At 44.1% G+C, this 116682-nt stretch overlaps 1 protein-coding gene across 2 annotated transcripts; it reads right to left on the bottom strand.

The window, feature by feature from the left end:
• Nucleotides 1–19371: 19371 nt before the first annotated feature.
• C5 (complement C5) lies at nucleotides 19372–111221 on the bottom strand. Of its 2 annotated transcripts, XM_069575264.1 has the most exons (42): nucleotides 111090–111221; nucleotides 109612–109725; nucleotides 102624–102816; nucleotides 99910–100072; nucleotides 94648–94718; nucleotides 93245–93336; nucleotides 91670–91752; nucleotides 89311–89401; nucleotides 87359–87473; nucleotides 85476–85602; nucleotides 82484–82599; nucleotides 80531–80716; nucleotides 79069–79272; nucleotides 77961–78170; nucleotides 77691–77840; nucleotides 75989–76118; nucleotides 74843–74905; nucleotides 73564–73761; nucleotides 71774–71864; nucleotides 70202–70275; nucleotides 69131–69270; nucleotides 63388–63615; nucleotides 62142–62202; nucleotides 55690–55779; nucleotides 53749–53961; nucleotides 53202–53277; nucleotides 48704–48863; nucleotides 46925–47020; nucleotides 44477–44648; nucleotides 40707–40912; nucleotides 38747–38899; nucleotides 37854–37919; nucleotides 36671–36752; nucleotides 35192–35240; nucleotides 29411–29513; nucleotides 28971–29045; nucleotides 28749–28854; nucleotides 27535–27618; nucleotides 26560–26649; nucleotides 24344–24427; nucleotides 20459–20597; nucleotides 19372–19901 (listed from the first exon to the last, which is right to left on the bottom strand). In XM_069575264.1, the coding sequence occupies exons 2-42, from the start codon at nucleotides 109674–109676 to the stop codon at nucleotides 19763–19765; spliced, it is 5034 nt and encodes a 1677-aa protein (XP_069431365.1). In that variant the 5' UTR covers nucleotides 109677–109725; nucleotides 111090–111221; the 3' UTR covers nucleotides 19372–19762. The 2 variants fall into 2 exon arrangements, with proteins under 2 accessions (XP_069431365.1, XP_069431364.1); XM_069575263.1 differs by lacking the exon at nucleotides 111090–111221 and having other exon boundaries at nucleotides 109612–110409.
• Between the last annotated feature and the right edge of the window lie 5461 nt (nucleotides 111222–116682).

Here is a 116682-nt window from a genome sequence, read left to right as displayed (position 1 = left end):
CCTTGAAGGCTTTGGGGCCTCTAAAAGCCGTTCTCTGGTCCCGTGTCTGTCCCACCCACCCCTTCCTCTCTGCCCCAAGCCCGCCTAAGTGAGCAGTCGACCTGACCTTACTCTCTTCGTGTGCCACATCCTGTTTTCAGATTAATGAGCTCATTTGGTGGAAACTTACCGAGGGAAATAGTTTAATTTTGGAAAGTACCAAAAACTTATCTGTAGTCACTCGACTTATTTTGGGGGGCTCTCGAAATAGAGGGGGCATCACCAGGGGACCTCTGAGGCCATCAGGGAGCAGCAAATTGAAAGGAGAACCCGATGAGGCTGAACGTGACTCAGAAAGGAATCAAAACCTTTTGGAGACCACTCATCTCTACCCAGTAGAAAAAAAAATTCCAAAAATAATTTGAAGAAGAAAAGTAGTACGTGTGGCTGAGGCCTAAGATCTGGTGGTGTGAGCCTGGGGCCACGACTGGGCACGAGAAAGCCCACACAGGGAAGTACGGGGTGTGTGAGCCGCAGCGTGCCTCTCACATCCCTATCTGCTCTCCTTGTCCTAAGCGGCACCAGAAGGTTTCCGTTCTCCAGTCTTCGCCCGGTCCTTCAGCTGTCAGACTCTTGGCCTTGAGGCTGCCTGCTAGCCTTGTAGCCTGTTAAGCTTGTGGTTCCTGCAGGGAGCTAAGGATTGAGTAGTTAGGAGGACTCTGGAAAATTAAAGTTTTTTGTGCCGTTCTGCATTGAAGATGGTAGAGCACTGGTGACAAGCCCCCTAAGTGTCTGATCACCTCCTTGGCCTGCCCTGTTTCCTAGAGGAGAGGCTTTTCATCCCTTCTAAGAGGTAGGATAGAAAAATGGTGAAAATTGACAAGGCACTGACAATTTAGTACTGGAATGAAATTGTGTCTTCCTTCTCTCTGCCCCGCCTTCCCCCAGCTGAAACCTGTATAGATATTTTGGAGGATATATTTATATTTTGGAATGAGCACTGGACTAGGAGTCAGGACATTTGTGTGTGTGTGTGTGTGTGTGTGTGTGTTTTCTCCGTGTCACTAAAGCAGTCTTGGGGGAGAGTAGCTGAATAAATGAATGCTCAATAGTTCAACAAATTACAGTCCATAGTGGTGTTTTTTTTTCCTAAGTGGGTGGAGTGCCGTGGGTTATCTCAAAACTTGTATCAGCTGTGAGACTGTCTTCAAAGGCTTTTTCACCTAGAGCCCAAGGATGCATGCTAAGTCGCTTCAGTCGTGTCCAGCTCTCTGGAGACTCCGCCAGGCTCCTCTGTCCATGGGATTCCCCAGGCAAGAATCCCGGAGTGGGTTGCCATGCCCATCTCCAGGGGACCCTCCTGACCCCGGGATCGAACCCGCACCTCTTCTGTCTCTTACACTGCAGGCCAGTTCTTTACCGCGGGCGCCACCTGGGAAGCCCAGAGCCCAAGCCTACAGACCAGCTAGAAGCATGGATTTTCTGTTAAGCAAAGCAGACAGCTAGGAGTCTGTGCCTTGGGCTTCTTTCCTCCCCATCCTGACCTCTAGGCTCTAGGAACATGGTTTAAAAACGGTGGGTATTACTCCCAGATCCCAGAGGTGGAAACTGGGATTCTCTCCTGAGCTGGCTTGCCTCTGCTGTCCCAACCGTTGGAACTTTTTTTCCCAACGACTGAGCCTTTCCAGGTGTTAGAGTCCTGATGGGCATCGGAGGAGGGAGAGATTGATTGCCAGGGTCATCAGCCTTCCAAAGGGTTGGGGGCAGGACGAGACTGGACCTAAGCGCTTGGAGGACTGAGGGTGGCGGTCGCGGTGAAAGCAGCAGTGACGATGTCAGCGGCTACACGTTAGTATCAGTCACCGCGACACTGCTCTCATCCGAGCGCACCACAGGCCTCGCTCCCTTTACTGATGCCATTGAGAAGAGGAGAGAAAACGACTCTCTCCTTTCTAAAAGCCAGGCCCCATTATAGCAGCGAACGAGGCAGGCGGGGCTGCTGGCCTCAGGGCCGCCGGCTCCTGGAGGCGGATGCGCCGCGTGTGTCCCTTCTCCGAATGCCAGTCGTTCACGCTGCTTCTGTGTGCGCGTGTGCGTGCATGTGTGCGTGCGGGCGTGCGCGCGCGCGGGGTCGGGGGTGGCGGGGCTCAGTCGTGTCCAGCTCTTTGCCGCCACATGGATTGCAGCCTGCCAGGCTCCTCTGTCCATGGAATTTTCCAGGCAAGAGTCCTGGAGCGGGTTGCCATTTCCTGCGCCAGAGGATCTTCCCGATTCAGGGATCGAACCTGCGTCTGGTGTGTTTCCTGCAGCGGCAGGCAGGTTCTTTATCGCCGTGGCGCTTGGGAAGCAGCAGTTGGACGTGACTGAGCATGTTAAGTATGTCCGGATTCCTTGACTAGGGATCAGACCGGTGCCCCCTGCAGTGGAAACGGAGTCTTCACCCCCGGCCTGCTAGGGCCGGTCCTGTTTCGGTTGGTCAGCCCTTAAATGGGGGCCCAGAATGGGCTACTGGCTTCTCTTCTCGTAAACGCCAGACATCCCCCTCTTTGCCCCTATATTCCTTCTCTCCATTGCCAGCTGCAGGCTTTGTCCCTGTCCCTGTCTTTAGTAAAAACAGTTAGTGAGCAGCTTTCCCGCTAACATCATCTGTATCTCCTCTGAAAACTTCTGATTCCTGGACCAGGAAATTTAATTAGACAGATGATTACAGGTTATCAGATATCTAGTATTGATAGATTAGAAGAGCAGATGGTCCTGAGTTCCTCAACCCAAGTTAAGCACCTCCCCATGGTAACTTATACACAGCTGACATCAGCAATGGAACCATCTACCAAATGATCTTGTAAAACCTTTAGCCTATAAGACACAGCCTTTGCTTTGATATGATGATTTAAAATGTCCCAAGTTTCCTTCTGTTACTCTCCATCTTGTTCTTTCTATACTTGTTATAAGTGGCAACTTATAAACTATGCTTGTTTACGGGTTTTTTTCCTGTACCACTAGAATCTGTAAATTATATGAATATAAGAAGTTAAATGAATTAAAGGTGTTAAAGCTGTGTCTGATTTCTCTGTTGTCTTTTCCCCTGACTCAGCACAGAGGAGGCAATCAATAAACATTTGCGCAATCAATGGCTAATACTCAAGACACCATCCATGACCATTAATGATGATCTCACCATCGTCACAAAATATTACGTATCTTTGGCCTGACTTTTAGGGTGTTATGAAATTAGAAATAGCATTCTAATGGAAATTTGATAAGAAATTTGGGGTTCTTCTCTGAAAAGAGTTTCTATGCCAAGTGATTTTTCGTATCTCAACAGACTTCCAGATTTTAAGGAAAGAAATCACTTCAGAAGTTCTTTCAATTGTAGGCTCCAGAGCTGTCCCTAGGGGTTTTCCAACTATCTGTGGGACTGGCCGCTTTGAGAGTGCCGTGGAGATTCCAGTTTGTGATGGGGGTACCAATGACACTCACAGGGATGGTAATGTGCTCCAGGCAAAGAGCTTGGCAGATAGCCCCTTTGATATTGACAAGCTCTTATGAGGCCAACGATGAGGAAGGCAGACAACTCTGGGTCTGTAATAGTCTTCACCACCTCTGGCCACCCGGGTGCCTTGTTCTACAAATTTGGTTTTTCTATGTGTCAAATCCCTTTTTTCAGGGACGCTTGACAATTACAAATGATTCTGAAGGCAGATGCCCGGTCCTCCAAGGCCTTTTGCTGGGCTACAGAATTATTGCTCTTCCTCACACTTGTGAGAGGGTGGGTTTCCCAGGCTCTTGGCTCGAGTGGAACAGGGATGACTCGATGTCCTAGCTGCAAAGCAGTCGACATCTGCCTGAGGAGGGATAAGCCTGGGGACCCTTCTCTCACTTTGTCCTGATGACTCAACCTGAGAGAGAAAATCAATGTGTGAGCAGAGCTCTTACTCAGGAATCAGGAGACCTGCTTCTGACATTGATTTCAGGACAGTGGGGAAACTCTGTTCTATTTTTGGACCTCATTTTTCCAATCTGCAAAGTGGGTGAATGACCTCAGAGGCACCCTTCAGGGCAAATTCCTTGGCCATTCAAACCCGGTTCTGGGGAAGGGGTGCAGCCCTCCCACCTGGTGGGGGGCCGCTCTCCCCACCTGGGCCAGGAATGTCTGTAATGGACGCTGGAAGCTCCCACCAGATGCCTGGCTTTTTTGGACTCCACACACAATTTTTTTTCCAAGACAAAGCAATATGAAAAACCTGATGAATTTCTTTCAGAGCTCAAGCTAGATGAATTTACCGCACAAGAATATGGGGCAGGGAGTAACGGGCTACGAACCAGGGCTGCGGCCTGTGTTCCCTCAAAGGATACCCAAGCTCGGGGCTCGGATCGTGAACACGTGGAGCTGATGCTTACTCATCTCTTCTGAGCTTCTTGTCTGAAAAAGGGGAAACGGGAGCTCAGGTTGGGGAAAGAGCCTGTACAGTAAGTCAGAGTTTCAGAGGCATCTTCCTCTGGGTTCTGCTGCCTTTTGTCCCCAGATGTCTCATTATATCCCCATTATATATATTTTGTCTCATTATATCCCTGTCCTTTCTTGTTTCTGCATTCGTTTCTCCTTGGCTGTCTCCACAAAACTGAGTTTCCCGAGGGCCAGAGAGCAGGATGTATCCATCTTTGTCGGCCCCTCGTGTTCAGCCTGTCTCACACCCTAGTAAATATCTATTTAGAGAGACTGCTTAGCCATCTTAAGAGGATCCAGGAATGTTAGGAAAATATCCATCCTGTCTTTCACATCTGTGGGCTCCGCAAAAGTAATTAACAGTTTTCACTTCTACCACAAATCTATTTGCTCCTCTTTAGAAGAACCATAGTATAGACATTTAGCCACATTTTCTGCGGAGATCATTGCCTCAAGCGTTTTGGAGCTAGAATGCAGGAATTTTTAAAATGCAAAATCAAATAATACACAAGAAAAGCTAGTCTGTCTGGCTCCCATCCTTGGTTGCTCTCTTCTGTAACCAGCATCCAGCTATACAGACAGAGGGCTGTGTGTGTGTGGGGGTGCCCCAAGGCCTCTCTAGCCCCTCTGATTACTGAAACTGGAGCTGCCTGGGGAGGCCAGGGCCTGGCACCAACTCTCACAGGGTCCTGCCTCTCTGTTCACAGAGAACGTGTCTGCACACGAGCGCTCCCAAGCCACCCTGGAGTCCCTCCAAGGACAGGCCTGGAGGTTGGCCAGGGGGAGGGTGCTCCTGGAAAGGACACATCTCTGAAGCAGAACCGTGGCGTACAGGCACACACACGCAGATGCTTGCAGGATGGCCAGGTCTTCCAAGGTTTCTAGAGAAATTGTAAATCTGGATTTTTACGTGTAATAGCGTAAATTTAGAACGCTCCCAAAAGCCAAACCCTAACCAAATGAGCATCCTCACAAACTGTATCTGAGGGCCACGATATGCAACCTCTGGTAGAGCCTGGCACATCACACACATGGCCTAAGCAGGGGAGCGAACGCCCTGCACGAAGCTCACTGGGCTGCACACACCGTGGGTGCTTATCCAGGTGCAGACCTTGGGCACGACCGACAGGAGTCACCCAACGTTTGCACATGCTTGCTGCCTCCTAGGACGTCCACTTTCCAGCTAAGGAGACTGAGCGTCAGCGGTCTCCAGGGCCGCGTCGCTGGGGGCTGCCCGGCCACAGAGCTGGTGTTGGCTGCCCACTCACCTCCGGGGCGTCTGCACGCTCAGCGGCGTGCAACTCTCCGCCATGGGACTCTCCAGCAAGAACGCCGGAGCGGGCCGCCACTTCCTTCTCCAGGGGATCTTCTGACCCAGGGACTGAAGCCCACGTCTTCTGGGTCTCCTGCACTGCAGGTGGGTTCTTTACCTGCCGAGCCATCAGGGAAGCCTGCGACTGAACTGGAACGCCGGCTGCTCCGCACCTCCCCGTCAACTCAGCTCTGAGTTCAGGGGCTGTGTTCTATTCGCTGTTGCACCCTCATCACCCAACAGACTATACAAGGTGCTCAGTAAATACCTGTGGGATTGCCTACAGGCATGCAAGTGCACATGGATGGAAGCACAGGGGACCCAGCCGCAGAACTGCCCAGGAAGACCTCACCACTCTCGGCGTGCTCCCAGAGGCACATGCCCACCCCACGTCTCCCACCTCCCAAACCAGGCCTCCCCAGTCCCCCAGCTTTGCCCAAAGCCTTCACAAATTGTTTCCTGGACATCTTGAGGCGACTGTGGTGTTCTTTTCCCCTAACTCAGGAGACAACTCAGCAGTTCTGTTTTTCAAAGTCTGGGACTCATAAACCTGGAATCCTTTCTTCGATTTTTCCACTAGAATTTTCCTTGGCTGGGTGCCTCTCCCCAGGGCCCCGGCCAGGAGGTCACACTGAGAGCGCCCTCTGCTGGAAACCGTCTTCCCAACCTAGTGGGCAGTTCCAGAGTGGGTACCTGTCCAGTCACAACTGCTGTCCAGATGGGGACACTGAGTCAGGTGGTAGTCTTGGGGAGAGGTGCTGGGGGGGGGGCTGTGGACTCATTCCAAGCACGTGCCAGGGTGTGCTACTACTAAGTGGTTTGTGATCTTTTCTTTTTTCTTTTTTGGAAAATAATACAAGAAAGAGCTCCCAGAGCTCAGACACGGCAGAGAAAGGCCCTCCGCTCTCCCCGGGGCCTGTATGTGGAGCAGATGGCAGAGGTTGGGAACCTGTTCAGATCCAGCTTCCTCCTTGAATCCCCACCATGTTTGGTAGGAGAGGAAACCGAGCCACAGAGAGACGCTGGGGGAAGGAGGAGGGGGCAGACTTGTTGAGAATCTGCTGTGCCTAGCTGTGCTAACAACCTCTCGTTTAATCTTCCCAGCAACCTTGTGAGGTAAGTGGTGTTGTTTCCATTTTACAGATGAAGACATAGAGCTGAGTGAGGTCTCAAGATCAGAAACGAAGGGGAGAGCTGGGATTGCATCCAAACCCGCTGTTTTTTTTGGCTGTGCAGCCTTCTGGATTTTTCCCATTTGGCTCCCAAGGGCCCAAGGCGGGGCCTTTGTGGCTGGGCTCATCAAGGCAAGGTTTCCGTGGCCCTTCTCCTCAGCCCCTTCCAGAGGGCACTGTTGGGCACCCTAGGGAGATGGGTTGACCAGCCTCATCAGGCTTCAGGCTGAGAATTCCAGGGCTTGGAGGAGGGTCCTGGCAGCTGGGCCAAGGCCTCTTAGCTAACAGGGAAAACAGGATTGGATGTCTTTATAAACTAAACTTGTGAGAGGTTCCAAAGGGTAAGGGTTTTCCTGGAAAAGAAAGCAGGTCCTGGAAGGTTTTTGTTTTGTTTTTCTTCTTAATGGGGCCCTAGTTAATGACTCAAGGAAATGAAGAACACATTTTACCGAGAATTAGTCACTGCCCTTCCCAACCCTCCATCCTGCTGCCCTTTCCAAATCTTCCAAAACTCCTCACTTCCGGCAGGAAAAAATCCAGCTCCCTGGTTTTGTTCGTCTTTGGTCCGGTTTGGCCTTATCCTCTGTGTGTTGCACTGAAGGAAGCCGCCCAGGGGTCTCTGTGCACTCTCCCTTGCGTTTCCCTGCTCGGCATTTGCTCTCGTTACTAAGACTGCATTTTGGCCTGTCCCGATTTCAGCCATTCTTTAAGAGCCAGCTAAGAAGCTGCCTTCTTTATGGAGCCTTCTCCACTGTGCCCAGTGGGAACCATCTTGCCTTGTGCTAACGGATGCCTGCAGTAGCCCTCCTGACCATCTGAGACTGTGGGAAAGTGTTGGACTCACCTTTGACCCCGTTTGGGCACACGGGCATGTGTGCTGTGGGGCACCCCGCCTGGAGGCCGGGTGCTGTAGAAACAGCCCTGAGATTCTTTATTCTCTCATCACTTCTGACTCTGCAACCCCATGGACTGCAGTCCGCCAGGCTCCTCTGTCCGTGGGATTCTTCAGGTATGAATCCTGGAGTCAGTTGCCATGCCTTTCTCCAGAGGACCTTCCCAACCCAGCGATCGTCTCATGCGTTGGCAGGTGGGTTCTTTACCACTAGCGCCACCTGGGAGGCCCATAGAAAGACCCCTGAGACCTCCTGTCCTTTCATCAGCAGATTAGGGTTGGATGAAGACTGAATGTGCTGGAGAGAGTTGCTTCTCAAGTCGAGAGAAGAGAACTTTACGCAGCCTACTTGTAGAGTGTAAGACGTGTCTGCAGCGGTTTGAGATGGGGGGGGCACATGGACTCACCTGACAGCCGCCAGAGACACTGAGGAGATGAGAGATGGGTGTCATCTCAGACCAGCAAGACAAGGTCAGCCTGAACTCCCGAAGCTGGTTTATGCACAGGGTGCCACTCCCACCCACTAGGCAAGGGGCAGGCACCGAAGGACTGACGCGAAGGCCTCTCCGGTCTGTCCAGCGGGGGACGGGCACCATTGATTCTTAGGGCTTCAGAGGGGCTGACCCGTGGGATAGAGGATCGTGTGGTACTCATGTAAGGGTGAGAGGTCCTCAGAGCTTGGATGTGCCCACATGAAAGTCAGCTTTAATGCCAGCTTAAGACAGGGCCTTCCCTGGTGGTCCGGGGGTTAAGAACCCGGGTTCTGTCCCTGGTCAGGGAACTAAGATCCCTCATGTTGCAGGTCAGCTAAACCCGTGCGCTGCAACTACTGAGCCACGGGTGACACCGTGGGCCCCGGTGACAGGCACTGGCTCGCTGCCACGCAGCCAGAGAGAGCTGCCTCCCCACAGGACTGTCCAGGACGCTCCTCCTGCTCCCGCACTCTCCTCCTCTCGCTGCCGACCTTAGCCCTGGAGAGGTCAGAGGTCAGCTCGCAAAGTGGGGAGGGCAGTCTGGAGAAAGGGAAGCAGTGGTCCATGCCCTCTTTCCCAGCTATAGTGGTCCCAGCTGCAGCAAGCCCTCACTGGGAGAAAAGACAGGACTTTAAATCAAGTTTGGATTTTGCTTTTGTATGGGACTGATTTATAAACAGAGTTTGTTGAGTGACTGAAGGGACCACAGGAGTTTCTTATGTCCTGAGAATGAGCAGATGATCAGAAAAGTCGTAAGACGTGTGAATTTTTATCAAAGGTCAGGAAAAGGGCTTCTCTCCCTTCCCTCTGAACACATGTATAGAGTGGGGTGGGAGACAGAGGGAAGCTGATTATGATTGCGTACTTCAAGTCCTGCTCACTCTAGGTGTTGATTCCATTTGCCATTGTAAATGGGTTGTTGTCTTCCGTCCTGTTTTTCTAACTGGTGGTATTTTCTCCTATCACTTCCAAACAATGAAGTCCCTGTGCGCCCCTCAGGCAAAGCCACTTAACCGTTGCCTGCAAGATCAGCTGTGTCTCAGGCTTCATATCCTGACCTAGTAGAGATCTGAAGACACCTCAGCCTTCGGGGAGGGACTGAAGGAAGAGGTGGAGGGACTCAGCATCCAGGCGCCTCTCCTGCTAGGTACCGTGCCTGCCAATCAAGCTCTCCACGTGGCTGGCTTCCTTCTAGTCTGTGTTTCCCTCTCTGTGTGTTCTTGTCTTTCGTTGTCTTACCTGGACTAATGACCCCTGCAACAATCCGATTTCCAACCCTATTTCCATTCCGAGGCGCTGGGTGGGGGAGGATGCCGACGGATCTTTTAGGGGAGACACAGTTCAACCCGCAGCATCTTCCTTTCTCACTTTCCCAAGTTTGCGTTTTCTCCTGCTTCCCCAGGTGTGTAAAGGGCACCTGCAGTGCCTGAGCCAAGAACCCCGTCCCAATTCCTTCAGCAAACTCTTTCAGCCCTAGCTCCAAAAATATCCCAGACCCATCCGCATCTCTCCATTTCCACCATGCTAGCTGAAGCTGCTTTCACTTCTTGCCAAGGCAGCTGCAGTCGCCCTGAGCTGGCTCCCTCCCTCCCCCTTTTATCTGTACTGTGGTCTTACCTGCTTTGCTGACTGCTCTCTACTGACAAGTCCAAACACCTCCCTCATGCTTACAAAACCCTACTGATCTGGTCCCTCCCATCCTCCGACCTCATTTCCCATCACTTGCTTGCTTTGATCCAGCGGCCTGCTTGCAGTTCCCCGGATCACTGGCCTCCTTTATGGAATGATCTCCTCGAGGTCTTTGTGTGACCACCCCTTCTTGTCTGAGAGTCTCAGCTTAAACGTCATCTTATTTAGTGACATCTAAGAGAACTTCCCTGACCGCCCCATCATCAAACCAGTCAATGCAAAAGAAAATCAACCCTGAATATTCACTGGAAGGACTGACGATGAAGCTGAAGCTCCAGTCCTTTGGCCACCTGATGCGAAGAACTGACTCACTGGAAAAGACCCCGATGCTGGGAAAGATTGAAGGCGGGAAGAGAAGAGGGCGACAGAGAATGGGATGGTTGGGTGGCATCACCGACTCGATGGACATGAGTTTTAGCAAACTCCGGGAGATGGTGAAGGACAGGGAAGCTGGCATGCTGCAGTCCGTGGGGTCGCAGAGTCGGACGCAATTGAGTGACTGGACAACGGCATCAAAAGAGAACCCCGACCGCCCCCTCGAGAGCAGTCACTCGGGTTTTCTCTGCTGCTGACCTTTAATTCCCTGCAGAGAATTTAGTAAATAGATTATTTTTCTCATTTATGTGGGTATTTATTGTCCTTCTCCCCAGAATTCCTAGGAAAGCAGGGACCTTGTTTATCTTGATTACACCATCTAGAACTGTGTCTGGCACATAGGACTAACTCTGTAAATATTTACTGAATAAATAATCCTGCATAGACGATCTTTGTGTATGAACTTTTTTCTCCCCCTACGTTTGGGGATTTATATAAATAATCCAGCAGGAGGAAGATTACTGGATCAAGGGATGTAAACATATCTTGGCTCTTGGAATGTATCGTCAAATAGGTTTGCCAAGATGTTGGGTCAGTGTTCATTTGTTAGGCATCCTTCTGAATCCCCAATGCCAAGGCAGTGATTTCTGGTATGCGGGGGAGGGAGGGAGAGAGGGCATGTGCTAGAAACGGGGGTGGGGGCAAGTCGGGGCTGGGGTCGGGGCTGCAGCAGTGATCAGCCACCCAGCCGGCCCCTCCCCAGCGCCTGTCTGCAGGCGTGACTGCCTGGCCTTTGCAGGCCTGCCTGGGGCTGGCAGGGCTTTCTGCTGTGTGAATGTGGGTCTGCTGTGGGAGCCACGGTGGGCAGAAGGTGCTCCTGCCCTTCAGGGAGGTAGGCCGGGGGAGCTGTGAGGGGTGAGAAGCTGAGGATGCAGAGCGGGACTCGGACTCAGTGCTGAGGACGCAGAGTGGGGCTCGGACTCGGTTCTGGAGGCCCCTTTGCCTGGGCAACTCCCGGGCTGGAGCTCTCCTGCTCAGGACCCTGAACGCGGGGAAATACGAGTCCCTCTATTGCACGCCCACCTACAGGAACACAGACACGCATCTCAGGCACTTTCACGCACAGCCAGGCCTGTGCGTTTGTGCCTTGCCCACTCTCAAAGAATTGCTATAAGAGCTAAAGTAGCAGTTGTCTGTAAGATTCTTGAAATACAGGACCAGACGGGCACCATCCAGGTGTGGGCCGTTATCAGGCCTCTCCCATATTCCTCACGCGACTGTAAGCTTCCTGACGGCAGAGACCAAATTTGAGGCAGAATTAGTGCTAATGAGTCAGCCTGCCTGAGTTCTAAATCCCTGCTCCACCACTTATTGGGCCAAGTTATTCAACCTCTTTTTCCTTGGTTTACTCCTCTGTACCAAACTCATGGGGTTGTTTGTGGATTCATTAAGCTGATGAATGTGGTGGACACATCACAGTCCCTAATACAGCAGGCTCTTGGTGGGTAAAAGGATGAGTTGACGCCCAGACCTGCTCGGGCCACATTCTACAAAGGCGATTCAGCTTTCTTTTAATGCTTCCTACCTCCTCCTTTTTCTCAAGACCTCTTTCTCTTTGAAGCTCTGTGTTTCTTTTGTTCCCAGAATCCCCCAGAGTTTTCTGCAAGGCCTTGGGCACAGTGGTTTTCAACTAAAGGGCTGGCTGATAAACAGTTGCTTCCGTTCATGCGGGAATCCCTGACTTTATCGAACAATCTGGAACCTTGCTAGGTCCAAGAACCAGCGCCACAGGCATCACTTGGGAGATGCGGAGTCTCCGGCCACCCCAGACCTACAAAGTTAGACTCTGCATTTTCACGAGCTCTAGAATAACGCTTCTTTAATTTTAATGTACCTATGATATTTTCCTGAAGATGTTTAAAATATAGATTTCGGTACTCCTAGAGTTTCTGATTCAGTTGGTCTGAGGTGGTGACTGAGAATGCGTATTTCAGCACTTTGAAAATCCTGCTGTAAGACCGCCAGCCTGCGGAGCCAAAGGGATGAAGCTCTAACAGGGAAATCTGACGCCCTGGGGATGACGAAGATGGCAGACGCTCTCTTAGCCTTTTAAAAGCTCACCAGGCAGTCTTTGCCAGCGGTATCTTCGCACAAAGATGCTTTTGATTATTAATGCCATTACCATGTTTGTTCAAAATTCTATGGCTTAAACGTTCTCTCACTTGTTTGATCTAACTTCGTCCTGCAACAGCCCTGTACGTTGGGCCGGCTGAAACGAGTACCTCACTGCCAAAGCAGAGAGCAGACGCAGAGGAAGCTGTGTGACTTAGAGACCACAGCCAGCTGGCCCCCAAAGGGCAGCTTTGACTTCTTCCCCGTGGTAACCACTTGTGTCTCTGTGTCCGTCTCTACACACACTCACACAGCCGTCACATGGAGCAGGCTAAGTTGCTTTAGTTGTGTCTGACTCTTTGTGACCCTATGGACGGTAGCCTGCCAGGCTCCTCTGTCCAAGGGATTGTCCAGGCAAGAGTACTGGAGTGGGCTGCCACGCCCGCCTCCAGGGGCTCTTCCCAACCCTGGGATAGAACCTGCATCTCTTAAGTCTCCTGCATCTAAGTCCCCTGGCAGCTGGGTTCTTTACGACTAGCGCCACCTGAGAAGCCCAGTCAAACGGGGCGGCTGCTGTAATTTCCACACCCAGCATCTAATTACGGAGCAGGCCACAATTTGACCTCTGCCTTTAGAGTTGGTAGGAGCTGGCAGGAGGAGGAGAAATGACCGCCAACCCTGCCCCAGGCCCCAGCTGACCCAGAACACCTTCTCTCCGCTTCCTCCTACTGGCCACACCTCCTTTCTCTATTCTCAGAAATGAGGGTTCAGTCCTGACTCTAATTTCCTAAAGATTCTCTGTTTGGAAAAGTTTATTAAGCCATATAATTCTTTCCTCAGCTCTGATTTCCTTGTCTTAGTCAGCTTCAACCCCCCTTTCCACCCACCCCCAGCAACGCCAAAACACACACACACGTAGACACGTACGACTCCAGCCAAATGAAAATCACTCTTTCCAGGACAGTTCTGGTTCCTCTCATCTCATCTGCTAGCGATGTGAGCCCTGGACCCCAGCCCCTGGCTCCGGACTCTGCCCGCCTGCCCCTTCGGCCCAGCCGGTGGGAACAGACCCCAGGGGCTGGTATGGGGAGGTGAAGCCTGGTGCTCTGCTCCGGCCCTGATTCCCTCGTGGGACCCTGGGAGAGTCCCTGCTCTTCCCTGGCTCGTTTCCTCCTCTGCAAAACGGGGAGAGCTAGGTTAGATGATCTCTAGGGAGGCTTTAACTTAGAACTTTATGATTCTGTGTAGGAAGCTCACAAAGGAAAAAACGTCAACTCTACTGGCAACCTAAGATCCTTGAGGCGACGTAGAGGACCTGTCAATCCGAGGTTCTGCCAGTTGTGCTGTCTCTGCGTGGAAGCTGATTCCAGGATCCATTTTACAAAGCTCTGACGTGTTCCCACTGCCCCAGGACCCTGTACCCAGAGCCCTCATCTGCCTCACCTGCGGTCCCAGCACAGGGAAGGCTCAGAGCCTCCAATGAACACACATCGCTGAGGCCCAGGGAGGCAGAAGCTTTGCCAGCATTACACAGTGACCATGCTAATCTCCCTTCCTGTGTGGGAAAACGCAGTCAGCTCAGAGGCTAGAAGCAGGGTCCCTGGAGCCCCAAAGATGCACATTTGAGTAGCGGCCCTACCACGTGTAAAGGTATGAGACCCGGGGCAAATTACTCAGCCTCCTGGGGCCTCAGCTGTTTCCTTCCTAAAGTAAAGACGATGACAATCCTCACACGGTGGGTGTGAGATGTTGAGAGGATACTCCACGGAATGCAGTCAGCACGATGCCAGGCAAGAGCTTTGTTGAGTTCATCCCTTGTCGCGTGCCAACTGCAAGCTACACTGATTCTGCCAGGCCCTATGCTCATCACTTCATGTCCAAGGTCTGTGTTATCTCACTTAAGTCTCACAGAAATCCTCTGAAGTGGGAATTGTTTTCAGATGTGAACATGGGGCTTAAGGGAGGAAAGCAGATGTTTTCCTTTCTATTAATGGCCTCTCGGAGCCGCAGGGACATTGGACGTCACTGGGGCCAGCCCCCTACTTAGAAGGCTTCTGCAGCATCCCTGGACGGCGGAACTGATGGGGAACCTGGTCCCCCCTGGAGAGCCTAGTTTATCTTTGAACGGCTCTGGCTCCAAGAAAACGCTTCTTTACAGAGAGCCCCACTCGATTTCTCTGTAACTTCCGCGCATCTGCATGGTGGAAAGAACACTGAGCAGAGTCAGAGGCCTTGGGCTCGTGCCCCAGCCCTCGTGCTGAGCAGCACCGTGACCGGGGCAGCCACGCTTCTGGGCCCGTTTTCCCAGGTGAGAATGAAGGAAGTGCAGGAGGTAAGCTCTAGGTCCTTCCTGGTTTGGACGTTTTAGGATCCTGTAACTCCTGATGGTGTACCTAATAGACCACGTGTCTGATTATGATGACGGAACCAGTGAAAGAGTGGACACCAAGCTCCAAGGAGCAGATCGGCTTCTGCCAACATGTCAGGGTGGGCACCGTGCCAGCTGAGAAGAATCCAGAAGGTTCTTAGAAACGGCGCTCTCATCTTATCCTCCGGTCCTTAAACAAAACCCTGTCCCTCTTTTCCTTCCATCTTTTCCTACCCCCTCCACCTTCTCTGCTTCATTTTTTCCTTTCTTCCTCCTAACTTCCTTTCTTTCTGAGTCAGAGGCATAAAGGGATAATTGAATCTCAAGTCAAAGTTAAAGATCAGGCCACTGGTGACAAGGTACTCACATCACATTAACCTGCAGAATCCATCCGGTTTCAGGACTAGGAAAACCCTAGGATGCCGAGTTGCTTTGTATCTCTGAGAACCTTCCAGATTTGGCTGCTAAATTTCCAGCTCTGAGACAGAGGTTTTCTGTCACGAGGTCGATGCACGGACTTGCCTCTGAAATAGCATGCGAATTTGTGTGCTGTGCGCACACATGCATTTTAAAGAAATTGGTTTTGGCTGTGCCTTGCAGGATGCGTGACCTTAGTTCCCAGTCCAGGGGTCAAACCCATGTCCCCTGCAGTGGAAGGTGAAGCCCCACCCACTGGCCTGCCAGGGAGTCCCAAGTGTGCATCTTCTAGGAAGAGGGGTCTGAAAGGGAGGAACCGCCCTGAGAGCTGTGCCTTGGGGTCCCTTGGACCCGGCCTGGTTCTCAGAGTCTGATGTCACAGAACATCAGCATCAGACCAAATGGATCTTTACCAAAAAAAAAGACTGCTCCTTAATCATGTTTGAGCAGAGGATAAAACAAGTACATAATCCAGATCACGAAAAGTGACCAAATACCCCCCTTTCCCGTCTGACATAAGGCTGGCTGCTCCTTTTTTCCCTCCTAACTGGATAACAACTAGCACCCCCAATAATAGGGTCACCCCTGTTCGCTGACAGCATCCAACCTGGAGCAAAGTCCACTTCCCTGAACCCTCCCCAGCTAGTCCATCACAAGCCCAAATCCTATAACAAGCTCTTTCTGACTGAGCTCTTTCCTTTGACTGAGAAGCTCTGGAAACTCAGCTTTGTTTCATTACCACCAGCTTCAGCGGTTTTCAGCAGTAGCCTAACTGGTCAGTTCTTACCAGTGCCTCATTTTCAGTGCAGCAGTTACCATCATCCTCCTAACAGATAAGACGGACCACGGCATTGCTCTGCTCCAAACCCTGCCCCCTGCATAAGATTAGCAGCACCCCACCCGTGACCAGCATGCTCTTGTCCCTGTGGCCTCTCTGACCTCAGCCCCACCAGCCTCACCTCTGCCTCGTCTGCTCCTGCTACGTCGGCCTCCTTGCTCTCCCCGGAGCACCCCGGGCCGAGCTCCTGCCTCCGGCTCGGGCACGTCCCCTCTGCCTGGAACACTCGTATTCGGATCTCCTCGTGACTCCCTCTTTCCCCTTGCTTGAGCCCCACTGCTCCCTGAGGCCCACCCTGAGCGGACTGTCCTACTAAGACGCAGCCCCTCTCTCCACCACTCCCAGGCTCCTTTGCTCTGCTTTTCCTTTTGTTCACAGCTCTTTTATCGCCTGATATTCAAAGTCAGTCCCCTAATGACTGACCGTTATTCACGATGCACCTCCTCTCACTGGAATCCACAAGGGCAAGGATCTAGGGACCTGGAGCCTAACCTTTGATGACCAGTCAGTACATATTTTTCTGGATGTGGCTGAATAAATTAGCAGCACAAGGGCTGGAAGGTAAAACTGAGCGTGACTTTGGCCTAGATCCCGCCCTGGGAAATCAGGAGTGAGCCTGCCTGCTTTAAGCTTGGCGGGTTGTCAACTCCACGTATTTTCTTAAGACAGGGTTTCCTAAACTTCTAGTGTGTGCATGCCAACCTCGTGATTTTTGCCCTAGGAACAACCTAGACTTTTATTTACTTAAAAACTTTTCCTTAAATAGACTTTTTTGACAAATCCATTTATTTTCAAAGAAAATTTTATATCATGGCTTTGATGTGCTAGCTGTATGCTTTTTTCTAACACATGTTAGAATAAGCATATGGCTGTTTACCACCTAAATCGTCTTGCTTACCCCTAGTGGGAAACTGCCGTACCCTTCTTCCTTTAACCAGAAAGGCCCCTACCTCTCTCTGGACCGTGTGCTCGGTCGTGTCTGACTCTCTGTGACCCCGTGGACTGTAGAGCTTCAGGCTCCTCTGTTTGTGGAATTTCCCAGGCAAGGATACTGGAGTGGGTCGCCATTTCCTTCTCCAAGGGATCCTTCGGACCCAGGGATCAAACTCACATCTCCTGTGTCTCCTGCACGGCAGGTGGATTCGTTACCTGCTGAGCCATTGGGGTATCCTTGCCTGGGAAATCCCACAGACAGAGGAGCCTGCCGGGCTGCAGTCCATGGGGTTGCAAAGAGTCGAACATGACGCAGCAGAAAACAGCAGCAAACCTCTTCCAGCTTCTACTACACTATGCCTCTCTCTACGTTTCCAAAGTCCTCCAGAAAGCCTCTGGAAGCTCCTCCAACTCATATGCTCACTCACTTCTCTGAGCTCCCTTCACATTTACAGGAAGAAACACACACCTGACGTGTGGATGCCGACATGCCGAGCAGTCTTGTCTTCCGTTGTATAACAAGAGATTGTAGCATTTCTTCTTGGGGCTCTAGATAGAAGAGGCATTAAGGTGCTTGACTCCCCGATGCACAGCCCACCCGAAAGATGAAGAGGCTTGTCCCAAACCCCTGCCAGGGTTAGAATCCGCCAGCACCTGTGGAGTCCCTGGAATGTGTTCAGCGTTAAGCCAGGCACAGGACGCAGCAGTAGAGAGAGGACCCAGACTCTGCCCACCTGGAGCTCACAGTGAGGCCAGGAGGCTGCACACCGAACAGCTATGCATGAGCGAGCAAACACGTGCAAGCGCCTCAGAAGGGGAGTCGGAGGAGGCAATGGCCCCCCACTCCAGTGCTCTTGCCTGGAGAACCCCAGGGACGGGGGAGCCTGGTGGGCTGCTGTCTGTGGGGTCCCACAGAGTCAGACACGACTGAGTGACCTCACTTTCACTTTTCACTTTCATGCATTGGAGAAGGCAATGGCACCCCACTCCAGTACTCTTGCCTGGAGAACCCCAGGGACGGGGGAGCCTGATGGACTGCCGTCTATGGGGTCGCACAGAGTCAGATATGACTGAAGTGACTTAGCAGTAGCAGTAGCAGAGGGATACAGGCTTGAGGAGGGGCCCCAGCTGTGAGAAGGGCCACAAAAGCCTCGATAAGGAAGTACGTCTAAGTCCTTAGGAGTTTGCTGAAGAGGGGCTGGTTGGTTTTTCAGTGGAGCCAGGCTCATTCACAAAGGCCTGCTTTGAAGTTTGGAAGTTCAGTTGCATTGTGAGTTAATTAGGCCTCTGTGGCCGACCTACTTGAAACAGTGCTCAAGGAGTAGGCCGAGACGCTGGGGCCCTGGGGAGCGGGGTTACGGCAGAGGTCCTGCCGCCTGGCCTTCAGCGAGAAGGTGACTGGAGGCACCGCAGACCTGCTCTGGGGGCCCCTCACCCCTTGTTGGCAGTGAGTTTGGGCATATTGGACACAAGGGTTGTTTTTGCCAAGGGAGTGCCTTCAATGTGAGTTCTGACATTAACGAAAATAAATCCTTAGTTCCTTGAAGCTGGAAAATCTTAGTTTAACTTACGAGGCACAGTGGAAGGCCTTGTGTAGCTTCACAAGGCTAACTGGTAAGGCGCAGATTTCTCAAAAAAGGGAATGCGTTTCAGTCACTGTTGCCATTTCATCCAGGGTTTGCGTTTCCTTGTGACGTTTCAGTGGGGCTGGTTAAACTATAGCTAAGGAAGAAAGACACTCCACCTGCATCCTGCCTTGCTCTTAGGAAATCAAACCTGACAAGCGATGGGATGGGGCAGTGAGGTGGAAGAGGGAGGTGTTCAGACTGTGAGCAAGCCTTGGGGTTTGGTCTCCCACTCTGCCCCTTACTAGGCTGGGTGAATCGCTTCCTTTTCTGAGCCTCAAACTCCTCATCCTCAAATCCCTTTGGGTCCTCGGCCTCAAAGTCTTCATGGAATGGGGGTAATAATAATTCTCGTACTCCATGAGATTCTGGAGACATTAAATGGGAATAAATATGAGAACTCTTCCATAAGATCTAAAGTGCTGCAGAATATCACTTAGAAATGAGCCTGCTGTTAGAAATCCGCATTGATAAATCCTGAAGGGAGGCTCAGAGACCTGGTTAGAGCAAGAGCAAAGGTGTCTGGATTTCCACTAGGTTTCTTTTCACCAGGTGGCTGCCCTGGGGCCTGCCTTCCAGGAGAGCAAGTTCCAGGGGAAATGAGTAGGCACTGGGAGGGGAGGAGAGGCTCCACAAAGGGGTGCAGAGAGGGCACCAGGAAGGGAGGCGGCAAGGACAAGGCTCCCACCTTCTCAGGTTGCTGAGGGCTTTGAGGGGCGGCCTTCTCCACCTTTCTCAATTTGCCTGTCTTTGTGCGGTTGCAGCTGACCTAGCATAAAATAACACGCTTTTTCGCACATTTTGAAAGCAAAGTCAGGCTTTAATGATCGGTTTTCTGTTCCGTGGTATTTTCTTTCAAGCAAAGGCCATGTTTTTGTAAGATACTACATTTCAATGGGGCTATTCTTTGTCCCCGGCAAGCATGCCTGAGCAGTAGGTTTGAGGAGGGTTCCAATTTATTGCTTCTGGTGTCCAGTAACCTTGGAATGAGCGTCTGTCTCCAGGCCCCCTGAAGGACATGCTGTTTCAGAGAGTTACTGCTCTTAAATTGTTCTCTAATAAAAGCAAATGTCCCCCATTCTAAGCAGAGTGAACTTTCCAAATAAGACCAGCTGTGAATGTTGGAGAAAAAAAAAAAAAAGAACCTTCAACAACAGGAGTCGACAGTGCAAACTGGATGCAGCCGACCTTCAGGCGTTTTCACAGCCGTTTAAGAAGATGTCCTCAGTAAACTCGTCTAGATTAGCTAAAAATCTCTGGCATGATGGACACGTGGAGCCTGTGGGCCAATATTCAATCCAGGTCGAGGAATCTAACGGGTAGACGTACCTGCCAAGGAATAATGCAAACGAATCACTTGTGATGGTGGCCACGGATAGAGAAGAGCTGAATTCAATTGAGCCAAGCTGCTCAGGTGCCCAAGGGTCAGGCTGTTGGCCAAACTCCTCTGAACTGGCCTCTCCCTGGGAAGGTCCACAAACCCTGGAGATCATGAGCTGCTCGGGGCTCCCTTGGTTAAAGGCAGGAACAACATCTGTTTCAATGTCTATTTTTAAAAAAACAGATAGTAAAACATGTATCCAAACACTGTCCTCCTTAGACAGAACAGTCTGAGGACTGAGAAGGCAGGTGCGGTAAAGGGGGAGTCGACGAGTGACCCCAGATTAACTGCCAGACCTGGGCACGCAGTTGATATCCTCAGCGAGACCTCAGCTACCCTGGTGGTTTTGAGGAGTTCTTTGTTTTAAGCTCACATTATTTCATGTATGCTCCTAATGGTTTGTTGGTTAAGAGCAGGGCATGAAAGAAACACGTAGTGGGTTTAAGGATAAATTGCACTAAGTTTTGGATGGAAGATCAGAGACTCCAAAATACTGGTGACTTACTTGATACGGAAATTGTATTTTATCTGCAGGGCCTCTTTACCCATGATTAAGTACTGGTTCCTTTTTTCCAGGTTGGCGTTGGAACAGGTTGTCTTTTTAATGAAGGTGATTTCAGCGTCTCTCTCGGCAGCAGCTTCTCCTGAGAGACACACAGCAAGGTTATCACATGTCAGTTTTCAACTCTTTTGAGCATTCCAGTTCCTCATGGCTATTTGTTATTCAGTGTAAATTTCTATCGACAGGCTAATGGCTATTGGCACTGTCCCTGCGGTTAAGACTTCAGACTCTGGGATCAGGCTCCCCAGGCTAAACCCCCCACTTCCTAGCTGTGTACCTGAACAAATGAGGCTCAGATCCTTCATCCCCAAAATGGGCATCACAGTAAAACCTACCCTGCAGAACTGCTGTGAGGTTAAATGGGTTAAAACATGAAAAGTGTTTGGAACATAGTAAGCACTATTTAAGTGCTTTTCATTAGAACCAGGAATTAACAGAACCTTTCCAGAGTTGAGGGGCTTCCCTGGTGGCTCAGCTGGTAAAGAATCCACCTGCAGTGTGATAGACCTGGGTTCAATCCCTGGCTTGAGAAGATCGCCTAGAGATGGGAACGGCTACCAACTCCAGTATTCTGGCCTGGAGAATCCCATGAACTATTCCATGGGGTCGCAAAAAGTCAGACACGACTGAGCGATTTTCACTTTCTCTGTTACACCCATCTTTAAATACATCTTCAATCCTCCCAGTATTCCATAAACATTCCCTGGTGCTCTTTGTCCTAAGTATGTGTTTTCTCCTTATTCCCATCACACTTGAATGTCCATCGTCATGCCTAACTCCTCTGCTAGGCTGGAAGCTTCTTGAGGCCAGGACAGGACAGGGCACCCATTGCTTTATATTCAGGACTGGTGTCCAGTTATCACACTCTGGCTGAGTTGTTAAACCCTGAAAAACGTCTGAAACTGTTGCTAAATAGCACATAATAGTAACTGCACAAGTGGTAAATGTTAATTAGTAAAACAATGACTGTGTACCCACATTAGTTCAAGCTAACCTTCTTAGGCTCTGCTGGTGACCATTCATACATGACTTCCTGTTGCAGCAACATTCAAACAGCCTGCCCAGCACTGTTTGCCAAGTCAGCCCCTGTTATGGTAAGCAGTGTTTCTGTGGGGGGTCTTATTATTTTTAACAACCTCTTGTTATGGAAAATGTCGAGCATCTTCAGAAGGGAGAATAATTAACCTCAGTTTCAACAATCACTCATCTTTTTTTCATTTATAGCCTCACCTGTATTTTAGGAGAAACACCAGTCACAAGATAATAGCATCATTATCCTTGAACTACGTAGTTGCCCTCGATTCCAAATAGTTTAGTTTTTATTTTGGCTTATTTTTAGCAGCACTTCTTGTGTAAGTGGTAAATGTGTGGTGTTTTGATATTTTATATAAATTAAAAAATCTATATATGTTAAAAATGAAGAGCCAGAATGAAAAGATAACAAACCATGCAAAACTTTCTTAACATTTCCTTTTAAATGTCATAAACCTGAGTCTCCTGAACTGACAGAACAGAGGAGAAATGATAGGGATAAAGAACTACAGCTTGGGAATCATCTGGTTCTGCACAAAGTTCAGAACAGTCTGGAATATCTTTTGATACTAGGCAATAATTGATACAAAATAAGCAACTTGCGTTTTTGGAATAAAAAGCACTTGATTATTTCGGTAAAAATAGGAATGTCTTATTGCTTATGATGTGTATGTTGGTTGCAAAAGTGCTTGAAAATTGGGTTGTGGAAAGATCAAAGTCCTAAGAGTGCTTACCTATTTTGTCAAAATGGCAATCATGTTACAGATAAAGAACACTTGTGATCATCAGTGAGCCACCATCACAACTCAACTTCACACAGTGAAACATTTGAAATAATAGTCAGAAAAAAATGTCAGAGTGTTGATCAAGCAAAGAAAAATTTGGAAAGTATTACTAGAATTTTAAACTCTAGTGTATGGTTAAAAATAAACATTTTCAGATTTGAAATACTTGATAGCATTTCAAAAGGAAAAAAAGAAAAGTGTAAACCCAGTGCCACAACTTAGAGTTACGGTCCCACTTACAGCAAAATTTCATACCTACTGTAACGAGAACACAGCTTTCGAGAAATATACACGAGGTAATAAAAGTTCAATCATTTTCTAGAAAATCAACTATTTAATATGAAACATGTTTTAAATAACTTAAAAATCTGAAGATGGCTTCAGGGGTTTTGTTGAACTCAAAGTACAGGAAGGACAACATATCAAACTGGGAAAAAAGGTGTCAATGAGAAATATTTACAAGAACAACCTTATTGGCACAAATGTAATGTCAGGGAGAAATCTGGGGCTTCAGTAAAAATCCTGAAATTCACAGCTGTCTCAGTTTGGCACCTTCTGAGTCAAGTGTCTCCGGATAATGCAATCAAAGGCACCAGGCAGACAAGAACCACTGTAAATATTGTTCTGATAAATTTGATATTTATTCTACCATATACCTAAGATATACTAGACAGAATAAACAAAGAGTGTGGAGACTTCAAAAATCGCAATAATAAAAACTGGGAAAATACTGGCATTTTGAAAGGCAGCCAATAGCACTAAAACTGCAAAGGTACTTTATAAACCACATCATCTGATGGGTTCACTTTCAGAGACACAGGAGTAAACGTTTCAAGTTTCTTAAAATGTGAATTCTGAAACTTTGTCAAATATGTTTGTAAACCTCTGAGGGTTGAAGGGGAATAGAAATTAAGAAATTTAGGAAAATTAAACATGACATTTCAATAAATTGTTTTTATAATTTAGCTGATAATAGATATATATTAAATACATGGAAATGTTAGGTGATATAATAAAGATGAGGAACATTTGAATGTAATTGCTGCCAGTTTAGCAGAAACTGAGAAAGCGTTCCGTACTTTGCACAATACTGTTGCTATTAGGAGAAATTACTTTGTGAGGCAGACATCACGTAATGACCATCAATTCGATAGAGACATAACTGGAAACATTTGATGTGGATCCTTGTTGTCAAATCAAAGCTCAAACAGAGGCCCCCTACAGCGAGTCAAACAAAATAACACTGACAATTTCTAAATAAACCAACAAAAGCTTATTTGGAATTAAATATGATTTAACGAATCATTGGTTTTTCCATGTCCATCATTTGACAAGCAATTTCATAATATTTGTAGGTTCTCTTACATAGGGAACAAAAGGGAACATATTTTAAGCTGTTGTTTTATGTGCTATTTCCATATGGATTCATTTTATTGTGTTGGTTACTATAGCTCATTTAGCCTATCAAAACTCATGTGGCCTCTGAGCCGAGGCCCTGCACCTCATAGATGCTCCTAACTGGTTTCCCTCTTTCAACTCTTGCTCCCTTCCATTGGAGCCAGAATGATTTCTAAAATCAGAAAACGTTTCTTGCCCACCTGAAACCATTTATTAGCTACCCCTTGAACTTCTAGAATAAAATCCAAATTTCTCACCTTGCCTTAGAAACCCCAGTGCGACCCAGCTCCTTCCCATCTGACTCCTTCCACTCTCGCCTTCAAGAACGGCTAACTCTTACTAGCATTTCCTAAAATATACCATCTGGTACCACTCTGAAGGTATTTCCTTTATTAATTCCATGTCTGTTCCAAATATAGTACTTACACTTTGTAATTGTTTATTTTGTCCATTTCCTTAAAAAAAAAATGTGTCTCCTCGAATAGAATAGAAACTTTATGAAGGCAGGAACTCTGGCTGTGTTACTCAAGTTATATCCTTTGTGTCTATTATAATGCCTGCCACATAGTAAGGACTAAACATCTGTTGAAGGAAAGAACTAATGAATCCTTACCAGCTTTGTAGATATCCAGGAGGGTCGCGGTGTACTTAACAAAAGCATTTTCTTCAGTGACAGCTATGATCTCAACTTTATAAGCTGGTAAAAAAAAAGCACACACAGTAATTTATGCTCATTACCACCAATGCCACGTCCAATAGAAGCCAGAGTCTGTCAAACAAACAAAAAATGAGGTGTGGCAAGCTCTTATGGGCGCCCTGTGGTAAATCTCATTTCTCCCAAGAAGGCTTCCCAGCACTCCCAGCGAGATTTTACTGCCCATGACTCTAAGGAATCACTCTGCCCACTGTTACAGAACAGGCTGACTAGGGTAAGAGCAATATTAAATTTTAAAAAGCACACAAAACAAAAAGACTTAGATGTAAAGTTCAGATTCTGATCTTTCCAGATGAAGCCTCTTCCTTCTCTGCATGCCCACAGAGGGGCCCTGTATCTATCATTCTGACCTGTCGTAGGCGTCTCCGTGCTCCCTCACCTCCTTGCCTCGATGACTTTTATTGGTTTCAATCTTTGGGTTTTGATAGGACCCTGTTTTCCAACTCATCTTTGCTTGGATTGGCAGCTATTTGATATGAGACATTCTCAATCTCGTCTTCCCTTCATTCAGGCATCAATTTTTAACCTACGGTGTGTTTGACTTTGCATCTGAAATGACCAGCTTGAAGAGACCCATCTCTTCTTTGCGACCTGAGAAAAAATCCTCTTGTTCTTGCTTTCTTTGAGGTTAAAGTGAATGACCTAAAATTTTTTGTTCATTTTTGGGATCCCAGCTAGGTAGCAAGACATAGAGCTCAGTGAATGAACTCACCGTGGCAGAACCAAAGGCTGTGTGAATTAGTGGCTTAATGCCCTAAATTTCAGATTCTTAATTATTTATAGTGGCTAAGGGCAATGAACCTACTGTAGGCACAGGCGGAGAGAAGGAACCGTTTAATTTTGTTTCTATTCTGTGATTCCATCATTAACCTGTAGCTCCAAAAAAGCCTGCTAAGCTTTTTCTTGAATGTGGTAAACTAAATCCTGATTGCATGTACTCTCTGTGTTAAAACAGATTTTTTTTTAAAATTTAAGAGTCAAAATTGTTTTATTATGGTGGAAAGAAATAATCTGGATCTAAATTTTAGGGGAAAACAATATAGAATTCTCTTCAAGTCTCAGTATATTTTAAAAGTTGCAGTGGGTCTTGGCTGAGTTAGGCAACTTTTTAGCATTTTTTAAAAACTCAAGATGAACTTGAAGGAAAGAAAGATCATGAGCCACACATCCATTCTCACGGCTGTTATTTCCATTAACAGAATTCAGTGTTACCTCCTGGAAATAATACTGGAGACCAGAATGTGTCCTGGTTCTGTTACTTACTGCCTGCATGACTTTGAGCAAACTGTTGCGTCTCTCAGAGCCTCAGTTTTGTCACTGTTACCTCCAAGGAGGCTCATGGGACACCAATGAGAGACCATATGTGAAAACAATTGGAAAACAGAAAAGGCTCCGTGAACAGCACTGTGCTTATTTATTTATAAAAACCCTCCTGCCAGTCGTCAAGGAAAATGTGAAACAGTGTACTATCTGTTGGTTCTCTTTTTCTTAAAAAAGACAGAAGTAAACCCTGGAAGCCACAGGTGGAAAATAAAGGGTCTAATTCTACGAGGAACTTGAGTCCGCAACTCTGCTTGGGCATTTGATTTAGCGCTGAGATCTGGACAACAAGAAGGAGATGCTCCTTTTGGGATGGAGAGAGTCTCAAATGTGGATTGCAGTTGTGATATATTAAAAATTATTCAGTACTGACACTTTCACTTTGTCTTTGGAGGGAGTTTGGAAAACACTCAGACCCCCAAACCATCTTTGTTTCTGTCTCTGCTCGATCAACCAGAAGAAGGCAGGAGCGAAATCATATACCTCTGCGGCTTTTCAAATGTTCTCTTTGACTATGTTTTAGCACTTTTAATTCAATGGCGTCTGGTGGAATAAAATGTTTTGGCTGTGTGTGCACCTCACTCCCACCATTTTTAATGAAAATCATATTTCTTTGCTGAAGGATAAATAACTTTGCATGTTAATGCTGAAAATTGATGACATTTTCCTTCAAGGGAGCACATGGAACGTTGCAGCTACATAATCACTGTGTGAAGCTGTAGATCTTCCTAACTGATCATGTTTTCATAAAATGTCATGTTTAATGGAACTATATATTAAACGTTCCAACTTACCATATGCAATGTCTGGTTTACATGCTCTTTCCTTTCTAGTAGCTGCAGAGATTGTCAGATCCAATTCCGCCTGCATTTGCCCACAGTCAGCTGGATTTTGTGAAAGACAGCACAAGTCAGGTTAACGTAAGGAACAAACACCTTTGGGAGCAAACACAGTTCTTCCTCATCTGCCCTGAGACAATCCAATACAATCTTACAAATATCAGATTCCTAAGACCTGTCCCCATTTTCTCCTCTTCCATAAAGTGAAACAGTATGCAAAGCAAAAACAAAGCCAACAAAAAAACAAAATCCCGAGCACGGGACTTAGAATGGGTCGTCACTCCACACTCAGCTCTTCAGAAATATATATGCTTCACTGGAGAAAGGAGGACATGTTCCCATGTTGAGTGTAATCAGAAATCTCTTGAAGGAACCAAACTGATGACTGATTTATGCTGTAAGAGGGAGAAATGAGTACCTAAGAAATGTGTAGATTTTGACGGATTTTGAAAAACAAAAGAAAACCAAAATCAACTCAGACCCTCATGGAGTCTGCAGTTGATTATTGAGTTCTGGGGCTTTTTGGCCAATCAGGCTGCCTTGATTGGCAAAAGATTGAATGGAGAGCGTCTCTAACTGGGGAGGACTAGGGGAAGCAGAGAGGAGATGGTGGCTCATTCCAGAGCCGCTGTTCTCTTAAGCAATGGTCCTATTGCACCAAAAAGACCAGGTTAAAGGTAAGAATTTCACATCATGTTATCTTTCCAATATCCAACAACTGCCTGATGGTGTTTCTCTGAACGGTAGGAACTATCGGGTTGTTCTGGAGCTGTCTCAATGTAGCCTTACAGTGCTCGAGGAATGCACTTTCCATCAGATGAGATTACATTTCTACTTCTGAGAAATGGCAGTTTGTCAAACAGCTTCCCCCAGATTAGCCCCAGATTACGAGTGGCTGCTTTAAACAAGTATAGAGCCTGAACACAGTACCTTCGATACACTTGCATGTTGCTCCCTCACAGACTTTCTGAAGCTTGGTGTGGGACGTGCTATAAAACATGGTACACTGTTTATCTGCGCCAATGAAAGTGCAGTTAGAAGAGGTGGCTCGGCGAACGCGCAGTTTACCCATCAGTGAATTCCGCCCATGGCTCCTTGATCACCCACTCCAAACCCTCCTTCCGTAGCTGAGGCCCAGGAAAGTTAAATTAGGAACTGCCTGTCCTAACACAGGCTCCTCTACACTCAAAATATTCTCCCTCTCTGTGCTTGAAATCTTACTCTGCCATACTCATTTCTGAGAATGAAAGTATTTGGTGTTTCAATGAATGAGAAGAAATAAATTATGTTACATGAGAGTCTATTGAAAGAATTACAATTGATAATTGTTTAGGCTAGAGAAGAAAAGCATTGTTGCTTTTTTTTCCCTATTGTTCAGGAGGAGAAAAGAAACACACACATATGGGTGTGTGTGTGTGTGTGTGTGTGTGTGTGTGTAGTTCTTTTTCAAGGAGAGGCTAAGTATCATAATCTATGATTTCAGAAGTAAAACTGGTTTGAATGGGTCTCAGAGTTTTGGTTCACTTTAAGAGTTTTGTTACAAGTAGAACGGGCCAAAGTGGAGTCGTCTGCCTTGTGAACCAAAGTGGAGAGTTATCAGAAGTGGCTGAGTGACCAAACGCAGAGGTCATTCATCCAGCGCTTATTGATGCATGCTATGACCCTGGGTTAGATGCTCGGGACAGAGGGTGAGAATGTTCTGGGGGTGGCACAAAGACATGCAAACACATAATCACGGTGCAGCGTGACGAGCGCTGAGATAGAGCTCTCTGCAAAGTGTGCTGAGAATGTAGACGGAGGGGAAGCTGACTCTGTGAAGACTGAACTAACAGGAGGGTACACGGCCTTCTCTAGAAAGCAGAGACGCAGTGGGAACAGAAAACACCAAAGGTAAACTTGAGGCGGAGACCGTGAGTGGGAGCAGTCGAGTCCGGTTCGCCTACTCTAAACATGAAGAGCCTGAGGGCCGGAGCGGCCAAGTGGCTCGCTCATCCACTGGTTGTCTGTCCCAGTGGGGACGTTTGTGAAGAGTGAGCCCTGAGAGAGGAAATGTATACAATCTGCAGGCCTCAAGCGCCTTTCTTCAGATTCCATAATAAATACAGAGCAGTCTTCGGAAGAAATGTGAGAGTAGAGCTGATTACCTGGTCTGTGGTATTCATACACTGTGAACGTGGCAGGGCTCAGAAACCCAACTTCAAAAAGTTCAATTATCCGGAATCGAACACAGAGGAACTCGTTGGAAGGAATCTGTTTGACAAATTCAAAGATTAAGAAAATCATGAGAGACAAAAGACTTAAAATATTTTAGGCAGCAGCTGATAAATAGTAATGATAAATGAAAAATGGTGAGCGGTGGAACTTACCGAGTTCAGTTGCAGAATAACATGCCCATCTTTGATTTCGTAATCAGTTAATAACTGATCCACCTGTTCCACAAGCTAAGGGAACAAAGAGAAAAGCTCAAATTTAACTTTGCAACCTTTCTGTTTAAGTGCATTCACCCAGTGATGGAATGTGAGGTCATGGGGATGTAATCTGCTATTTAAAGACAGTGAAGAACAGCTCCTCCCCCTGAAATGGTCTGAGCATGTCATCACATGAACTCATGTTATTCTGTCCATGCAAGCATAATACTTGCCCCTGTTTTACCTTGAAAAATAAAAACTTTGGTAGCTTATCAGTTTGAAAAGAACATTCTGGGAGAGTCTCAGAAAGTGACATAGAATGAATGGAAAGAGCTTTGTAAACTAATGCAGTAAATAAAAGCAAGTATCCATAACAATATTTAGGAGAAGACATTTACAGCCTTTAAGTCTTCTGGGTTCGCATTGACTCCCGTAGGCAGAGAGATATCCATCACTGCATGGGAGGACCCAGACGACGACTCTTCACTGCTGAACTTGTAGCTGAAATAAGGGAGAAATGAGGACATGAAACAAGTCAATGGATGAGATTCTTGAAGGAAAGGCCCTATTCCTTGGTAGGCTTTAACTTTCTAATTTGAGTCTCCAAGTATTTGCTTCTTTATGATATATGTGTTATAATCTCTGAAGTTTAAAGAGACCTCTTTGTCATCTATCCCAACCCTTTCCTCACTTGATCAGTAACCTCGGTGGACTGCCCGTTCTGGAGTTGGAGGCAATCATAAAGGCTATTCAGTGCAATCTCTTAATTAGCTAGTTGAGGAGACTGCGGGCGAGAGTAAGGTACTTGTTCAAGGTCGCAGGACTAGTTCACCTCAGGGCTACATAAGTCTATTGATTCTCATCCGAATTCTTTCTCTAGCAGAGCATATTCGAAGAAAAAAATTAACTGTATATTGGCAAGAGACTCGATAAGCATGTTCAGAAATAGACTGGAAGGAACACACTAAATGTTAGCAGCCACTTCCTCTGGATGATGAGATCATAACAGATTATCTCTTTTCTTTCCCGTGTTTTTCTCTATTTTCTAAAATTTTCACAATAGATATTTTATTTTTTAACAATGTTTGAAGGACTACCCTTTGTCTAGAAATTGTGCTTGTGGGGAAGCGGAGGAGAGAGGCAGAGGGTATAACGGGGGCAGTTGGATTTATTTTGTTCGCGCCTCTGGTACGAGAGAGAAGAATGCTGAAATGGGGAATTAGGAAACTTGGGTTTTATCCTAGTGCTGCTGAGCTATTTCTACACATTACTTCCCCTTTCTAGAGTTCATTTTCTTATTTGTAAAATTAATTGTGAAAAAGTATAAACTGGTGCTTTAAAGTTATAATTCCAAGACTTCATTTTGAGAGGCAGAGAGGCCTGTTGCTACAATCAAGCAGAGTTAATGGTAAAAGAGGAGAAGGCTGGTGGGGTAGGGACTGGATCCGAGTGTGTTCTGCAAAGGTTGAGCTTTAGATTCCTGCCTCAAGATGTGGGAGAGAAAGCTGAACATTTGAGAGCAGATTTTCGGAGAGGAGTCAGGATTAAAGGAAGAGCCTGGGGAGACAGCTTCACAGGGGGTGAATTGATCTCACCCCCCAAAATAAGCATGAGTGAAATGGGAGCTATTATTCAAATTAGTGAGGTGATAAGGACTCTCTTTTCCCAATCTTATCTAGCATGCATAAAGCAGACCCTATTAGAAGTTTGAGATATCATATTGGCCATAAAAATATAAATAGTATAAAATTTCTGGTTATAAAATTTAACCCCATTCTTCACCAAATTAATAATTTGGAACAAAATATAAGGCAACATGTAACTGAAAATATGGCATCCAGCCTCCCCGTGCCTGGATGATGGAGCGTCACCAAAAGTGGAGAACTCTGGCCAACAGATGCAAATACTCTGTCAACGCGACGGAAAGGGCCTCCTGAGTGGAGAGTGTCTATGAGAAACTGCTGGAGCCTTGATGACTGGTTGCCATGGCGACTGTTTCAACCTCGGAACAGAAACCTTCCTTTCAAGAAGCCCTTTGCCTGCTGCCAAAGACAGCAATCCTTCCCAAAGGCATTTTGTTCCAAGAGAAGGAGAGGAATGAAATCCTTTTTTCTTTTCTTGTGAATACAACAGAGAAGTTGTAAAAAGCTAAATACACGAAAGAGACCCTCTCAATATAGAAACTGTGCTGGCATTTTCTTAAACCAGGAGAGTGTGCATTTGAAGGCAAAGAATTTCTCACATGAATAAGTACTACACAGTTACATTTGGAATTTGTCCAATCCAACTTCAGCATCATAAAGCCAAAAGCATGTTCTACCTGGTTTTTCTGGGGGAACATTCTGTCCCCAGTTTATTTTTAAAAAACAAACAAAAGGCAAAGGATAGAATACTGAATACCATATCTCTATTGCTTTCTTTTGTAGATTAACAATCTGGAATGCAAATTAATAAGTTTTTGATGAGAGCCCTTTTATGTATAGCAGCACTGTGGCGATACTGGAAGGTGCTTTGGGATCAGGTAGAGATGGGGATACCAGACCACCTGACCTGCCTCTTGAGAAACCTGTATGCAGGTCAGGAAGCAACAGTTAGAACTGGACGTGGAACAACAGACTGGTTCCAAATAGGAAAAGGAGTACGTCAAGGCTGTATATTGTCACCCTGCTTATTTAACTTCTATGCAGAGTACATCATGAGAAACGCTGGACTGGAAGAAGCGCAAGCTGGAATCAAGATTGCCAGGAGAAATATCAATAACCTCAGATATGCAGATGACACCACCCTTATGGCAGAAAGTGAAGAGGAACTAAAAAGCCTCTTGATGAAAGGGAAAGAGGAGAGTGAAAAAGTTGGCTTAAAGCTCAACATTCAGAAAACGAAGATCATGGCATCCGGTCCCATCACTTCATGGGAAATAGATGGGGAAACAGTGGAAACAGTGTCAGACTTTATTTTTTGGGGCTCCAAAATCACTCCAGATGGTGATTGCAGCCATGAAATTAAAAGACACTTACTCCTTGGAAGAAAAGTTATGACCAACCTAGATAGCATATTCAAACGCAGAGATATTACTTTGCCGACTAAGGTCTGTCTAGTCAAGGCTATGGTTTTTCCAGTGGTCATGTATGGATATGAGAGTTGGACTGTGAAGAAGGCTGAGCACCAAAGAGTTGATGCTTTTGAACTGTGGTGTTGGAGAAGACTCTTGAGAGTCCCTTGGACTGCAAAGAGATCCAACCAGTCCATTCTGAAGGAGATCAGCCCTGGGATTTCTTTGGAAGGAATGATGCTAAAGCTGGAGCTCTAGTACTTTGGCCACCTCATGCGAAGAGTTGACTCACTGGAAAAGACTCTGATGCTGGGAGGGATCGGGGGCAGGAGGAGAAGGGGACGACAGAGGATGAGATGGCTGGATGGCATCACTGACTCGATGGGCGTGAGTCTGAGTGAACTCTGGCAGTTGGTGATGGACAGGGAGGCCTGGCGTGCTGCGATTCATGGGGTCGCAAAGAGTCGGACAGGACTGAGCGACTGAACTGAACTGAACTGAGTCCAATATTCTTGCTTTACAGAAGAGGCCTGGAGAAGTGAGGTGATTTGCTGACAGTTTCCTGAGTCCTTCATGGCAGAAGCTGCCTTCAGGAGTCTAGCTATCCTACCCCAGGGCCCTTCCTGTGCTCACTCGGGGTGCCTCCCTGTAGGTCCCAGACACTGATTCTCACTTTGCCCAGAACGAGTTTGCTCATACCTCCCCGTAACACATGCTAGGCACTTGGACAGCGATCATACCCCGTCTGCCAGAGGAGAGGCACCAAAAGGAGGAATGGCAGCAACGGGGCTGCCTGGGACAGCGTGGCCTCAGCAGGACCTCAGCGAATGAAGAGGGGTGTGGAGGGGGAGCAGGGGGCAGAGCCTGGCCCAGGACGGAAGGCGGGGCTTCACCAGCTGGTGAAGGGACCCCAAGAGGAGAGGGACCGTCCTGGGATCACAGACAAGGCTGGGAGATGAGATCGCGCAACTGAGAAGCAGTGTGCTGTTCTTAAGGCTGGCGGTCTCAGATAGTGCTGCCTGAAGGAGGTGACTCTACCTCTAACTGTGAGAACTTGGCAGGTTCCTTCACCTCCTGGTGCCTCAGTTTCTTTACCATTGCTGCTGCTGCTAAGTCGCTTCAGTCGTATCTGACTCTGTGTGACCCCATAGACGGCAGCCCACCAGGTTCCCCAGTCCCTGGGATTCTCCAGGCAAGAACACTGGAGTGGGCTGCCGTTTCCTTCTCCAGTGCATGAAAGTGAAAAGTGAAAGGGAAATTGCTCAGTCTTTACCTCTAAAATAAGGGAATTACTATATCATTCCTAAAAGCCTTTTCAGCTCTAATCTATGACATAAAATGCATGGGATTTCTAAGTTACCCATTCTGAATGCTTTGCATCCTGTGTGATAACAAGTATAAACAGCAAAATACCAGCCATGGAAATCACTGTTGATGAGAATAGGAAGAATTAAGGAAACAGCACGGAACAGGGGCCCTAAGGGGTGGCAGAAAGGAGGAGGGAGAAGCCTGCGTGCTGGCTCTGGCTCTTCCGTTGCCTGACTCGCTCTGTGATCACCAGGGTATATGGGCATGTTTGCATAAACATTTTAGGATGGTGGCTTGGTAAGGAAAACAATGGCCCACCGAGGTGTCCATCTCTTGCTCCCCAAACTTGTGAATCTGATACCTTAAATAGCAAACAGGACTTGCAGTGTGATTAAGGCAAGGCTCTTGAGTCAGGGAGAGTCTCCTGAATATCCAGGTGAGTCCAATATGATCACACGGGTCTTGATAAGGGAAAGAAGCAGGAGAATCAGAGGAGGAGATATGACGGTGGAGTCAGGGGTTTGAGTCAGAGGGAGATGCTAAAAGATGCTGTGCTGCTGGCTTTGACGATGGAGGGAGGGAGGCTCAGGCCAAGGAAAGCAGCTGTCCCTGGAATCTGGAAGAGGCTCCCCTGGAGCCTCCAGAAGGAACAGGGCCCCAATAACACCTTGATTCGAGGACTCCTGACTTCCAGAATGATAACACGTTTGAGTTAAGTCGTGTGTGTGTGTGTGTGTGTGCTCGGCTGTGTCAGACTCTTTGAGATCCATGGACTGCAGCCTGCCAGGCGCCTTTGTCTATGGACTTTCTCAAGCAAGAATACTGGAGTGAGTTGCATTTCCTCCCTTAGTGGGTCTCCCCAACCCATGGACTGAACCTGCTTCTCCTACATTGCAAGTGATCTCCTGCATTGACAGGTGGGTTCTTTCTATCTCTGAGCCACCTGGGAAGCCCCTGCAAGTCATTATATTTATGGTAAATTGTTACTAGTAGCAACTAGTGGTCAAATCAGGCCTTGGAGTTAGTCCGCTAAGGGTAATCCAAGGTTCTTAGCCCTGGCTACCATTAGAAGACCCTGCAGGGGGTGAACTCGGATAGAGTTCTGCAGAGTTCTAAAAGCTCTCCAGATGAGTTCAATGTACAACCTGATTTGGGAACCACTGGCTGGCTGCTCGGAGAAGGCAATGGCAACACAGTCCAGTACTCTTGCCTGGAAAATCCCATGGACAGAGGAGCCTGGTGGGCTGCAGTCCATGGGGTCACTAAGAGTCGAACACAACTGAGTGACTTCACTTTCATTTTTCACTTTCATGCACTGGAGAAGGAAATGGCAACCCACTCCAGTGTTCTTGCCTGGAGAATCCCAGGGTCGGGGGAGCATGGTGGGCTGATGTCTATGGGGTCGCACAGAGTCGGACACGACTGAAGTGACTTGGCAGCAGCTTAGCAGCAGGCTGGCTGCTAATGACCAGGGATTTTGTTGGGCGAACATGATTTTTCTAAGTAAATGACTGGGAGCTGCTTCTGAGAGAATACGTTGCTCTTTTCCTAATACTTATATATCATAATCTACCTTTCTGGAAGACAAATTAATAATATAGTGTTTGAATTAGAAAAAGGCCAGAAAATGGGAGAGAAAAGTGAATATGAGCAAAACAAAACTGTTCTGTAGAGTAAGTAGCTGTTCAAGAATACCTGGTATATTCCACATGTTTAAAAGAAGCGGACATCTTTATCATTCAAAAAGATCTGGAGAGAGAAAGCTCTGGCAGAAGCGAGGCCCTGAGGTGTGCTCTCCCCCTGGTGGAAGCGGACTCACCTGGCGCAGGCCACTATGCGCTTGTACTCTGAGCTGCTGTAGCCGAAGGCTGGCACACAACACAGACAGACACACAGAAAGAAGAGTAAACTGTTTTTAGCTTGTTCTGGAACACGTCAGAGCAGAATCATTAATGAGCAGGCCTCTGAACACACTTAGAAATTATTTGAGATTTGGAAGTTGGCACTTTTGATGATTTTAATGGAAATGCTGGTTTTAATGGAGCGGTCAATTGGCTCCTGACCATCCAGGAACTGTGGAAATCATTAGAACAGTTCTCTGCTTTCCAAGAACTTAATAAGGAAGGAGTCGTTTAAGGTACATCTGTGTTGGTAACGTGTCTGGGGAGGTGGCAGGGAGGAAGCGCCCATATCTAGATTCTCTGGTAGTTGGGAGTTTCCTGCAGGAACAGGACTCTGAGTCACAACAAAAGCTTTCAGGCAGAGGAAAGGCACACTCTCTGGTCCCAGGGCATGGGTCAAGGAGGACTGCGGTGTGCAAGTGGCCTTGCTTCTAGACTGGGACGGGAGAACCAAGCGGAGAACCAAGCGGGAGAAGCAAGCGGCCTTGCTTCTAGACTGGGACGGGAGAACCAGCCCAGCAGAAGAGGGGTGTGAGGGCCACGTGCAGAGAAAAGGCAGGAGCATCAAGAAAGACTCATTGGTCCTGAAGAGACCAAGCTGAAGATGGAGGCAGAGAAATGTGCGTTTGCCAGGCTCCTAGGGACACAGAAAGGGTACGGGATGGAAGCCCACCAGAGTGACGGGAGAGACTCAAGGCTTGGGAACGGGACACAGACATAAAACTATCAACAGAGATTCAAGGTTCTGAAATTAGGCCCTTACTACCTGTTACATCCTTCTTTTCCTTTTAAAGACTTTATTGAATTTGTTACAATATTGCTTCTGTTTGGGGTTTTATTCCCCTTCATATTTTGGTTTTTCGGCTGGAGGCCTGTGGGCTCTTAGTTCACTGAGCAGGGGCTGAGCTGGCACCAGGCAAAGCCTCACCCACTGGGCTACCAGGGAAGGCCCTAGTCACATGCTTTTTCCCCTTAGCTTTTATTTTTAATAGACTTTTATTTGGAGGATGACTGCTTTACACTATCGTGTAGGCTTCTGCCGTGCAACATGAATCAGCCGTAAGAATCCATGTCTCCTTCCCCTTGAACCCCCCCCCAGCCCCCACCTCATCCCACTTCTCTGGACCCTAGTTACATCTTTAAAAGTGTCTTTAGTCAAAACAATTTCTGGATCAACAGTGGATACATTTAACCTAGATATTGTTATTTAGTATCAGTTCCCAACTGTTATTAATGAGCTACCTCTATTCTAATAAATGGCAGTTATGTTTACTCAGACGTCAACCTATTAAAGAATCTGAATGAGAAATTACTTTAGCACATTTTTCCTAATCAGAGAAGCTCTTCGGTATTCTTCATGCTTAGCCAACATTACAGTGTAAATCATGCTGTTTTACCTTCAATTTCCCGGGTTTCAATTTTCAGATGGAAGCTGCAAACTTCCTCTGAGGTACTGATTTTGTGAACCACAGTTTTTACCTATATTGGGACAAGGAAACAAGAAGACCGTTTTTAAAAACAGGGAGTGGAAGAGGTATTATGGCAGGACTGCGGCTGAAAACGGGATGCGAGTATTTTTATCACCCGGTGCAAATGGGATGATTTGCACTGGGATCCAGGACCCATTTTCCCAGCAACTGGACTTTTGGCAAACTCCACAATTTGAAACCTAACTGAGAAGCCTAAAGTAAGCTAAAAATGATCTCTCTCCAGGCAGAACCTTGGTCCAAAGTCCACGCAGTCAACTCTGAGCACCTCACTCTGCAGGAACGTTTTTCAGACTTTCACCCCTGTGCCTGTGTACTCTGATATTACTCAGAACACCACAAGGTCGTGAAGTATGGTCTTCTCCAGCCCACAAACCACTGTGGTAACAACAAATTACAGGTGTGCATGGAAGGGCAGGGGTGCCGCCAGAAGTAGGTGTAGTGAGAGCAACCAGAAGTGACAGAACGGTGGGCCGCCCATCTGCCCGCCCGCATGCATCTGATAAACAGGCTTTGAAGGAATAAATGTACAAAAGATGAGCGCACAATTCAATAATCAGGAGAATGTTAATTTATGCTCAGACCACGTCGTTTGTATTATCTGAGGCATTTGGCATGTACAGCTTAGCTTTCCTAAGCTGTTTATCTGTGTCCCTGCAGCCTGTGGTTAAAAGGAGAAGATACTTGAGCCCTTACATATACACATTAGTCAGCGGTGATGCTGGATAAATGAGATGTGACTGTTCCTAACCTCAGCATCCATGTATATACGTGTGAATGTATACATACATACACCTGTCATAGGCATATACATGTCAACATTATTATTATTTATCTCCGTACAACTATGCACATATACTTATATATCATTTCTAGAAACACACACACATATAAAGATTAACAGCCATTTTCAAAAAGAAACTGTGAGGACAGCTATCAAGATAGCCAGAAGGAATGGTGGATGACTCTTAGCTCAGTTATGGTTACCCAAGCCCAGATTTCTATAACTTTGTGTCAAAGTCTCTCTCTTTTAGATTACTTACCATAAGCTGACAAATAACCTCAATCAAGTTGTTCTGCACAAAATACTCACGTGCACTGTAGCCAAGCCACTGCTTTGTCCGGTGCTGAGGACGACGAGGTCATCACTGAGAGGCACCTGGAAAGATTTCTGAATTCAGCACTATTCCTCATGCTTATTTACTTTGCACAAAAGGCTGTGGAAAGTAACAACTACTTCCAGTTATTTGTATGTTTAAATATACCTTAAATAATCTAAAATGTGGTAATTAAAAAAATACATATCAGCCTCTATATACCGATAGCTACTGTTACTGATACGGAACCTAGTTTTTCCAAAGTATTTTTTCTCTTGGGAAATTCTCATTGGCCATCAAGGTTTTCGTTTTTAAAAATCCTGTAGTAGCAAAGGACATGGAGTAGGCTGCTGGGCGACCTGCAGGCCATATCCAGTTTGGCCACAGTCTGCATGTGTGAGCAGGGTCGCTGGAACCACTGGCAGACTCCTGAGTGCGTCTTCTCTCTTACTCTACTGCCAAACCTTCGTCTACTGTCAAACCTTTGTGTGTGCTCTCTACGTCTGAAACACGCTTCACTTCTCTTCGCCTGGCTAACTCCTTCTGATTCTTCCAGATTTACCCTGCCCATCTGGATGCATTTGAGAAACGGCTCTCACCGCTCAGCCTGGCTCAGGAGGCTCCCCTCTGTCCTTCCGTGAACCTAGCAAAGGTCCTAGCTTTCGCTGTTTGTTGAAATGACTGTCTCCTCTACAGCACAAGGGCTGTTTGTGCTTTACTTCTGGATCCTCAGTGCCCAGGACAGGGCAGGCATCCTTGCTTCGGACACACTAAGCACTCATCTTAGGTTTAAGGGTGAATAGTTACATTTGTATAAGAAGGGCAGAACCGATGATCTTGAAGGTCCCATCCACTTACAAAGTATTACTTTAAAAAATCCTTTAGTTACCTCTATTGGCCTCCCAAGGAAATACTTGTCTGACATCTTATAGTGGTAGAGGTCACCTTTATTCTTGTAAGACACTTTGACATCCATGTTCAAGTGGAGTTTTCTACCCAGGAGTGAATACTCTGTCAGGCCCTCGATGGCGTTAATTGTATCCTATCAACAAACAGCAAGGTACAAAAATAGGTTTACTCATTTACATACCCCGTCTACAAATATACTTTCTTACGAGAAGGTGAGTCAGTGTCTGGAGATGAAACTCTGGGTGACCGAGTGGAACTAAAGGGCCCCTGTGTGGAGAGGGAAGAAGAGTCTCCCTCCACCAGTAAGGCTGCTGCTGGTCGCAGGGACAAGAAGGCAGTGTGGCTCACATCCGGGTTCTCCATGTGTCTTGAGCCCGTGACCTCAGGCAAGTCTTCCTTTCCAGAATGCCTCCAGCTCCTTGCACAACTGCGGATCTCCTTCCCATCCTCATCTCCACGCTTAACTAGCCCCACAGGGAAGACATGAAGAATCCCCTCTTCTATCATTCTATTCAGTGTCCTTCCCTTCCGCTCCTTGGAGCATGCTTCTCGACTGGTGATACTCTACGTAGAGTTTATCACAGGCATCCCCTCACTGTGCCGAGACTCCTGGGGGCAACAGTACGTCCTTCTTGGCACCCGTCACATTCAGCAGGCACGCACATGGTAGTCATTCAACAAATATTTGCTGAAGGAATAAATGTGTGCGTGAGTGCTAAGTCGCTTCCAACTCTAAGTCGTGTCCAACTCTACGCAACCCTATGAACTGGAGCCTGCCAGCCTCCTCTGTGCATGGGATTCTCTCGGCAAGAATACTGGGGTGGATTGCTGTGCCCTCCTCCAGCGGATCTTCCTGACGTAGGGCTCAAGCCCACGTCTCTTATGTCTCCTGCACTGGCAGGCGGGTTCTTTTCACCACTAGCGGGATGAACTTAATTTTTCTGGATCTTGTCTTCCTCATCTACAGAACGGGGAGATGTGGTTGAATCAGAGAGAGCAGATTTGTGACAACCTTCTCTCTCATGTCCAGGCGGTGGGTCCTCTTTTCTCTAAGCCTCCAGCTGTGCCTGTGGTGAAACCCATTTCCTTCCCCTGACTGGAATTAGAAGATCACCAGCATCACCCTGAAGACCCCTCTAGCTCTGAATTTTACGTACACACACACACCCTGCAGCGCCCCAGCATCCAGGGAACGGGGAAGATGCTGACATTGGAGAGAAGCTTGAGTGTAGAGGCACACTGCAACAGCATGGGAGTTATCCCCCAGTCGTGTCCGGCCCTTTGCGACCCCGTGGACCGTAGCCCACCAGGCTCCTCTGTCCGTGGGATTTTCCAGGCAAGAACGCTGGAGTGTGTTGCCATTTCCTTCTGCAGGGGATCTTCCCGACCCAGGGATCGAACCCGGGTCTCCTGCACTGTGGACGACGCTTTGCCGTCTGAGCCTCCAGGGAAGTCCACGGTGCCAAATGCACATACTCAGATGAGCTTACACTGGGTGCTAGACAGACGGACAGGCGGATAATAGGCATCCCTCTTACTTTTCACTTAGTGTTGCGGAAAGGAACATCAGTGCCTTTATTTACGCGGCAGCCGCTCTTTCTTACATAGGATTTAATATGATTGCTGATGACTCTCCTAGCCCTTCATGGTAACTAAGAATCGTAAAGGAAGCTCTGGGCTTGGAGGTTGGAGGTGTGAGTGCTGATGTTGGCTCTGCCACTAACTCTGTGAATGAACCTCCTCGAGCCGAGCTTCGCCTCTGCGTGAGGAGGGTGTCAATGCAGCTGTTCCTTCGGGCCCTGGATTCTAGCCATTTATTCGTATCTTTAGTGTGCTCATTTGGTGACAGAACCATGGAGGCAGGAAGGAGTGTGGAGAATGCGGTGTGGGAGGCACTGGAAGCATCTCCAGGAAGAAAACAGGAGAGAAAGCAGCATTACCTGGGTTGAATAAAAGCCGCCTCCGTACCTCTGCTCTTCTGACAGCCACCTGATGATTGGACTCACGTAATTCATGTCCTTCAAGCTCAGACTGGTGAGTAAGGCATAGGCCGTGGTCTCCACCATGCGAGCCGTGCCAGTATTTGGCGCAGAGCTGTCTTTCTGTTCCAGATCATCTTTCCAAAAACGGTAAATGGGCGGGTTACCTAAACATCAACAAATCACATGGGTAAATATCATGAAAAATTTGAACTTGGCGTGACAATTCTAGCAGGGTTCTAGAAGTTTCTTCCGGTAGCGGCCTTCTGGTTTCCAAAAGTTTCATATTCTTTTGTAAGAAGAATTTTCTCAAGGTGACCAACACAAACAAGATCTCTTAATACAGGGCTGTTTTAATCTATAATGGAAGAGAATTTAAATATGAGCAGACAGACAGACAGACAGATGATAGATATAGCTGAATCATTTGGCTGTATACCAGAAACTAACACGGTAAATCAACTATACTTCGATAAAAATAAAAAAAACACAAGGCTGTTTGTCTTTATTCAGAAAAGTCAACCTGGAACATTACACGTACTTTTGCATGGTAGAATGGAAAGGGCAGTGCACTGGAAAGACTAACAGTGCCCAGGTTCTAGTCTCTACTCGGCTACTAACAGACCTGTAAACTTGGATGGATTCTTTTCATTGTGAGTCTTTCAGTTCCCTGAAGTATAGATAGTGCTTTCTTCCTTGAAACTGAGTTTCCTCAGTGAAACTCAACTGAGATATCGAATGTAAATGGTTTTATAAACCAGGAAGCGCCATATATATATATATATATATATGCATATATACGCTTATTGTTATTACTATTGACACTACCAAAAAAATCAGAGAACTTTTATCCTTGATAGGAAAAAAAACTACAGTTTGCAAATTTTGAGATCACACCCAAACCTTACCTATTCGATCTCCTCCCAATCTAAAACACTAAAGACAATTTCATGCAGGTAGCACTTTTCATGAGTTAGTTTCTGGATTATATTTGGTCTTTGCTGTTCTGTGCTGTGTGTGCTATGCTCAGTCGCTCAGTCGTGCCCCGCTCTCTGCAACCCCATGGACTGTAGCCCACCAGGCTCCTCTGTCCATGGGCTTCTCCAGGCAACAAGACTGGAGTGGGTTGCCATTTCCTCCTCCAGGGGATCTTCCCAACCCAGGCATCAAACCCAGGTATCCTGCATCGGCAGGTGAATTCTTTACCACTGAGCCACCTGGGAAGTCTTTATCTATATCTATATCTACATATTTGGAGGAGGAAATGGCAAACCCCTCCAATATTCTTGCCTGGAAAATTCCATGGACAGAGAAGCCTGGTGGGCTACAGTCCATGGGGTCGCAGAGTCAGACACAGCTGAGTGCCTGAGCACAGTGTGTATATATATGCGTGTGTGTGTGTGTGTGTGTACACATACACACATATATGAGCTTCCCTGGTGACTCAGACAGTAAAGAATCTGCCTGCAAGTCAGGAGACCTGGGTTTGATCCCTGGGGCAAGATCCGCTAGAGCAGGAAACGGCAGCCCACTCCTGTATGGCTTGCCTTGAGAGTTTCATGGACAGAGAACCCCAGTGGGCTACATAGTCCATGGTTTGCGAAGAGTCAGATACTACTGAGCAACCAACACACACACAAATACACACACACACACACACGTATTCTTTTCAATATTCTTTCCCTTCTGGTTTATCGTAGGATATTGGCTATAGTTTCTGCGCCATCAGTAGGGCCTTGTTGCTATGCATCCTGTACGTTTAACAGTTCATCTGCTAACCCCAACCTCCAGCTCTATCACTCCAACATCCCCCCTCCTCAAAATTCTGATGTATCTGTTTACAACTCAGAATTACCTCGCTTGCTTGACTTGAGGGACAAAATGTTTTCCCTCCCTCTTGAAGGCTTTTTTTGGAAGGAAGGTTTTGATTTCTAAAGATAGTTCCAGTTCAAACATGATGTGAATTAATATATTCCCTTCTAGCTCTTAAATTCTATTATTTTATGATTCATTTCTTACAATACCCTAGATATTTCTTTTGTGTTATTTGAAAAGTATTATAGAAGTGATTTTGAAGGATATGTTGAGATTCAGTCATTTTTTTAAATGGTGACAGAAGTCAAATTTTGTAGATGGTGATAAACCTCATGCAGTATTTATTAAACGTTTAGGAAACTTCAGCCAGGAGAGGCCTCAGAAGTACCCAACCATGCCAGTGCTGGTCCAGGCACATTGGCCAGTGACCACTACTCCTCTCTATTTCTTTACTCTTGACCCATAGGAAGCAAAGTCTTTATTCTTCAAAATGAAGTATGTGCCTTTTGGTCAGCCTGGTACCATATAAGCTAGGTCATGCACTCTTCTGCTCAAAGTCCTCCAACGACTTCCCTTCTCACCTGAAGTGGAAGTTAAGGTTCTGGGGAACCCCACTGGCCCCCATGGGACCTTGATATGAACAGGACTCAGGCACTGCTTGCTCTGTGTAGAGGCCGACCCAAGCCAGGGAGCATGGCTGGGGCAGTGGAACAGAAGCTGGATTTCAGCCTCCATTCGCCCACGCTTGGTAGACTACACAGCTGTCTACGTGAGTCCTGCAGAGCTCTGGTCACGCCCCCAGGTCCTGAGTGGTGCTCGCTCGCCCTTCCCTTCCCTGGCACCCTCCTGCCCTCACCCCACTTCTCTCCAGTCACCCTGACCTCCTTGCCTTCCTTGGAGCACCAGGCGAGCTCCTACCTCAGGCATTTTCCTAAACTGTCTCTATCGGGAACTACCCTTCCAGAAAGCCACTGGTTTGCTTTCTTGCCTCCTTCAGGTCTTGACTCAAATGCCATCTTCCCAATGAGGCTTAAGCCTGACCACCCTGTTTAAAGTTACAGCCAATCCCCTCACTTTCTCTCCCTTCCTTGCTTTATTTTTCTTCATATCAGTCATCACTAAATAGGTTACTGTATCACTGAATAGTCACTATATGCCATGTTTTGGTTATTAATCATGTTCTCTCACTAAACAGAATATAAATTTCATGAAGGCCTGGACTTTCTTCTATTTTGTCTGTTGCATTATCCCCAGAGCCTAGAACAAAGCCTGGTACATAGGAGATACTCCATACACATTTGTTGAGTTGAGGAATGCATAAATACCTGCTGAATGAGTGCCTGAATGAATGAACGGTAGTGCTTATTATACCGTGTTGTGATGTCTTTGTTCCTTGAGGGTGGGGATTCTGTCTCACTCTACTGTGCATGCACCCACCTTTCCCAGAATTAGCAGAGGCTACGTGTTTACTTGGACCATAGAGAAGGCTGAGTGCCAAAGAACTGACCTTTGAATTGTGGTGCTGGAGAAGACTCTTGAGAGCCCCTTGGTCAGAAGGAAGATCAAACCAGTCAATCCTAAAGGAAATCAACCCTGAATATTCACTGGAAGGACTGATGCTAAAGCTGAAGCTTCTGACGTGAAGCTTCCTGATGTGAAGAACTGACTCATTGGACAAAACCCGGATGCTGGGAAAGATTGAAGGCAGGAGGAGAAGGGGGCAACAGAGGATGAAATGGTTAGATGGCATCACCGACTCAATGGGCATGAGTTCGAGCAAGCTCTGGGAGATCGTGAAGGACAGGGAGGCCTGGTGAGCTGCAGTCCATGGGGTCACAAAAAGTCAGACATGACTGAGTGACTCAACCACGTGCTTATTGGACACTTGCTGAACAAACGTCAGAAACGAGTCATACCTTTGACAAAAGCTTTCTTCTTCAGAGCAGAGACAATTGAACGGAACTGTGGGTGTGATTTATCTCCTAGGGAGAGGGCGTAAGCGGCAATGGCCAGCGTGAAAGCACTCTGGGTTGAGAGGGCGTTTTCATGCAGAAAGATGTCAGCTTTACTTACAGCTGTGCTGATTTTCTGGAAACAAGAGCAGAAGATACCTAAGTTTCTTTGACAAGATTTGAGCTATCAACTGACAGGATCTACCCCCAGGTTGCACCACCCTAGGTTGCAGGCAAGATGAAGGGTAGAAAGGAAAATGACCTAGTGGAAATGGATGGTGTCTCCCTCCTTGGTGGAGGTTTTTCCATTTAGTTTCTGCTTCCCACGTCAGTCCTGGCCTCTGGGAAGAAGAAGCATCAAACACAGACCTGGCTTTCTTCATTCTGCTGCACCCAGCAGAGCTGAGTCAGAGTCACATTGTCAAAAGTTCTACTTGAGAAAACCATCAGCAGCAAAAAAAGAGCCAAGCTGCCAAAGTGCTTTTTGATCCTAAGGATTCCTGGGAAAATAATCTCTATGCCTCTGCCTGCAGACAACTGAAATAGTTGTTTTGGATAAGTGGACGAGGAGGCAGTAGGGTGGAATATTCCTGACTCCTCGTCTGGCACCTTCTCGTCAGCTCCATCTGTCTCTCACTCACATAGCACCAGGCACTGGCAATGTTCCTTGCCGATTATCTTGTCTTGTTGAATATATATATATGCATGCTAAGTTGCTTCAGTCATGTCTGACTCTTTGCGACCCTGTGGACTATGGCCTGCCGGGCTCCTCTGTCCATGGGATTCTCTAGGCAGGAATACTGGAGTGGGCTGCCCTGCCCTCCTCCAGGGGATCTTCGGGGATCAAGCCCGCGTCTCTCACGTCTCCTGCACCGGCGGGCGGGCTCTTGGCCACTAGTGCCCCCACATATACGTGCGTGTTTGCAGATTGAGAATTATCTGCCGATTGAGAACTGAGCCCATGTCTCCTGTGTCCCCTGCACTGCAAGCAGACTCTCTATCACTGAGCCACCGGGAAGCCCCTCCTGTGTGTATATATACATAAGTGTGTGCATACACACACAGGAGACGTAAGAGATGTGGGCTTGATCCCTGGGTCATGAAGGTCCCCTGGAGGAGGGCAGGGCAGCCCACTCCAGTATTCCTGCCTGAAGAATCCCATGGACAGAGGAGCCCAGCAGGCCACAGGCCGTAGGGTCACCCAGAGTCAGACAGGACTGAAGTGGCTTAGCGCACATGCATATGTATATGTACATGTATACGTTTATTTAGGGCTTCCCTGGTGGCTTGGTGCTAAAGGATCCACCTGCTGATGCAGAGATTTGGGTTCAGTCCCTGGGTCGGGGAGATCCCCGGGAGAAGGAAATGGCAGCCCACTCCAGTATTCCTGCCTGGAGAATCCCATGGACAGAGGAGCCTGGTGGGCCACAGTCCAGGAGGTCACAAAAGCGTCAGACACAACTTAGTGACTAAACAATAACAACAGCACACACATAGAACAATTCTCCTGAACTAAACTTAAAACTGATTTCATTTTGTGGTTCAAGCCCTACCAGTCGCCTTGGGTTTTTCCATCTCGGTTCTGTCAGCTGGTTTGAAGGACAGGTCTAATCTACTTCCCAGGTCAGGATCTCATTTCTGTTCATCTTTAGACTCTTCTATGATGATTCACTTAAGTGGATCCTCTCCTTTCTCCCCTCAGCTTCCAAGCAAACGAAACAGCACAACCCCAGGCAGAAAACATGGCTGGGGGTGTCCTTAGCAGTTTTGAGATACAGAGCACGTGAGCGCTCAGTATTCCATGTGAGTCCAGCCTTTGGCCACCTGATGCGAAGAGCTGGCTCCTGGGAAAAGACCCTGATGCTGGGGAAGATTGAAGGCAGGAGGAGAAGGGAACGACAGAGGAGGAGATGGTTGGATGGTATCACTGACTCAATGGACATGAGTTTGAGTAAGCTCTGGGAGTTGGTGATGGACAGGGAGGCCTGGTGTGCTGCAGTCCATGGGGCTGCAGAGAGTCAGACATGACTGAGCGACTGAATTGAACTGAACTGATTCCATGTAATAAAAGAACAGTCCCATACGTAATGTAAGAGTTAGCAGGGGTAACAGTAGGATCCCAGGGACATGGGGTCATCCTCTCATCAAATCAGAAGTTATTTATTCAAATCACAGGTCTACAATCCAGTATCTTGTGACATGGGACAATTAAATTCACCTTCCTTACAGGCCCCACTTTTCTCAGCTGTCAATGAGTGGGTTGGACTAGATGCTCTTAGTATCTATCATACTGCTGAATTCCTCAAATTCTGGAGTTCAGGTTATTTTCAAGCGCCCCGTCCTATCCCCCGCTCCATTCCCCAAATATGGTACAGAAACAGACAGTGGGTGTTGGAGAAAGAAAACACTTACCTCCAAGGGGCATATATCAAAAGCCTTTCTAATTCCAATCACAGCAAAGGCTGTAAGATACAAAGTGTTCTCTCGGGCTTCAACAGGCAAGGTCCCCTAAAAGTAAGCAGTGTTTTAAAAGGAGAGTGAAATGGTGTCTTTCAAACGAAATGACCTGGATTGACTCTCCACTTTGGCCTCCCCTCCTTCTCTCTCCCTTCATGCGGGCCAGCTGGGCCCCTGGCGTTTTCTCAGAGCTCTGAGTTTTATGTGCTTTCACTTGCTTTTCTCTCCTCCACCTCACCCTGGAGCTCCGCTTCATACCCCTTCACCACATTCAAGCTCACCTTCTCCTTCAAGACCCTGTTAAAATGCCAGCTCCTCTACAAAGCGCGATTCTTCCTCTGTCCTCCCGTATTTCTCTTCTTAGGGCAGTGACGTTCCAAGGCAGTGTTTCTCAGACCTCCCAGGAGATGACCTCCTACTCATCTCTCCAGCTTCATTTTGTGCCGCTCACCCCTGAGTCCTCTAGGCGCCAGCTCTTCGAATGAACCACCCTCTCTCCACTTCAAGATAACAGCATGATGCTTGTACTACTTGGGACCTTCTGCCTGCCTCCCTCCTACCTAGCTCCTAGGAACCAGGTCAAACCGTTTTCTCAACTTCCCCAATCTAAGTGAGAGCTCCTGCTTTCGAAGAAACTGTATTGACCTTTTCTTAGTGTGAATCACACACTTGAAATCACTTAAAGTCTGACTTTTCTGCTAGATGGTAATAATCGCCGTGGCCTCAGTGACCATACCTGTTCTGTTCACTATTATATCCCTACCAGGTAGCACTTGGTACACAATCTGTACATATTTATTGAATAAATAGATGAACACACAAACTTCAATCTTGATTAGAGTTGTTAGTATCTGCGCCCTCCTCTCCCTACCAGTGTGTGAGCTCCTTTGTGGCAGGGGTACTTTCTGATCCATTCTTCACACTCTTCCTCCCTCAGGGTCCCCCAAAGAGGCCCTTGCACATTTCAGGTGCTCAGTGAATGGTTGTTGAATGCATAGGAACAGCTGGATAGATGGGTAGGATTTTTTAAAAAAATTGTTGTAGTATCTTACTTTTCAAATAGCACCTAGATGATGTCAGTTGCCCTCATTTCTTGTGGGAGTCCTAATCGGTCCTAATTATGGGACCCCGGTCAGCCAGGAAGGCCATTTGTGACGTGAAAGGGATTGGATCGGGGCAGGTAAAATAAATAAATAAATGAAAGCTGCTGGATCCTAAAAAATACATTCTAGGAGTAGAAGAGGCTGTAGCAGTATTTTGCAGAGATTTTGCAATTTAAACACGTAAGTGGATTCCAGTATCAAGCAACACTTTGTTGTACTTCTTAATAAATTAACTCTAACCTTCTTTCTAACAGAGTGTATGTAGCATCCCTTCCATCTTTCACAACAACATCGTACAGCCTTGACCTATGCGAAGGCCTTGAAGTTCAAGTGCAGACTTTGTACCAAGTGTCTGCAGACCAAAGAGCCCACTTGCCCCTTCTGAGAGCCTAGCATTTGTGCTCTGCGACCCACTAATGCCTGTGAACCAGATGTCCAAGATCTTACTCATCTGACCTATTTTGAATTATCTGAATAACAGGATGAGAAGACCTTTCAAATTCTTTGCCTACACACAAGAGAAGTTTCTTGCAGGATTGCATATATTTTCCCCTTCTTCTAAAAATGAATGAGAACCCAACTCAGCCTTTTAAATCAAACTATTGTTCATCTGTGCATTTGGCTTCCTTACCTGTAACTTCACGGGTTGATAGTCAGAATTTTCCTTGAATGATCCATTTTCCAGCTGACATTTCTCAAGCAGCCACAATAAAGAATTACAAATTGAATTTTGGTTCTGATCTACATATTTACTTATTTGTCCAAGTACTCTTAGAGCAAAAGCTGTTAACCTTTGGGATGAAAATCAAATAAATAAACATTTAGACACTGAAGCCCTTTTGGCTTTCAACCTGCAGTGTGTTTTAGTTCATACAGTGTTTATTCTTGAAAAGAAAACATTTTAAAACACGCAATTCCGAAGTAAAATGTTACTATTTCAAAACATCAGGGAAGATACCAGGAAGATCTCCAAAAACAACCAAATGTAAGCAACACATCTTCTGCGCCTACAGCATTGCTAGCCTGCACACAAGCTGACAATTGATGCCTGATAATACAAAAATCATTCTCTAAAGTTGGATAGCGTTCAAACAAATAGTTTAGAGTTAAAGCACTGACTCACAAACATGAGACATTGAGGAGCAAGATCATAAAATTCTAGATGGTGAAATTTCTACAAGCTATCTGATCGAAATCCCCATCTGAGGTCTGAATTCTCTTCCCTAATACCCGTGGGGGTGTTTATCTTGCTTCCCCTTGAGTCACACCATTGATGGAGAGCTTGCCACCTCTCAAGGAAGCTTTATTTATTATGATCACTTAGTCAAAGAAAAGTTCAGAACACTTCACTGGTGGCCCAGTGGTTAAGAATCCACCTGACATGGCGGGGGACACAGGTTCGATTCCTGGCCCCGGAAGATCCCACGTTCCTCGGGACTATTGAGCCCGCCTGCCCTCGGGCCCGAGCTCTGCAGCAAGAGAGGCACCGGCAGCGAGAAACCCTGCGCCTCAGCTAGAGAGCCGCTCCCGCTGCCTGCGCTTGGTGAAGCCAGCTCGCAGAGCGACGACTGGCACCGCCCCAAACAAGCAAGCGCAGTCTCTGCTAACGTCCCGGAGAGACCATCCGAGGGGATCCACCGAGGGGATCCACTTCACGACCCCAAATGCCTCTTACACCTCCTCTCCTCCTCTCTGATTCCTTCACTCAGCAGCCTGGGGGCCAGAAACCCCCCACACTCAGACCGCTTCACTCTCTCCCTTACTTTAAAATTTTGTTTTCCCTTTTCTTTTTAAAATTAATATTATTCTCTTCACTTTTTTTTTTTAATCTTCCCTGTATTTCTAAAAAAAATTTTTGGGGTATTCAGGTGTTCGCCATATATTTATATATATATATATGTATATATGTATATATATATATATCTTTGTCTACATTCAAATGGGTATATCTTTCCTTTTCTCCTTTGCTTGTCGCTTCTCTTCTTTTCATGGCTATTTCTAAGGCCTCCTCAGACAGCCATTTTAATGCAAAGTTCCAAAGAATAGCAAGGAGAGATAAGAAAGCCTTCCTCAGCGATCAATGCAAAGTAATAGAGGAAAACAACAGAATGGGAAAGACTAGGATCGCTTCAAGAAAATTGGAGACACCAAGGGAACATTTCATGCAAAGATGGGCTCAATAAAGGACAGAAATGGTATGGACCTAACAGAAGCAGAAGACATTAAGACGAGGTGGCAAGAATACACGGAAGAACTGCACAAAAAAGATCTTCATGACCCAGATAACCACAATGGTGTGATCACTCACCTAGAGCCAGACATCCTGGAATGTGAAGTCAAGTGGGCCTTACGAAGCATTTCTACGAACAAAGCTAGTGGAGGTGATGGAATTCCACTGAGCTATTTCAAATCCTAAAAGATGATGCTGTGAAAGTGCTGCACTCAATATGCCAGCAAATTTGGAAAACTCAGCAGTGGCCACAGGACTGGAAAAGGTCAGTTTTCATTCCAATTCCAAAGGAAAGAAATGCAAAAGAATGCTCAAACTACCGCACAATTGCACTCAGCTCACATGCTAGTAAAGTAATGCTCAAAATTCTCCAAGCCAGGCTTCAGCAATACGTGAACCGTGAACTTCCTGATGTTCAAGCTGGCTTTAGAAAAGGCAGAGGAACCAGGGATCAAATTGCCAACATCTGCTGGATCATTGAAAAAGCAAGAGAGTTCCAGAAAAACATCTATTTCTGCTTTATTGACTATGCCAAAGCCTTTGACTGTGTGGATTACGATAAACTGTGGAAAATTCTGAAAGAGATGGGAATACCAGACCACCTGACCTGCCTCTTGAGAAACCTGTATGCAGGTCAGGAAGCAACAGTTAGAACTGGACATGGAACAACAGACTGGTTCCAAATAGGAAAAGGAGTACATCAAGGCTGTATATTGTCACCCTGCTTATTTAACTTCTATGCAGAGTACATCATGAGAAATGCTGGACTGGAAGAAGCACAAGCTGGAATCAAGGTTGCCAGGAGCAATATCAAGAACCTCAGATATGCAGATGACACCACCCTGATGGCAGAAAGTGAAGAAGAACTAAAGAGCCTCTTGATGAAAGTCAAAGAGGAGAGTGAAAAAGTTGGCTTAAAGCTCAACATTCAGAAAACGAAGATCATGGCATCTGGTCCCATCACTTCATGGGAAATAGATGGGAAAACAGTGGAAGCAGTGGCTGAGTTTATTTTTTGGGGCTCCAAAATCACTGCAGATGGTGACTGCAGCCATGAAATTAAAAGACGCTTACTCCTTGGAAGGCAAGTTATGACCAACCTAGACAGCATATTCAAAAGCAGAGACATCACTTTGTCAACAAAGGTCCATCTAGTCAAGGCTATGGTTTTTCCTGTGGTCATGTATGGATGTGAGAGTTGGACTGTGAAGAAAGCTGAGCACCAAAGAATTGATACTTTTGAACTGTGGTGTTGGAGAAGACTCTTGAGAGTCCCTTGGACAGCAAGGAGATCCAACCAGTCCATCCTAAAGGAGATCAGTCCTGGGTGTTCATTGGAAGGACTGATGCTGAAGCTGAAACTCCAATATTTTGGCCACCTGATGTGAAGAGCCAACTCGCTGGAAAAGACCCTGAGGCTAGGAAAAATTGAAGACAAAAGGAGAAGGCTGCAGCAGAGGATGAGATAATTAGCATCACCAACTCAGTGGACATGAATTTCAGCAAATTCCAGGAGATAGTGAAGGACAGAGAAGCCTGGAGTGCTGCAGTTCATAGGGTCCCCAAGAGTTGGACACGACTTAGCAATTGAATAGCAACAACAAAAACAGTTCAGATTTATTAATTGAGACTGTCTTTCCCTCAAATCATCAGAATTTTGGAAGATATCGTGCCTCGCTGAATAAGTACTTAATCAGCACCTACAATACCAGGCACTAGGAATACTTCAAACTGCCTCTGTGGAACTTACATTCTGGTCACCAGACAGTAACTGAGATAAGGAGAATGTTAGGGATACATTTTTAGGAGAATAGGAAAAAGTAAAGTTGTGGAGAAGGATATGAGGTACTGGAGTGGGATGTAATTTTAGGTGGACGATTACTGGAGCCCTCACTGAGGAGGTGACTTTTGGTAAAGGCTTGAGGGAGAGGAGGGGGCCTGCCTCGCTGGCACCTGGGGGAGCGTGTTCCCCAGAAGAGAGCGAACAGGGCACGGTCAGTGCAAAGGCTCTGAGGTGGAAGCGTGGTCAGCATGTTCAGGAACAGTAAGAAGGCCAGTGGGGCTCTGGGCGGGGGTGACAGAGAGTAGCGGGGGACGTGGCCAGAGAGGCGAGGGGCTGCTGGGCCATGTAAGGTCTTGTAGATCATTGCGAGAAGTCTGGTTTTCACTCTGGGTAAGACGGGACACTTTTGAATGGTTCTGAGTGATGTGGCCAAACTTACGGTCTAACAGATTCCCTCTGGCTGCTGTGCTGAGTGCAGAGTGCAGAGTGAAGAGGAGACAGGGTTGAGGCTGAAAGACCAGAGGGGGCTAGGGTCATAACCCAGGTCAGAGCTGAGAATGGCTTGGACTGGGTGGTGTGCTGGTGCTAGGGTCATAACCCAAGTCAGAGCTGAGAATGGCCTGGGCTGGGTGGTGTGTTGGGGCTAGGGTCATAACCCACGTCAGAGCTGAGCATGGCCTGGACTGGGTGGTGTGTGGTGTTAGTGAGAAGCAGTCAAGCTCAGGGCTTCCCTGGCGGCTCTGAGGTAAAGAACCCCCCTGCCAATGCAGGAGACGCGGGTTCCATCCCTGATTCAGAAAGACCCGCTGGAGAAGGGCATGGCAGCCCACTCCAGTGTTCTTGCCTGGGAAATCCCATGGACAGAGGAGCCTGGTGGGCTGCAGTCCCCGGGCTCACAGAGAGTCTGACGGGAACTAGTGACTAACCAGATGATGGCAAGTCAGGTTCAAGACGTACTTTGGAGGTGCAGCCAAGAGTATTTGCTAGGTCAGCTGGGGCTTGCAGGTGAAAGATGACTAGGCATTTCGGCCTGAGCCGCTGGGTGGAGCGCCCATTAAAGTTGTTGGTCTTCGGTTCACCACTATGTGAAGATACAGGCCAAAACTTCCTACTCACCAGGTGCTAGCGCCTCCACCCTTCCACATGCTGTAGGAATAGTCAGCATTTCTGAAGGACATGATGCTCGCCATCCCTAAGAGGCATCAGGGAAAGAACAGAGTGCTTCAGTGACCCCCGTCTCTACTCAGCGCAGCATGAGCCCCCGGGAAAGGTAAGCTTCCTCTGGGGTTGGGCAGCGAACATATGCTCTGTGGCCAACACTGAACTTCTCGAAGGAAGTGCATGCATCGCTTGAACTGGGAATTATCAAGCAGAACATTCTGAGCTCATTCAAGGAGGAAGGAATGCTCTGCAGAGCTTGGAATGCAGGTGTCTTGTCTCTCAGCCAGGCGTTTCAGTAAGTTGAGCCAAAACGCTCCAGCAAACAGTATTTATTTGTGTAATAGAGCCCACGTCATGATTTTTTATTTTTATTTTTGGCGGAAATGTTTTTACAACTAAGGTTTTGTGCAATTCATAACCTAAATATTAGTTTAATCAAACTTTTAGCTTAAAAAACCCACAAGATTTTAATGTACAATATGTGAAACGGATTTTCTTTTACCTTCTTTTAATTTTGTCTTCAGGTTCTGTTTTTGAGTCAATGAGTTCGTAGAAAAGATGTCCCAATTATGTCCTGCTTCCAGGTAGTGATAAACATAGAATACTGGGACAGCGCTCATCAGTTCCGCCTCTGCATTCCCTTTGGGGAGGTGGGTAAGACTATCAATGCCTTCCTCACTCAGAACTGCAGACATGACCTCGCCTATAAGCAGGCCTGAAACAAACAAGCACACAAACAAAGGAATCAAAGTAGATACACTCAGCTTTTATCAGCTTCTGAGTCTATTTTCAGTGGTGATAACAGCAACCATCCTTATTCTTTCCTTTTTGAATTTCTTCTCAGAACTGGGGAGAGGGAAAAATATCTGATTAGAAAGTTGTATTTAAAGAAACACCAGGCCTAAACATACCACTGGAACGTGGACGTAAGGTGGTGTAATACAGTGGGCAGATTATAGCATACTGGAAAAGGCAAGTTAGTTGCCATTCAGCGTGATAGCTTTAGCTGTTGTAAACCCTAGGATTCGATCATTTCTCCAGTGCAAAGCCAAGAGTCTGAGCTGTGGACACTCCGTGAGGGCTCTGTCTGTATCTCATCGTGAGACCTGGGAAAACCACTCTCTTGTATATCCAACAACAGGGCGGGGCATGCTTAGAAAGGTCCTTTCCAGTACTAACATTCTGTGATTCCAAGCTTTCATCTGAAATAAAATGTAGTCAGGATGTTCTATTATTGTGATGATAAGTCCCTGAATTTTTAAAGGCTAGAGGCCAGGGATCAGTTCAGTTCAGTTCAGTCGCTCAGTCGTGTCCCACTCTTTGTGACTCCATGAATCGCAGCACGCCAGGCCTCCCTGTTCATCACCATCTCCCGGAGTTCACTCAGACTCACGTCCATCGAGTCCGTGATGCCATCCAGCCATCTCATCCTCTGTCGTCCCCTTCTCCTCTTGCCCCCAATCCCTCCCAGCATCAGAGTCTTTTCCAGTGAGTCAGCTCTTCGCATGAGATGGCCAAAGTACTGGAGCTTCAGCTTTAGCATCATTCCCTCCAAAGAAATCCCAGGGTTGATCTCCTTCAGAATGGACTGGTTGGATCTCCTTGCAGTCCAAGGGACTCTCAAGAGTCTTCTCCAACACCACAGTTCAAAAGCATCAGTTCTTCGGCGCTCAGCCTTCTTCACAGTCCAGCTCTCACATTCATACATGACCACAGGAAAAACCATAGCCTTGACTAGATGGACCTTAGTCTGCAAAGTAATGTCTCTGCTTTTGAATATGCTATCTAGGTTGGTCATCACTTTTCTTCCAAGGAGTAAGCGCCGTTTAATTTCATGGCTGCAGTCACCATCTGCAGTGATAAAGCCCACTAAAGACATCAGTTCTACCAATGGCCCCAGAGCTGCTTTCCTGGGGCCATTTGCAGGACACGCAACTATTTCTGGACTACGGCTGCCCGCTTAGATCATAGAAAGTCTTTAAATCCGGACACAGCTGCACTCTCATAAAGGCATGCAACTGTTTCTGGACTACGGCTGTCCACTTGGATCATAGAAAGTCTTTAAATCCGGACACAGCTACACTCTCATAAAGGCATGCAACTGTTTCTGGACTACGGCTGCCCACTTGGATCATAGAAAGTCTTTAAATCTGGACACAGCTGCACTCTCATTTTAGAGAAGTCTTCGGGCCAGTGACAGCCCCCACCCTCCGTCACGGGAGCATGAATCTCCATGTAATCAAGCCTGAAAATCTCCATTAAACCACGAGCTGAAAGAGTGGTTGAGGACGTGAAGGTGAGGGCAGGAGTGGGGCACTCCCAGAGTCCCCCATTGGACATACAACTGAGTAGAGAAGAGGAGAAATGGGAAAATCATGAGAATCCTTGACTTTAGTTTGAAACGCAGTGAAATAAGAAATAAAAATGGCTCTGGTTAATTTACCTTTTATACTCACAGTTCTTTTGACTTTTGTTTTGGGAACCATATTTAATGGTATCCTGTATGGGAACTCCTTTCGCCTACTAATGATGCCTGAAAAAAAAAAATAAGACTCTTTTATAATCATAGTATTAAAATTTAAAAGGGAAGTTAAAAATAATCAAAGATTTTGATCAAACCCTAGGCTTACGTAATCTCATTAAATAAAGCATTAAAGTTGACTTCAAACTTCCTGGTCATTACAGGATAGGAAATAAATAGGTTATGTAAATCTTATTCACCAGTAAGAGGGAGCATGCCATTTTGTCCAAAGAGAAAATTGTTCTCGGAACTGAAATCTAAAAATAACTAACATATAATCCTTAGTCAAGGAAATGTGAAGATTAACTCCATTGGGAAGCATGCCCTGAAATCCTTTCCACCTTTTCCTCTCCATCTAACTTAGACACTTTTTCTCTTTCTACAGTTTTCTTTTTTTAGTCGCTTCTGTCGTGTCTGACTCTTTGCTACCCTGTGGACTGTAGCCCTCCAGGCTCCTCTGTCTGTGAGATTTCCCAGGTAATACCTATGGCTGATTCATGCTGAGCTTTGACAGAAAACAACAAAATTCTGTAAAGCAATTATCCTTCAATTAAAAAAATAAATTAAAAAAAAAGGAAGAATACTGGAGTGGGTAGCCATTTCCTTCTCCAGGGGGTCTTCCCCAGCCTGGGATCAAATCCTAGTCTCCTGTGTGGCAGGCAGAGTCCCTACTGTCTGAGCCGCCCGGCAGCCCCCAAGTTTAAGCATGCCCGTGTCAGAGCAGTTTCTACTGCCATCAGCGGCTTGTCTCATTAAAATGATAGTGTTTATCATTCTTCGGATAGAGTACCAAGCACACTACTGAGCTCTTTGTATGCGTTATTGTAATGGATCCTCACAGCAACCCTGTGTACTGGGTCTATTCTTACTCTTTGAATTTTGTGGATGAGAAAATGAGGCTTAGAAAGCAAGTTGCTCAAGGTCACAGAGCCAGCACAGATGAAGCTGCGTCTGAACACAGGAGGTTTTAAGGCAGAGCCCTCAGTAGTCACCGCAAAGAGACTCCTCCCATCGTCCTGCTAAGAAAGCAGTCTGAGGGCAGGGACCATCATGAATGCTACAGTCCCAAGCACTTAGGCCCTGGCACAGGGCAGATGCTAAAGAAATACAGTGCCATTTTATAATTTAATAGCCAAACTACCTGGCAAAAGAGACAAGAACAGGAGTGTTCTTCAGGTAAGTTTTAACCTTTGATGAATGCCAAGGATATAATGTTAAGGTAAAACTGAGTGGAGGGCATTTGAGAGTATCTCATTGTGGTTGAAACAGCACTGAGTTCAGAAAGAGCTTATTCCAGAATGTGACCCAGGGCAAGACAGAGCCTTTCTATGCCTTGGTTTGCTCACCAGTTAAACAGAAGTAATAATATTTTCCTCAAAGGGTTTTTGTGAAGATAATAAGAACAAAGAGCCTGGCAAAGAGTTTGAGCTCCTTTTACAGTACTTTTGACAGTAGGTTGTTTTGAGATTATCTAAATTTTGATTCTCCATGATTTTTTTCCATTGATATCTGCCCTTGACTATTTCAATTCTCATTAGCAACTCTTCTACCAAATGGAAAAGGTACAGAAGAGAAAGCTAAATATTAGGGAAGTCAATTTTACTCCTGTTAGAGATCATGAAAACGATCCACCAAGGCCTCACATATAAAAGCAGATTCCAGAGAGATTAAAGCATGTAAAAGTTAAATCTGTAAAACCCAGGGGACAAAATATACAACAATGTTTTTGTGAACTAAGATATATACCTGTGAAGTGAAATTATAATGAATCTGACTATATCAGGATAAAGGATTCCTGTTCAAAACCCACTGAAGATCATTACTGCTCAAAGAAGCACACTGGAGACAAACACCAGCAAGAAACAGGAAAACCCAAGTGGAAAATAGAGAAAATGCAGAAGACAGGAATAGGCAATTCACAGATGGGAAGCCCAAACGGCCAGCAAGCATTTGAATAGATGTTTAGATATCATTGTATTCAGAAGAGTTACAGATAAAACAATGATGAGATACTGCTTTACGCCCCTCAAAACTGGCACATTTTAGAGGTGAGTGGGTGTGGAATGAGAAGAATCCTACGGCAGTGCTGGTGGAGGTGTAAAAAGTAGAGCCATTCTGAGGAGCAGCGTGTCAGAAGTAAATGATATTCAACATGCATATGCCCTTTGACCCAGCAGCTCAACGCTGAGAAACAGACCAGATAGATGCCCACACAGATGTGTAAAGGGAGGTGAAAATGGATGTTCACTGCAGCACTGTCGATGGTGGTGGGGAATCTGTCAGTAGGAAGTGGGTAAGCGAAATGGTGGTGGAATCAGAGCCAAGCAGAACCCTGCAGCCCCCCACCCCCCAACTAAGTACAAAAAGTCGCTGATGATTAAGGCAATGGTCACAGACTAAGTGTCTGGTGCACGTTCCTAAACTGTTTTGCAGATGCTGTAACCAGGACCAGGGGGAAATACTGTGATGGCCAGGCTGTAGCCGTGACCTAAGCAGCTCCATCTTGAGCAGTCTTGAATGTCTGGCACAATTCCAAGATCTGGCTTCAAGAGAGTGGGATTCACATTATTGCTCATAATAAACTATATCTTGTGGGCATCGAGATAACTGTAGCTTGCTCTGCCTGCATATGTAAGCAGGCAACTAAGACTGTCATCAGAGATGCTACAGACTCGTGTTGACAGATTTCACACTGAGAATACGGTCAGAGTGTCAGCATGGAGAAATTACAGAAGATGGCCGGTCACCCCTGATCCCATAGAAATGGAATGATATTTGACAATAGGGAATTGATAGCAGCTCTTATGCCCTTTTCCTGTTTGCCCATTTCTGTCCCCCTCTAACTTTAAAGGAACCTATCAACAATTATAGGAATGAGATCACTAGGCTGCTTAACCTAACTCCTAAATTGTGCTCTCCTAAATGAACACCATGCCTTGCCTAACCTGTTGATTCTTGCCTAACCTGTGGATAAAAAGAAGCAAGAATGAAGAATTAAGCAGTTTAGAGAATGACCACTCCACAGGGAACTCCCACTCAATATTCTGCTGCTGCTGCTGCTGCTGCTGCTGCTGCTGCTGCTGCTGCTGCTGCTGCGTCGCTTCAGTCGTGTCCGACTCTGTGCAACCCCATAGATGGCAGCCCACCAGGCTCCCCCGTCCCTGGGATTTTCCAGGCAAGAACACTGGAGTGGGTTGCCATTTCCTTCTCCAATGCATGAAAGTGAAAAGTCAAAGTGAAGTCACTGAGTTGTGTCCAACTCTCAGCAACCCCATGGACTGCAGCCCACTAGGCTCCTCCGTCCATGGGATTTTCCAGGCAAGAGTACTCAATATTCTGTAATAACCTAAATGGGAAAATAATTTGGAAAGGATACATATATACGTGTCACTGAATCCCTTTGCTGTACACTTGAAACTGACACATTGTTAATCAATTATACTCCAATATGAAACAAAATTTTTTTTTAAAAAAAGAATGACTAGCTCTCTACATCTAATAGCCGCTTTAGAAATCCCGTAGGCAAATGATGTGGGCAAGATAACATCTTAAGAGTCAGCCAGTCTGCACACAGGGGAGAATGATGCAGAACTCAACCTCCTGCCTCCATGATTCACTGACACGCTGCCCCCTTCTCCTTTAAAAACTGCCATTGTTTAGTAGGTAAGTTGTGTCTGACTCTGACTCTTTTGAGACTCTGTGGACTGTAGCCCACCAGGCTCCTCTGTCCATGAGATTTTCCAGGAAAGAACACTGGAGTGGGTTGCCATTTCCTTCTCTGCGGAATCTTCCCATCCCAGGGATCGACCCTGCATCTCCTGCGTTGCAGGCAGATTCTTCACCACGGAGCCATCTATGAAGCCCAAAAAACTGTCGTAGCTGAGCAGAATCTTTGGAGTTGGTCTTCAGACATCAGTATACTTTCCTGCCAGATTGCCAGCTTTTCTGATTAAACATCTTTCCTTTCTGTTGACATTTGCCTCTCAAAATATTGCCTTTTGAGCAGCAAGCAGATGAACTTGAGTTTGGTAACAGAATATACTCTGAAATACTGTGTAAGAAGCAGTGAGTCAAATGTGTGCATAGCAATAGAAACACTAGTTTAAAACAAAGTACTGAGTTTAAAAACTTAACTAGAACAGGATCTATAGCACACCACCTTTCATATGTTGGGAAAAACCACACGCACACAAGATAACCTTACTTCCCTACTCAAAGACAGATACCAAGCATATCAGAGTGGGGGCATTTGAAGAGAGGGAAGCGGTTGCAGGGGTCAGGAATGAGGAAATAAGACATGGGGGGCCCTGTCCAGACTGATGGTAACAGTGTGCTGGGAACTGAGGGGCTGAAGAGCCAGACTCTTTGCATCCAAGATAAGAGCTGGGGAGAGAGCTTGTCAGGCAGAGGAAGCAGGAACCAAAGGCTACGCTAGTCTTGTGGTTTGAGCTTCTGTGCTTAGTCTCTGTTTAAGCTGATGTCACATGATTTTAATTACTACGACTTTGCAATTTGTTTTGATGCCTCATCCTCTCTCATTGGTGTTTTCCTCAGATTTCCTCTACCATTATTGTCTGTTTACTTTTCCAAAATTTTTTTAGCCTTTTTTTTTTTTTTAAACAAAAGCCTCTGTAAAGTATCACGCGTGCACGTGCGCTCAGCCGCCTTAGTCGGGTCAAGTCTCGTTGCGTCTGCGCAGCCCTGGGGACCGTAGCCCACCAGGCTTCTCTGTCCCTGGGAGGCTCCAGGCAAGAATACTGGAGTGGGCTGCCGTGCTCGCTTCCAGGCTCAACCTAGGGAAGGAACCCACGTCTCCTGCACCGGCTGTATTGCTCGTGAATTCTTTACAGCTGAGCCACCCGGGAAGCCCATAGAGTCTCATTCTTTATACCAACTCCAATATATACAGATTAGAAGTGTTTAATACAATCTTTGAAATAAACTGGAAAGAACTGATACTCATCTTTACCCTTTTTAGCACTCTGGAAAGTAACAAAGGTGCCTGAATCCAAGTTGTCTAAAATAACGAGCGAAAAAAGTCACATGACGAGATTGGAAAGAGGCATGGATTCTTTTTTTTAACCAAGATTTTTGATGGAGAGATCTACTCCCAGATAAAAGATCACTGCCATCTTGTGGCCCTCAGGTTCACACCTAGGATGGGTGAGGCAGGGCTGCTTTGGAAAGCTGTTTGCAGCGACGTGAGAACGGCAGGCTTGAGGGTGAAGAGGAAACGAAGGCAACGGAAGCAGTGGCTCTGAGGTGTGACGTGACCGCATGAGGCCAGAACCTCAGGACGCTCAGGGCACGGCCCTAAGGCAGCAGGTCCCTGGCGATCTGGCCTCAGAGAACTCCTCTAACCTTCCGTTCTCCCAGAGGAGGCTGGTGTGGAGAGAAATCCGCTCCCAACCCCCCCTACCCCCCCAGCAACTCTCCCCACAGATCCTTCACAGGGTGGAAGGAAATTTGTGTGGAGATAAAATTAGAGAAAAGTTTGCATGAAGTCAACCTTATTCAATTTGGGCTGATTTGAAATGTAAATATTAATTCTTCGCTTTGCCAGAGGAAGTATCACTCTAAGTATAGTGGTCTTGATTTATTTTAAAAAAACAAACTCCCCCCGCCCACCCCCCATTACTGTATCTCTGAAAGAAAAGAAAAATGATACAATGCAATAATAGGCAAATTTTAACTATTTGTTAAGAACTACAGCAGTCTGTCTTTTTTGGTGAAAAGAACTGTTAACTGAGAACACTCTAAATTTCATAAATACCTGTGTATTTAGGCTTTGATTAAGTGCTCAAATGCTTGCACAATTCTAACTTTCATTTAGAATATCTTAGTTGGAGGGGAAGCAAGGAAGCAGGAACAATGGGGAATGGCTTTCTTAAGTAATCAGCATTACTGTGTTTTGAAATAAGCGCGTTAAATTTAAGAACGTAAATGCCTTTTTCTTAGGTGTTCACTGGATTGATGGTTCTATAAGAAAGTATCATAGTGAAGGATAAGACGACTGATATATAAGGGGAGCGAGGCTACTGGCACTATTTCGATGTTTTGCGTTTGAAACTTACAGGGTTATCTGGGGAATTCCCGGGGTTGGTACTCTCACTGCCTGGGTTTGATCCCTAGTTGGGGAAGTACGATTTCCAAACCCAGCCGATGTGGCCAAAAGCAAAACAAAAGCGCAGCTACTGGGGTTTTCTTTGCTCTAAGCCCATCGAGATGGGAACCTACGCTGCCAAAAGTGACAGTGAACAAGGAAGCGGGTGTTTCTGATTCTACACAATTAACATTTTTAAAAATAATGTTTCAGGTTGCACATCTCTCTTGAGCAAAAGACAGCATATAAAATACAAAATCATTTTGCCTACCATAGATACCCTGTGGATCCAGAGTAACACCAGCGTAGCTTTCCCTTTTGACACCTTCTGGCTAAAATAAAGGCAAAAAACATCCAGTTAAGAACATAGCTAAATTTATATGACTTGAATGCTTGGGTCAATGTGACTACTTTTCCAATTAAATTTTTTTTAAATTGATTGATTTTTGGACAAGGCAAAATACGTTTTAATACTTATATCCATACATCCAGGAACAAAATTTTCTGGCTATGTGCATGATAAGCAGAGCAAACACTGAGATAGAAGGGATGCTAGGTGTCAGGTAACTGATCTGAGTGCTCTGTATGTATTAGCTCATCCAACCTCAAAAATACTCCACGAAGTAAGTGCTATTATTACTCCCACATGACATATGAGGAAATCGACAACCAGAGAGGTCAAGAAACTTATCCGATGTCACACTGCTAGGAGGTAGTGGAGCCTGGATTCGAGCTCAGGCAGCGTGGCTCCAGAATCTGTGCGTGGAACACCACGCAAAGATGCACAGAACACAGAACATGCCTTGCACACAATAAGCCGATGTATGCTCACTGAAGTCAGTTTCACGGCTGAAAACAGAACTCAGGGAATGAAGACCTAGGAAGGCCCAGTTGTGTCCTGAAGATTTTCGTCAAGAATAACAGGAGAACATGTGAATTGATAGCTTTTAAGGAATGATAGCATTTAAGAAATGACAGTTTTTTTCCCCTTTTTAACCTGTTTACTCATTTACAAAATGGAAACTTTTCTTGACTATAAATTTTAAACTATAAGTTCGTAAGTCCTGTCTTAGTTATTGCTGTAGCTCCAGTACTTAGCATAATGTCTGGCACAGATTTCAAAACATTTTCCAAAAGCGTTGGGGGAAAAAATACTTCAAAAAATGAAATACCAAAATGTTAAAATTAGATATTTCTGGTTGTAGGGGTTATTGGTGATTTTAATTTTCTTCTCTGTAGTTTTTTGGTATTTCATACGTTCTACAGTGAGCAAGTATCATTGTTTTATTTAAATTTTAAAAACATAATTTCAGACTTAAAAGTTATGAGCAGTCCAAAAATATCTGAGATAGCCTCCACCCGGATTCCCCGACATGTTAACATTTTATTATGTTTGTTATCACTTTCTCTTTCTGTCTCTCTTTCTGAATCATTTAAACATGAGTTGCTGATAACTTCTTTTTCCAGAAAGAAAAAAGTATTTATGAAAGAATTTTTAAAAAGAATCTTTTTCTTACCACCACTCGTAGTGTTTTTACTAAGATTTCATTTCCAACCGAAGTCTCCAGTGAGAAGCTGAGGTTGTGGAGGCCGATCTCCAGAGGAAGCACGGTGAAGGTAACCAGGTGGCTGGAGGAGCCCTCGATTTTCTGGGGCACACACTTGGAGAATCTTCTCCCCTGAGAGTCAGTGCCTGGGCTTCCCGATGAACAGATCCCCTCCACAGGATGCATTTTAACACAGAACTGAAATATCACCAGTGAACAATGACTTCAAAACACTTTATAATAGGGAAAGCACGCCCTGACTATGTTCGTCTGGACACAAATTCTCCCCGGTGCCTGTCAAATAATCCCTCATATTCTAAGGTGGTAGAGAAAGTTCATTATACAGATTTTCTAAAACACACATACCAGTTGCTACTTGGTGGATTACAGTCCATAGGATTACAAAAAGTCAGACATGACTGAGCAAACACACATTCAGCAATGTGCCACGATGTCCACAAAGCTCAGCACTGGCTCAGAAACGTCTAATCTTCCTTAGACTGTTACCTACTAAATCGAGTATGACGCTACTGGAGTTCTCTGTCCATGTTGCCACGATAGCGTTTGTTACACCATCTCTTTACATGTTTATGAGACAGTGGGAACCCAGGCTCAGGTAGGCCGTGTGCCTTATTCATCTTTGTATCTTACAGCTCAGCCTTTTGTGTTCAATAAGTGGTTTTATGAAAGACTGGAACTCCATCTCCTGGCATTCAAGGCCCTGACTAATATGTCCCCACTAGCTTTTCCAATCTTGCTTTTCATTAACTTCCCATTTGTATCCCATTATACAGCCAGACTGTGGCTCCAGGAAGATCTAAGTTCAAATCTTGGCTCTGCCACTTTCTGTGTGCCCAGAGCACATGGCCCTCCACTGCAGCTTTGTGATGGGGAGAATAATGACACCTACTGACTTCTGGCTCAAATAGTGAGCATTTTCCATCTCCGCTCCAAAATCTAATGACTTACTTTGCAGACTAAGGTCCGTCTAGTCAAGGCTATGGTTTTTCCTGTGGTCATGTATGGATGTGAGAGTTGGACTGTGAAGAAGGCTGAGCACCGAAGAATTGATGCTTTTGAACTGTAGTGTTGGAGAAGACTCTTGAGGGTCCCTTGGACTGCAAGGAGATCCAACCAGTCCATTCTGAAGGAGATCAACCCTGGGATTTCTTTGGAAGGAATGATGCTAAAGCTGAAACTCCAGTACTTTGGCCACCTCATGTGAAGAGATGACTCATTGGAAAAGACTCTGATGTTGGGAGGGATTGGGGGCAGGAGGAGAAGGGGACGACAGAGGATGAGATGGCTGGATGGCATCACGGACTCGATGGACGTGAGTCTGAGTGAACTCCGGGAGATGGTGATGGACAGGGAGGCCTGGTGTGCTGCAGTTCATGGGGTTGCAAAGAGTGGGACACTACTGAGCGGCTGAACTGAACTGAATTGATTGGCTTGAAGAACCCAGGGACAAAGTATAGCGCAGCCACCACAGTGGAAAAATGAAGGAGCTCCAAGTTGTGTATAAACTTTGCTCCAACCTGGCCAACCCTTGAATTATGCACAGCACAGTCTCCAAGCATCGTAGCTAAGGTTAAAAGAACTGGACTGAGATTTCAAAATTTGGGATTGATTAAGTGCAATCCAAATGAAAGCTCTTCAGAGGACTGCAATAGAGTCCAGAGTCTCTGTATCATTTTGTTAAAAAAGCCCAAACTAGCCCAAATGCACTCATCTCACAAGCTAGCAAAGTAATGCTCAAAATTCTCCAAGCCAGGCTTCAACAATGCATGAACCATGAACTTACAGATGTTCAAGCCAGTTTTAGAAAAGGCAGAAGAATCAGAGATCAAATTGCCAACATCCACTAGATCATCAAAACAGCAAAAGAGTTCCAGAAAAACATTTATTTCTGCTTTACTGACTATGCCAAAGCCTTTGACTGTGTGGATCACAATAAACTGGAGAATTCTGAAAGAGATGGGAATCCCAGACCACCTGACCTGCCTCTTGAGAAATCTGTATGCAGGTCAGGAAGCAACAGTTAGAACTGGGCATGGAACAACAGACTGATTTCAAATAGGAAAAGGAGTACAAGGCTGTATATTGTCACCTTACTTATTTAACTTGTATGCAGAGTGCATCATGAGAAACACTGGGCTGGAAGAAGCACAAGCTGGAATCAAGATTGCCGGGAGAAATATCAAGAACCTCAGATGTGCAGATGACACCACCCTGATGGCAGAAAGTGAAGAAGAACTAAAGAGCCTCTTGATGAAAGTGAAAGAGGAGAGTGAAAAAGTTGGCTTAAAGCTCAACATTCAGAAAACGAAGATCATGGCATCTGGCCCCATCATTTCATGGGAAATAGATGGGGAAACAGTGTCAGACTTTATTTTTGGGGCTCCAAAATCACTGCAGATGGTGATTGCAGCCATGAAATTAAAAGACGGTTACTCCTTGGAAGAAAAGTTATGACCAACCTAGACAGCATATTCAAAAGCAGAGACATTACTTTGCCAACAAAGGTCTGTCTAGTCAAGGCTATGGTTTTTCCAGTAGTCATGCATGGATGTGAGAGTTGGACTGTGAAGAAAGCTGAGTGCTGAATAATTGATACTTTTGAATTATGGTGTTGGAGAAGACTCTTGAGAGTCCCTTGGACTGCAAGGAGATCCAACCAGTCCATCCTAAAGGAAATCAGTCCAGAATATTCATTGGAAGGACTGATGCTGAAGCTGAAACTCCAATAGTTTGCCCACCTGATGCAAAGACCCTGCTTCTGGGAAAGATTGAAGGCAGGAGGAGAAGGGGACAACAGAGGATGAGATGATTGGATGGCATCACTGACTCAATGGACATAAGTTTGAGTAAACTCTGGGAGTTGGTGATGGACAGGGAGGCCTGGTAGTGCTGCAGTCCATGGAGTCGCAAAGAGTCAGACACGACTGAGGGACTGAACTGAACTGAAAAGAGCCCAAGTGTCAGTGCAAAGTTACTAGGTGTAAACAGATAGGGAAATGTGATCTGCACACAAGTAGAAAGGTGATTAACCAGTAGTTAACCCAACATATTGTGGATGTTCTTGTTTCTTGTTTCTTGTTTCAATGTGATGAAGAATGCATTGACAATTTAAAAAAGAAATAAAACATGGCAATACCATGAGACGCGTGACACTTAAATACCGCCTGGTTATAATCACAGCATCGCTGCTTGTGTGGATCCGTGAGCAGTAGTGCAAGCAGTGAAAGGGCCCCACGTGGTCTGTGTCACGGCTGCTAAGCTCTGCTACGGGCAACACACACCGATGCGCGCAGCTTTAAACTTATTCATGGACACTGAGAGCTGGATTCCATATAATTCTGATGTGCCATGCCATATGCTCCTTTCACCTCCCACCCACCACCCCCAAACTTGTAGAGATGTGAAAAACATTCTCAGCTTATCCACCCTAGAAGAGGAGGGAGCAGGCCAGTTTTGGCCCACAGGGCATAGATTGCTGACCCCTGACCTACCGCATGAAGCAAAAGAATGAAGAGATGTAAAATATTCAATATCGTAAGCAGGTCAGTTTCCCTTACAGTCCATTCAGTCACTCAGTCGTGTCTGACTCTTTGCGGCCCCATGAAGTGCAGCACATCAGGCTTCCCTGTCCATCACCAACTCTCAGAGCTTGCTCAGACTCATGTCCATCGAGTTGGTGATGCCATCCAACCATCTCATCCTCTGCCATCCCCTTCTCCTCCTGCCTTCGATCTTTCCCAGCCAGCATCAGTTTCCCTTACAGTAATTTGTAAATTCAGCATGTGCCTGCTAAGTCATTTCAGTTGTGTCCAACTCTTTGTGACCCTATGGATGGTAGGGGCCGGGCTCCTCTCTCCATGGGATTCTCTCTCCATGCCCTCCTCCAGGGGACCTTCCTGACTCAGGGATCAAACCCGAGTCTCTTAAGTCTCCTACACTGGCAGGCAAGTTCTTTACCTCTGGCACCACCTGGGAAGCCCAAATTCAGGATGATACCTATCAAAACCCGAGTACATTTTTAACTAGATCAGCAAGCAATTACTTGACACTTAGAATCTTATAATCAAAAAACTTAAAATAATTCAATTCCGGTGTATATACGTATTTTTGTGTATCAGAGTATGATTAATTGAGGGAAAACATTCAAGCTTAAAGCATATAACTTTATGAGAGTGGAATGGAAATATAAGTTCACAGATAAAAGGAATGGTATATAATCTGTTGTTAATGAGCTTATTTGGGTATTTTAAAATGGATTGTTATGGTATTTAGGTTCTGCTCTATAAAAGTTTGATATAATAGTTTTATTTTTAAAATATAAATACTTAAGTGTTTCCAAAGATATAGATTTGCATATTCTTTGAATTTATGCTGAAAATTTTTAGATGCCAATTTAAAAACGTGCCAACAGGGTACATTTTTTTTCTGAAAAAGATTTTAGGGAGGTATAAGCAAAATTTTTGGAGACCACTGGAATACTTATATCTAAGAATGAAATCACAGCTTTTTTTTTTAATAAAGTGAGATTTTCAGACTGCATTGAGTTCCTGTATAAAGTCCTGTGACTGTGATTTTTCAAGTGAAATCAGTCAGCCTAGTACATAATTTTGTTTAGAAATGTGTTGGGAAAAAGAAGACGAATGGTGGATCTGACAAGGCTGGAGTTTTTCACAGAGTAAACCCAGAGCAAAAGAAGGTAAAGGGGGCTGGTATGTTTTTAACCAGTGAGATTACAATGATGGCTTCTGAATTCTAACCCGAATGAGGAGTGAAGGAAAGGCTTTAGCATGAGAGGGCTGCTGCTGCTAAGTCGCTTCAGTCGTGTCTGACTCTGTGAGACCCCATAGACAGCAGCACACCAAGCTCCCCCTGTCCTTGGGATTCTCTAGGCAAGAACACTGGAATGGGGTTCCATTTCCTTCTCCAATGCATGAAAGTGAAAAGTGAAAGTAAAGTCACTCAGTCGTGTCAGACTCTTAGTGACCCCATGGACTGCAGCCCACCAGGCTCCCCCGTCCCTGGGATTCTCCAGGCAAGAACACTGGAGTGGGTTGCCATTTCCTTCTCCGATGCATGAAAGTGAAAAGTGAAAGTGAAGTGGCTCAGTCGTGTCTGGCTCTTAGCGACCCCATGGACTGCAGCCTTCCAGGCTCCTCCATCCATGGGATTTTCCAGGCAAGAGGACTGAGTGGGGTGCCATCGCCTTCTCCTGAGAGGGCTAATGAAGAATAAATGGTATTGAAGTCAGTGAGTTGGAAGTCTCAGCAATGCTGTTGCTGTAGAACTGTAGCTACGAAATATCAAGGTTCATGAGTCAGAAGGACAGGCGGGAGGTCGTGGTCCATAGGTGAGATGTTTGAAATAAAGTTTTCCAAGGGGGAGGCAAGATGCAAAGTGAAGAGTGTGAATGGCCGAAAGAGGACAGGAAAGGGTTGTTAGAGGCAAAATCAGGAAACTCAAAGTCCAGGCTGATGGATGAACCAAACGTGAGCCTGCGCAGCATGCCGACTATCTCAAGGACCGTGTTCTTCATCAACGGGAACTGTATGAATGATTTTAACTTTTCTTCTTCCCTTCACTGAGTTTTTATTTTTTGTGTGTACATGGTAATTCCATTAATAGAATTCTCAGAAGACTAGGGACATCTTCATTTTTTCCCCATTTATTGAACGTACCATAAATATTTACTTACCTGAATCCCAGATGTTCTATAGTTGTAAACAGTTCCACTCAGTTGGATCTGTTCCCCTCGTACAACAGAATATGGTATATTCATTTCCAGGAAGACGCTTTTGAACACCTTTGCTTTCAGAGTATTAGCCACACATATACCTTCAGCCCCAGTAAAAGCAAAGTTGAGGTGAATTAGGAAATTCTCATAATACCTTATCAGTACTAAAATGTTTCAGATTTGCTTTGCTTCAAGGAAAAATGAATGCTAGATCATGTTTTTTCTCTGCCTTGTTATCCCTATGGATTTTTCCTTGAATTTTCTATGCACTGATTTTTAAAAACTGGGCTATAATTGACATGTAACATTATAGTAGCTTCAGGTGTACAGCAGAGTGATTTGATATTTGTATACATTGTAAATGATCACCCCAATAAGTCTAGTTAACATCCACCACCATATGTAATTACACAACGTTTTTCTTGTGGTGAGATAGTTTAAGGTCTATTCTTATATCATTGATCTTCGTTCAATAATTACTGGTATTAACAGAAAACTGTGTTTGTCCAAAACATATTTAATTCTATTTAAGGAGTGAGAATGATTACTAACTGAAGCACCAAATCTCCTTTTTAGATACTCATTACAGGTTCCATTTAACAGGCATGAAATTTTGGTTGTGGAAGCCAAGATTTATAAGAACACAAAACAGAAAGCAAACCAACAAGCCAGGCCTGAAGTTATTTGTAAAGAGTCTGCACTAAATCACCACAAAAGGGGACTAGTCCAGGAGGGAAATCCTGTATCTCTCATACCACTCCACCTTCTAGTCACTGAGAATAAAACAAGAAAAATGGGGGCTTCACCTCCGTCTTTACAAAATGATGACTAATTGGAGAACAAAAGAGGAGACTGATACAGGCCGAGATGTGAGCTTATCTAAGCCTCCTGGTAATACACTATAAACAGACTTTAAGAAACGGCACCACTTAAGTTCTGGATAAACTAAAAAGACAGTAATTTTTAAAAAACCCTGCGTTTTTGCCAAATCAGATCACTCTTCACGTAAATATATAACTTCAATTTGCTTACCACTGTTTGAAATTCCAACACCTTGAACTTCCCAGGTAGTTAGAGAATCAGGCAGCACAAACTGCAGTTGGCTTCTGAAAGTTAAAATGTTGATATTCAGATACAGTGGGACACTTACTAACCAAAGCTGTCAACTTGCAGAATTTCTGCCTCACATACTTTAGAAGAAGGAAATCACATCAGAAATCATCTTCCTTTAGAAGAAGGAAATCACGCCAGAACAAAATCACATCAGGTCTTAAGGAGAGATCAAGCAAGGAAAATATATCCAGTAACTCTTATACTCGTTCCATACGTTTACGTATTTTACTGGGATGATGAGAATTCAAACTTGGAAGGATACCTTTGAAACACTGCAAACTCAAAACATACAGTTCAAAGAAAAAATTATGTTTATCATCTTGTTGTTTAGTTGCTAAGTCGCGTCTCCCTCTTTTGTGTGACCCCATGAACTGTTTATTGCGTAGTGTGTTCTAAAATAGGGAAGCAAACTACTAATGTATCTTAAAACTGCCCATAACAAAGCTGACATAACTAAAAATTTCTGATGAAGATCAAGCTTGTACTCATTCAACAAACAACGATTGTGCATCAAGTTTGTATCAAGCATAGCACTAAATACCGAGTATACAGGACTCGCTGATGCCGTTCTGCTCTCCAGTGGTTAGTTCACAGTCTATATTCAGTAAATAAATTGTACCGATAAGACAGAAAAAGTTCAGAGGCAGTGCGCATGGATTCAACACATTTGTTTTAGCGCCTCTGCAAGCTGGACCCTGTGCCAGGTATTGGATATAAAACTGGTCTGAATTTAGTCCTTGCTCTGGAAGTATTTACATTTTAACGTGATAGGTAGTTATTAGACTGCGTGATATGTGTAACAGGGTTCATTGAAGGGGTAATACATCCAATCATTAGGTGGGAACAGTGGTAGAAAGGCTTTTGAAGGGACATGCAAGGCAAGGGGCAATGTCAGACGAAGTGGACGACACTGAGGAGGAGGAATCTGCGGGACAAGGGTGGAGACCGGGGGACCCAGAAGAAATCGGATGTCAGGCCCTGGACTCACTGCCTTGATTGCTCCTTGGAAAGTCTGTGCTTTGAGATCCTGTCCACCCCAACTCCTGGCCACCTGAGGAGGGGTGACCTGCAGGGAAGCAGCACTGTTTTCAGTGCCGGGTACAGAGTAGGCATTCCATAAACAAGTGCTGAATAAGGACTTTAACAGGAAAAGAACCTTTCTCCCCATTAATCAATGTTTGCTTTGTAGTTACAGATATTTCAGGATGAAAACAGCTGTGTAATACAGCATAGAGCACACAGTTGTGCTTGGCAAAGACTAACTGAAATGGAACGAAGCTGAATGGAATAGTACCCTTCTTCCCCAGGAGTTGATCTTGTCGTGGAACTAATTCTCAGACAAATCACATGTAAAAAAAAAAAAAAAAGTAAAATTTGACCCAGTGGTGGTATGATCTTAACTCCTAAATAAACTGTTGGGAAATGGGTAGCTTCCAGATTTTTGGTTATATTTTCCGTATTTTTCAGAGGAATGTCAAAGAAATATAATACCTTTTCGGAACATGATGAACTTCCCATAGCCAGCTTTCTGGAAAATAGCTTCTTATTTCTGGTTTGGTTACTGGTAAAAGAGACTTTACATCTAGGGGGGAAAGTATATATGATTATGGAAAAACAGCAAAAATTCTACCTAGGGCTGAATTTTTAAATGTAGACATTAATCAATAGCTTAAGTATTTCTGAAAGGTCAATGAAACATTTTGTTTAGCAGTTTCAAAATAAAACAATAAAGGCCTACTAGGATTTCTCCACTAGTAGCGCTGACAAAATGAATAAAGCATAAAAATATATTTAATAACTTTTTTCCTAAATTGCTAAATGTTTCATGTTCTGAAAATTGTACAAAATACTAATTAGTCTATAAAGTCTAATATAAAGTAAAGTAAACCCCTATAAAGTAAATCCCTATCTATTGCAGGGATTTTCCTGGTGGTCCAGTGGCTACGACTCTGGGCTCCCGATGCAGGGGCCCTGGGTTTGACCCCTGGTCAGGGAACTAAACCCCACAGGCCACAACTAAGGCCCAGTGCAGCCAAATAAATAAGTAAAAGTTTAAAAGTTATTTACATTTAAAAATCACAACAATTGTTATTGTTTCATAAAATAAGGAAGTTTATGCGATTCTTTGCCTTACCGCAGACATTTATTTATATTTCCTTTAATAAAAATGAGCAGAATCTCTGCTTATGTCCAAGATGTTCTGATACGGACTAGAGTTACTTCTCTGCCTTAAAAAAACTAGAAACCAGACACAACAGCTTGCTTTCAGATATTAGAGCATAAGTGAGCCAGATCAGGGATCCCTCAGGGAAGGGAGATAGATTAGGTAAACCCCCAAATTATCCAGGTTTACTGTCTGGAGGCAGTTTACAGGCTTCAGAGCAGAGAGAGAAACCCAAACAGACCCTGGCAGAGTTGCAACACCAGGCGTGAGATTTGGGAGGCTAAGCTGTCAAGAACAAGGAACAGAGAGGCTGAATTCCAGCAACTGATGCCAACCCAGATGATTAGAGTTGAAAAACTGGACCATGAGAAATGGATTTGCACTAGATTGTTCATAAAAAATACCGCACATAATAAGCAAAAATCTGAAAACAACCTACATATATCTAATGACTTGGTTTCAACAAATGGCCACAAGAGTTTATTTCTGCAGAAATATATCCACTCAGAACAATAACATTTAAGACATACTGTTAAGCAAAACAATCAAACAGGATCTATCCTGTTTTTGTTTTGACTGTATATGAATGAACTGAAAGTCCTAAAAGTTCTGGAAACCTGTTAATTCTGAAGATGTATATGGTGGTTTCAATTGAAATAAGATTTCAACTTTTATGTAAGTACATTTAACTTTATGCTACACTTTGAAATCTTTTGCTATATTTGGTCAGTATAGGTACAAACAGGATTTTAATGGTTGTAATATCATAGAATCATGAAATTTTAGAACTCAAAGGCATATTAGATGTCATCTGGCCCAAGTTTCTTGCTTTAAAAATGAGGAGAGTGAGGCTCAGAGAGGATGAAAAATCATTTACGTTTATAGACTGAGTCAGCTTCAGACTCGCCTGGGTGTTGACTAAGGGCGAGAGCACTCTGCTCTATACCGTATTCACCTCTTCTGATTCCCGAAAGTGACAACAATTTTTTTTCTGAAGAGCATTTACAAGTTATCTTTTCTACTTTCCATTTTAAGCAGAGCATGAACACCGCCTTTTTTGGCAGCATAAAGTTACATCAAATTTTTCATATTTTCCGATAGAAAATGCCAAACTTACGGAGCCTTCCTAGTTGGATATTTTTGTAAGTCTTGTTAGCCCGGAACTCGCTTGCGATGGCACAACATTCCTTGAATGCTTTGATACATATGGGGCCTTTCTTAATCCGAGCGGCTCGCTGCTCACAGTTTTCATCATCGTTCCGATGGGCTCCGTCATAACAACATTTCTTCACATTTATGTGTTTGTATTTAGCGGCTGAAACGATCATAATTCAAATGCCCTTGATCATGCACAGAGTCAAACATCTCAGGCTTAGAACGGCTCTCGAGGGATGCCCGGTTTCTGCTGCCACAGGGTCCCTGGCCCACAACAATCGAGGCTGGTGGGCTGCCCGGCCTCCTTGTGGAACTGCCATAGGAAGAGTGTGGCCTCATAAAGTAGTCCCTTGTCCATTCTGATTCTCACTAAATGTTTATGGGCTTCCTGCAACTCACCTAAGTGCTGTCTTTTGAAACGAGCACCTTGGATTCAGCACCCTTTTGAATAAAGCAAGTTAATCTGAGAAGTCTGCAAAATATTTGAAGATAGTCATCACTATTCAAGTATGTTCTTCAAGCTAAATATCCCATTTTTTTCAAATGTTTCTTGTAGTTTGTACACCTTAATCAATGGCATCATCCTTCATCATAAATGCTTGGATTGACCAATATCTCTCTTTTGGTATCATTAAAACTCAGAGTGAAAGCCAGGATTAAAATGACGTATAAAAATGCAAAGTATTCTTGTTTTGCTATAAACACCCTTATTGTTTGAGCTCAGGTCACTGGCTCCGGGTTCAGCGTTCTTTCTACTGTATCATTGCCAATTATCATATCTCTGTTTAAATAATACTTAACAATAATTTCTATTGGGCTTATTCCTCCCAATAATCCAACCGACTCTTAAGTAGTAAATGTATGCAAGAAGAGATAGACATCTAGGTATATCTCGGAGTTAATTAAACCATGGATTTTGTTAGAATAAAATGGAAGAATGTAATTTTAGTCCCTAGATGAAGTTTGCAGAGAGGAATATTTGTAACAAATAAAAGTTAATCTTTTATATTTTAAAGGTAGAAATAACAAAGACTTATTTCCCTTAGCTTAGGGTTATGGCAAATGAACTACTGGATTTGTTTAGATGAATCTTTCTGAGGGAGATGCGCTACATGTCTGTATATCGCTCCCTTTCCACCCATTCATCTGGACGAGGAGAAATTACATGATGTTCAGGTTTCTCCAGCTTTTGAATTACATGATCATAACCTTTTGACAATCACACGAAATCTTAATAATACCTTCTTCCTCTATCTTCTTTTTCAGCATTCTCTTTGGCCTGAGAATTTCCTTACAAGGTTCATCTGTTTTAAAAAGATAAAGAAAAAAAGGAGGGGGAAAAGAGATAAAAATCTCAAAAAACACAAAATTCCAAGAAATTATTTTTTTTTAAAACATTCACATAACTCATTCAACAAATACTGAGAACCTGGTTTTGACCAAGCTCTGTACACTACACATCCCAGTGTGACTTGTTTTCGGAGGGGCCCACGATCTGTTGTTACACAGTTTGACTTGTTTGATCTGAGTTTGGTTTTAGATCCTATAACCTTTGTGATCCACTCATTACAGGGAAATACCTGAGCCCTTAGGAGTGAGCCAAGTTTTTGTTAGGTATGCTATTTTAATTATTTTCTGTGCTTATATTATTATAAGTAATAGTATCAAGCGTAATTATGAACAGTTTTAAAACCACAGGAAGAAAACGATTAAGGTGTGGTCCTTGCCCGTAAAGAATTCCCAGTGCAGTGACCGAAACAAGATGGGTCACTAAGTTTAAGGCCAGATAGTGGAGTTGGTGATGGACAGGGAGGCCTGGCGTGCTGCGGTTCCTGGGGTCACAAAGAGTCAGACACGACTGAGCGACTGAACTGAACTGAACTGAGTGATGTACTTCTATTGAATTACTTATAAATAGACCTAGTCCCTATAGTAGTCCTCCTATTAAAGGAGAGGAAGTGATCGATTCTATACGAGGAAGAGCTTGCACAGAGGAGATGAGTCGTCCACTAGCTTCTGCAGGCTGATGAAAGGGAGAGCAGTCCTAATGAGGAAAAGTCAAAGACGTAACACAGGCTAGTGCCACCCATAACTACACTTGGTTCTCTGTGGCATAAACGTAAGGTCCCGTAGAGTGGGATGAGAAACAGCTGCAAAGAGCTGGGGAGAAGATCACGGAGGGTCTGGAGCATTACAGAAAAGAGTTTGTACTTTATCTTGAAGGCTAATGAAACCATTTGTACAGAGGAGTTACCCAGTCATGTCACCATAAGATCAGTGTAGCGAATTATTCTGGAGGAGGGACAACAATGAAGTCTGGGAGGCAAACTGTTCACGTAAATTTCAGTAACCAGTTTGAAGAGTAAACAAGAATTGGTGTTTTTTACCGTCTTCTCGGGTGTGATCTGCGTTTGCGTTGGTGAGGAAGGTGAGTCCGGCTAGATAGAACACGTCTGCATTGTCACGGCCACCACCTGCCCCGCAGCCCAGGTCACTCGTCTCTAAAGTTTGAAATACCTGTTCAGAGGTACTTAGTTAATTTAGTAATTCTTAGCACGCTTCCTAAAAGGCGAAATAGTAAGCCTAATCAGATACGGAAATCATTCCTCTGAAAAACTAAAGGTACAAACTGTTATATGAGCCTAACAAATCTGGGAAATGCACGGGCCTATCATTTATCAAATGGCCAAAGACCGAATTTCCCGACTTCCTTCCTTTAGTTTGTTCTTAAAAATACATGCCTATTCAAAATTAAATCAGGAACTAAGTTTCAAGCTTCGATGAGACGATGCCTCGAAATCGACCATGCTGTTTCGTACGTAGAGTGCATACTGTAATCAATATAATGTCCAAAAGAGGATAAATGAGTGCACGTGTAAGTGAATCAACAAGCTAGCTTTTGAATCACTGAAAGATTAAAAAAAAAAATCAGCGGATTCTCTCGTATTTTGGGAAAGAGGGCTCTAGGTTCTAAGTGAACGAGAATTTGTTTGGGGGAAGGCTTTTCCCAGTTTTAATTTTGACCCCAAATAGTTTTCCTTTCTGAATATGTTTAACTTAATAGTTTCTCAGTTCTTTCTTCCTTCTTCAAAGAAACTCAAGTCTAGAAAATTGTAGCAGAGCACAGGGGAGGTAAGGGCTTCCCTGGGGGCTCAGCTGGTAAAGAACCCGCCTGCAATGTGGGAGACCTGGGTTCAGTCCCTGGGTTGGGAAGACCCCCTGGAGAAGGGAAAGGCTACCCACTCCAGTGTTCTGGCCTAGAGAATTCTGAGGACTGTATAGTCCATGGGGTGGCAAAGAGTCGGACACGACTGAACAACCGTTACTTCTCATAGGGGAGGTAAATGGGAACATAGAGGAGAAGAGTCTGCCTGCAATGCAGGAGACCCTGGTTCGATTCTTGGGTTGGGAAGATCCCCTGGGGAAAGGATAGGCTATCCACTCCAGTATTCTTATGCTTCCCTTGCGGCTTAGCTGGTAAAGAATTCGCCTGCAATGCAGGAGACTTGGGTTTGATCCCTGGGTTGGGAAGATCCTCTGGAGAAGGAAAAGGCCACCCACTCCAGTACTCTGGCCTGGAGAATCCCATGGGCTGTATAGTCCATGGGGTCACAAAGAGTCAGACGTGACTCAGCAATTTTCACTTTCACTTTCAGAGTAAATGAATAATTTTCAGATTCTTCTGGGCCACAGATTTTAATGAGTAAAAAAAAGGAAACAAAAGCAAAAATCCCCCAGAGCTTGCCTATTCATTCTTCCTTGGTGCTGCTACTGTAAAGTCCCCTGCTCCCAAATCTCCAAACCCTACCAATCAGTGGTACTCTGGCCCCATGAATGTCACTACTATCACGATCATATGCTTTTAAAGTGCTTAACTCCATACTTGGAAAAGTGAAAAAGGACAGACCTGGGCTTTGGAGACTAGCATGATGGCTTACCTTCCTAAGAGCCCCTGTTCTGAGAAGACTGTGTCAGCAGAAAAGCAAGTCTAGTCCGCATTTAGTTCTTTCCCCACCACTCACCCTAATGGCCCATTCGTGAAGCACTGCCTCGGGCCACCCCAGTAACGAACGTCACACACTACTTAACTCTTTCCAGGGGCCTCTTGGCTGTCCTTTGCACCCCATATATAGCACTGTCCACCGCTGTCAAAGCCACCCAGGAATCCAGCTCAGTTTCCATAGTAAGAGATACACGTTGGCCAGGGGAATACGTATCTGTCCTTGGAGACAGATGAACCTAAAGGTCATTTGGAAAAGAAAATAATCATTTGTACGACACAAAACTTCACAGATAGCTGCATTTACAGCCCCTTTATTCAGGAGAAAATCTGACTGGGACTTGTAACTTGTGGCTTACCTCAAGCTGGTTGCCACACTTTTCCTCGATATTTAACCAGACTGAATCAGACACTAATTCTGCAGTCTGCTCCCCTGTAACGATGTAATAGACCAGGAGACGGGCGGAAGGAACCATGTCCTGTGTCACTGGGATGTTTATACTTTGATAAGCTGAATCCGAAAGTTTATCCCTTGTGCCATAGTGAACAATTTTGCCCTTGGATAAAATCTAAAAATAAACAGCAGCAGAAATGGTGATTACAACACATAACCTTTGCTTTAGGATAGAGCTTGGGAGTGAGAGTAGAAATTGTGTTAAAGAAAAAGAAAGTTTACATTGCCAGGGCCTACTATGTGCCAGGAACTTCATGTTCAATTAACTCTTTTAGTTTCCATGATAACCAGAAGGTTGGGAATACTATCTCCATTGTGCAGATGAAGGGACTGAAGTTCAGGAATTAACTAGATGTCATTTAAATTTTTTCCTTAAAACTGTTGAAAGAAAGTCATCATCACTTGTGTGGCCTGAACTTCAGAATAATTAATCCCATTGCTTTGGTAATTGTCATGAAGCCTATGACATTTTTTTTGGATTCTTTCCTAGCTTTCACTGACAGCCTTGACTGATCCCTCTGTTTAATGTAAGTGACATAATAGGGATACTCCGGGAGCAGGTTTGAAATGATTCAACCCTTAAGAGCAGGATTTGGGTCCCTCCTGTATTACACTGAAATGCACATATTTTAAACGGGTCTAGGCAGGCAATCTGTGGCCATGAAGTAGAGCAGAGGTAATGTGAGAATTTAATCAGGCTCTCTCTGCGGAGGACTCGAGCTCTCTTTGGTGAAGGGCACGTCACATGGAGAATCAGAGGTTCCCAGTTCTGATCGTGACCTTTCTCTTCCAAGTTGGGTGACTGTGGTGAGTCTTAAGTCCTTGGTCCCTCAGCTTCCTCTTCTGTGAAACAGTCATGAAAATCATGCCCTGTCTCAAAGGCTTTTGAAAAACTGGCTATTCAATCAGGTGATGTTCTTGGAAGTGCTTTGTAAGAACTTATGTCAGGGATCATTCTAACACTTCTCTGTAAGCAAAGGACAGTCAGGTAAATCTATCACTATTATACTTACCAAGTAATTGTAGTGAGTTATTTTGTCAATATACGGACTTCTGGGTGTGACAACGATACTCAGATGTTCTCCCACAAGCAAATGTTTATCGTTTTCTGTCCAGTCAATATAAAGGTAGCTTTGGCTGAGAGATGAATACGCTACTGCTCGGTAATCTTTACTGGCCTGATTTTCTTCGGGAAGGTCTAGATCCTCTGTCTTGATCTGAAAAGGAAAAAAAAAAAGTTAAACAAAGATACGTGGACTGTGACGTGAAGGTATGTTTTCTGTGAAACACACCTTTTAAATTCCTTTCTTTGCTTTATACATTTCTAAATTTCACAACACCAATTGCTAAAGAAAAAGAAATCCACTCCTCCAATGTGTTTGTAACAGCTGTGGTATCAGATAACTTTACAGAGGCTATGGGCAATAACTGGGATAATACGGGACTGTGGGTTATGGTGGGAAAGTCCGGTGAAGTGAAAACAGAGTGATGCTCATGGAACAAACACCGGCATCCTCCCTGAAGTGTCATGGTCAGCTTGGGATTCTTCTCTTATGGGTTACAGGCCCCGAGGACTGGGGACAGGAGTTGTGGATGGACAGGACACAGACTTTTGGCCCAGTTTCACTGTGAAGCCGTGGCACAGGCAAGGGCTTACCAACAGAGTGGGGCAGGAGTGATATCATGGCAGTGATATCAGCCTTTGACAGCAGAGAGGTTAATATCTGGGGTGAGATATACATTGGTTTGCATTCAAGAGCCATCATCATTTATTAAGTCTGGATAAGTTATTTAACCACAAGAGAGGTTAAAAGCCTCTGTTTCCTCAGCAGCAAAATGGCAAAGACAGTATTCTCTGATTCAGAGAGCTGACTAAATGGGTATGGAATGTGTTCTACATAAAGCTCTTAGTACGATGTCTAGCGCGTCATACGGGCTCAGCAGATGACAGCGAATCTGTGCAGCTGACATGCTGTCAATGTCACTGACACACATGATTAAGTTATTTTTTACCTGGACTTTATCCTAAATATTATTTGCTGGGAGAGAAGACTATTAAGTGAACTTTCAGATAGAGTAATTCATATAGCTAGAAAAAAAAGAGAGGATTCCACATTTGACCCCTCTGTGGCCCTGAAGAGAGACAAAAGTTTGCGAGGTGGGAAAGAGAATTTTCTATCACTAATTTTCATTGCTATTCCTATTTCATGCTTCTAGATTTTAATACAGTCTTACTAATGCAAGAGAAAATAATTCACCTGAAATAAAAACTGATACATTTATCTTCCTAAACGACCATTCAGTTAATTTGAAGATTGCCTCTGGTGCTTTTTTTTTTCCTTTGGTTGCAAAATTGTGGAACTGTTTGCTGGACTCATGTCTAAAATCTGCCGCATTTTTTTCTGCACATTGGCCAAAACACACAGTCAAAAGTACACACTGTCCTAGAAAATTTAACAGGAGAATTCAGCTCACATTAAACTCCAGCACCGTCACTTCAGATGGGAGATTCACCACGAAAGAAGCTACTCCGTCACTGGAACGTGTTACACTCTTTTTCGACTCCAAGTCAGATATCTCTTGGTTCACGTCGAACGTTTTTGCGCTCAGGGTCACCGGTATCCCTCCTACTAAATGGTCAAATGAATCCTTAACTTGCACCTGTTTGCCAGAACAGTCCAAATTCATTTCCACAGCTCATCACTTCTTTTAAAGCAAAACAGTTCTGAAATAATTTTCCTTTCTCCTCACCAGTGTATAAATTATTCATATTCAATTAACTAAAGAGAAGCATGTTCTCATCTTATATATAAAAGAGTCTACTCTTATTTAGTTAAACCATTCTTGAATGGATTCCCCTGTATATCAAGAAGACTCAGAACATAAGCACTGTATTAGGCCTGCCAAGTAGATGAGATAAGGTCTTCTGCTCTTTCATTTCTGTGTTTCTTCAACTGGTTGAGAACTAGATAAAAGAGAAAATGAAGCAGTCACTTCTGGGAATTAATCTCTTAGATATGAGAGATAATAGTATAGCGCTTAGTCGCTCAGTCGTGTCCGACTCTTTGCAACCCATGGAATGTAGCCTTCCAGGCTTCACTGTCCACGGGGTTTCTCCAAGCTAGAATACTGGAGTGGGTTGCACGCCCTTCTCCAGGGGATCTTCCCCACCCAGGAATCAAACCTGGGTCTCCTGCATTTTAGGAAGATTCTTTACCAGCTGAACTACCAGAGAAGCCCCATGAGAAACAATAAATACATTTTTTTCTCCTTAAACTCTACCTCTCATTGCCATGCATATGCTAAATTCATGTAGAATTTCCACAAAGGTTTTACATTATTTATTTTTATATGTGATGTGAAATATATAGAGATATATAGTATATAAAAATATTTATATAAAGATAAATATATAATACATAGACATTTGAAAATAATAAATATATTCTATATAGTGACATATTTTATGATCTTTTGTACATATTGTATTAATACACTCTATAATAAATTGTAAATTATCATATGCACTATACAGTAACATGTTATATATTATTAAATGTGTTGTATATGTATTAAGAAGTTATAAGCATGTCCAAAGGTTGCTTGGGGTCTGATAAATCTTTTTCTCTTAAAAGCCAGTGATCTACAGCTTTCTAAAGGATAGGGAATAAAAAGATTCATTTTATAAATGTAATAAAACATAGTATATGTAATAGAGTATGTTTTACATAATATATAATCAGATATAGAATACTAAATTCAATGAAATATAATTACAAAGTCAGATAAATGTTTTAGCTCCATACTATCAGCATTTTAAAAAGGAAAAGAGGAAGAAGGAGAGAAAATATTGAAAAGGAGAAAAAAAAACAAAAACCGGAGAGGAAAGAGTCAGGGACAGACAGAAAAGTGTTGAGATGGAAAGGACAGGGAACGATACAGAGAGATGAGCTCCGACGGCGTGGCGTGCAGAGAAGGCCGAGTGAAGAGCACAGCGGTGCCCCCTCAGGCCATGGGAAATAAACACACAGAGAAAGGGGTTTATTCTCAAGGAACGACATCTCTGTCTTAAGGCTTTTTAAGAACGTGTTGTCAAATGATTTTAAATGTTAGTATTTTTTTGAACTATAGACGTATGGAGCTTTATTTATAACACATATCGTTAAGGTAAGGCTCATTTAGGGAATGCCTAACACGGGCTATCCTACTAAATGCTGATACTGTCCTAAGGTTTGATATTGTTCGCAAGAGAGAAGCTGGCTGGCGGTTCCCACTGCTGACCACACGGTCGGAGGGGCAGATCTCGCGCACAGACTGAGCTCCCTCTGTGCTTTGCCTCTCCTTTACCCTTCCTTTGCTTGCCAGCCCCCCATATTTTTTTTGAGAAAGACAATCACATCCAGCAGTACCCCCAACCCCCAACCTAACCTTGATAGAATATGGAATCCCAGGCTTCACAAAAAGAGGAGTAGCAACCAAGTTCAGTTTGTAGGGAGAAAGGACATATTTGATGCCAGGAATTTCTGCTTCTTCAGAAAATCCACCTGAAGAAATGACAAAAATGTATTAGAAGTGTACTGATCTGTGTGGGGAGCCATGTCTGTCTCCACGTGCCTCCACAGACCCACTCATTCATTTCTGAACTCACTCATTTACCAGCAGCAAGTAGACATGGGTCTTGGTTCGAAGGGGCAGTGCAGAGAAGAGTTTAAACCCTTCTCAGGCATTTCCAAGGTCTTATGCTCAGGGCTTACGTGTAGAGACAGCCCTTGTGGAAGTAGGGAAATAGGATCAGACTGAGGCGAAATTTGAGGAGGGGACGTCACTTTTCACTGGTTGCTTGAGTTCCATTTAAATACACAGAAGGCATTAAGGAGAGAAGAAAGGGTCAGCCAGAGACTAAGGCTTACAGGGGGGTCATCTTTAGGGAGCAGGGATTTAGAGAGAATTGAAGAAAACATTAAAAAAAGAGCATCAGGTAGAGAGAACCCAGAGGGTCTATTGGCAAGACCCAATAGTGTTACCCTTTGGCTAAAACTTATATATAATAAGTTATCAGAATAATATACAGAGCTCTAGTGTCCCTAACTTCTTCCAGAATTACATCCCTGACACTCCCACATATGGGCTTCCCAGGCAGCGCTAGTGGTAAAGAACCCGCCTCAAATGCAGGAGACAGAAGAGACATGGTTTCGAGCCCTGGGTCAGGAAGAGCCCCTGGAGGAGGGCATGGCAACCTACTCCAGTATTCTTGCCTTGAGAATCCCATGGACAGAGGAGCCTGGTGGGCTTCGGTGCATGGGGCTGCAAAGTGTTGGACACGACTGGAGTGACTTGGCATGCACATATGCACCCCTACATATATATCCTATACTTCAGCCAACAGAGTAATCTGCTATTCTCAACGGTCACCCTTGGTATGTCCCCTCTCTGAAGAGTGCCCCACTTCACGCTGCCTGTCACCCCTTCCTCAAAACCCTACTAGTCTTTCAAGACAAGACCAGTCATCTTCAGGACACCTTTGCTGGTTGCTCAGCAATCATCTGGGAGCTCGTCTTCTTCTGCAGGTCAGTAGCACTAAGCACTTTGCTTAGGGCACACATGGACTCCCTTCTTGTCAAAGAGTTCTTTGTATATTTTTCTTTCAGCTGATGGTGTTTGTAAGGCACTTGAGTACTGAAATTATGCACCATTAACGTTTGTAAGCTGCATATTTAGCAGCGCTCTTTGCATATCTAATAAACATTGCTTAAACTGAATTTATTTTAAATAAATCGAGAAAAATAACAGTAAGAAAGAAACATTAAAACAATGTCAAAAATATAGAGAGGGCAGGGAGTCTAAAATCATCATCATTCTCCTGCATCTTTTGAGCATCTGATGTATACAAGGTGCTTAATAACTCTGTAATCACCTCAGTTCTTCATTCTGCTACCCTAGAAGGACAAATTTAAAGAGGTGGAAGGAGACTTAGGAATCTTCTAGTGTAACAGTCATTTTATTGGAAAAAAATGGACTTAGTGTGTTTAAATTATTTGCTTATGGTTGACTGGGGGTTCAATATAGACCTGCAAATATAAGGTATATTAGTAATCGAGATATATCAGAAGTAAGACAAAGTAATCCAACTGGGAGTAATAATTATTAACTATTAAAACCATCGGAGTGAGGGTTAAGAGTACTAGACAAGATAGTAAGAATGCTAAGGGAAAAAAATAGGTGGTGAGAAGGAGAGGAAGAAGAAGGGGGAAGACGAGGAGGAAGAGGAGGAGAGCAAGAGGGAGAGGGAAGAGCACTGGGGGGAGGAGGGGTGGCGAGGAGGGGAGGACAGGAGAAAGGGGGGAGAGGTGCTGGTCAGAGCGCTCTGCGCACACAGACTCTCATTCCCGCCGTAACACTGAGAGGCGTATACCATTATCGGACCCATGTTAGAAACATTACCTCTACTTTTGGATAGAATTACTATTCCAGAAGAAGAGGGCTTTATCGTGTACTTTGTTCAACTCCCTCATCATACAACTAAGTGGATAAACCAGTGGTAGTCGTGGTAACTTTCGTTTGCATGGTACTTCACCAAATGTCTGTACACACATATCTCTTTGGTTTTGATTCCTCCCAGGTGAGAAAACTGAGGTGCCAGATGTTCAAGCCAGACAGGCTGTGAGCCACTTGGGCTGTTAAATGAGCGGGTGACATCCCTTCTTGCCACTGAGACAGTAGAGACCCAGTGGCTAGGGAGTGACAACGCTACACTCCAATCCCAGTTTTAATGATGGAAAAATAAAATTTAACTATGAAAGGAAGTAAAACGTGAAAGAATGTAGTAATTATTTATACCTTTAATATGCTGTCTAAATATTTCCCAAGAGAAAGTCCCTCCTCTGGTGCATGCTAAGTTGCTTCAGTCATGTCCAACCCTTTGTGAGCCCATGGACTATAGCCCTCCAGGCTTCTCTGTCCATGGGATTCTCCAGGCAAGGCTCCTGGAGTGGGTTGCCATGCCCTCCGCCAGGGGACCTTCTCTGGTGCATGCTAAGTCACTTCAGTCATGTCCAACTCTTTGTGAGCCCATGGACTACAGCCTGCCAGACTTCTGTGTCCATGGGATGCTCCAGGCAAGGCTACTGGAGTGGGTTGCCATGCCCTCCTCCCGGGGACCTTCTCTGGTGGCTCAGAGGTAAAGAATCTGCCTGCCAATTCAGGAGACACAGGAGCTGCAGCTTCAGTCTCTGGGTCAGGAAGGTCCCCTGGAGAAGGAAATGGCAGCCCACTCCAGTATTCTTGCCTGGACAATTCCATGGACAGAGGAGCTTGGTGGGCTATATAGTTCATGGAGATGCAAAAAAGTCGGACACGACTTAGCAACTAAACAACAGCAAATATTTGCCAAGAGAAAGTTTAAGAGGGAAAACAGACTTACCTGTAGACTCTGTGATTGTCACACCAATATAGAGGTACTTGTCATTTAAATCTTCTAGACTTTCATAGGACAATTCTTTAACTGCTGTTTCAGAGTTAAATGTGACTTGAGCCATTCCGTTTATCAACTTTTTAAAGGGGGAAAATAAACAAGTTATTTCAAAGAAGAATTTATAAGGAAAAAATGAATAAAATGTGCCTTTACTAGCCTCTCAATCGAAGACAAAGAGGAAAGCTTTACCACCAAAGCGAGTAACTGAGTCCACAGTTAAGCCCAGAGTGTTATCTTCTAATCTATTTGTTTAGAATTATAGATGTGGAAGGATCTTAAACATTATTTGGTTCCACAGGTCTTTTTGTACTAGCTGGCAAAGATGACTTCTTCCCATCACTGAGTCATCATTGTCTTTCTAGGCCTCTCAGCTTACTTTTGCTCTTAACTGAGAGTTTATGGGATTTTATGATATTTACTCTGCTTGCATATTAAGACACTAATTTAAAAATGCACAGTGGATAATGGGATATAGGGTTATCTACGATATGTTAATCGCTAAGTCGTGTCCGACTCTCTGCCACCCCACAGACTGCAGCCTGCCAGGCTCCTCTGTCCATGGAATTTTCCAGGCAAGAATACTGGAGTGGGTTGCTCTGCCTTCTCCAGGGGATCTTCCCGACCCAGAGACCGAACCCCGGTCAGATTTTTACTGTCTGAGCCACCAGCGAATCATATGACATTATTTAAGTATTAACCACAACAGTAAAACAGATTTTGCCTTATTTTTTCTTCTAAAATTGAGTACTTCAGGGACAGGGATTTTTGTCTTATGTAGCTTTAAACCTCAGTGTTTAACATGGACTCTTGCATTAAAAAAGAGGCGTTTATATCTTAAATGAAACTGTACTTTGAAAGAGCAAGGGCTCACTAACTGGTGATGCAAGCTCTGTGAAAGGGCAGTAGTGACCCAAATGCCGTGAGCCCTTACCGTCCACAGCGCGGCGCAGAGAGCACCGAGCCGGGAAGCGGGCAGCAGGGCCCTCTGAGCTCCCGCAACCGCTCGGCCTTCACTGTGGGCCAGTGACTTCTCAGTGAGCTCACGGCAACTCATTCACTTACAAATCTTTACAGAGCACCTACAAAACTTGCCAGCAGCTGAGCTGGCTCTCGGCATATAGTGGGAATGATTCAGACCCCAGAGAGCTTTGTGCAGAGAACGGTAAAGGAGTAAACACAGCATTGCTAATTGCAGTGGTTTTCAACCTCAGCACTATTGACATTTTGGGCAGGGTGATTCTTTGCTGAGGGTGCACTGCTCTGAAGGGTTTTTACAACGTCCCTGGCCTCGACCCACGAAATGCTCACGTGACCCTCTTGCCCAGTTGTGACAACCACAAATGTCTCTGGACATTACCAAATGTCTCCTTGGGGGTAGAAATCACCCTTGGTTGAAAACCACTGCAATATAAAGTGTGAAACATGCTTCATCGAGAGTGACTCAAGGCCTGAGGGAGCAGGATGGGTGTTGATGTGGAGACAAAGATTGGGACGGCGTTAGCCAGGCAGAGAAGAAGCAGGAGGTGACAAAGCAAAAGGGCATTCCCTGGCAGAAAGAGCAGCTCTGCAGACACCTGGAGGCGAGAGAGACTGGGGTGAGCTGGCAAAACGGGTGACCGGCGCAAGGGGGCAGAAAGGGAGAGATGGGCCGGCAGGGGGCTTGCTGACAAGGAGACTGAACTTTCTCCTCAGGGTAGTGAGGAGTCAGTGCAAGGTTTCTGAGCTCCCATTTCCACACCTGCATGAAACAGCACAGAGGACCAGATGGTACAGAAGGGACTTTCCGTCTCCAGCGTCCACGATGGACCTTCAGGTGCCAGTGGACCTCTTACCGTTGTGCTCTGCATCGCTTTTTGCATCATTTCTTTTTGATTATCTTTTAAGTTGTCTCTTATTCCAAAAGAGATATAAACGTCAGCCTCGTTGACGACTTTATTATAAAAATATCTGTCAAACAACCACACCATAAAATTGTTCTGCTAACACCGTTACAATAATAAAGTCCAGATAAAACATAACAATTTAAAATCACATAAAGCATTTGACATACTTTAAAGTGCCTTTCCATCCACTATTACATTTCATCCTCATAAAGCCACCGTAATAAAGCCAAAGTACAGATTTTTATTACTATGTGCTAGATGAAATAAACTGATTTTGAGGAGATCAAAAGAGTCAGGTCTGGGCCTCTTTCTTACAAAACACATCACTTCCTCAATGATTTTGATAACAGCGGAGAACTGCTCTTTATTCTCTTTTACATCTTTTAAAGCAGCATACCCAGTCTCACAGTTATATAAGTTCTTTTGAAAAACTCTAACTGCATATTTCCTTTTTTAGTTTAGAATTAAAACAATGATAAAGAAAACTTTCTGTAGAGCAACCATGATAGCAAGATCATGTTATTCGTAGAACATGTTATTCATGCTATTTTGTTATTCGTAGTTTGAACAAAAAAAAGTAAGTCTCTCTGTTAAAAGAAGTCCATTTCTACAACTGTCTGTCCAGTGAGCCTTTTACAGGGGCTTAGATCAAGTGGCAAACACTCTGTCTGAGGAATAAACGCTAGGAAGAGAGGCGGTATATGGTAGCATTTGAAGGCATGGGTTCTGGAACAAGAGAGACCACGTGATTTATTAGCTGTATGATCTTGGGCAAATTGCTTAACATTTATGTACCTTCGTTTTTCTGTTTATAATGTGGGGATAGTAATTGTATCTATCACACAGAGTTTTGTAAAGATTAAATGAGCTAATACATACAGAATGCTTTGGAAAGTACCTGACATATATAGTTATATAAATTGGTTACTGTTTTTAATAATTATACTAGGTCATTTTTAAATGGTAGGTCGCTTATAAAAGTAACCCCAATTCTCCACCTCCCCATGCGTCTACTGCCTTTGCAGCTCCTTGGATGCAAAGGGTGTGAAGGGAGTCTGTTTCCTTCAGGCGGATGCTGTAATTTGCTTTGGACAAAAGAATGTGGTGGAAGTGACGGTGTGTTAGTCCCAAAGTGTAAACCACAAAGGGACTTTTATGCTCCCATTTTCTCTCTTTGAGCATTGCTGCTGCTACAAGCTAGCCCGTTGGTTGATGAGAAACACACATGGGCCAGTCATCCTTGCAGCTTCAGTCAACTGCCAGTTAACTGTCAGGCATCTGAGGAAGACCTTCCTAGGCCAGCCAGCCCCCAGCTGACCTGCCAACTGGCTGCAGGCACATGGGTGAGCCCCACTGACATCAGCCTGGCCCAGACAGCAGAACTGCCCAGCTGACTCGTAAATAGTTGTGGTTTTAAGGCACTGGGTCCCAAAGTAGTTATGCAGCATTAGCTGGCTGATGAAGCCATTAAAAGTGATAAGAAGTTAAAGCTTCATATCTCAGTTCCAGTATCCTAAGGCACGCTGCTTCCTAAACATACACACTGAGCTTATGTCTTTAGGATTTTGGGGGGGGGGGGCGGGGCGCTGGTGAATATTTAACTAGACTAAAATTGGAATCAGCTAAAGTCAGTATGAGCAAATAAATTATAGGTGTGATGTCTTCTCAGTCAGGTAGTTTCAAAGTCATGCCAGACATTGCCACTAAATCACAGATCTCAGCGATGTACAAATGTATCAACTCACCACACAGTACACCTTAAACTTTCCCAATGTCATAGGTCAATTATACCTCAATAAAACTGGGGGTAAAAATCAAAGATCTCACTCTGTGCAAATGTCACCAAAGTTAGCACTCAGTTTAACTGAAAAATCTGAAAACAAAACAAAAAACGTTCTTACCTTGCTCTTATAGTAATTTCAAAATTAGTGAAGTCCTTATAACCAATGAAATTACTTTCTGGTTCTATTGAGATAGAAAAATGTGGCAACACTGAAAATAAAGACGAAGAAGCAACGTTACCATTTGAATTAGAGCGGTCTTCAAAGCGCAGCAACGGACTGTATTTCTGGTACAGCCGGGTAAGCTGCGACATCAGCGCGGCATCCACCCTGTCATTACTATCGTCAGGGACAACGGGATCTCTGGGAAGCCTCCCGTTCCGCCAATCAGAGGTGTGTTCATACGCTGCGTGCTAGAACTTCCCTTATACTCTGATTTCAGCACTTACAGGCGACTGACTACTTCCTCCGCTAGACGATGGGCTCCTTGAAACAAAAAAGACTCTTCTCTTTATGTTTGCGTGTCTCCTCCCTCAACCTTCTCATGAGCCACAAATATAGCATGTGCTCAACAAATGTTTATTATATTGAAAATGGAAAAAGAATTGTCTTGCTTAACATTTCCCTTTTTTGCCTAATAGATACAATCTACCCAGTCTCCAAATTCCAACATGAAACTCTCACTTTAGTCAATAAGCGAGAGCTTACAATTAGCTACAAGAAAGAAGCTTCATGCAAAATTGAAAATTAGGGCAGAAGGGAAGGAGGGTTTTTTTCCCTGTCTCTTTGGTATCCTGATTGCCCAAGAGAAAACAATTTCACCTGTCCAAAATAGCATGGTCTTCTCTTTGCTCTAACACAGCCTGGGTAGTAAGGTTTACAGATTCTATTAACCTGCACAACACTTAACAGAAACTGGGTGATTGTATGACCTTGATATTGTAGATCAAGACTGTCACATGAGAGTAAGTGAGATGGGGTCATACATGGCTTATGTGTTTCCTAGATGGTGAAAGGGCCTTTCTGCACAAACGGTAAAGAGTCTGCCTGCAATGTGGGAGGAAACAGAAGTCTAAGAGCAATGCAACCTGTTGCTCTGGGCTGCATTCCTGTGTCATTAAAGATCAAGGCAGACATGTTCTCTCCAAGATATGAAGTAGAGGAAAATATTTCATCGTTTCATCCAGTACCTACTTGCCATATAGCCTGCACACTCCTACCAAGAGGGATACACCCATGAACACGACAGACAAACCCTACCCTCACTGAGCTCACAGTCGAGCAGGGAAGACAAGCATAAGCAAAGAACAAACACTTGAGACCGCTGTGAAAGCTGATATTTACAAGTGAGTACAGGGAGTCCTTCCCAGGAAAGAGAATTCAGGGAAAACGTCACTGAGTAAACGGTTTTTCAACCGAGACTTGAAGGTGAGTGGGAGTTGGCTAGGTGAGAGGGAGGGGGCTGTAGGCAGATCATGTGCAAAGTCACCATTAATGAGGCTGAGGAGATGGCAATGAGGAGGCGGTGGGGACTCAGTAACAAAAGAACGAAATAACGGCGAGAATAGCTTCAAAGCAGAGGTAACAGTTGGGGGTTGAGGGTGGGTTTTCAGTAGTCCATGAGGGAGCCTGGTGATAAAATTGACGTGTGGCTGCAGATAATAAGAAGTGGATAAATTTTAGGTATGTACAAGAAGCAGCAAAAACGCGTGGAGGAAAGGGGACCAGTTAGGACGATATGTTATTTAGAGCCTATAATCTTTAAAGTTGAGCTTCATGATAGTACATTTGTTTTGTCACTGTTTGTTAATTGTTAAAATTCGTGTGTTTATTCGCCACATTATTATGAGTCTATTGAAAGAATTAAAAATGACTTCAAGCAAAATAAAGTTAAACTTTGTATCAGAGCACACAAATACTCTAGTAAACAAGAAATGGGAAGGTTAAGCGGTTTGAACGTTAACCATTAGTCCGTTAACATGACTGGTTTCAAAGTAAGACTACCCGATATTTTTGGATCAATGTATTAGGCATGTCGAGTCAGAAGGAAAACGGCACTGGACTCGGGGTAAGGAAGTGCACATGCTCCTGTTTGGTCACTAACGGGTGGTGATGAGGTGAGGTCGGTACACCAGGTTCCGTTCACCTCAACTCAGGCTGCTGCTCCTAAAACCCTAATTCTGGAGAGGACCTGAGCCAGTCACGCTCCTCAGGGGGCTAGGTCTCTTGGAGCTCTATGATGAGGAAGGCAAGTCCAGAGGGTTGGTGTGCTTGTTCAAGGTGAACAGGGCAGCTACACCCAGAGCTTAGGCATTCAGACAACGCCCACTCCTCCCTCCGCCGCAATCAGTACTTCTAACCATACCAGCAAGCAGCCTCATCTTCGTCTGGAGTGATTTTGCATTAAGCTCATTCGTGAAAAGAATTATTGCAAAAATGCTAACTCTACATAGGTAAACTTTTAATCATCAGAAATTACCATATTCTTTAACTTCAAAATATGCGGTTCCAGTTGTTGAAAAGTCTTCTTTATATTTAGCTCGAATGGTCCACACACCGTATCTATGGGAACAAAATATTTAAAATTATGGAAGTCATGAAACATGCCTGTTATGTTGAGGGGCTAGCGGTATAAAAGTGACCAATACAGACGGGACCCCTGTCCTCAAGAAGTTCTTCGTGACCCCATGGACTGTAGCCTACCAGGCTCCTCCATCCATGGGATTTTCCAGGCAATAGTACTGGAGTGGATTGCCATTTCCTTCTCCAGGGGATCTTCCCAACCCAGGGACTGAACCCGGGTCTCCCGCGTTGTAGACAGACGCTTTACTGTCTGAGCCACCAGGGAAGTCCCAGTTTATAGCCTAGTGGGGAGTAAAGGCAAGTAAATTAATAAAGAATTACTTACAAAACTGAGATAAGTGCCATGAAGAAAATACGAAAGTAAAGGGAGGAGAGAGAAAAGAAAATGGAAGAGAGGGACTGCGTGCGGTGTTGGATCCAAGAAACCCACGCCCTAGAGAAGGAGAGGAAGCCAGCTTCGTGAAGAGTGAGACGACGCACATTTGAAGCAGAGGGGACAAGCTGTGAAAAGGTGCTGGGTAGGAAAGCAACGGTCATAGGCGGCTGTCATGGCTGATGCAGAATCTGGCACAATCTACCACTTGGCATAAGATGGAGTTGGAGAAATGATAATAGTTATACAATAATCGGATCAATTCTTTGCTATTATGGAATATTTTCAAGGAGGTACACAATTTTAAAACTACCCAAATTATGTAAATCCCCCAATTTCATCCAAATTTCTAGAAGATCTTCAGTACAGTGAATTAACTGTGAACTCCCTTCTAGAGGGCAGAGCAAAAATGACCAGAAGAAGATTTTAAAGTGCTATTGCAGTCATTTTTATACGCACTTATCCGTCCTCCTCTAAGTTGGTTGGAGGCAGGGGCTCTGTATTTTTTATTTCTATTTAAAATTTCTCATTCCCATTGTACTTTGCATTTCCCAGGAATGTGTTCACTAAATTTTTTCACATTGGGTTCTGTTTAAACATGTTCTTAATCCTCTAGCGTGAGACCAAATGGAGGAAATGAGTTTACTAAGCTCTTCCCTCTTGAAATCTGTCTTCTGGAAGTCTATGCAGTAAAGACTACAGAAGACCAATATTTTCATTGGTCATAGCAAGGCATGGGACAACACCAGCCTTTCAGACTGATAGTCTGTTAGATTCCTTGAAGGGTGGAAGGTTGATGGTTTTGATAGAAAAAGGCCTGGGAACTATTTTTTTTTTTTTTGCTTCTTCCAAATTTTAATTTCTATATGTAAAGAAGATTGGTGAGAAGTATTGGGAGTGGTTTGTTTGTTTTGCCAGAACCTGAGCCTAGCTTTTCATTAGACTTGAAAAGACTGCACATTTCTTTCACACTTAGCTTTTTGTTAACACTAGGTGGCTCCATTTGACTGGTTATCTACCTCACACCCAAAAGTTCCAGATGTCTGGTTTACAGAAAACTTTATTAAAAACAACAACAACAAAAAAACTTTAAAATACTTAGGATTAGATGGAATCTTGAAGTCAGGAAAAGAAATAATTCCAGTATAATCATTTTCTTCTATCATGTCAACTTCTGATCCTTCGGGATCCTTTGAAGAAAAGCAGACAATTTCCAAGCATATAAATCACACTTAAAAAATTAACTGATTACATTGTCTTTGATCGATAGAAATATTTACTAACAAATATCATGTCTTCAAATTAAATATGAAGGAGGAAAGCCATTTAAATGTTGTGAAAGACAAATATGGCTCATTTAAGGCATTTCTTCCTTTTTTTGACTTTCTTGCATCTCCTGCCTCACTTGAAAAAAAAAAGTAAATCAGTGTCCAGGGTATCCTAGTCTCAATTATCTAGAAGAGATTCAACTCTCTATTGTATGGCTAAAAAAAAGAACTATGACAAAAACTGATGTTATAATGAACCAAATAATAGCTTACACACTTTATAGATACCAGAATCTAAATTGTGTATGTGTTCATTTGGAACTTTCCAAAGCAAATATGCTGTAAAATTCATTTATTAGCTAGAAATTTTGAAGGTTTACAGGTTATATCAATAATTATCAACTATAATCTTGGAACACACTAATGCTTCTCAAATAATTCATTATAAAATACTCAGATGTGAAAGTTTATGAAAGTTTCATAATTTTTATAAGTTATAAAGGATTCAAGGTTATTGCTGTACAGCCCTCTTTTTCACTCATGTTCTGTTAAGATTTTTGGCTTTTTGGTTCCTTGAGTAGGAGAAAGAGGCGCTGCAACCTGCAGAAGGGGACCTACTGTCAACAGGTGAGCAGTTACTTCCTCCCAAAACTTTGTAGGGTTTGGACGTGAACTGGGAAGACCATGGGAATTTATTGCACACACCTGTTATGTACCTCATGGCTCATGAAAGGCTGATAATTACTGATCTTTATCTCACGGGGTTAGCACTATTTTCCATGTGCTAGTGTGTCTTACTTACTAAACTCTAAACTCATCAGGAGCGAGTGCCACAGGCTGTAATTCTTTACCTTGTATTGTGCAAATCAAAAATATCATACTTAACAGACATTCAACTACTTCTTAGTTGAATCGATGGATTAATCCACTAAGTTGAATTCTTAGTGATTGAGGGGTGGTCTTTAAGAAATGTATCATGAAGGATGTATTTAAATGATTTGGTTCAAAACCATAACTTGTTGAGATTTTCATTTTCATGAGAGTTTTACATATTGTAAAGGAATAAACCTATAATGTTATACACACAGAAGGTGTTCAATAACCATTTCTGAACATTGAATAAATTAGTATGGTGTCAGGACAGGGTTATGGAACAAAGTGTCTTGTCCTGATGAAAATTTAAATAATTTAAAAATTTTAACATAAAATTATTATTTAAATAAACATACTTACTATGAAAGTTAAGACAGTTTCTCTTTTGGCTGGCTTCAGGTCATCATTCAGTGAATAAACTCTAACCTTTACTGTAAGAATAATCGATATCATCAATAACTTTGTGAAGCACAGTATTTTGATATTTTCAATAATCATCCTTAAAAGAGATGAGCCTCATCTTAAAGATTCAATACATAATCATATATGAAAATTCGTATTTAAAAGAAAGAAAAAGTTAACTTGTAGACAACACATCACTAAAATTTTTTCTTTTATTGAGAATCCTTTTCAGTTCAGTTCAGTTCATTTCGGTCACTCAGTCATGTTCGACTCTTTCCAACCCTGTGGACTGCAGCACGCCAGGCCTCCCTATCCATCACCAACTCCCGGAGTTTGCTCAAACTTATGTCCATCGAGTCGGTGATGCCATCCAACCACCTCATCCTCTGTTGTCCCCTTCTCCTCCTGCCTTCAATCTTTCCCAGCACATCACTAAAATTTTTTCCTTTGAAAGAGAATCTTTTTGGATTCCTTTAAAGAGCTACTTCTAATGAATTTAAAGAACAGTTCACTTTATTAAAATGTATTTGCTTATATTTTGGGAGAACAAATATGTAGTACAAAGTTAGTTATATCTGTGATTAGGCCAGGATTTATAAAAAATTTCATGGCAGCAAAATAGTGATGTCTACCCTATGGTTGTATTGAGTTTAGTCACTCAGTCATGTGGACTGAGTGTGACCCCATGGGCTGTAGCCCATCAGGCTTCTCTGTCCATGAGGATTCTCCAGGCAAGAATACTGGAGCGGGTTGCCACGCGCGCCTCCAGGGGATCTTTCCAACCCAACCTGGGATCGAACCCAGGTCTCCTGCACTGCAGTCAGATTCTTTACTATCTGAGCCACCAGGGAAGCTCAAGAATACTGGAGTGGTTATACTAGGAGTATAATAAATCATCTCAGAATTGAAGATTTTAATGAAAAATTAGGTGGTTTGTTTCAGACTATACACTCTTACAACATGGCCCCAAATTGTCTCTTATTGTTGCTAAGGATAGTTTTGAATTGTACAGTTTTGTTGTATTTATTGAGCCAGATCCTACAAATATTTGTTCATTGTTAAAAGAATAATGGCAGGGGGCTCAATAACAATTAGTTCCCTTCCACTTCTTCCTGTCAGGTAATAGATCCCCACCTTTTAAACAAATATATCTGCTTAGCTTTTAACTCTTAGCTGCTTGAACACGCTGGTTTAATTCCTTCCAATGACGTATTATAATTTCTCTAGGGTTTTTCTGATGCTCAAATCATTTCATGGCCAGAACTTTAACCACAAAATAAAACTGAACTGATGTCATAAACCTTTTAAAGGGTCAGTATTATGCAAAGCTCTACCTGAGAAGTCACATATTAAGCTCTCTAAAATTGATTTCACCAAGACCATAAGATCAAAATGAAATGCTCAGTAAATCCCTCAGCCCTGCTGTCCCCTCACCTCTGTCTCTCAGCTCGAGTCCTCTCTTCTGCCTTATGAACATACCTGGTTCAGCCCTGAGCATCACTGAGCTGCTGCTGGAGGCAGTGTGCCGCAAAAGTTAAGAGTTTGGGCCCTAGAATTCAAAACTTTGGTTCCATTCCTATCTCTGCCACTTTCTAACGTGACCCAGAATAGGATACTTAATCCCTCTTACCCCTTAGGTCCCACATCTGTAACACAGGACTGCTAGTATCTGCTTCATAGCACGTGAGACTAAATGAGAAAAAGCTTTGCAAAACCCAGTGCATAATAACTAACCAATGAATGCTTATTATTTCTATTTTTATTATTTCTATAGCTACTGCTTGTCCACTTTCTAACTCAGTTTGTGCTAGGTTAGAAAATTAATCTTGTCTTCATAACAATGGTATATCAAGTGACGTGAAGTGAAGTCACTCAGTCGTGTCCGACTCTTTGCGACCCCATGGACTGCAGCCTACCAGGCTCCTCCGCCCATGGGATTTTCCAGGCAAGAGTACTGGAGTGGGGTGCCATTGCCTTCTCCAGGTGTATCAAAGGCAAGTTCAATGAATGCTTTTTGTACCAAAGGTATAGCTTATAGACTTTTAAAATATATATACTGGATGCCTTCTATGTGCAGACACTATGTTAGGCACCGAGATATGGTGGTGACGAATCAGACGTGGAATTCCTCTAACGGAGTGGAGTAGAGAGGCAAACACAAGATCCCACAAGTGACTGTCAACTTCCAGGGGTGGGAAATGCTGCGAAGGACACTCCCTGGCTTTCTGAGGCTGACAGAGGGAGCCTTGAAGCAGAGAAGGCTGCCCTCTATGTGATGGCATGGAAGAGTTGAGTGGAAGTTCAGAGGGCAAGCAAGGTGATGAATGTACCGGGAAGAGGTGCGCAGGCCTTACTACGGACAGGAGAAAGGCATAAGAAAGCAACTGTAAAGAGGTCAGCTTGGCTGCTGTCCGCGGACGAGGGGCGGCCCGGTGGGTGATGAGGCAGGAGGGGAGCGCAGGACACAGGCTGTGTGAGATTGGAAGCATTTTGGTCACTATTCTGAAATTCTTCATCCTGTAAAGCCTTGAAGATCTAAGCCTCTATCCTAGAGGTACTTATATGAAAAATCCCTCAAGGATCTTCAGATTAAAATGTGAGGACTGGGACATTAGAGCTATAAGTAGCAAGATGTAATTAATTTCCAAAAGAATTACTGAGTAATTCTTTTTCTTCTATGTAATTAAGGCTTTGTGCTATTCCATAGATTAAACGATAATGGAAAATACTTTCCTGGTGCTTACTCTGGGGTAGGCAGTGTTTGCAGTGCTTTATACGTATGAATTCACCGAACTCTCCCAACAACTCTGTGAGATACGTTCCATTACTATCTCCATTATATGGATGAGGAAAATGGGACTCAGAAAGATTAACTCACACAAGGTCATGGAGCTAATAAGAGCCCCAACTGTGATTTGAACCCAGACAATTTGGCTCCAGAGTCTGCTGTTCACAACTATACTTCGTTACCTCTCATTAATGAGTCAAAATTTAGAGAGAGGTGCTCTGGTTTTCTCTATGATTTATTCTAAGATGGAATAGGTCTTAGAGAGATCTTAGAGATCTCTCATCTCTATTCTAAGATGAAGACAGTATATATTTTTATGGTAAAGTTCTGATAAAGAAATAACAAATGGAGCCGTTCTTAAGGGAAACCTTAAGAGCTGACAGAAGCCCCAGGGTCTGGGTATCAGGCTGCTTGATGGACAAAGATGAGGACCCTAGGGACTTGCCTGGAGGGCCAGTGGTTAAGACTGTATGCTTCCATTGCAAAGGGCACAGGTTCAATCCCTGGTCAGGGAACTAAGGTCCTGCATGCCACAGGGCACGGCCAAAAATTAAACGAGAAAAAAAAGATGAGAACCCTAAATAGTAAGTAGTGTCAACAAGACCCAATTAAAGAAGCATCCTCTAATATGCGAGGAGGACAAGGGTGTTGGTATATTTGTTTCGGGGTATGATGTTTAAAGGGCTTCCCTGGTGGCTCAGAGGTTAAAGAGTCTGCCTGGAATGTGGGAGACCCGGGTTCCATCCCTGGGTCAGGAAGATCCCCTGCAGAAGGAAATGGTCAACCCACTCCAGTACTCTTGCCTGGAGAATCCCATGGAGGGAGGAGCCTGGTAGGCTACAGTCCATGGGGTTGCAAAGAGTCGGACACGACTGAGCGACTTCACTTTCACTTTCATGATTTTTAAAAAGGGCTCCAAGTTTATGGGCAGAGACTATCTCAATGAACACCAAGTCATCTTCTTGGAGTCAATAGGATGCTATTCTGGCAATGATATTATGTCCAAGCTGGAAGCGATACCCCAGCCTTTCTAGGCCTTTTCTTTCTGAGCTGGAGCTCCTACTAAAAAGGTAATGGTGCAGGCCCATTCCACTCCATACTGTCATCAGCATCAGTCAACATGTAGCAAGTATGTACTACCTGAAAGGTTTTCAACAAAACTGGCTGGTCTTGCCTTTCGTCCTCTTTCCTTCACCAATAGTGCCATTATTGAAACTCCATAACCTTCCCCTTCCACGTACAATTCTCTTATAATACCATCCTGATTTGCTCAAAAGTTAATTTTGGCAACAGGGAGTGATGGAGGAATTGAAGATTTTGCAGATACGTGAACATATGTGGGCAGCATTCACACTTCTCTGTGTTTGGTTTTTCGTTCATTGGGAGTAAATCCAGCCATTCACCAATCAGAGTTTTGATTGGCTACGCTATGCTTTCCCCCTCTAACAGATAAACCACTAATACAAAACAGTGTTCTAATAGGAACTTTCTTTAGGTAGATCTCCTTAGAAAACTAATATCCATTTATTTATGTGACTTCACTTACTTTTTCTGAATCATCTGATACCCTAGGGTTTGATTTGTTTTCTGAATTTGAGAATTAGCTGCAAAGTAATAGAATGTTTTTATGATCGCTACTTTATAACAAATTATTTTTAAATTGCCAAAATTATATTTGCAGTTACCTCTTCTAGCTTGTTTAATAATAAAACCTAACACTACATTTCACAATTCTTAAATAGCTTTTTTCCTACATGGGAACAACTGACAGATACTGTAGATAATGTAATTGTTGATTTTTGTGATTTCCATATGAATCTAAGATTTATATTTAAAATTTAAAAACTAAATTCCATATAATTATTTAACAATTTCCATATGAATTTAAAATTAAAATTATATTTATAAGTGTAAAAATCACTGGGGATTGAGACTCTTTTGATCAAGTTGGAAATCCGTCTCTACTTAAACTCAAGTGTTGAAAAGCTCACAGTGATATTGGCCTGTCATCTTCTCATTTTGTGGTGTCTCTGCTTTCGTTATCACAGTGCTGGTGGCCTCAGAATGAGCTCGGCAGTGTTCATACTGCTCTGTTTAGACAGTTAACCAGCAAGGACCTATTGCATAGCCCAGGGGCCTCTGCTCAATAGACTGTACTAACCTAAAAGTGAAGATGATTTGATACATGCATTTGTTCAAATGAGCCACTTTGCCGTACACCTGCAACTAGCGCAGCTTTGTAAATCAATTTTACTCCAAAATGCAAAATAAAAACTAAACATAGACAATTCTTCCCCACATCCAGAGTTCAGCTTAAATAAATGCCATCCTCCGTTATCTAGTTGCTCAAGCTTGAAGGGAAAAAAGCTCTACAGCATAGTGTCAACGCCCATCGCACTACTCCCCGGAGAAAGAAGCATCTTATACTCTACCTGACTGGTGTGGAGTGTAAACAGGTTTGTCTATATGAATGAAGAGGAATCCATTGTCATAGGTTATTGGCATTTTTTTTGCTTGTGAAAAATGCTTTGATATAACTTCCAAATACACATGTGAAACTGAGCTTTGTCTTTCAGACAGCTGTTTGGGTTGTATCTGTAAAAGAAAATGTTGACGGGAAAGACTATAATAATTTTAAAGTTATAAAACATGTTATTTAAAAAGTAGCATAGGAGCCAAAGTAGTAAATAACTTTTGCTCCAAGCCCTTCCGTATCAAACATCATAATCAACATTCAGCTTTAAGTAATTAAAAAATTTTTTGTTTTATGCTTCCCAAATTTTATGTGCATTTGGTAAAACTACTACTATGAAAGTGTTAGCCACTCAGTCGTGTCTGACTCTTTGTGACCCCATGGACTGTAGCCCACTAGGCTCCTCTGTCCATGGAATTCTCCAGGCACGAACAGACCCAGGGATCAAACCTGGGTCTCCTACACTGTGGGCAGATCCTTTGCCATCTGAACCACAGCTCTCTTAACAAGCTTTAACCTCTTCAGTTTGCTGGATTATTCTGTGCTCTCCATTCCCTCTGTTCAGCATCCTGATGGATGCTCAGGGCACTGTACTATATTCACATCCTCTGTTCCCGTGGTTGAGCGGTACAGTTTCCAGTTTGAGATAAAAGCTAATTAATACAACCAACCATGCTGAATTAGATATATGAGAGCACTGTAAACGTTTGGAAAAGCAGTAAGAATCTATAAAGATTCTGCACTCAGATTGCTTCGCGAGTACCTAAGTTTTTTCTCTGCTTCAAGGAAACAGAAGCTGCAGAACAGATGATTCGTTAAAGGAGGGACACATTGTGAATAAGGCTTTGCTGCTGCAAGTGGGCCCAAGAAAGACCTTGGCACAACATCAAACGATTAGCAAATAAAGGTATATTGTAATGTTAAGGTAAATCTAAATGCTTAAGATATGCATCAGTTTTTATGATTTCCCCACCCTAATTTACTTTTCCAGATTAGCCTTTTAAGTTAGCACTGTTCAATAGAGCTTTCTGTGGTGAGGGGAATGTCCTATATCTATGCTGCTCAGTATATGCCATCTGTAGCTATTTAAGCACTAGAAACAAGACTAGTATGAGTGATGAACTGAATTTTTTATATTAGTTACATTTGATTGATTTAAATTTAAAGATAACAGCCACATGTTTGTGGCTCGGCAGCAGATAAAAGTGTCTTCTTTGGGGAAATGAATTTTATTTCTTCATAAACCTAATAAGTGGACCTGTTTGCTAAAAGGTTAGAGCACTTATCATCAAGGACATGAAGCAAAGAATTCCTACGTTTGGTTAGAATTTATTTAGATCAGTGTTTCTGAAATTTGAGTAATATATAGAACTCTTTTAAAGGGTAAGATATTCTGGAAGACTCTCAGTGCTGACTTTTTGTTATTTATAAAAATAAAGAAATATTTTCAGTACAGTGTTAAATATGTACAGACCTAAAAGTCAGTATAATATTCTTGTGCTTATGACTTTTGTATAATTATAAAATCAAAACATTTATAAAATAAACTCAAAATGGTAAATATCAACGTAATTCTAACTTGCAGCTCTTTATAAAATTTCAAAGTTTAATCTCTTTTTAAAGAACTCACATTAAAGAAACAATGGTCTAATAAGCCTCAGAGGCCCTTCCAAGTCTAGAAGTCTCTGATTTTTTGGTTCTTTATTTTTGAATTTATATCAGAATTTAAAACAATATTTTTCACTTGGATAAGGAAACAGTAAATATGAAAGTTATTTTTTAGTTATCAGAGTTCTTAATAAGAAATGAATTACGAGCGATTTTCTAACCAAACTGTACAACAATATCTTAATCCCTCAGTTGTGTCCAACTCTTTCTGACCCCATGGACTGTAGCCTGCCAGGCTCTTCTGTCCATGAAATTCTCCAGGCAAGAATAACCCACTGGGTTGCCATTCCCTTCTCCAGGGGATCTTCCCTGGAGAAGGATCCAGGGGTCGAAATTCAGTCTCCTGCACTGCAGGCAGATTCTTTACCGTCTGAGCCACCAGGGAAGCCCAATAGAAGGAAAATTTACTTGATCCAGGTTGTTCTTTCTGTTAACTGTGGTTATACACGAGAGCTATTCACTTTAGTAATCAAGAATTTATTAGTTTTAGAAGTTTTGATTGTAGTTTATTGGAGTTTAAACAAACAAATAGCATCCATGGATTTTTGTAGGCAATGCATGGCAGACCAATATGCGTGTTCATAGTGGCCTGTTTCCTTGCATTAGTAGTTTTCACAGTAAATAAGTGCTTTCCATTCATTCCAGATCTGTTCACATTAGTGTGAGTCTCTCAGCCGTGTCCCACTCCTTGCAACCGCATGGACTGTAGCCCATCAGGCTCCTCTGTCCAGGAGAATACTGGAGTGGGCTGCCATCTCCTTCTCCATAAGTCCTGGTTCCAATAAGAATGGTAAAGTTTTCATACACTACTTAAAAAGCAGATGCAACTCTCCTATTTAGAATTTTCTTTTTCACCCATATCATCATTAGTGACTGACATCGTCTAGGAATCACACAGTGGTAGTTTGGTATAAGTGACCAAATCTGTTATCAATATCCAAACTGGGTACACATATTGCTGAGAATATTCTGAACGTATGAAGAAGCTGAAGGATAAATACATACTGTTAAGGTGGCAGAATTTTGGAATTTATTTTCTGCGGATAAAGTAACATGGCCTGACGAGTAAGTGACTTTTTTGTCGGGAAAGCTTTTGATTGAGACTGTTGCATCAAAATCTTCAGTGTATCCATAAACTTGAATCACAACATTTTCAGATGCTCCAACATGGAACACTTTGGGTGCTGAAATGACATACCTGTTGAAATAGGAAAGAAAAGGATCAGGATTTTTATACGACATTTTTGTTATATTTCTGACTTTTTATCTCACTTGATAGATTAGGTTTACATTGGGCACTTTTTCTCAACTTGAAATGATATTTTAAAATTAACATTTATTTGTGATCTACAATCATTTCAGCACAGTTTCCAAGAAAAAATACCTTGGAATTAAGACTTTAGAAATAGAGCTGGTGACTTTGTTAACCTCTAGAAAGGTAGCGATAGCACCTTCCCTGAGCTTCTGTAGCAAAGGAAAACTTAATGATAAATAGGTTCAATATTTTTGCCTGACGCAGAAAAAAACAACATAGGTTCCAGAGACTGAATTCCAGATCTGCCATCTGCTGGCTGAGTGACCACGGTAAAGTCACTAACCGTCTCTGAAGAGTTAAACAACATACCTTAAATATTACCTTTTTTGTTGTTTAGCCACTAAATCGTGTCTGACTCTTTGCAACCCCATAGACTATAGCCTGCCAGGCTCCTCTGCCCATGGTATTTCCCAGGCAAGAATACTGGGGTGGGTTTTGCCATCTCTTACTTCAAGAGGTCTTCCCAAACCAGGGACTGAACCCACGTCTCCTCCATTGGCAGACTGATGCTTTACTGCTGAGCCAGTGCAGAAGCCCAATCACCTTCTTTACCAGGGAGCTAAGGAGGAAATAAGAATATCTATCTGAAAGCATCTAGCATCTTCAGTTCAGTTCAGTCGCTCAGTCATGTCCGACTCTGCGACCCCATGAATCACAGCACGCCAGGCCTCCCTGTCCATCATCAACTCCTGGAGTTCACTTAAACTCACATCCATCGAGTCAGTGATGCCATCCAGCCATCTCATACTCTGTTGTCCCCTTCTTCTCCTGCCCCCAATCCCTCCCAGCATCAGAGTCTTTTCCAATGAGTCAACTCTTCACATGAGGTGGCCAAAGTACTGGAGTTTCAGCTTTAGCATCATTCCTTCCAAAGAAATCCCAGGACTGATCTCCTTCAGAATGGAGTGGTTGGATCTCCTTGCAGTCCAAGGGACTCTCAAGAGTCTTCTCCAACACCACAGTTCAAAAGCATCAATTCTTTGGCGCTCAGCCTTCTTCACAGTCCAACTCTCATATCCATACATGACCACTGGAAAAACCATAGCCTTGACTAGATGGACCTTAGTCGGCAAAGTAATGTCTCTGCTTTTGAATATGCTATCTAGGTTGGTCATAACTTTCCTTCCAAGGGGTAAGCATGCTTAGTACTCAGTAAATGTTAGATTCATTAAGTTTGCTGAATTAGTTGAAAGGAAATACTCTTATAACTATTATGTTATCCTAGTGGGTGGATAAAGAAATGAGTAGAATAGCAGTGAGCCAGGAAATGCGTTTAGAAATGAAAGTAGTAATGGAGGTCCTTGCAGAACAAATGGTAACAGTCATACAACATAATGAGACATAATGATAATAACAAAAAATGAGGAATGAGAGGCTGTACAAGGGCTCTACATACAACTCTTTTAATCTTTACACCAGGCCAGTGACGTAGATGACATTATTATTCCTATTTTGCAAGTGATAAGAGGTTAATTTAGACCAAGGTCACATGGCTTATAAGTGAATGAGGCAGGTCTTTATATTCAGGCCTCACTGTCTATTATGCGCATAACTGAGGTCAAGGTTATAAACTATGTTTGTAAACAGTGGGCTGTTCCCTCAGTTTTACATTTTATGTGATGTATCAAGAATGGGCATGAATCAATATAAGTTTTTTAAACAGAAATCTTAAAATGGGTGAATTTTCATAGTTTTATTAAAAGAAAACTTACAAATATAAACTAGGTTATTAACTGTATATTGTAAAAGCATCTAATTGGAATAGTGAGAGCTGCCTATGCTATTAATAGAGAAAGAAGTCTCTTTCAACCCAAAAGGTGATTGAATGATTCAAGCAGCTGATTAGAGCTGGAGGGCACAGGCCAGCCCCGTGGGCAGAATCACTGCCGATTCCTCCGACACCACGGGCTTCCCCAGTGGCTTGGCGTTAAAGAACCCGCCTGCCATGCATGAGACGTAAGAGGCGCGGGTTTGATCTCTGAGCTGGGAAGGTCCCTTGGAGAAGGGCATGGCGACCCGATCAGTGTTCTTGCCTGGAGAATCCCATGGATAGAGGAGCCTGATGGGCTGCAGTCCATGGGGTCACGGAGTTGGACACGACTGAAGCAACACAGCACACACTCGCGTCAACACTGACGTTTCAAAGGCTTTTAAAAATCAGCAAGTCTCTAATAACAATGAAAGTAATTTGGAAGCAAATGAACACTTTGAAAGCAACTGGTAATTCTTCTACACAACAAGTAATTTGGAACCATTTACAGAAAAGGGGGAAAAGAATCTCTAGTTTTCCAACCATCTTCTCAATTTCCCATGTATTTATGCAGGAACAGCAGAAAACGAGAAATGTTCAGGTTTGATGATACTAAGATATATCTACTGAAACCTTACTCAATTCTAGGCACTATTTTAAGCACTATACATACATATATGTATTTATATATGTATATATGTCACTGTGCTGTGACAACCATCCTATGAAAAAGACCTTATTATTACTCTGATTTTACAGAGGAGGAAGCTGGTAATTAACTTGCCCAAGGTCACACAGCTATTAAATTACAGAATTAGGAACTGAACCGGAGCAACCTGTTTCCCGAATTAACACTTTCAGTTGCTAGACTAAATTGAATTTATCAAGAGTTTTTCGAGAGAAGTTTAGTCGGGGTGGGAGTGGGTGGGAAAGCTGTCTTAATTTTGGCATCGGGCTTCCCCGGTGGCTCCGTGCTAAAGGATCTGCCTGCCAGTGCAGGAGACATGGGTTCGATCCGGGAAGACTCCACACGCCCAAGAGCAGCTAAGCCTGTGTGCCAGGACTACCGAGCCTGTGCTCTAGAGCTCAGGAGCCCAGGAGCCACGGCTACTGAAGGCTGAGTTCTCAAAAGCCCATGCTCTACAGCGAGAGAAGCCACCACAGCGAGAAGCCTGAGCATCACAACTGGAGAGCAGCCCTTGCTTGGGGGAGAAAAGCCATGAGGCGACAAAGACGCAGCACAACCAAAAGTAAGTAAATAAACAACAGTGGACTGTGGGAAACTCTGAAAGACAGGGTAAATGGACGGAGAAATAGTGGAAACAGTGTCAGACTTTATTTTGGGGGGCGCCAAAATCACTTCAGACGGTGACTGCAGCCATGAAATTAAAAGACGTTTGCTCCTTGGGAGGAAAATTATGACCAACCTAGACAGCATATTCAAAAGCAGAGATGTTATTTTGCCAACAAAGGTCCGTCTAGTCAAGGCTATGGTTTTTCCAGTAGTCAGGTGTGGATGTGAGAGTTGGACTATAAAGAAATGTGAGCGCCAAAGAATTGATGGTTTTGAACTGTGGTGTTGGAGAAGACTCTTGAGAGTCCCTTGGACTGCAAAGAGATCCAACCAGTCCATCCTAAAGTAGATCAGTCCTGAATATTCATTCGAAGGACTGATGCTGAAGCTGAAATTCCAATACTTTGGCCACCTGATGCGAAGAACTGACTCATTTGAAAAGACCTTGATGCTGGGAAAGATTGAAGGCGGGAAGAGAAGGGGACGACAGAGGATGAGATGGTTGGATGGCATCACTGACTCAATGGACATGAGTTTGAGTAAACTCCAGGAGGTGATGGACAGGGAGGCCTGGCGTGCTGCAGTCCATGGGGTCTCAAAGAGTTGGACATGACTAAGCTACTGAACTGAACTGGAATAAAAGTTATTTTTTTTAATTGGTGTTATTAGAAGTTTTCGGAGAAGGCAATGGCAACCTACTCCAGTACTCTTGCCTGGAAAATCCCATGGACGGAGGAGCCCGGTGCGCTGCAGTCCATGGAGTCGCTGAGGGTCGGACACGACTGAGTGACTTCACTTTCACTTTTCACTTTCGTGCACTGGAGAAGGAAATGGCAACCCACTCCAGTGTTCTTGCCTGGAGAATCCCAGGGACGGGGGAGCCTGATGGGCTGCCGTCTCTGGGGTCGCACAGAGTCGGACACGACTGGAGTGAGTTAGCAGCAGCAGCATTAGAGGTTTTATATTTTTCAGTTCACTATTGTTTTAATTTTGAGCGTCTACGTGGTAGTAATGCTGAAATAGAAGATGATCTATGTTGCTGCTGTTGTTGTTGTTGTTGTTGTTGTTGTTGTTCAGTCACCGGTCGTGTCAGACGCTTTGTGACTCCATGGGCTGCAGCACGCCAGGACTCCCTGTCCCTCGCCATTTCCTGGAGTTTGCCCAAGTTCATGTTCATTGCCTCAGTGGTGCCGGCCGGCCATCTCAGCCTCTGATGCCCTCTTTCCCTTCTGCCTTCAATCTTTCCCAGCATCAGGGACATTTCCAATGAGTCGTCTGTTCGCATCAGATAACCAAAATACTCTAGCTTCAGCTTCAGCATCAGTCCTTCCAGGGAATATTCAGGGTTGATTTCCCTTAAGATTGACTGGTTTGACCTCCTCACTGTCCAAGGAACTTTCAGCTAATTCATGTAATTCATGTTTTAAAGTCCCTAAAGATAGCTCTGCAACCACCTACTCATACATATTTCGATCCTTACTGACGCAATGCTAACACAATCTATCATATAAAGCATTTCGTATCTTTCTTTCAATAGTTGTAGAGAACATGGCCACTGAACTTGCAAAGAGGCACACATGCTAGCTTGGCCTCTATCTGGAATGTTCTTTCCCCAAATATTTGCCTGATTTGCTCAGTCACTTCCTGCAAGCTCTGCTCGGGTGTCGCCTCTGTAGAGAATGTTCCCTGTCTACACTTTGGTATGGTGCCCAATCATTTCTTTATCCTCTCATTTTCCTTTATATCTTTTTCTTCATGGTACCTATAGCCACCGGACCTTATTCATTCACTCAGCGGTTTGTTCATTGAGTCATTTTCTTCTCCCTCTTGAATGCAAGCTGTATATCATCTACTATTGGGTTGGCCAAAAAGTTCATTTGGCTTGTCCTCACGAAGCCGAACGAAATTTTTTTGGCCAACCCAATACATCCTCAGTGCCAAGTTCTTGAAAAGTTTTAGCTGAATCAATCAATTAAGTTTATTGACTCCCATGTTGTAAATGGTATACTGTTACTTTTTCAGAGAAACAGAGAATGTGCTTATTAAGAGTCAGTGCAGTGTAGTAGAGAAAGATGCAGTATCAGGAGACCTAGGTTCTAGTCCTCGTTCCACCGCTAACCTGAAGGCATTTAATCCAATCTCTCTGAACTTCAGCTGGCTCTTTTAAGACGGAATAACAGAATCTAGGAAATGGGGTGGCCATGTGAGATTAGGGGTGGGAGAGTGCTACAATTTATGACATCTCAGGTATACACTGATATTCATTGTGTGTTTTACATGTGTATGTTTATGACAAAATGGAAAAAATTTGAAGAAATAAAGAGGAGTCCTTAATACAGATTCTACCTCTGTTTGTTTTAGTGGTGTGACCTCTGGCGAGTTACTGCCTCTGTTTGGATTTATACTTACACTTGATATAGGTTTGATTAGATACTCCCCAGTTCCTTTTCAATACTAAGATGTTATTTCTAGATATGAGATCAATATTTTAAGACCTAGTTTTAAATACAATTGTTTCAATAATAGTTTTCAATAAACTATCATGTGTAATTCGTGAAGCATGAGCTCACAAATTTAGAAGTAATTATATCAATAGATTTCGAACCACAGTATTAGAATTGACCCCCAAGTAACTCTTGCTTCACTATGTACAGTACACAGAAAACACAGGAAAATTCTACACCACATAGAAATAAGCAATCAGTGCAAGAAAGTCTGCTATCTTGAATTTAGCTGTGTGTTTTAAGAAGAATTTGAATAATCACTCATGTAAAGTTTTATAAATAACAGTCCCCTAATAGACATACTGGAGAATGCAATGGCACCCCACTCCAGTATTCTTGCCTGGAAAATCCCACGGATGGAGGAGCCTGGAAGGCTGCAGTCCATGGGGTCTCTGAGGGTCGGACACGACTGAGCGACTTCACTTTCACTCTTTACTTTCATGCTCTGGAGAAGGAAATGGCAACCCACTCCAGTGTTCTTGCCTGAAGAATCCCAGGGACGGGGGAGCCTGGTGGGCTGCCGTCTCTGGGGTCGCACAGAGTCGGACACGACTGAAGCGAGTTAGCAGCAGCAGCAGCAGCAATGGACATATACACACTGCTATATTTAAAATGGTTAACCAATAAACTCCTACATGGAATTCTGCTCCAAGTTATGTGGCAGCCAGGATGAGAACGGTGTTTGGGGGAGAATGGATACATGTATATATATGGCCGAGTGCCTTCACTGTTCATCTGAAACTATCCCAATATTGCTAATAGGCGATACCCCTATACAAAATTTAAAGTTAAAAACACACACACAAATCGCATGTACACCCGTGGTGGATTCATGTCAATGGATGGCAAAACCAATACAGTATTGTAAAGTAAAATAAAGTAAAAATGAAAATTAAAAAAACCCAAACAAACAAAAAAGAAATTAATATTAAAAAAAAAACAAACCTGTACAGCTGTCCCATTGTTAGCCACACATCAAATCAAAATGCTGCATGATTTTCTTATTCAGAGATGAGACTATTAGTGTTCCCAGAAGTAATATACAAATTAACACAGTTTGTTGTATTTGACTTTTCACTCATCGCCTTGATAAGATGCATTGAAAAATGAAGAGAGTTTCTTTTACTCACGTTTGTTCCTGGCCCCAGCTTCTCCCGAGGAAGATTAAAAAGCAAAGTGTGTGCCACAGGCCCATGCTGGAGGCAGCGGTAAACCATCGATATGAGCTTCCTGAAGTTCCTCTCCTTTTTAAAGAAACCGAGATTGAAGAACTTGGGTAAGTTGGTTTACTGGTTAATTATTAATGTCAAGAAGAGGTACTTCTGAGTAGGAAAAGTAAAATTGGAATGGAAACAGTCTTTAATGCCCAGGTATAAAAGGAGAAGATTTTTATGAGAAGATATTTTATACAGATTTACACCTAGAGAATTTATTTTGATTAATACAAATGAAGGATTCTAACATAAAAGTTTGGCACCGCAATGAACGTCTCAAAGTTAAAAATCAGTAAGTTGATTGTCTTCTGTCTCTTGACCAGGCAATTGCTCTGAAAGTTTTATCATGAGAGTGTGCCTCTGGAGACGCTCTGATGGAGACCCAGTGGGATTCAGTTTCACATGAAGGTGATTTCAGAATGGGCCTGGTTCAGAAGGGCTTGTGAGCTATCTTTCTAGAGAAGACTTGAATGGTAGCGTCATTGGCGTTGGAAATGGCAGAAGAAGACAGATCTGCAAAGGAATAAGTCCTTGGTCTGTTCAGTTCAGTTCAGTCAGTTCAGTTGCTCAGTCATGTCTGACTCTTTGAGACCCCATGGACTGCACCATGCCAGGCCTCCCTGGCCATCTGTCCCAGAAAGAAGCTGAATGTTAGGTGGAGAAAAGATTGTGACTGGCAATGAAAATATCCTGCTGAGGATGCTGTATCATTTTCTACAAAATAAAAGATGAATCAAATACTTTAGTTTTTAGCAGGGAATGGATATCCTCAATATCTATTAATTCAGACAACACAAATTCAAAATTTGCATTCATTCAGGCACAGAGTATCTTTCTTTTCTAAAAAAAAAACTTATGCTATACTTTTCAATGAGGCTTTTAATCATTTTCATATAAAAGCTTAAAGAAAACAAAGCTTCCTATGGTATGAGTCTTTGTGACCCCATGGACTGTAGTCCACCAGGCTCCTCTGTCCATGGAATTTTCTAGGCAAGAAAACTGGAGTGGGTAGCAATTCCCTTCTCCAGGGGATCTTCCTGACCCAGGGATCAAGCCTGGGTCTTCCGCATTGTAGGCAGACTCTTTACTGTCTGAGCCACCAGGGAAGCCTTATGATGCTGGCTAGAAAGTTTCTATTTACTACCTCCCTTCTACTAGCACTGATTTCTAGCTTAGTAAAACAGATTTCTCTAAACAGTTTTCTATAATTCGTATGTTTTATGTTCGCATTGGTGACCCTTCTTTTGAATTAATAAGATTCTATTTTACCAGCACTTTGTACTGAATTCATTGGCAAAAAAGGTGTACAAAGGAAAATTTGATATACAAAGTTCACTAACAGTGTCTCTTACAGAGATTATTGAAATGGCAAAAATCTGTTACTATTGTCTGACCTTGGAGAAGGAAATGGCAACCCACTCCAGTATTCTTGTCTGAAGAATCCCACGGACAGAGAAGCTATGGGGTTGCAAGAGTTGGACACGACCTAGAGGCTAAACCACCACCATTATCTGACCTATTTGTTTCAGAAGGAAATCTGTAAAATAATTAAACTGGGTTGCGAAAGACGGGTCAAGTTAAAACAAACAAAATACTTTTGCCATCATTTTCGGGAAAAGATCTTCAGGAGAAAGCGAGAACATTCAAATAACCATCGATATATCTGAAGTGAAGGAAATTTATTTGCGTGTATTATGGAGTCAATATTGATCAGTGATATTAGCCACTTACCTTTGGCGTGTTTCTCTGGTAGAAAACATTTAAAAAACAATGGATTTCACAGGTTCTCAATAGAACTACAGTTCAACGCTTACAGATTTCCAATTGCCTTTAACTAAAATGTTTTAATCTGCCTTACAAACATGGCTCAAAGATGGACTCTTCTTTACATTTTAAAATGTTTACCTCTGGAGGAGTCTTTGGTTTTTATACAGATGTGTGGATGGTGCTCAGTTGTGTCCGACTTGTTGAGACCCTGTGACTATAGCCCGCCAGGCTTCCCTGTCCCTGGGATTTTCCAGGCAAGAATACTGGAGTGGGTTGCCATTTTGCACTCCAGGGGATGTTTCTGACCCGGGGATCAAACCCACGTCTCTTGCATTGGCTGGCAGATTCTTCACCACTGTACCGCCAGATAATCCATCTCTAAAGAGGAGAAACCAGGTCTGGCAGGAATTTTGGTGGTCTCTTGACCTTCCTGCTAATGCTACCTCAATTTGACCCTCAGATGGACCCTACATGACCTCACTTAGCTCACAAGGCCTCTCTTAATCTGAGTCTTGCTTGATTCTCCAGCCTCTATGCACCTCTTCTTCACTGCAGCCAAGTAGCTGAATTACTTATTATTCTCTGAAGTCACCATGACATGAAAATACTCGTAGCAGGGTAGTAAACAGTCAGTCAAGTACTATTACTATTATGCCTAACCTATTTATACCTTCAGTTAGGTGTCCCTTCAGAAACGAGGGTTAAATGTGGGTTACCGCTACTGGCACTGCAGGACGCCACTCACTCAGAATCTACTTAAGTGCTTGCCCATAACACCAGTGAGGGAAGAAATCTTGGGGTATACACGCAGCTAGCTGTGGAACCCTATGAGTAAATGCCTCTCATTGGTTGCTTGTCTTCCAAAATATTTAAACAAATTTGAAAAGACATTTAGCTACGAAAAGTTTATTGAAACAAAGTCTTACAGGGAAGTCCAGTGTAGAAACTAGTTAGAATGGAGGTGCTCCAGGTGAGTAGAAGGGATGGCCCTGCTCTCTGCTCAGGGGCAGTCCCAGGTGGCCTTGAGGAGGCTCTAGGAACCCTAGGGTGGTCCCTGGACATTTGGCTTAAAAACACTCTTCCAAGTGTTCCTGTTTCACTTGGCCCATTCCTTATTTCCCTCATCTCTTAATAAATCCCCACAACCATCTTGAAATTAGTTTTCAGTTGATTAGGCCAAAAGAGAAACCAGCATCACTCTCCTTGAGTCCAAGATCCACTGCTTAGCTGCATGTTGAAATTCCTGTCTCAAGTGACCTGGGCTATCAACATCACACCCTCTAAACCGCCCCCCCCCCTTTTTTTCCTCAATCTTATACCTCTATCCCACATCCAAGACTCTGATATCCCAACATTGAATCAGGAATTCACCCCAGCCTGCAGGAAACCTTATTAGAGGGTAACAGGAAAATAAACACTCTAGGTTTATATCCCAGAAAACTTTCACACATTTGCCTCAAACACTAGTATAGGAATGTACTTTGTAGAATTATTTGCAATAGCAAAAACTTGGGAGCAACCTAAAGCAATGTTGACAATGATAAATATATTACTGTATGTTCATACCATGGAATGCAGTGTTGGCGGGATGACACAAAAAAGCATAATAACATTTACATTTATACAAATGTAAAAGCATACATGGGCTTTCCAGGCGGCTCAGTGGTGAAGAATCTGCTTGTTGGTAAGTGAAAGGTAAATACTAAATCAGAATAGTTGTTACGTCTGTGAAGGGAAGGAGAAATTTGTGATAGGAAAGAAGTATATGCTTCCACTGTATCTATGACCTTTTGTTTTAAAGGAACACCTGAAGCCAGTATGGCACTATCTTACAAATAATTCAGTAAAGTTTAGTGGTAGTTATACGGGTGTATAGGTCAGTCGCTGAGTTTTTCTAAACATTTTAAATATTTCATTGAGAAAGAAGTATGGCCTGCAGTGAGGCCGGCTTGAATTCAAACCCTGGCTCTGTCTGATTAGCTTCGTGATTTATCTATAAAATCAAAACAGTAACGTCATAGTGCTGATGGGAGAATGAAATGAAACATGTATAAAGCTCTTAGCACACAGCATGAACCTGAAAACGGTCGCTATTATTTACTACTAGTGTAAGACACAGTCGTGATCTTCTACTTAAAAATATATATGTGTGTGTGTATAGGATCACACCAATCTGTCTTTAAATACAGTTCTACCCTCCTGACAGCAGCCAGTCAGAACTGGTATCAGGATGAAAGAATCTCTTTATCACTGAGCCGGGCAGAATTTCGCCCCCACTTCCTTTCTTGTTTGTTCATTTGCTGTCAGTTAAAGATCTGAGATTAAATGACTGAACTCTTGAAGTCCAAATAATTGCTACTTCCTGAGAGTCTGACATTCTGACTTAGTGAGTGAAAGAGCACAAGAAGTCTCCCATGGAACAGAATCTTTCTTAGAAGATTTAGAATTTTTTTCCTCTTATTTAGGCATTGATCGCCATTAGCAGATCATGTGTACCCTCCTACTTTTATCTCATAAGCTGTAAAAGATCTACACTTGGAAAGATTTTCCTGTCTCTGTATCAAAGATATTGCCTGAAGCGTTTTTCTTACTTCCCAGGAATAGGTCTAGTAATTAAGAAGAAAGCTTATGAATGTTAATTCGCAATTTCAAGAAGGGCTACAAACTCCATTGCATTTTACCAGGTGCTATATGAAATTCAGACATGGAGAATATGCTTTGAACCTTTAAAGAGATCATCCAAAAAATGGCAGCACAATAGGTACCAATTATCAGCTCCATGTCACAGGTATTGTAATAATTAACTTAAATAAACTTTCTAATCTTCACAACCACTCTGAAAGGTACTATGACCACAGGTGACCAATGAGTAAATAGTGATTACCCAGAGAAATACAGTGATTTGCCTCAAGGAACACATCTCATAACTTGCAGAGATGGGGATTTGATTGTGTTGGGATCAGTGGGAAAAAGAAGAGAGATAGCAAGCCCTGCTGAAGTCTGTCTTTCTCTTTGACACAGTCTTCAGCTACCTGGGCTTCCCAGATGGCGATAGGATCTGGAAGGTCCCCTGGAGGAGGGTATGGCAACTCACTCCAGTATTCTTGCCTGGAGAATCCCATGGACAGAGGAGCCTGGTGGGCCATGGTCCATAGGGTTGCAAAGAGTCGGGCATGACAGACGTGACTTAGCACACACACCAACTCTTTTGTGTGGGATTGAACCTCTGTTTTATAGACTCTTTAAGGATTTGTAGCCTACTGCACGCATTTTGATCTGTACATTCTAGGTGAAGGTTCAAAAGTACAAGCTGGGAAGAGATGGGATGAAAATGAAGCCCTACTCTGGGTCTCCCTCATAGGACGTCAGGTTGAGACTGACTGGAGGGGCAGCCAGGCGGATGACCTATTGGGGAGAAGGAGAGGCTAGAGAAGGGAAGAACCGAGAGCAGCAAGATGAGCCGTGTCAGAGGAAGCTGAAAATCCAAGGGGGGATGATTTAGCGTCTAAGTTCCCAAATGGTAACTGAAGAAAGATAAAGAAGAAAGCTGTTGCTCAGACTATTTTTGTACGTCTCCAGAGTGGTGGATTGAAATAACACGTCCACTCGGGTTCCTAACTCAGTAACAGAATAAGGGAGGATTTCTGAGGACAGAATGGAGAGGAAGTGGAAAGTAATAAGGCCCAAAGAGAAAATCAATCATTCTGTTTGTGATAGGATGCAGTTAAGCACGTTTCTTCAGAGGAAACAAAAAGAGACAAAAGAAGGTGTCCACTCTCCATTTTTGTCTCCGTTTTATAACCTCACTGAAGCTATTTTTTCCTGTATGTTAGACCTTGGGGCTTCCCTGGTGGCTCAGAGGGTAAAGCGCCGGCCTGCAATGCGGGAGACTGGGTTCGATCCCTGGGTCGGGAAGTTCCCCTGGAGAAGGAAATGGCAACCCACTCCAGTATTCTTGCCTGGAGAATCCCATGAATGGAGGAGCCTGGTGGACTACAGTCCATGGGGTCGCAAAGAGTCAGACATGACTGAGCAAGCTCACTTCACTTCACGTCAGCCCTTGTAAAGAATGAAGCTCCAGCCATTAACCTCTTGTTTGGCTTCACCATCACAGACTTTTTTCAGATAATATACTTCTTGTTCAACATGAGCTCTCTTATCTGATTCTAGTGCCTGTGATGTACTGGTACTCACCCACTCAGCCAGTGGCTAGATGTGGTAGCCAGTCTCCAAGATGGCCCCAGTGTCCCTGCCTCCCTGGTGTTCATGGCCTTGGGTGACCCCCTCCCGCTCTGTACCGAGGTCGGCCCATCTGACCAATAGTATACAGCAATGCAGAGGTGTGTGGCTTCAGAGGATCACGGAAGACATCGCCCTTCCCACCTGGCTGTCTCTGAGATGGCCTGCTCTGGGGGAGGCCAGCCACCATGTAGTAAAGACACTCAAGAAGCCTGTGGAGAGGCCCAGGTGGAAAGGAACTGAGGCCTCCTGCCTCACGTGAGTGAGTCCCTGTGGAGATAAATCCCCGGCCCTAGTCATGCCTTTCAGTGACCACAGCCTCAGCTACAACTTGATTGTGAACTCTTGAGAAAACCTGAACCCAAAACAAAATTATGCAGCAAAGCCATTTCTAATGAGCAGTTGCCCGTTGGCAGTGGTAGTGAATACAGGTGCTTTCATGAGACTTGCATCTTTAGAAAAACAACTGTTACAGAGTACAAGTTAACCATTGCTATGTTATCAATTACCCCAAAATTTAGGGGCTTAAAATAAACAATTATCTTCACAGTTTTACTGGGCAAGAATTCAGCAATGGCTTCGCTGGTGATTTTGGCTTAGGTTCTTTCTTGAGTTTGCAATCAAGCCGTTAGCTGAGGCTGCGGTCTCCAAAAGGCTGGACTGTGGCTGGAGGATTTCCCTGCACGGTGGCTCACTCTCTCAACTCTAAGCAGGAGGCCTCAATTCCTTTCCATACAGGGCCTAAACTACTATATATAAAATAAATAAGCAACAAAGATATACCAGTTAGTGCAAGGAATTATACCCATTATCTTGTAATAACCTAAAATAGAGTATAATTTGCAAAAATACTGAATCACTGTGCTGTACACCTGAAATTAACACCATATTCTAAATCAGCTATTCTTGTTGTTGTTTGGTCATGCTTCAATTAAAGAGGAAAAAACCTTTTATTTGCAATTGCACGTTCAGTTCTTAACG

Source organism: Ovis canadensis, chromosome 2 (assembly GCF_042477335.2).
Source record: "Ovis canadensis isolate MfBH-ARS-UI-01 breed Bighorn chromosome 2, ARS-UI_OviCan_v2, whole genome shotgun sequence".
In the NCBI taxonomy this organism is placed as follows: domain Eukaryota; kingdom Metazoa; phylum Chordata; class Mammalia; order Artiodactyla; family Bovidae; genus Ovis; species Ovis canadensis.
The sequence above is the reverse complement of the archived record's forward strand: the minus strand, read 5'-3'. Positions and strand labels throughout refer to the sequence as shown.

Excerpts from the sequence above, each read along its gene's own strand:
- C5 (XM_069575264.1), bottom strand. The coding sequence starts at position 109,676 with ATGGGCCTGTGGCACACACTTTGCTTTTTAATCTTCCTCGGGAGAAGC. Across the intron at positions 76,119-77,690 it reads CCAAGAGGCCCCTGGAAAGA|GTATTTCAAACTTTAGAGAC; the intron begins GTTAAGTAGTGT and ends ACCTCTGAACAG. Across the intron at positions 73,762-74,842 it reads AAAGAAGATAGAGGAAGAAG|CCGCTAAATACAAACACATA; the intron begins GTATTATTAAGA and ends TGATCGTTTCAG.